We start from the raw sequence: 130,926 nt of genomic DNA on the forward strand, positions 1-130,926 counted from the left end.
TTGTTCGGTCATCCTTTACAATTCTCGGTGAATGCTTTTCTGAAATTATTACTGTGTTGACCTTTTTCTTGAAATGCTCGGTTTATGAAGGCAAACCTTACATGCATTTATCAGAGCCGGATGTTTTATGTTTATCATAGCTAAAAAAAGAAAAATTCCTCGAACAGCAAAGCATGCAAAAACTACAGCTCCCCCTTGTGGAGAGTCATCCACCTGCTAAATATGACCTTAGACATCAAATCAGGGTCATTTGAGTTCTGCATATATTAAGATTCCTGGTTCAATAAGCTCCATTTTGATACAAAGTTTTTTACTGTATGGTGTGAAGTTGCTAAGATATGTCCAGTGCAAGTTTTATTAAGAGTGTGTGCTTAAAAAACTCAGTTAAAATCCTATTTTTATAATATGTAAATGAGGATTCTGTGGCATGTAAAGAAGAGCGAATGCTTAGCCTCATTTTGCTTCACCTTATAAATAACTTTGACCAGCAGTGCTGTTTTGTAGCAAGAAAATGCATATTTTTCTATCACAACTGGAGTACAGCTAGTAACAGCTTGTATAGTGTTCATTAAAGTGCTTTAAAACAAACAATGTTTAAGATGAAATCTTTGTCAATTCTGTTGAAGGTATTTATCAACCAATTGGGGCAAAATTGAAAATCTGATGCATTTCACCTATTTGCCAAAATCTAACCCCATTATACGACTTATTCTGTACAGGGTCATGGGAGGCATGAAGCTCCACCCACAGGACTCAGTGCATGAGGCGATACCCTGGTAGGTGTCAATGCATCACACTGCACACATTACAGGCTTTTTGTCTGCATGCACACTGACCTGAAGCAGGACTCAAACCTCCACCTCTAGACGAGGCCACAGTATTAACCACTATGCAACCATATGCTGATCAAGCAAGAAACGGATGGGTTGACTCTTTTGCCCCCAAAAACGAGGATAGGTCACATGACAGCACCAATTTTCAGATGAAATGAAACGTGAAAGAAGAACTCCTTCTTGTGGCTCATTAACTTTTCCAAATTTCACATCTATGAATTGTACAAATGCTAGAGTATTTATTATTATTATTATTATTATTATTATTATTATTATTATTATTAAATAGGAATTTGCTCAGTTCCTTTACCTCAGATACATTCTTCAAGTTATATATCATAGTGTCATTTATCTAATCTAAAGAGAGATGCATTGCAGTTGTTTTTTATTTGCTTGTTCGCACATATCTGTGATATTTCCTAACAAACTTAGGCTACGACCGAGCAGTTATTAAGGATACTGTAAATGCATGCTCCAGTGCTCTTTGTTTGCCCTGTGAGCTTCCTGTTTGACTCCTCGCTCACACCTGCACAAAAGTAAATTCCCCTGCTCATGCAAATTTTTTGTTGTGTCTCATGGGGCCATGGGATCTCAGTCCCCAAGCATACCTCTAGCCTCAACCAGATGCCCAGTGACTGCTTGTATTCTTGAAATCTTGTATTTGTTTAAACAAAACTATTTGTTCTTTTCAAATAATGTATTCGTATTTGATCATTAATGACCCAAACTCATCTTGTGTCCATCCTCGTGCCTATATTCCTTTCCCTTAAGGAAACATGGATTTCTTCACTGGTTCAGATATGTCATCACTTCCACACCTGAATTGTCCCTTTTCATCTCCAGGACTCTTAAATACCCAAGTGCAATACATCCATAAATAAACATATTGTAGGCGCCAGAGGAAAAGCTCACACACAAGGGGGGAAATCTTATTAACAGATGGTGCTTTTTTGTGACAGCAGTCTTTGGAACTTGCTGTGAACACAGTTGTTCGAGATGTGTATTGGGCAATCTTTTAAGAAATGCCTCGCTTTGTCATTCATCATCTGAGACTGGAACATTGTCTCGCAGTCTAATCCCCAACGTTAACCAAAGTTTCTTCAACATGGAATGCCACACTCCTGAATACCTTACCTGGTGGGATTATCATTTCAGCTCATTTCATTTCAGCACCAACACTCTTCAAGCATAAACAAACATTTGTTACCGAGAATATTTTCAGCTGCATTGCAGAAAAAGATTCATCTGTAAGTGTTTTATATCAGATTAAAAAAAAAAACAATATGATGGAGGTCAGTCACATGGTTTCTGTCTTAATTTTCTGATTGCATCAAAATCTAGGAATGTCCTCTTTATCAAGGTTAAGATAGTTTTGGTAATGCATCCTGCCAAACCCAAATTGCAATCAACGGAATTTACAGAATTTCACCAAAATAGCAGATCCATTTGTTTATCGGTCGGTCTGTCTATTCGTCTATCTATCATCCCTTTTGGAGAGTCTTTGAGCACAATAAAATCCAGACTTTTTATTTGTCTTTCTTTGATTTTTCTGCCTAATTTCACCATTCACATTCCTAATTTTCAGCAATCCATACCATGAGCTATTTTTTTTACACACTAAATTCATACCACACTACTTTATCCATATACAGTAGGAACCTTTGAAGTCCAACTAGGGACTGTGGAGGCCAATGGTGACCATTGTGTTTATTCCCATTTTTATGATTGTGGTAGGACCTCCGGTTTACATTAACACGTGCATTCAAACACACCGGGCAAATTTGGGAACACGAATGAATAAAATCTTTTTGACTGTGGGAGGAAACCGGAATACCCGGAGGAAACCCACCAAGCACAAGGAGAACATGCAAACTCCATGCACACAGACTGAGATGGGAATCGAACCCGGACCATAACCACTAAACCCCCGTGCTGCCACTACACTACTACTACATTTTAATAACATTAATTTAGACCGAATCATCATTTCTAATTAAATTTGCACTGACATCAGATGAGTGCAAGTTGCTAAATGATAAACAGATGTTTTGAGTCATATTTCATTAAATACACTAATGTAAAATTCACAAAAGGTTTAACATTTAAAATATTAACTCTAATTAACGTAGTAACCTGATGAACCATGTAATTTTTCCACAAAATTTTTTTGCCAAACAAAAATGGTAATGGGTTTTGATTGTTGTTAGCTGATTGTTATTCTAAAATAGAAAAAAGGAAACATTTCCTTTTAGTAAGGAAACATTAAAAAGGAACATTTTTAATTTAGTAAGCTTTACTGGCATGAACAAATTATGGGATTGCAAAAACATCGAAAAGAGTAAAAGTGTTTGTAAGATTCAATTAATTAAATTTTACTTGTATAGACATTTTAACAACAGTCGCTGCAAAGCAGCTTAACAGGAACAGAATTCTTAGAATAGAATATAAAGAAGAAACCTTGAAAATAATCAGACTCAAAAGTCTGATTATTATAGGCATAAATATATCCCTTCTATCACTGTGTTCTGCGGTTGAATGTGCAATTGTTAAACAGGAAAGGTGTTCTACTTGATATAAAGTCCAGTAAGATTACCAACTATTCAGTGATGGAGACTTTGATCAAAACTCACTTTCTCACTTTCCCACCAGTGCAGGGTCGAATCCATGAATGCAGGAGCATATCCCAGGGGACTCTAGGCAGGGTGCACCATGGATGGGGTGCCAATCTATCACTGGCCGCAGGCACACACACACACACACACACACACACACACAAACATGCAACCTCATGTATACAGACTCGAACCCTCGACCCTGAAGGTGCAAGGCCACAGTGCTAACCAGTACTAATAGAATGGCGCCTTGCCAGTTTAGATGCGTAATTTTATAATTAAACATTTTGACCTCTTTTTCAATCATATATTTTTATAATATGCCTAAATTAAGTAAGTTGATTTAGTGTCTAGAGTTATTAGTGCTGTAACAATGGACAAGTGGAACATCTATTCATTTATTCATTCATTATCTATACCGCTTTATTCTATATCCAGGGTAGCGGGGGCTTAGAGGGCCTATCCCAGGAGACTGGACGGGGTGCCAATACATCACAGGGCCCACACACACTCACACGCTCATTCACACACTACAAGCAGTTTGGGAATGCCAATTAGCCTCATCTGTCTTTGGACTGTGGGAGGAAACCAGAGCACCTGGAGGAAACCCACAAAACCTGGAGAAAACAGGCAAACTTCACGCACACAAACCAGAGGTGGGAATTGAACACAGTGTTAACCACTAAGCCACCGTGCCACCTACGAATGATATTTAGCTTCAGCATAATTACAATACTAACTCAATGTTTACTTTTAATATTTACTTAATAAATAATAGAACGGCACATTGTGTTTGTGTTAATGCAATTATAAGTAGTATAGCCTATTAAAAGGTTTTTTTAACCAGATATGTTGTAAAAAAATAAAATAATAAACTTAGAATGGCTAACTCTTAATAAATATAAAACATGTCTTTTAAATGGAATAGTTCAAACGGATTGAAAGCAGTGTCTCACTTAGAATGCAGACTCTCTCTCTCTCTCTCTCTCTCTCTCTCTCTCTCTCTCACTGTCTCACTGTGTTTTTTCATGCATATTTTCTTACATATCAGGCCTCTGGCTCCAGAGAACGCTGAGAGGATGCAACAGAAATAATGCAAATTGATTCTCTCTGAAGTCAGATAAAATTAGATTAGTCAGATTAGTCAGATAACCATAGCAACTTATTCCTTTAAACGATATTTACTGCATTGCTTTTTCTGTAAAAGTTGTGTTTGTTCCACTGTTTTGCTTAGGATTACACATCAAAAGCACATGGGAATTTATGAATTCATTAAAAAGATTCTTCAAACCAGTACCATATTTTGTTTTAAAAAAAAACAATTTTTTTATTTATCTATGCATTAATTTATTTCAGATAAAAGTGCAAGCCATGCACTTACTTTTACGCACTGCAACACCAACAACAAAAACAAGATAGTAGGACAGAATAAAGGTATTGTATAAATGTACAGTATAATGTATTTTTCCACAATATTCCACACATTGCACACTCATTGCAGACTTTGGGACATATACAGTACTGTATCTGTATCTGGTTTTGTACTGTATTCTGCATACATATGTACAGTCTATTATGCTGCTTTTAAAACTGTTTTTATTGTACCATCTATATACATATATACAACCTACCGTTCAAAAGTTTGTGGTCACTTTCTAACTCCATGATGGTTCCTGATTTTTTATTTCTTTCTAAATTGTAAAGGAATGCTAAAGACGTCCAGAAAAATCTATTATTCTTCTTTGAACAGTTAATGATGAAATGTGTCTACTACTTCTGCTCTGTAAAGACTTCATAACGCCTCTAATCTGAGGTGTTGTTAATTGGTCATTTTTCAGGCTGATATCTCTAAATGAACCTCTTGTCTGCAGCAGTGGTAGGTTTTGGTCTCGCCCTCCTGGGATGGCCTTCATGAGAGCCAGTTTCATTATGGTGCTTGACGGATTTTGCAAATGCACTTGACAATACTGTTCTTGCAAGAACTATTACAGAAAGGCTGACCTCTGTGTCTTAAAATAACAACTAACTGTTGTTTTTCTTGTTGTTACGTAATTACCTAATCCCATATGTGTTATTTTATAGTTTTAAAATCCCCAGTATTGTTGTAGAATGTAGAAAATAAATCACTAAACAAAAACAAAGAAATTTGCAAGTGACCCCAAACTTTTGAACAGTATATATATACACGTTTTTTCTCTCTCTTGTGCTGCGGAATTGTGGCTAATCGTCTCCCCTGCTGGGTCTTAGTGCGCGTCTCTCACTGATATAATCAACATTCGTGCATGCGTATACTGTTTACTATAACACTGTGACCATGTGTGTGTGTGTGTGTGTGTGTAAAACACATTTTATTTTGTGTCTGTATGCGTGTGTGTACAGCGCGCGTGTAAAGCAAAAGCAAGTCTCATTAGAGAGGTTAAAAATTAGAAATCAATTTTCTGTTCCTGCTCAAGGCTTAGCCTACTCTTTGCTTGCTGTGTGTGTCTGTGTGCGCGCGCATCATTGGACCCCCCCCCCCCCACACACACACACACACACAGACACACAGACCCCTCCTACTTTCACCTTTACAGGCACACACAGACACACACACACTCTTTCTTTTTGCTCTACACAGAAACACTGCTCTGTCGCAATTCTTTTTAACGGTAAAGTGCAGGTTAATTTGTTTTATTTTTACTTTACAGCAGTGATTCCGTTAGTGTGTCGCTCAATCGGGTGTCATTAGAGAGATTTCTTGGTTATTTTTCCGATAAACCAGTCTTTCCGTTGTGTGCGCGCGTCTGTGTGAAAAAGAGTGGTGGAAGGGTAATTGCGTAAGATAAGAAGGGGGAGAGGGGGAGCTTACTTTAGATTCACTCTCACACACACACACACAGCGCCTGCACTCACAAAAGGAAACACTTATCTGTCGGGATACCTTTTTTTTTTAAGGTAAAGTGCAGGTTAGTTTGTTTTTTTTTTACTTAATATTTTGCGTTAATTATTTTTATGTATTTATTTTTTGGGGCTGTGGAACAAATAATTTGAGTTTCCATTATTTCCTATAGAAAAATAAAATTTGGCTTACAAGTGTTTTGGAATACAAGCCCACTTCCGGAGCCAATTATGCTCGTAATCCCAGGTTTTAATATATATATATATATATATATATATATATATATATATATATATATATATATATGTGATCTTGGGTTATTTTGATGTGTTGTGGTTGCCATTTCCCTTAAATATACTTTTTTAGAACCAATAGTTACATTTTGAATTTAGGAGAAATATCGTCAGCAGTTTACAAAAAAATGTGTTTTTTTTCATAGAGAGCTATATATATATATATATATATATATATATATATATATATATATATACAGCAAATGTATAGTGCGTATGACAATAAACTTGAATTTGAACTAAAGAATGATGGATAATTAATGTATAATTAATGTATAATTAATGTATAGTTTGCAAAGAAAAGGTAGGAAATTTCAATAGTCATTAAACAAACTTGGCCATTTTTTTGTTTGGTTTTTAAAGGAACCTTTCAGGCTTTTAGGTAAAAAGTGCTGGCAATGGCATAACCTGAAATCCGAGACCTAAAGCAGGAAGAACTTTAATCTGAAAGTGTTTCAGCTGTAACTCAAAAAGGAGTTGCTCGTGAAAGAGGATACCGCTCCCCAAAAGACCTGATCCATGCATAAAGGTTTTCTCCTTCATTCTCCTTCTCAAGGTTGGAAGATGGACAAGTAACTCTCATCATCCACATGATCACTTTACTTTACTAGCATAATTACTTACTGATTGGATCACTTGACTACTTGCTTACTTACTTATCTTGTTAATAGCTGATTGAGATTGACCAGTTATTGTTTTAACACATGTTTTCTTCAGGCTTTCAGTTGATGTTTCAGTCACAGGAATTATTTTAATTTATTCATCCAAACATGCCAAGTTTCCCTTGCCAGTGTGCTTTATGCAGAGTCATGCTGAGTCAGAGAGGTTAATTGAGCTGTGCTGATGTTTGGTGGGAGGAGGTGAAGCAGACGCAAAGCTGTTTACAGAAATAAGCACAGATACCCAGTTTGTGTTGAACAGTCAGACAGGGCAAATTGTTCAATCATTCTACAGGGTGTCTCAGAAGTAACTGTGTGGTTAGCGTGGTATGTTCTCTCTAGGAGGAAGTGTGGGAGTGCAAATTGCCTTTCAGAAGAGTTATTTCTAAATACAGGTTAGGACATAGAATATTAGTAGTGTGTCTAATGATTACTGCTTGTAGATTGTTGCTTTGGACTTCTGGGTAAGCCAAATATTCCATGAGTTTTGTGGGGAGGCTTGATACAAGGTGGCATCAAAAGGTTTAAAGATGTCCTCCCTCAAACACCTTAGAACCCAGGGAAGAATTCTCGATGCACAATGCCACTAATGTTGAAAAAGACGATGAGCATGCACTTGGTCGATCTGCAGACCTGCCTTACCCTTTACGCACTCTTCCACTGTGAAGACTGTTGCTTCAGCTCAGGGTCATACCCATACGCTGGAGTTTGATCACCAGTAATGATCCTCGACCTGAATGTCCGGTCGTCCCCGGCACACTGATGGAGTTCTTGTCCTCAATGTTCTTTCTGCTTCTGGGTCAGCAGCCTTGGAACAAACTTGGCCGCAACACAATGCATGTTCAAATTATACGTTAAGATTGCATGGATTGTTTCGTATGACACATGGACAACGGCAGCAATGTTGTGAATTGTTCTTCGATGATTATCATGCACAAGTTATTGAATGGTTTTGATATTTTTGGGGGTTTAGCTTGTTTAAGGTCTTCCAGATTTCTCGTCGTTTTCAAGTGATGTTCTTTTGTCTTTGAAGCGTGCGTGCCACTCTAAATACTCAAACAACTCATCGCAGCATCGCCGTAAACTTATTGAATCATGTCAGACGTCGCTGTGGGAGATTTGCCTAGTTCCAAGCAGAATTTCACATTCACTTTTTGTTTTAACTTGCTGTTCATGATAAAATAGCAGATGTGGTAATGCACGTCGTCAGATCAGCTCTCGATGTACACAGGACGATGTCTTTTGGCACACTGACTTATGAAGGTCGGTGCCCCCTGTGACTGTGTGTGCAGCCGTGTGCTGCCATCTGTTGGCGTGTTACATACAAAACTAGTCTCAAAAATCTTTGATACCGCCTTTCAAACACGGAGCTGCCAATTCTGCTCTGACAGTTAAACTTTGCCAGTCAAATGGCCAAGATATCCACCACCTTGTGGCATCACCAAGCCGGGCATTAGTGCTTATAAATGTGACTGTTTCTGGCCACCTACTTCCTGTTCATTTCAATCAACACAGTTTGCTCAAATAACACTTGGCGGACACCGTGCCAGGCTTCTTGTGGAAATTGACACTGGAGCACCATTGGACAGGAGGAAATACAGTATGATATAAATGCATGGGTCCATGTCAACCACTATGCCATTGTTGATGCTATTGAAAAGGGGATAGAGATTATAAAGAAAATAATGATGTATAAACCTGTTCACATTTGAAATTTGAGCATTTTTTGTGTAATTGTTGTGGAGTAACAACTTGCATGTCTCCTTTAGACTTAACAACAAGGAATAATATGGCTAAGTATTTGGACCAACACAATACAAATATTTTAACCATCAAATAATCACAACCACAGCTGATGGGTTGAAACAAGACTAGCAAAGTATACATCAACCGAAATAAGAAGTGACGGAAATGAAAAACATCATTGTACAGGAAGTATATTATAACTAACCCAAATTTGAGGGAAGTGTTATAAGGCCCAGTGTAAGTGTTTTTTCACTATTTTAGAAATCTAAGCCTGATCACCATTTGTGGGCTACTGTATTAAACCAAGGGAGTTCTTAAATTAGGATGCTGCTGTTAAAACATTTTTCACACATTCTGCAAGTGGAATCTAATTATATCAAACTTGTAACTTGTTAGCTTTTAACCTCTTGCTCTATGAAAAAAAAACAGGAGAATAAACTGATGGTGCACAGGGTGTTGGGCTTCCCTGCATTCCGTCTGCTCTGGGAATATTCATGCACCACTGATTGCTTGCCGTGATGCAGCTGTATCCTCCTGGAGCCAGGATGGTGAGAGTATTGATGAGTGCATCTCTCTCAGTGGAAAGGGAAACAAGAAGAAATGCTTATTGTGTGTTTTTAGGATTGTTATGGTCTAAGATCTTTAAACAGCTTGGAGAAAAACCTAGGGGTATGATTATCTTGTGCCCTGTGACATATAGTGTATATTAAGATTGAATTATTTATCCCATATACCTTATAGTACAGTGAAATCATTTTTTGCATATCCCAGTTAGGAAGCTGGGGTCAGCCAGGATACAGCACCCCTGGAGCAGATAGGGTTAAAAGCCTGGTTCAAGGGCTCAACAGTTGAAGCCTGGTGGTGCCAGGGCTTGAACCCACAACCTTCCAACCAGTAACCCAGTATCCACAGCCTTTGAGCCACCACTGCCCTAAATATATGAATACAAATGGCAATTTTTAAATGATGAATTTATTTATTAAGGAAAAAAGCTGTCTAAACCTACCTGGCTCTATGTGAAAAAGTAATTGCTCCCCTAATTAAATCATAAATGAATATTAATTAGCTACATTTTTTTAAAGATTTTTTTTCTGGTTCTGACCACTGCTTGTGACTTGTGGATATTTATATTGATCACACTTTCACACATGTTTAGGCCTGGTTATTATTGTACCACACCCCACCCAGCACCAATATCCTGAATCACAGCCTCATCATTGGAGGAACTGATCTAGGATGGTTGGGCAACTGTCCTGGTCCAATGTTCCAGGAAAAGTATATAGTTGTCAGGATCGCTGCCTGAGTTGCATGCCCATTGGACCTTTTGGCCTTTTTAGGACATTTAATGTTTTGCGTTTTTTTTATGTTGCCAGTGTTTCTTACTGGTTCCTGTTTCAAAATTTCTGTTGTGCAGGTATTCTTAACTTTGGCGTTACTCTCATGCAGTCACATGTGTTATGAGTTCCATTATTTAAGCTTCTAGATCTTACAGTTTCTTTGGCTCTGTTGCATCTGGTTGTTCCTCTGATGGATTACCAGGTGTTTTCCAGGTTTTTGTTGTGGTTTAATAGCATATAATGTATGTCTGGGCTTACACCATGCTTCATCTCTTGTCCTGATAAGATCACTAAGCCTCCAGCATCTTAGCAGCCATTAACAGAACCCCTGACATGCTACCAGAGGCTTTGTCTTGCACTTCCGTCAGATCGCTCTCTTTCTCTCTCTCTCTCTCACTCTTTCTCTCCAGAAGAGCTTTTCATTATATCTGTGACACATTAAAGTGCATGCCTAACAGCAGCTGGTGATTTCTAAGCTTTGCAGAATTCATACAGTGTGGAGCAAGTAGTAAACAATTTATATGAGTCCCCAAATGAATATGAGTCCCCAAATCCATCCAATGTACCCAATATGGACAAAAATTATTTGTGGACTTTTGAACAAACCACAGTATGCTTGTTGAACATCCCATTCTAGATCTAGTCTCCTTCGCTGTTATAATAACATTGTAGGGCTTTTCAGTAAATTTCGAACCATGGTTCTGGGCACTTTCCAATTCAGCCACAAGAGCATTAGTGAGGTCAGGCACTGCTGTTGGTCGAGAAGGCCTGGGGTGCAGTCTGTGTGTTCAGTAGGGTGTTCAGTGCAGTTTAGGTCAACAAACGTTTGGCCGAATGATGATGACAATTAAACTACAATTAAATTGCAGTATTAAAAAAAACAACACAATTTACCAGACGAGTCTACAAATAATTTTAAGCTGCAATTTAAGTAATTTTAAAGAATGTTTAAATCGAAAGATGTTCTATTTTAATGTCAAATATCCCATTATTAATCTACCCTTTTTTTTTTTTGCAACAAAAAAGTAATTTAATCTCAGTGCATTGTAAGGCATGAAACATAATTGCACATTTTTATAGCCGGATCATGAGATTCAGAGTACGATAATAAAAATTAATAAAATAATAAATTGAACATTAAAAAACACATTTGTGCTAGCAATAAATGTCAAGATAGACTGTCCATAGAGACAATATGTGAGGGGGTCAAAACTTTAGATCAATGGTTACAATAAATCCTTTGTTCTCTCTCTCTCTCTCTCTCTCTCTCTCTCTTTCTCTCCCTCTCTCTCTCCAGAAAGCCAAATCTAAATATATAAACGTACATCCTTTTCTCATTTTTTGCACCAAACCACTGCCATTATGACTGTCATAGCAAAAGTTATGGACTCATAAGAATGCTTTTTTTATCTGAAAATGCCTGGATATAATTTATATGCAAATGGGCTCCTTGAAGTAGTTTATTTGTCAGCAAATTATTGGTCGGATTGAGAAGGAAGGAAGGGGGGTGAGAGACTTATTGCTGCAGCATGAGTCAAGGAAAAAAGAACCCAAAAAACAGAAAAGTCAACATAAACGCCTGAGCCGGGAGCCTTGAGGAAAGGATCATAGCTTTGAAGTATAAAACTAATGTTTCAGCTCCAAATTAGACAACCAAATTACTTTAGCTTTGCAAAGGGAAGAGGAAAAAGCAAGTGATTTGAAAAACAGAGACAATGGTCCTGTTATTGTGAGAAATGTGTTTGATTTTGTGGTTGGATAATGCAGAGGTAAATGAATACATTAAAGGATAAAGATAATAATTAGACTTTTAGCTAAAAGCTTTATAACCTTGAGGTTCCCTTTTTAAAATACATAGCATTCATAACACATATTAAAAGTGCACAAGTCTACCAATTATCTATAAAAGACCTAATATACACCTAATTTATTTTTTTATAACAGTCATTTCATGTTATCAGCAGAGGTGGGCAAAGTATGTAAATCCTGTACTTGAGTAAAAGTAGACAAAAAATATAAGTAAAAGTAGAAGTCCTCCATTTACAGTTCTACTTGGGCCAAAGTACAAAAGTACTTACCTTCAAATTTACTTACGTAACAAAAGTACCAATCTTGTAGTATCTCAAAGTAACCTAAAAATCATAGTAAAATGTGATAGTAAAGTCATAGTAAAATGAAATAAAAACATCCCTAATAATGTGTAAAAAAAAAAAAAAAAAAAAAAAGGATCATTAAATGTATAGATTAAGTCATAATAAATTTTTTTGCATTCTTTCTGCGGTCTAATTCCACCATCACAGGAAGGCAATTATTATACCTGAGTGGACGTGTTGTATATTAAGACATAAAATGAACGATCCAAGATATTTCTAAAATATTTTTAAACACCTGCTACATGTTTAGGGAAGGCAAATCATGCAATGATGCATAAGAGACAGCAGGTGGCATATTATCACTTCAAATATTAGGCACCACTCTGGTTCTGTAATGTAACACCATGCAGAAATGTAGTGATGTAGAAAGTACAGTACAAATACTTTAGGATATAGGGGAGTAAAAGTAACAAGTATCCACTAAAACATTTACTACATTAAAAGTAAACATTAAAAGTACACATATCTGAAATATGTATTTAAGGGCAGAGGTGTCTTAAACGGTTAAGGTTGTATGTTACTGGGTTGTGGATCAGAAGGTTTTGGGTTCAAACCCCAGCACTGCCAAGTTGCCACTGTTGAAACCTCGAGCGAGACAAATGAATAAATAAACAAATAAAAATGCAAAGCAAACTATTGTATGATATGTCTTTGTGTGCTGTAATGCTTTAAAGGAGCCCCAATCTGTTCCAGATCCTGCTTACAAAAAGAACTCCATGAAAGTACGGTGTGTATCGGCTGGAGAGGAAGAACACCGACCGCACTCTATACTTCCTCACCAAACCGTGCCTGACCTCATTAATGTAACTGTAGCTGAATGGTCACAGCTACCCTCCCAAATCTAATTCAGTACTATGTTCAACATGCACCAAGTTTTGTCCATGTAGTTTAATTAACGAACCATATTGCAGGCCACTCATTAATTCTGATCTCACTAATATTATTTACATTCACCTCAACCGGCAGCTTGGGGATCAACAAAGTGCAATGGGGTTTGGATTTTTAATCCGGTTAGCTAAATGAACAGGTTCAGATTAATTGATGTTAGTTTAAATGTCAGGGACAGGAAAAGTCTTCAAATGTCAATGCACTGCGGTAAAGTTCAGACACGGATGAAATTTCATGGGCCAGTGATAATATTTCAGATTTAATTAAGGATCGTATGTGTATATAATCTTTTATTTGTCACCCTGTTTTTGATATCTTTTTTTTTGTGAGTGTGTGCCCATATATTTCCCTTACTCTTCTCTATTGTAATGAATTAAATTTATGGTTAATTATAATGTACAATCATCAAGTTGTTCATATAGTTTTACTATTGGTATTAAGATGCACATAGACTTTAGATCTGTTTGTTTCTGAAAGGTGTTTCAAGGTGTTCGATACTAAATGCTGCTGTACAGTAGTTCAAATTTAAATAAAAATTTTATTTGTCACATACAGTCATACACAGTACGATATGCAGTGAAATGCTAAGACAACTGCACGTGACCTAAAAATAGAAGACTATAAATAGTAATAGGAAATAAATATGAAAATTAAAAAAGTAAATACAACTAGAAAAGAATAAAATAAAATATAAAAATTAAAGTTAAAAATAAATAAATAGGAAAAAATAAAATTAAATATAAAAATTAAAATTAAAAATAAATAAGTAGGAAAAAATAAAATTAAATATAAAAATTTAAGTTAAAAATAAATAAATAGGAAAAAATAAAATAAAATATAAAAATGAAAGTTAAAAATAAATAAATAGTTGCCATTGAATTACTTAAAATAGTTGGAGATTAAGGATTAGTTTAAGATTTGTGGAGGCTTTGTGGAAAAAAATCTTAAATTGCATTGAACTTTCAAAAAATTAAATAAAAATTAAATTTAAGGATTGAAATTTTCTTTTAGGTTTTATGAGACATTTTAAAACAAAAGAAAGCAATAGTACACTGTCTATGAGCTCATGGAGCAAAGCTTTTTCTGTAAATTATATAATTAAATAAATAAATAAATAAATAAACAAAGAAATAAATAAACAAATAAGAGGGACTGTAATGCTACTTTTGCTTGATTTTGTTTGTAACGCAGCTCTGAAACGCATGTCTCGCTTACAGACCCCCTTTCAGACAACGCCGAGGCCCCCCTTGAGCACTGGCTCAGGTGAAACAGCTGCGTCTTTCCTTGTCACATTACTTTCCCAGGCTGGTGGCACAAATCTTGTTTGACTTTGGCTGTTTGGCCCTATATTCCTCCAGGGTCCTTATTAAAAAGCCACTGTGCCTGCTGCTGACCGAAATGCGTTTATCGGGAATCAGTCCGCGTTTCAAGTGACAGCTGGGGACCTGCGACTCTTCTCAGTGCCGGCATTAAATTGCTCAGCCTCCCGTAGACCCTACTGCACTGTGCCGGTGGTCTGGAGATGCATTAGATGAATTACAGGGTGCTGGCAAACTAGAGCCATGCACTGCTGTTTTTGTTTGTGCCAATATGTTTTGTACCTTTGTTCTCGCAAATTGATTTAACACTTTGTCGTTTTTTGTTAACGGTAACGCTCTTTCTTTCAGTCCCTAACATGCAAGATCTGTCAGAAGCATGCATGAGATACACATAAGTAAAAGCATAGATAGATCTTCTGATTCTCATTGTAAACAAATTTCCTACAGTTACACCATAGAATTCTCTTTTATTGACTTTCCTTGGCCGTAGCATCATAAATGACCTTTAATTACAAAGGTCAAATATTGATTATTGCACTGCGGTTATTACATACTTGCATCACTTTCGTTAATATTAACAATTAATGGAGAGTTAAAAAAAAAAAAAAGAAAAAATGACAGCATCACAGAGTACAGCCCCATCCACATCCTGCTGAAGTAATCAATATTACAACCTCGTTACTGTGATTAATTTTCATCTTCAGCCTGCTATCATTTCGCCGGCCTCAGCTGTGAGTTTGGTATCAGAGTGCACAGATTATTCTAAGTCCTTTTATGAGGTTGGCATTTTGACAGATATTAATTGCATCTTCAAACATTTTCTCTTTCTGTTCCTTTGCTTATTAATTCTACCCTCTTCACGCCGGCTCCTCGGTGACCAGCACACTCCTTTTAAATACTGGATGTGGTAAAGGCTATTTAAAAAAATATGTTTCTTATCTCTCAGATCAGATTCATTCCCATAGGATTGTAAAAATCTGTTGTGTGTGTGTGTGTGTGTGTGTGTGTGTGTGTGTTCTTTTCTTCACCTGAATGGTTACAAGATCTGACAGTAGAGCTTCCCAGAAGTCCCCGGTGCCAAACTCCCGAGGTTGGAGGTTTGGGTTGCTACGTGAACCGCATGGAATGCTGCACAATGCAAACGACTATTACGAATTATACTTTAATTTTATCATTATTAGTTTTTTTAAATGATGCATGGGATATATTGTAGGCCCTAGGCATGAAGCGCATAACCAATGTACTGCAATAAGCCTGTCAGCCATTAAATGTGAGAGACAGAGAGAGAGAGAGAGAGAGAGAGAGATGTTTTAGATATATTTTGGATCATTAATTTTATGGCTTAATATACAAACCGTCCACTGGGTATAATAATTGCTATCTGAATGTGTCTGTGATGGTAGAATTAGAAAGAAGAAAGAGGGGGAAAAATGCCTAACATGCCTTTCTCTATCCAGTTATTGATACAATATTTGATTTTACACTTTATCAGGTTTCCTAATGCAGGACAGTCAACAGGCTTTAACCTTTATGGTAAAAACAGTTCAATTCCTTAGCAAATTGTAAATCCTTCAGTAAACTTAAATAATAAAAATAAGAACATAATTTTTGACAAGCCTCTGTCCATGCACTGCAATTACTGACCTGATTATTATTATTATTATTATTATTATTATTATTATTGTTAATAATAATAATAATAATAATAATAATAATAATAATTTTTACATTTAATTAACATTTAAGTCATAATTCTTTTGTTACTTTCTGCCAAAGTCAAAATACCTTTTTATTATTATTATTATTATTATTATTATTATTATTATTTGTTTTTTTGCCAGAAGACGCCAACCAGAATTGTTTTTTTTTATGAGAATATATTCTATATATTTTTATATAAAGGAGGAGTTTAAAATAGCTTTTTCCATACATAATGGCATTTAATAACATACACCGCCAAGGCAAAGCAAAAAAAAATGTTTAAAGTGTCAGATTATTAAGACTTTGTAAGAGAATTGCTTTTCGCCTTCTGTGCTTCATCATGTAATGCAATATTCTCTGGGACAACTGTTTCCAGATCATTGTCTGTATGTCAAAGAAGATTTTTCAGCATTATGCAGCATATTATATATATATAAAAAAACACCCTGAAAAGGCAATAGAAAAAAACATTGAGAGGAACCAGACTCAACGGGAATCTCATCCTCTTTTGGGTGATAACGGATTGCAGGAATTTTATGCCAACATACTGTGTGTTTGGCAGCTGGAAGTTAAATATAACAGAAGATGTGCAAGTTAACATGGAGTCCAGTTCAGTTCGGCCCCAGGATATGAGTCAGACAGGTGCAGAAGGTGTCTGGATGTTTAGCTTTAAACCATTATGAAGCAGAATCCAGCTGTAGGTGGTCCTTCTCTGGGTTCCTCAGAATCCTCGCAGGGTTGGCCTCTGTCTACTGGAGCACGCTCAATCTTCAGATGACTCGGGTTGGGTAGGAAAAGAATTAGTAGCTACCGTTCATGATATTAGCATCACTAGATGAAAGTGTGCATGTAAATGTACTGGAGTATGAGGTTATGGGATGAGTTATGTGTATGCCAGAATAAAGAGACGTGTCTTTTGTAGATTTTGATAATCTTGGCATGACCAGAAGTCCGGAGTTTTGTGATCTTAAGGAGCAGGGTGGATTGTAACGTGTCAGAAGACTGGTTAGATGTGTGGGAGGTAAACCATTTGGAGCTTTGTAGAGCTAGTTTGTAATCTATTCTGAACTGAACCGGCAGCCAACGCAGCGATGATAGTATTGGGGTTATATGATCATATTTTCTATCTGGTGAGAACTCAGGCAGCTGCATTTTGGACTAACTGTAGCTTGTTTATTGAGGATGCAGGACAACCACCTAGTAATGCATTACAATAGTCCAGTCTGGAGGTCATAAATGCATGAACTAGCTTTTCTGGATCAGATATACTGTAGATAAAATGTTCCTAATCCTGGCGATATATCTACGATAGAAAAGGGCTGTCTTTGTATTATTGGAAATATGATTTTCAAGGGACAAGTTGCTGTCTAATATTACGCCCAGGTCTTTCACTGTCGAGACGGTAGTAATAGTACATCCCTTAAATACATCCTAATACACAGGGCAAAGTGTCACTTTCTACTCTACATCCTCCCATAATGATTGATTGCTCACATCTCAGGCGAATATGATTTCTTTGATCTCATTGCAGTCTTGCTGGAAAAAAAAGAGAAGATAAAGAAGACACATTAGCAACCATCATAGGATTTAAATTTAAACGTTTCACTAACTTATTTACATTTTGCAACAAAAAAAAAAGTTTGTGTGTCACATGGATTGACAAAAAAAAAAAAAGTACAACCCCAAATCAGAAAAAGTTGGGACAGGATGGAAAACGCAAATTTAAAAAAGAAAGTAGTGATTTTTTAAATTTATCTTGACTTGTATTTTATTGCAGACAATATGAACACAAAATATTTCATGTTTTGTCTGGTCAACTTCAATTAATTTGTAAATATACATCCTTTCCTGTCATTCAGACCTGCAACACATTCCGAAAAAGTTTTTGGGGACAGGAGCACTTTAGGGCTAGTAATTAGGTAAATTGGTTAAATAATAATGATTTGATGTCAAACAGGTGATTGTAATTATGATTTGGTAGATCCAAGAAAGGTCTAGTCCTTTAAAAACAAAGATGGGCTGAGGATTGCCAGTTTCCCAACAAATACGTGACAAAATTATTGAAATGTTTAAAAACAATATTCCTTAAAGAAAGATAGGAAGACATTTGGATATTGAACCTTTAACAGTGCATAATATAATTAAAAGATTTAAGGAATCTGGCGGAATTTCAGTGCGTAAAGGACAAGAGCGCAAGCCTAAGCTGAACAACCGTGATCTCCTTTCCCTCACTGCATGAAGAATCGTCCTTCATCTATAAGCGATATCACCACATGGGCTCAGGACTACTTTGGCACACCTTTGTCAAGTAGCACAATATGTAGTTACATCCACTAATGCCAGTTAAAACTGTACTGTGCCAAAAGGAAGCCCTATGTTCACAGTGTCCAGAAGCGCTGTCGACGTCTCTGGGCTCGGAGGCATCGGGGATGGAAGCTCTCCGAGTGGAAACGTGTACTGTGGTCTAATGAATCAATATTTCAGTTATTTTTTGGGAGACATGGACGCTGTGTACTCCGGACCAAAGAATCATCCAGACTGTTACCAAAGTCCAAAAGCCAGGGTCTGTCATGGTGTGGGGTTGTGTCAGTGCCCTTGGCAAAGATAACTTGCACTTCTTTGATGGCACCATTAATGCTGAAAAGTACATAGAGGTTTTGGAGCACAATATGCTGCCTTCAAGAAGACTTCTTTTCCAGGGACGCCCATGCATATTTCAACAAGACAATGCAAAACCACATTCTGCACACATTAAAGTCCCGGCTGCAGAGGAAGAGGATAGAGTTACTTGAGTGGCCTGCCTGCTATCCCGACCTGTCTCCAATAGAGAATGTGTGGCACATCTTGAAGCACAAAATGCGACAACGAAGACCCCCATACTGTTGCCCACTTTAAGACTTGTTTGGAGGAAAAATGGGACAAAATTACATCTGAAACACTTCAACACTTGGTGTCCTCAGTCCCTAAACGTCTTTTAAGTGTTGTGAAAAGGAATGGCAACATTACAAAGTGGTAAATGCTATCCATTCCAAAATGTTGCATACATGTTTGAAGTTTAAAATAGAAGAACAGGACTAATAGAGTGACTCTAACTCAAAAAGTGTGGTTAAACTGCAACTGGTGCTTTTCTGACCATGTGCATTACCATGTCCTTTTATCATTTCAGCAAGTTAAAAACAATAATACTGAGTAATACCGGGCAAATCTGCCACAAAGGCGTTTGACATAATTCAACATGACATGACAAGTCATATAGTACTTTTCCCCCTCTACTTTTCCTCTTCCTTTCAATTTCCTTTAAGCCTGGACCGGCACAGCATCCAGGGGTTTGGGCATTGGGTGTGAACCCAGGCCTTCCGCATGGCTGGTGACAAAACTACCACTGATCCACCAATGCTGTATTTATGAAGCATTTATAATACTGGAAAATGTTTGTCTTTATGCTTTGTGCACTGGTGCCAGTCATGTTGGAACTGGTGTGGGGTTGTTTTTCAGGAGGTGCACTCAGCCCCTTACTTTCAGTGAAAGGAACTCTTAATGCTTCAGCATACCAAGACATTTTGGACAATTTCATGCTCCCAACTTTATGGGAACAGTTTGGGGACGGCGACTTCCTGTTCCAACATGACTGAGCACCAGTGCACAAAGCAAGATCCATAAAGTCATGGATGGGCAAGTTTGGTGTAGAAGAACTTGACTAGCCTGCTAAAGAAGTTCTGACCTCAACCCGATAGAACACCTTTGGGATAAATTAGAGCGGAGACTGAGACCTTCTCGACCAACATCAGTGTCTGGTCTCACAAATGTGGTTCTGGAAGAACGGTCAAAAAATTCCCATAAAATATGCCTGGAAATGAAACAGGAAGTCAGAAAGGTGTTTTGGTCACATGAGACTAAAACCTTATGGACAACTTTTTGACATGCAACCTGTCAGGATGCTCAGCCCTTATCATATGGATGTTACTCAAGTTCGTATGCATGTACTGTAAAGGCAGGCAAGCAAATACCATATATACCGTACAGTATATATATATATATATCATATTTATCTTCACTTTGCTCTCTTGTTCCCTCCTGTTTCCACTCAGTGAATCACAGAGATGAATGTAATGAGACAGGCACAGGCAGAGAGGCAGGATAGAAAGAACGTACTGGGGATGGAGAGAAAACTCAGAGGAATGCACATAGGGGAAAAACATAATCAGCCTGACTGAGACTGGGACTTTCAGTTCAGCTCAGCGTAATGATAAACATGATAAATAAGCAAGCAGAAGATAATTATCTCTAATCTTGAGCTGTGATATTTGTTATGATTACATATTAGCTAAACATTATGAATGTTAGCTGCACCAGCGTGAGGATAATGCGGAAAAAGTAATTTGACAACAATTATGATATGTGTTAGAGTTAAGAATAAAAGTTAACATAATGATTAAAGCTATTACAGAAAGACAATAACTATTTTAATGTTGAAAAGTGGTCAAATCAAATAAAAAGTATAGGGATTGTATTCAGAATTTTTTTTTCTTTAGTATAAAACAAATATGTTAGTCTTTCACAGTGGCTTATTAATAGTTCTCATTAATAATAGTTAAGATTAGAATAACATTTTGTATACACACAGATCAGTCATAACATTAATAACACAAAACATGAATCCCATATTGTATAGGTTCCCTTGAGCTACCAAAACAGCTTTGACCCCTGAGTGTGTGAAGGTGTGTGGCACCAGGACATTAGCAGCTCAGTACTGTACTACACACTATAAGCAATTTGGGAACGCCAATTAACCTTATCTGCATGTCTTTGGATTGTAGGAGGAACACGGAGTAGCCGGAGGAAATCCGCCAAGTACGGAGCGAACATGCAAACTCCATGCACGCAGATCCGAGGTGGGAATCCCATCAGGACCCAGGAGTTGGAAGGTGACAGTGCTAACCACTACCCAACCGTGCCACCTTGGACATTTTGGAATATGGAGTCCAGATCAACAACCTTGAATTTTTTGCCTGCTATGCAGCAGGCTGTGAGGCATTAAGTGTCCTGATACATTTCTATCGTGGCCAGCATAAAGTTTTTCATCAATTTATGCTATATTAGCTTTTCTGTGGGATCAGACCAGACTGCCTAGCCATTGCTCCCCATAGACAGACCTTGATCCTTTTTTTTTAAATGTAAAGCTGTACAAATAGAAAAATCACCCCAAGTTTAAACAACTGAACAAACAGTGCAGATCACACCAGAAAAAAAAAAAAAAATATATATATATATATATATATATATATATATATATATATATATATATATATATAAGGTCTGAGCATCCTGACAGGTTGCATGTCAAAAAAGTTGTCATGAGGTTTTAGTCTCATTTGACCAAAACACCTTTCTGACTTCCTGTTTCATTTCCAGGCATATACATAAGCTTTGCTGTAGCACAGTTGTCTAGTATTCCTACTGCACAGTTGAACTGCTTGTAACCCTTGATAAATGATAAATGATCCAAGCTTTTTGTTCTTCAGAATAGATTTAAATTGCCTTCTTGCTTCTTCTAAGCTTAGAAGAAAAAAAAAACCCTGTCCAGATCATGGTTAGAGATCACACTGATTGAGAATTCACAATGGAAATGTTTTGAATATTCCTGAATATGTTCTGCCCTCATTTTAGTGAATATTTCGTTCTGGTTTGCAGGTCACGTTGAAAAACTGCCTGACTACACACAGCAGACAGCTTTAATTAATCTCTCAGAAAAACACACGAGAGTTGTACGTACAGAAGCATTTCCTTGTGTATATGTATATATGTAGAAATGTATGGATGTATTTTGCATATCCATGATGCAAATCTCTTGTTCCAGCACTTCCCAAGGGGGTTCTATTGGATTGAGGATCTGGTGACTGTGGAGACAATTTGAGTACAGTCGACTGATTGTCATGTTAACTTATTGTCATGTTGTCATAAAGGGATAAACATGGTCAGCAACAAATACACAGGTAGGCTTTGGCAATTAAAACGATACTTGATTGGTACTAAGGGGCCCAAAGTGTGCCAAGAAACTCCCCCCCACACCCCATTCTGACCCTACCATCCAAATGTTGCAGAAGTGTCTATCTAGTTTACATAGTTACCCTTATCCAGAGCAACTTACATTTTTATCTCATTACACATCTGAGCAGTTGTGGGTTAAGGGCCTTGCTCAAGGGCCCAACAGGGACAACCTGGTGGTCGTGGGATTTGAACCTGAGACCTTCCGAACTGCAATCTAATGCCTTAACCACTGAGCTACCACTGACCTTTTGGAGTCAAAATCAAGTTATAGTTATTATAAAGCCAAATATATATTGGTGACATCATAATTTAAGCTCCCTTTCTTACTCATTATTTATACCGCTTTAGGGTCATGGGGGGCTGGAGACTACAGTATACTCAGAGACAGTGCATGTGGTAGAGACAATCCATCACGACACACATATACATACACTCACACGCTCATTCACACACTGTGGGCAATTTGTAAACACCAATTTACCTAATCTGGATGTTTTAGGATTGTGGGAGGAATCTGAGTACCCGTGCAAACTGCATGCACACAGACCCTGAGGAGGGAATCGAACTTGGAGAGTGATGGTGCAAGGCTACAGTGCTAACCACTAAGTCACCGTGCCACCTATTCTAAGCTTCAATCTTAAATTAAATTGAATATAGTAATTATGCAATGCGTTATATCAAATAGATAAATCCAGAATATTTTCTTTGACAGTTCTTTAAGGTATCTGTTCTTAAAAGGCCTCTTCTTATACTGTATATATTCCATGCTTTTGGTTGCAGATATGAATTACAATTAAATATATTTCAATTTATTTCCATTTGCAATGTCAAAAACCATTTATAATCACATCTCCCTTATTCCTTTCCCTTAGTTTCAATTGCGTCCTTTGTTTTTCGGAGGTATTTAATATATATCAAACACTCATTCCCACTAAAACTAACACATTGCACATATTTATCTTGAACTATATGCACGTTAATCAAGGACTTGTTGTGCACTTGAGTCGTGCTTAATCTTCTTAATCTGTATGAGAATCAATTCCAATTCCATGTTATTTATTTTCATTATACTGTAGCTGCAGCGAAATGGTGTGTGTTTAATTATGAATCGGAAGTGCGATATTTCTCCTAATAGTGACCTGGAAAAGAAAAAGAAAATGCTGTAAAATAATTAAATGGTAAATGAATTTTTAGAAGGATAGGTGTTAGTGATGACAGAGAAGAGAGCAAAATTAAGACGTGAGATACAGACCCGCATTCGGACGTCTGTATAATTAAATCCAGTTGTTGTGCTTTTCATTAGTGCCGAGGCAATCTCGCATCTAGGTGATTTAGGCAGCCAGCATTCAATTCTAATACGCCTTTCTTTTCAATTACAAAGGTTGTGCTGCAGCAAGTAAGCAATTATTCAGCAAATGAAAGTAGAAAGTGGGTAAATCCTGTTATGTTCTGATGTATTATGCCGGTGCATAATTTGTGCGGTAATTAAAGATGGGAGGATCTTGTCATGGCTGTAGGCATAAATCCCCTTTGTCTTGGTATGTTTGATGTGTTCGGCTTTCATGCCTAGTTCTGCATACGATATGATACAGTATGTGCTGCTCCAATTAAGGGTAAATAATACAACATGACAATTCTGGACAATTCTATTTCATTTCAATTAGCAGACCTTTACACATTGCAAGTTTTTCTATATTTTTCATATTTGTACAGCCATTATTGTCTATATTTTGTACAGCTAATATTTTTTATCTTATATTTTGTTCTTCTATATTATCTTCTATTTTGTTCTATATTATATTCTATTCCATAATTGATTTCTTATTTATAATCTTGTAAGCAAACTCATATAAGCATTTCCTTGCATATCGTACTGTGTATGACTGTGCATGTAACAAATAAAATTTGATTTATTCATTTTTTCCTGGTACAAGCATCATGTACAGTATATAGGCATAAATGTAAATATACTGTATATATTGCATGTTTATTCAAATGTTGCATTATTTCCATTCAGTTTTTTTTTTCATTACAAGATCCCGAACAGTTATTACTGTGTAAATATGATATTTACATTCATTCACTCATCTTCGATACTGTTTATCCTGTATACAGGGTCGCCAGGAGACTTTGGGTACTAACCAGAGTACACATTAAACAAGGTTCCAATCCATCACAGGGCACACACACACACACACACGCACACACACACTGCAGGCAGTTTGTGGATACCAAATATACTAATCTCCATGTCTTTTGACTGTGGGAGAAAAGCTATAAAACTATTTGGTTAGGTCAGATACACCAAACGGTTCTAAGGACCACACAAAAACAGTTGGCTAGATCAAGAATCCTTCATGAGTCAAAGTCAACAATCTGGAGGAGAAAGACTTTACCGCAGATGGTTTACCATAAGGTATAAGCTGTGGGTAAGCCTCAAACTCAACAACAGGACAAACTGGCTAGAGTTCACCAATAATAACTAACACAAAAACTTAGTAGGAATCCTATTGACAGATAAATGAAAAACGAACCTGTACTTTTATTAGGTCACTAAAGAGAAGAACGCATGGAACTGCTCATGAGTACCAACATACCAACCATTTAGACTCATGGCATGGACATACTGTATATGACTGCCAGTGGAACTGATTTTTTTTAAATATTTTGAACAAGGACAAAAGCAGAAGGATGAATTTGGAAGTGTATAGAGTGATATTATCTGCTTGGATTTACTTAAATGCTTTAAAACTCATTGTGTAATAGTGCAGCTGGACAATGACCCAAAGACTTTTTGAAGATGAAAATAACTTCCAGCTGAGCAGCATTTCACTTGCTGAAGGCAAAATGCCCCAGGAACCGAAAGAGATGAAACTTACTTTAACTGATACTTCTTCCATGAATGTTAAATAAGACTTCTTTAAAAAAAAAAAAAAAAAAAATGAATTGATTTTTAACAATTATATGATTTTATTCATTATATACCAACATGTTTTTATTCTATTTATTATTTGATTGTGTGGCACCTTTTATGCAGGTCCCTGTGAATAAGCTGTTAAGGAACAATATCCTGTTAGAAATCATATTAATCATATTAATATAAACCTTTTGTATCATTACTGTTACTGCTTAATATAATAGGTTTAGATCTGTGCTCCTATAGAAAACGAATCACCGCCCACTGATACGAGAATTGACCCATGTTTTGGTATAATTATTGTAATCAACACACATTCTTTCCGTAAATACAAATGATTAGCCTGCCATTCGGTTATGATGTCATAGCTCACACCTCATTCATGCCCAGAATTTCAGCAATGTGAAATGCCATCTCGCTGAACAAAAGTAGTCCTTCCTGATGAAATGTCACAAAAACGTACCTCTTGATGTTAGAAGCGAATCATTCAAACTGCATTTGGCATGGAGTGTTGGACTGTAATAAAACATTCCATGCATGTATTGTGGAATAAACGATGTAATAGGAAAATCAATGATGTTGTTGGGGAATTAAGTAATTAATACTTAATGGCCATCATATGAGGATTATACAATCATATGGACTGTATAAGTGCATGCTTAGGGTCCGTGTGCATGGAGTTTGTACTGTATACCTTATATGAGTGCATTCAGGTCTCAAGAGGCTACAGAACAAAACCAAGCAGTTTAAATGCAATGTTTTGAGAAATAAATATTTAAGTAAATGTTTTATGGGTTTTTTTTGTGTCTAATATCCGGCTGCCATATGGTCACAATATCACACTTGGCATGTGTTATTGTTTGTAATGATGTGGCATGCAAACGTTTGGCTAAAATCCTGGTTTCTGTTCATCTTTTTTTATGTTGAAAAGGTTTATCTTTAAGTTTGTGCTTTGGAGATCCAGGAGCATTTATCTACAGCAGGTCAAATTTCAAGCATTTCTACGATGGGTGCCAATAATTCCAATATTTCTGGTAAGAATGACGTAATTCTCCATACAGTAGGACTCCTCACCATATGTGGAATCACTTTAGGGTGTTATATCTGCATTTTCAAATCCAAGAATGACTGAATAAACAAACAAAGGTTGTCTGCAGACTTTGCAATAGGACATTATTTGCTCACTTAATACCAGACACAGTTCTTGGCGGATCTTTACAGGTGAACACACTCTCCCCCACATAGGGGGTGTAAGATCGGGGCAATGGGACGGGTATGAGAAGGAATTATTCTGACACCTATTTAAAACTTGATCCTCATTCACAACCACTTCTGTATGAACGGAAATTATACTCAGTATGAATACTTTTTCCTTCCTCAGGGGACTCATTTCCAACAACAACTGCACAACACACGTCCTTTGATTTTGATTGATCAACTTCCTTTTTACTACTGGGAACACTCCCGTCTGCATACAGTATGTCTGGCATCTACATAAATAAAAGAAAGGTTTTGTCTGTAGATTGGACAGAACACACTCTTTCAATGAAAAACATATTTGCGTTTTAGTATTGGAAACCCCAAAATCAGTTTCAGAACATGTTCTTTATGTTCGTCTGTTGATCTGTATGTCTGTCCAGCCAACTTTGTCACAACACTGCACAAAACTGGCTGAACAGAATTTAATTCAACTTTGCCAGTCCTTCTGTATTTACCTGAATTTAAATCTGCACCATAAATGAAATGAAAACGTTGTTTAGAACGGACATTATGAGCAGTTTTGTGCCAGATCACCTTACAGCACTTTTACAACAAAGTATAGCACTTTTCCCTCGAGGTGGGTGTGGCTATACACATCACTTAACCGATCCAGTCAATGAAATATTTTACCGTATAAATTTACTATTCTTAAGTGTGAACCTCAATGCCCCAACAGAGCACCCAAACCCTCACCAAACGGAATCGAGCTTGCATCACAGCATGGCTCCAAAAAAGGTATGAACCTTTAAAAACTAAAACTTTAAACATGAATGAACAGGTCAATGTATGTTTCTTCTCCCTGCAGGAAGTTTAAAACCAGTTTGTCTTATATGTTCAGAAACCGTGATGCTAATTAATGCAGTAATGTGAGACAGCACTACGAGATAAAACAAGTAAACATATCCGCAGCAGTCCGAGGTGGGGGCGTGTAAAATATCGGAACTGACAGTGTTGTGCAGTGTTATAAACAGTCATGTGCCAGATGTAGTTAACTGTATTTCTTAAGATAGGCAGATGTACATAGGCTTCAACATTCTGTACAGGGGTTATTAATATCACCAATTACATTAAAGCTGATCAGCCTAATTTTAGCTGTAACCTTTTAACTATTTCTAAATACTCTCCACGACTGATGTTAATCACAATGTAATATAAATGCATGATTTTATAAAATAAAAAGAAAATTACAAGTTTTTTTAGTAAGCACAGAATTTGTGTAGAAATTTGTTTAGACGTATTTTCCAAAATATAAAAGTTTCACTTGTTATAGATAGTTAACTACGTCAGACAGGGTTTAGGAATTATCAAAGATAACCTAAAAAACATACTGAGTTTTACCTTTTTTTTTTTTTAAATGTTTTTTTTTCTAATTTTATATTTAACTTTTACTCATCAACTGTTTATAAGCATTTACAATTTTTTTTTTTTTTTTCCTTTTTAACTTAAATTGTCTGATGTCTAAATTTGGAATTTTTAAAAATAAATATTACTTATATTAAAGTATGTGAATAGTCAACAACAACAACAACAACAACAATCATAATAATAATAATAATAATAATAAAATATAAATATATATATATATTTTTTGTCTTGTCATTGTTTTTTTAACTTTTCATTTTTACTTTCTTTTATCTTATGTTGAGAGTGTAGTCTAGAGAGCTACAAAAGTAAATTACAGAAGTTAATTTACAGGAATACTCTTAAGTGATTTGAAGGTGGTTAATATTTAATGTTTTACATAAAACTTTAATAAAGAGCCTTACATTTACTATTCATAAGTGTGAACCTTGTATACCCAGTGTATGAAAGGGTTAAAGAAGTGAATGACTCCTTACATATTTCATAGGTTATTCTAATCTTTTACATTGCAATGCAACTTGTGTAACATCATCCAGAAAGTCTACAATCTAAAAAGCCAATTATAAAAAAAAAGAAGAATTCCTGGATGTGATTTTGAAATGTAACCAGGACATGAATTTATAATTTAAGAGGTCCCTCAGCACTGATAGCTAAATGATATCAGTAAGAGTACCCCAACATCCCCCCGCCCCCCCCCCAACACTCCCAAAACTCTTAGCTCCATGGTTGGGTTCAAATGTCACTTCCGGTTTGTGTCTGTGAAGTTTGCATGTTTTCCCCCCCATGCTCATCATAACGCTATACTGTAAGTGCATGTCAAGTTTTTAATGACCTTTTTCAAACTTTAAAATAATAAGAGTAATTTTTATACTTATTTATATTATTACGTATATGTTTATATTACATATTTCTATGTAATTCAATTTAATATTTAGCATGACGTAATTTATTCTTTAAAACCTATTGGATCCGGGGGGTAATAAATTATCAAAAACAAAAAACAAACATCTGCAGTACTCCGGTGTGGCTCACACAATCTATGCCAGCTTGATTGCTTCCTCAAGATGTACAGAAGAGAGTTTCTTGACCGTTACTGCTATGTAGACCGCTACTGCTTTTTCAGATAATTAGCACATCTCTTTAGCCAGATCGACCAGAACTAATTAGCTACACAAATAAAAAAACATTTTAAATTGAATATGTGAAATCACCTGTTTTTGTGCACAGGGAGAACTGCAACACATGGCATATGGCGTCTTAATACTTTTGGCCACCACTGTAATGGATTAACTGAGGAGAAGGCTGGGAGGACGTTATAATAACTGCACTTTCATCTGAATTCTGGGATGAATGTTGACATTTAATTACAAACAGTTGATATCCAAATAGATGCAAACAACATCAATAAGATTTGATAAAACTAAAGTTTTTTCCTTTGTTTCTTTTACCCCAAAACTGTAACATTTGCAAATATACTAATTAATTAATTTATTTATTTATTTATTTATTTATACATTTATTATCCGCATAGAAATGCTGATCTCTATTGCCTGATCATTGTCAACACGTGAGTGTGTATTTTCATGGAGCATTTTATCAACCCATGTGGGATGGTCATATCCTGGATAGCTTTGACTCTTCACACCTTCTCCATGGCACACAATGCTTTGCACAACTGCTGAAGTTGAGTTAAATTTAACGGTGATCGTTTGTGGACTTCAGTCTTTAAGTCATTCCGTGGATTTTCAGTGGGATCTGATGAGCTCAGATTGACCCTGTTTTAAAGCAATGGGAGTGTCAGGGTAAGATGGGAAGTGCATAAGGCACGGGTCATGATCTAGGTTTGCTTCAGACTGGTTCTGGGAGCATGATCATCTGAATGAATCATTTTCAGACATCAAATGGGTAAAAACCTCATAACCGTAACCTCATTGCATGTCTCTGGGATGTGCATGGAGCAGGCTTTATGGAGCAAAATTTCGGCCAAATCTTAAGTTGGGTATAGCGTGTTACTGTGTAACGCATTACTGTATTCTAATTACTTTTGATGATAACGTAGTAATGTGACACATTACATTTTAAATGTATATAATTTGATTTCAGTTACCAATGTCAAATAAAAAAATGAATGAAAATGCATTTAAAAATCACATTTTGCATGGCAGCATCAGTTAACGAGTATGCGCTTCAATCAGTCGTCGGAAACCTTTGTATTTTTTTTACGTTTGATGTTTTCAAAGTTACTTGAAAGTAAAGTAATTAGTAATCTTTTTACCCAATCAGTAATCTAATCAAATTACAATTTGAAGTAGTAATTAGTCATCTGTAGTAGATAACTTTTTTTGAGTAACTTATCCAATACAACCCTGAACAGAAATAAATGTGGCATGGCATAAGGCTGCGTAAACAATGTCACAGCAAAGGGTCATTATATAATCAAAGCCAAAGGTGATTCAAGGAAATATTAGTATGTGTGTAATAGCAGCAGCAGCAGGACAAGTACATTCACTGCCCCCCTTACAAATAATAGTGTAAAAGAGCAAAACAAAAACATGATTACTGTACATGTTCAAACCTACTAAAGGTGCTTCAAGCCAAAACCTTAACAACCCCCATGCTTTAACTTGCCCCGCTTGGATTCTTTTGTTGATTGGAACCATCTAGACCTATTGAAGAGTCCCTCTGTGTCTGATTAGCAATCTCAGTGAACACACAAGAGACATCCAGAGAGACTTTTAATAGCCAGGGCGACATGAAAACACGTTAAATTTACAAACACACCACACCAGTGAGGTGTGAATCTCTCCAGTTGTGGGATCACACTCTGTGTATTTATATACAGTCTGTGAGGGCAGGAAGGCATCGGTGGAGTGTTTAAGATCCGGAGAAAGTGTGTGTTGAAAGATTCAAAGACAACTTTCAAATCATAGTTTTCTATGTTGTGTTTATTATGATGGTGTTAATAGTGCCTGCAAAATATTTTGCAATGAGCCATGGTTCATTTAGATTCCAGCTTCTAGTTTACATAGTGCCTCTGGATATTTGTACAGTATAAGTGCGAAAGTGAACACACGATCTGTTTATGGTCAGTCAGTTTGTTTTATTTTTTTTATTTCTGATCACATTTAATATTTAATAATGAAATAAACCATTGATATTAATTACAGTATGTTATTTTGTACTGTATGAGGGGTGTTCAAGTCAAACCGGGACTCGTATTGAAATTTCCTCTGAATGAAGGCATGAAGTGAAACGACTCATCCGTTAAAAAAATTGTCGCCAAGTTGGGGAAAAGATGAATCTATTTATGGAAACCTTACACACAATCGTTCACTAACACCACTAGCACGTTACAGTATAACCACTGGGCCGAAAGTTAACGCCATATCACCCGTACAATACAGTCCTGACCCCACTCATGTTTAGACTATTAAAGAAGTTCCTGGGAGGCCAGGGTTGCAGGCATGAAATAGGCAGTAGGTATCCAAGCACTAATAAAACACTGGGATAAGTGCATTAGTGTACTGTAGCAGGGGATTATATAGAGTTTGAACCTGGGATCTTCCGAACCGTAGTCCAATGCCTTAACCACTGAGCTACTCCTGCCCCAATATAGAGGGGAAAAAAGGGAGTTTTTACTCTCATAACTGTGATCAGTTACTCCGCAAAATCAAAAGTCCCAGTTTGACTTGAACACTCCTCGGACGTCTGTTATAACACACACAAATATGCTTTATTATAGAGTCATTTTGTTCCCGTCATACAGTACACTACTTTGTACTAAGTTACAAAATCAAAAATCTAATTGCAGCTTTAACTACCTTTTACTTTTACAAAAGAAGAATTGAACCAATAAAGTTGAACACTATAATATATACAGTATAAGAAAGGATTAAACAACAAACTGTGTGGAGGTACGGGGAAGTTTACTAATCATGCAGAAATAATCAGAACAGAAGTCTGTGCTCTTTATTATAAAGAGTTCTTGAACACTAGAGTTAGACCTACATGTTATATAACATAAATCAGTATCTACAAAGTGTTACAGGGGGGCGCTTTCCACACATTGGACCTAAATAAGGTTCCACGGTGACCCCAACCCCTTTAAATGTTTCAAAAAGTTTCTTATTTGGCTTCATCCTTGACTTTATTTCATGACGTCCTAAATGAACGTCCTGGTGCAGTCATGTGACGATCTGAAAAAATAGTCGAGAATGGCAGGGTGTCCGCGTATGACAAAACTAGATCATTATTAAAAAATCTTAAGTAAGTTTCATCTTATTAAACAGTTCTAATGATTTAATATATTTAACCTGTTCTGACTGCATTTCTTAAACAAACTGATTAAAAAAAACACACACACATCGCTGTGGCATATACAGTATCACACAGGGCTTTAAACATGGAAATTGTCAGAGTAAAATGTCATGTGATGTCCCTTTAAAGGAGAAACTGTTCTGGACACTCTTGGGTTAAGCGCTGCACTATTTGTGCCACAGATTGCTATGAATTTCAAAATATTTAGTTAAATCACTGTTAGTCGTATCACGCAGGGAAGTTCATGGATTGTGTCAGGGTGACTCGGACTGACTCATAGCTTTGCAGCACAGGAGCTGGAGGTACAACTATGATTCATAGATCTATTGTAGGTTATTATTCCTTAATCAATCGTCAGCAGTAGTAGATACAAAAACCCACAGAGAGCAGGACGGCAAACAGGAAGGAAAAAGAAAATTAAAGCAACATCAAAGTAAAAAAAAATCCCTCGTACCATCAAAGTCCAAAAGGGGGGCAACATTACAGCAGCGACAGCGGTGTGCTAAAAACGGCATCATGTCAAGGCGTTAAGCCATAAACCCCACGCACGATTGTAACAAAAAAGGTCTTTTTTTTTTCGATTATTATATTCATGGCCGTACTATATCCGTAGTACCACAGTATTTTCCATTAGCTCTACCCTATTACCTTGTAGCTATGCAGATGGTATCAGAGCATGTCAGAGCCACAGGACGCCATAATATAAAAATAAGTGCTGTCAATTGATTTCAATTCCTTAATCTAGTTAATCCCAGTCATAGTCTGTGATTAATGATGATTGATTTTGGAATAAAGAAATGCATGACACACACGTTAAAGGAAACCGATTATGCAGTTTAATAATATCTTAAGCAATTCAACAAATGTTTAAAAGAATAAACAAATGTTAAATTAAAATCTCTTGAATGGGACTGACACTGCATGCAGTGGCTGAGTAGTACAGTATGTGATGTGGCAACGTACCAACTGCGGGGCTCAAACCCGGATCCAGAAATCAATGACCTAGAGCCTTAACCACCTGAGCCACCACTCCCACATCTTACTGTACATTTAATGTATTCTTATTAAAAAAAAAAAAAAGTTCCCCTTGGAGGCAGCTCAAGCACATAAATACTATCCAAACTTCTGTCTATAAGCTTTTTATAATAAAACTTGCAGTTTACATAGCACACCTGATGATATTTCGTTAGTCATCTTATTATCTGCTTTAACAAGCCATTGTCACAAACACATCCATTGGGAAGCCATTAGGGTCAAACGCGGTCATGTGATTAATTTGCGTTGAAAAATAATAATGATTAAAATTTCGTTAATGTGTTAATATTGACAGCCCTAAATGAAATCATATCGATTCATAGCAAAATTCCTGACCGTAGGAGCCGTGCATTATTACTGTATCCGACTTTTTTGGCTGTAAATGTTTTCCTGCGCCACACCACTTTTATTCCTGTTAATAAAATTCTCATACTCATGCCTGTATGTACAGTCGATAAACGGCAGTCACCCAGAAAAAAAAGTGCAAAACTCTGGATTGCCGCAGCCGGCATGAATCTAGTGACACCAACAAACAGGAGAAAAGGAGAGAGGAAAGAAACAGCAAGTAGGTGTTGATTTATGTCTAAGACATTTTAAAAAATATTTTGGAGCATAACAGTCTGTGAAAAGGTCAAAATCTGGAGAGAAATTAAAGGAGGGAAAAAAAGAGTAGATAAGGTGTGAATTTAATGAGGGGGAAAGAAAAATGGTTTGATATAAAAAAAAGAAGGAAAAGTAAAAATCTACAGTATAAACAGGTGATCATGGTGAAGAAGTACAACATAGAGGCGATAAAAGAACTGTTTGTTAGGAGTGTCTTAGCAACTGTTAAAAAGCTTCTGACGCATTGACGCAGAACAGGATTCATCTGGAAGATTATACCAAATCAGCCTCTCTAAACATTTCTGTTCTTTCTTAAATGAAGAGTGTGTGAGGTCTTTCAGTGGCTGAGCCATATACAGTACAGGACATCGCCTTCATTTTTACTTTATGCACATACTATAGTACATGTATAAAAGTATAAAGTGCTGTTTTTTTTTGTCTGCATCCAATTACTTGTTGATATTTATCCTAATGTATAGATTTGTACATACTGTACATTTGCAGTAACACACACCAGGCGCATGATTTGAAGCTTATCGATCAAGTTTTACATTCATATGTAAATGTACAGAAACTCAGGAGCTCTTGTAGGATATGAATGTTTTTCCATACTAACAAGATTTTCATGAATGCCAGATTCTTTATGTTAATGCACTTATGAATGATTAACGAATATATTTGTTTGCCTTGATAAATGAGGCTCATGGTCACGTTGTTTGTCAGGACTGAGAAGGGAAAATATGTTATATAGTCTTACAGTACCGTATGCACACGTTCCCATGCACATTTTTATGGGAATAGGTACATAATGGGGCTCAAACCGTTAAGGCTGTAGGTTACTGGACCAGTGTTTAGAAGGTCGGGGGTTCGAGCCCCAGCTCTGCCAAGTTGCCACTGTTGAGCCCTTGAGCAAGGCTCTTAACTCCATCTGCTACAGAGACACTGTATTCTGGCTGACCTCGGCTTTCTAACTGGGATATGCGAAAATGTCATTTCACTGTGCTGTAATCCTAATGATGTATCCATAATATGAACTATAATACAAAAGGTGTTCGAGTCAAACCAGGACTTGGGGACCAGGGATTGAAACCGATTGACATTTACAGAAGACTTCAAGCATAGGACTGTGATGAGACTCTTAGGCGCTGTAAAACGAAGGCTATACTTTCATGAATGTCGATCCTGGCCAAGGTGGTTCTAACTTGTTTACCAACACCACTGGCACATTACAAGGACTTATTGCCACATGCTCCATACAGTCCTGACCTTGCTCCAAGTCTTTTCCACATATGTCCCATTAAAGGAATTCCTGGGAGGCCAGCGTTTCAGACGTGACTCAGGCAGTCCAATCATTGCCCTGGCGTACTGAGAAAACTTTCTCCGTTGGTGGTATCCAAGCACTAGTGAAACTTTGGGATAAGTGTATTAGTTATTCAGCACAATCAAAAGTCCTGGTTTGACTTGAATGCCTCTCATATAATACCACGTACTGATGATTAAAAGTGGATGTAAACTGTATGTTTATCCAAGCCATTTCAAATGTGCTTCATCCCACACCACACATACAACATGCAAGTGTGTAACCAAAATATATATAGAAATAAAAAAAAAAAGGTAAATGTGGAATAACACAAAAGGCAAGAAAATGCTTACTGATGATCTCCGAAAGCTGCTTACATAAACATGGTCCTAACCCTGTTAAAGCCAAAGCCAATCAGAAAATTTGCATGTGTGCAGCAGCATGGCACCTGCACAGTGCACAGCCTACACGGGAGCCTCAGAGTATCAGAGCCAGCTACATTTACATCTATTCATGTAGCAGACACTTTTATCCAAAGTGAGAAGGGATATAATCCAAAGCGACTGAGTGCTAAGTGCCTTGTTCAAGAGCCCAACAGGTTCTCAACCCCCAGTTCTGGGATTTAAACTCCCTCCCGTTCATAATTACTTACCACTGTGCCACCAGTGCTCGTGACGACCGAGTGCAGCACCACATTGAACATACAGTAGGGTATCACACTTCTATCAGTGCTCAGGGCAGCCATATGTCAATAAAGTGCTGAGATCAGAGAGGGGGTTTATCCAGCCTTAGCCTCTAAAGTCTCTCTGCTTGTCTGACATTATGCTCTGCACCGCCACCGCAGCAGCATTTATTTACCCAGTTCCAGTGGCTGGCTGGTGAACCAGCAGGCTATTGTTAGATAACTAGCTAGACGACACATAAATAGTATTTCTGGCGGGTACTTCTTGCGCAAGAAAAGGGGGAAAATAAGCGCAGTTACATGAACAACTATAATCCTTACTGTACAGTATCTTCATGGATAATCAGAAGTAATTATACAGAACAGAAATGTGTCTCTAAAACATTTATTTTTTAGTAGTTAGCCATAAAAACTGACTGTTACAGACACAATCAGGCCTTTAAGTGCTTTTAAAGCAACAGTCATGCTGTTGATTGAGTGTTCTTTTTACTCCACTACAAGGGGCGTTCAAGTCAAACCGGGACTTGGGATGAACTTTATCGTGAAGGAATACAAAAATATTTTTAAAACGTTTTAAAGACGCCGGACAAGGTGGCTTAAAGTCCACTGCAGTCGTTCCCATGAACATTCAGCAATATCCATCTGATGGATAACCGATGGGAAAAGCATCTGTCTGTGAGAACTGTACACCTTGATGGTGTCCAAGCACTAGTGATCCGCTGGGATCAGTGCATTAGTGTAGCAGGGGATTATAGAGAGAAATAAAGGGAGTTCTTACTCTGTTTTTCTGTGCAATCAAAAGTCCTGGTTTCACTTGAACGACCCTCATATTGCATTTCTCTGTTATAATAGACACAAATGGTTTAAAGACAAATATGGTTTATTATAGAGTAATTTGGTTATTGACATACAGTACATATAAGGAAGCCTTTGCAACTATACATATACAGTATATGTAAAAAAAAAATTACCTCTATAGCTTTCTTATTCTTTATACATTAATGCAATACATTTTTTAAGATTATTGCATTAATGTCTAAAGATTAATGCAATAATAGTGCCTTAATTAACACAGGTATACATAAACATTCATAGTGGAACTTTGAGGCTCTCTGATCTACACGAACAAAGTTTACAAACATTGTTATCATACACATCATAGTGCCTCTACAATGCCGAATTTTTATATTCTTTATTTTATTTGCGTTTGGAAGCTAAAATAAATAAAAGTATCTTGAGGCAAAATTGTTGTCCCGCTTGGATTCATGTCGAATCATATAAAGGAAAGTCTGTAAGTCCAAAAACAGCAAGCAATATGTAACTACAGAAATCCACAACAAGCTTTAGAAAGCCATGGTACAGAACAGCATCCAGATGTGCTCACGACACGGATATCCTGGAAAATCTTTGTTCTGTATGCATTACCAAACAGTCTTTACACAGATCAGATCCACAGCCCAAGATGAGGAGCCACAGGCCAAGATCTCCAGCTCAGTCAACCTGAAATAAAACAGTTCCTTATTTAAAATACGGGGAAAACAAATCATCATCTTTATAATGTAGATAACAGAAAATAGATTTTAATAGTTGTAACACATGCACAAGACAAAGACTCTGTCTGGTTTAGACACTGCTTAATTTGTAAATCAGAATGTCCCAAAGGTTTGAGAGGTTGCTGCTCCGGCAGGTTTTGGGAAAGCACAAAAACATCAGTGCTTTTTACAATGCTAAAATGTAGTAGCATTCGCGTGTCAAAAAAGAAATGTAATGAATAGATAAGCGGCTTTCACTTTCCACTTTTTTCTCCCACCTTTTTTTTTTTTTTTTTTTACTAGCCGCGAGTAGGATAACCTATGAAGTCTAAAGAGCATGTCAATTTTAGTGCCATCTAAAAAAGAATGTAACACATGTAACCTGATAGGATAGGGTTTATCAGCCCCCGGCGGCTTTTAGGGGCGGAGCTTTTACACAGCTTTAACAGTTCTACAAAAACATAACATCTAAACGTTCTACATAAGGATAATTTAAAATCAGTAAGTAAAAAAAAAACCACAAATTTCACTTTTCCTGTGATTTATAAAGGAAATTTTTTTATATAAAATAATCCTAAAAGTGATTAAGTTTATAGTAATGCTTTACGATATTAAGCCAATTAAAACATTTTTAGAACATTATTATTATTATTATTATTATTATTATTATTACTAAAATGACACTTTAAATGCATGATTGATGATCAACCCCACTGCTTCACATTATTTTACTATATTTTAATCCTAAAGTATTATTAATAATTATTATTTTAATAAATCATCACCAAAATGAGCAGTTTTGGCTTTAATCAACATGACACTTTTTGCACACAAACACTTTAAAATACTGTAGGTCAGGCCTGTCATTTTATATATATATATATATATATATATATATATATATATATATATATATATGTAAATTGTTACTTTAAAAATGATCCTGTATACTCATATACAGTATATATATATATATATATATATGCGAATTGTTACCTGCTTATTTATTTAAAATGACTGTTTTGTAGATACTGATATTACTACAGTCATGTTCAAAAGTTAGCCTCCCCTCTTTAAATTGTTCATGTATTCACCGTGCCGTTCTTTTTTTAACAAAAATGAAAACCAAACAGAAAAAATCATGCAGGCGATAATAAGCACCCCTTATTGCTTCCACAGGATTTAAAACCTTTAAAACCCAAGCGGCACAGTGACGTGCCGGCAACTCAGCACAGGTCAATGACGATTGAATAAATACATGTGTGTTTATATACAGTAGAAGCCTTTCTGGAGCGTGTTAAAGTGGAGGCTTCAGACTTCAAACTGGGAATTTGGGTTTTGTGATATGTCGGGTAGAACAAAAGTTATCATTACTTTTATAAAGGGTAAATTTTACCACCACTGGAATATGGGAATGAAGGTGAGAAAAGTAGAACTCACAAAATGAGCATATTATTATAATTTTTTTAGTTATAGAAATACATGGAACTACACGATCATGTGTATTTGTATTGTGCAGTTCATTATATTGCCTATTTTGGGGTGGGATGGGGATTGGTCACAGAACATCCGTGCTTTATACAGTAATTAGGAACAGGTTCAACTGAAACTGGCTTATGTGGGATTTTGTTTGTTTGTTTGTTTGTTTGTTTGTTTGTTTAGCTTTTGATCAATGAGGCTTGAGCACTGCATGATATCAGTTATTTCATATGCATCTCTACCACAACTTTCGTCTGAAAGATATCTACCCTGAATTGGTATCATCTTCAGATGATTTTTTTTTTCTTCGAATAATTAATTAATTTCCTCTGGAAATCAAGTGATATGTCATAAGTCTACGTCTTCTGGTATCTTCTGCTCACTAACAGTCAGCTTGCTTGATGTTTTATATCTATAGCAGAAGCAGAAGGCATACACACTCATACTGATTGTTTCACAGTAACATTTCCACACTCGATCCTGAAACCTCTCAACCTTATTTCCTCCGCAGATTCAACAGACACTGTTGGGAAAAATCCACCTCATTAAGTTGATGCAGATGACAGTTATGGTGTAACTGGCCAAACACCATTAACGGCTGTTAAATCTTTTATGTTATTATCAAAATGCCAAAGTAGCATAGCAATATAAACAAAACTAATAAACAGAATATATACAGAATATATAATGTTTATAAAATATTATAATATTATTGTACTGTAGGTATTGCGCTAGTCCACTTCCTATGAAATATCCAATATATTTAATATAAATACAGTAGCAGATTAATATGTAGGTTAAGCTTCACCTCTTTACATAATTAAGGGTAGAAAAATTGTGCATATTGTAATATATTCTGCCCCCTATGTGAAGTAGAGTAACATTCTCCACTGTCACCAAGATTAATGAGTCACTAATTTAAGAATTATGAGCTTTTCTTTCCTCCAATTTTTTCCCCCTCCACAGCATGTCCAACTTTTCTGTAGGACATCTGTATAACGTTTATCCTACTGACTAAAACATACAGTACTGTATGTTCGTATGTGCTACAAGGACAGTTAGACTATATAATATGTTACTGGAGTTATGGGAAATAAATACTTTGAATAAAAACAATACGCTTAATCAGGGCTTGGAGATAAAATAAAAAATACCAACTGCTTCGTTCCGAGCAGAAAGGAAAGGAAATTTGTTTTTGTGTTCCAATCCTAGCATATTGTTAAAAGAAAAATGAGGAGGGAATTAATCATTTAATTCCTTTTATGCATAACTAATATAATCAAGTAGTACGTTCGGAAAGCTATTAAACTCAGCAGCTGGGTGTGTGTTGATAAGGACATGCTTTCTGGTTATGTGCCAATTTCTATAAAAAAATGTATAGTGTAAAAATTAAATAAAGGTTGGAAAGACTAAAATAAATTTGAATAAAGGGCTACAAGATAACGGAGCCCCTCAGGGGCATGAAAGAAAAAAATGACAAGTAAAAAAAAAAAAAAAAAGAACGTATTTTATGAAAGTCCCACCTTCACCCGTCAGATGAAATTCGTTTGACCAATCAGACCAAATTTTTTAAGAACAAAAACTTTAAAAGAAAAACAGTTTTGCAGTTATTGTTGTTTATTTTTTATAAACATCATCATCACTAATCATGCATAAGTGTAACTTGGACTGACACTGAGATTTAATAATGAACAATTATTATGCTAAACTGTCAGATTTCTCATCAATAATAGACAAAACTGAACGCTTCCAGCTGATCGTAATGTACAAATGGGATTTTTAAACTTCAAACAAGCTTGCTAGCAGTTTTTTTTATTTATTTACTTTACAAAGAAATAAACATAAACAAAGAGCACATGTAAATTGTGCTCTTTGTTTATGTTTAACTCCTACACGGCTTAAGCGGCTCAGTTCAAGGTTGTCAATAGTTTTATCAATATCCCTCTTTTTTTAATGGACAGAATTGTTAGCTAGATAAATAAATGTGGATCCCTGGTCTGAGTTTGCTAATAATGTTTTTTTGTTTTTTTCTCGTTTTTATGAGCGCAGCACAAAAAGAATCAGGTTTGATGATCTTTCTAATGCATACTTTAACTTAATAAAGGTGAGAAAATTAAAAAGAAAAAAAAAAGTTTTCAATTTACATTGTCTCTAAATGAACAAAAACTGTGCCAGGGTGTGTGTGTGTGTGTGTGTGTGTGTGTGTGTGTGTGTGTGTGTGTGTGTAAGAATGATATCATCGATCCTAAATTAGTTGCCAGTTGAAAGGTAAGGTATAAACAACGCCTTTGTGAGCTACAAGGGATAAAAGAATGATGTTATTAATCATGGAAAGATTTCAAAATTACAGTTTGTGTGTTAGAATAATTAATGATGATTACTGTTGTGTTTTTGCTTCTAACTAAATCCTATTTTTTCAGTTTGAAATAGCTTCCGGTCCTGTGTTTAATAGATTAATTTTTACACGCAGTAATGATATATTAGAGGACTTCACACCTGCATGCAAGGGGCAACCAGGAGGATAAACATTAATGACTGTCCAGAAGATTATATAATAATAGTAATAATAATAATAATAATATTTATTATTATTATTATTGTTATTATTATTATTATTATTATTATTACATGCTTACGTTAATTTACCTAAAATAATATAATTAGTCTTCTCTACCATGTTACATAGACACATTTACTTATTTATTCTTTTTTTTTTGTTTGTTTGATTGTTTGTTCATTCATTCATTCATTCATTCGACACTTCTTTTCAACTTCCCACAAAGTCAAAGTAAAGACCCGTGTGCAGGGATCTTTTTAAACAGTCAGGGTCAATACGGAAGCAAAAACACAATCGCGTGCAAAACTAAATCCGCAAAAACGTGCTCACGAAATATCAGCAATCGTATCAAGACACAAGTGCAAAGACAAGCGGTCAAAAACTTGGCAAGACAAACAAGGTCATAATCAAAAGACCTATCCAGAAACTGTAGACTCATCACTGCAAGGTTTTGCATTTTTCCTAAACTAAATGTGGTTTATCGCACATGTGAAGTGTGGAAGGAAACGATGAAGTGTTCAGTGCTTCTTACGTTGTCTTATAGTGTAATATACTTAAAGGCTTGCCTGTTTGTATGCTGATCTCAAAATTATGAATGAACCTGGACACATTTCCAGAAATGTTTCATGCACTGTTAAACATTATTATAATTCGATGTTAAAAAAAAAAAAAGACTTTAAGAGCCATATCATCTTCGTGAAGCTTGTCTAAAGGAAATAGAAGTGTAGATGGCGAAGCTTTTATGTGACACGGTTCATCGGGACATCTTACAAAACTGTGAGATATGAGACGCATATCGACAAACATTTGCTGCAAAATGAGAAGAAAAGATTTGAAGATGACGTGCATTGAAAATTCATCTCTCATGTTTTTTTGCAGACATGCAGTCAGGTACTGAAATCCACACAGGTACGGAAGGGGGAAAAAAAAACCTGTATCTAATGGGGAGGAAACACCAATCCAATATGAAGCATTGTTGACCATCTCTTAATGTATTGTGAAGTGCAGTCTGACCTGTATCTAGTTTCCATCCGCTACCAAAGCTGATCTCGGTCAGGAGAGATCTGTCCCAAAGGTTACATGGGGAATGAAAGGAGAAAACAGTATTAGTTTAATATTTCATAGAGAATGAAAGAAATGCCGTCTTTTGAGGTTTATGTGTTTTACCACCGGATCAATATAAAACCAACCGCAAACAACAGCTGAGATGAGGAGATGCGCTGGGTTTTAGGCTGTTTAAGACGCCTCGGATCAATAATTAGGCTCCAGACAGGTTTGGTGTGGCAGCTTAAATAATTGATATAATGTGGACAGGGACGAGGAGAAGTCAAGCCATACAGTCATCATAACCAGGACAAGGGCATCGGCATCGGCTTACTATTAAAAGGTTCTAATTAAAGCTGGTGTGTTGGTTTAATGGTCTGGTGAAGGTGTAAGATTGTTGTGGTGACATGATGGATGCCATTAAGACGACTAAAAGCTTCACACTGTCACTAAGGTCACGACAGATGAAGGAAGTGTTGGCAGCAGATACGCCTTTAAGCTGCTCTGTTTAAAGGAGAGGTGATAATAAAATCCTTATATACGCTCCCGGAGCAATCGAGCATAAACTAGTAGGATAGTTTAGGTACTGTAAATCCTAAACCGCCTGAACAGGAAAGAAATTTACTAATGATTCTATTTTTTTTTTCTTTATTAATAAATGCACTTTTTAATTGAATATAGTAGCGTTTGATTCATCAAGGAACGTTCCCGAGTTGTGACAGAAGGGTTTTGCTTTCTGGTTTTTCTGTAGCATGACAGAAAGAAACATATTAAAAATAACTCACTAACTACAAGAAAAAGAAAAGAAATAAATTTGTAATGGTATGACAGTTTTCTTATTCTTATTTATTTATTTATTTATTTATTTATTTATTATCCATGGGTACTATTTTCATAAAGTATAAGAAGAAGCATTTTAATATAAACCTGTTTACAGTCAAAAAATCTTTCAATCTTTGCTCTTATAGAATATTAATAATTAAAAAAAAATATTTAAAGTATGAACACCGAGTTCTTTACTTTTTTTTTGGAATTATTATTTTTTTTTTTTTGTAATACAGACTAGCTGTGCCTGTGACTTTGCTCGCGTGGAATTCAACTGCACACATCCTAATCCTAAGCATGTTTTTTTAAATGACAGCGCCATTTGTTGAATTTTGGAATGAACTACAATTTTTACTTGTTACTGTGAAGTAAGGATCAAGGATCAAGTAGGATCAAGGTGTAAGATCACATTTATTACGCATACTTCACGGTAACAAGTAAAAATTGTTGTTTTTTATTCCAAAATTGAACTACAATTTAAAAAAATGTACAGTGCCATTTTTTTAATTTTAAGATAAAGTAATGATTTTTTCAAGGTCAATTTTTTTATGATATAAGAGCGTTTTCCATTGAAATTCCTTTCAATTTTTTCCCGTGGCCCGATTGCGATGAAACAAACAGTATGTGTTACCTCAAGCTTGGCCAAATCTACCTGTGAAAACCCCATTAAAATTCGTTCGGTAGTTTTTACGTGATGCGTGCACAAACAAACAGACAAAAAGACAAACCAAAATTCCAAAAACCATCTTGGTGTGTTCTATTACCCATCTTCACCCCCATCCTCCCCCCAATAATTTTGTACAGATAAGCCAACTTCACAGTTATATTACATGTATAGATGATGGTGGTGGCGGTTACTATCAGCTTAGTATCATGGTTCAGATGTTTTACTTGGGATAAATTAACTAGTCATTTGAAACAAGGGTTTCTAAAAAACATTAACAAATCAAATTTTATAAAACCTGGAAGTGAGATTTATATGGAACATAATTTCCAAAACACATCGGAATGTGTGGATTGTAAAAAATAATAATGGACGAAATAAAGGAATATGTTGGTCTACAGTAACTTTGCCTTTTAGTTCTTAATTATTGACCAGGGGAGGCTCCTAGAAAGTACTTTAACTGTGAGTATAAAACGAAAAGAAAAAAAAGAAAAAGTGCCATAAAGTTATTTAAAAATAAATAAATAAGTTGCCCATAAAGTCATAAAATTCCTGCAAAATAAAGTGAAAGCATTGATGATTAATGAAAATACATTAAATCTAGTGTGACATACCTGTACTGTTACTGTAAGATGAAAACAAAGCCAATATAAGATCATTAACCAATTCGTTTCTAGACACATTTTACACAACATATTAGTGATACACTGAAAACATAACAAGATTGTCTTAAAATAGGCCTAATAATATATTTATAATAATTGGTTCTGTGATTTTTTGACTAAATTCAATATATTTACACTAAGTAAGATTTTTTGCACTGATTTTTTTTCACTTTTTGCACTGTAGAGAACACCATAAATAAAAACATCATTTCTTAACAAATTCCATAAATTGCATAAATACTGTACTGTACATACTAATTACCTTTGTATTTTTAATTTTATTTAAATTATGTTACAAAAGCATGTGCAAACATTTCAACAAAATTCTGTCCACCTAATAAGTTAATTAAATAAAAGGGTTTATTTTAACTGTTTATTTTCTTTGTTAATTAATTAATTAATTTAAATCTTTTATTACAGTATGTGGAATATCAACAGTAGCTTAAAAGTTCCTGTGAGTTATAATATACACATTATAGCACATGCTTTGTAATATAAACCTGTGATTATCCTTGAAGGCAGAATTAAAGTGAGATCTGCTGCCATGGAAAATTGCGGTATGAAATAAACTACTGGCAAATGACTTATCATGAAGTGTAGATCTTTAGTGAAACCTGACTGTAGGCATGAAGATTCTGTGTCCGCACACACCTTTGTGGTCTTGATCTTGTTCCCTGTGGCGCAGCTCCAGCCTTTCAGATCAGGCAGTACTTTACACTCCTCTCCATCCAGGCACGGGTGCATCTGACACCACCACTTCTGCTCCACTATGGAGGCTGTAGGAGGATAAATGTACTCCTTCAGTATGAGATTATTGTGGGAGAACAGTAATATTTTGAGCCGAGTATTCCTCTGGACACTATAGGGGTGACATCATTTTCATACATTATTATTATTATTGTTTTTTTTATAGCTACTTAGAGCCCAGAACACTTAATGACATGATTTATTTTAATTGAGACAGTATTGGGTTTCCAGCTTTCAGTAATTCACATTAGAGAAATGTAAGCCCTTCCAATTAGACCAATGTCTTGCATAGATGGGAGTAAAAGGTGCAATATCTAAATATGTAGTGGAGATAATGAAAAGGTTAAGCGCTGATCGTTTTGTCAAGATTTCCTGCAGTGAGCACATTAGCTCTATGCTTTAATTTGCAGGGAATGTCAAACACAAAATGTCATTGAATAGGTCAGACAGCACTGAGGGGCCCATCTGGGTGTTCACTAGTAGCTTTATTCTCTGACTTCCTCGATTTTATTACATCTCAACCATAGTAGGGAACAAGGAGTCATCTGTAAAACCGCCTTGGTTACAAGAACAGTTACACAGATTTGTTCTCTCATTTTAAAGAGCGATCAAAGCTTTAATCATAAGATACACACAGTATATACAGTACGTATACTTGCCTGGCCAAAAAAAAAGTCACACACTCATATATTTAATTTGACCAGCTTTTAAAATGAAAACAACTCTTCTTTTACAATCTTACAAAAAAAAAAACACTTTTTTATTTTTTATTTGGGCACCCAATACATTTTTCCATTGTTTTAATTTTTACACACAGATTTAACCACCAGACCTTGTGAGCGTGCTGGAGAAGGCTTCACGCAGCGGTCAGACACGACCATCATCAACACAAGATCATGGAGAAAAATGAAAGCAGCAACATTGCATAAACTTATCAAAATGCTACCGGTCTAACAAAATATTAGATTATGTATATAATATACACACGTTATGTGGTGCGGGTTAAAAAGCCTCACCACGAGATGTAATAATATTAATAAAAGCCCTTACGCAGGGAACCACATGAAGGGTCACCCTTTCTCTTGGCTTGCTGCTCGCTGTGGCCCTGATACCTTTACTAGTGCTACCTAATGATTGCACGAAGGGTGCAGGTATCAGCACCCTTAAATAGACACGCCACCAGGTGCCTATAGCTGATTGCCCCTGCAGCAGTGTCTATGTGACTAGATGACCGCACCTCTGCCTGTTTAGAACTTCGCGGGGTAGCAGCCTGCGGATCTGGCCGCTTTAAACAGTGCAGAGTATTTTCATGCGGTTCTGCCCATCGTGAGACCCACTTTGTTACAAAATATAGACTCACAGTAGTTTCTAAATGGAAACTTGGCATACGAATGCCCTCCCTTATGAATTTAATTCACTCACTCACTCTCACTCATCTTCTATACCACTTTATCCTGTATTCAGGGTCGCAGGGACCTGGAGCCTATCCCAGGAGACTTAGGGCACGAAGCGGGGTCCACCCTGGACAGGGTGCCAATCTATCGCAGGGCACACATACACACACACTCACACACTCATTCACACACTACGGGCTTTTTGGGAATGTCAATTAGCCTAACCTGCATATCTTTGGACTGTGGGAGGAAACCGGAGAACCCGGAGGAAACCCACCAAGCACGGGGAGAACATGCAAACTCCAAGCGCACAGACGAGGGAATCGAGCCTGGCCGGGAATTAAACCCCGACCTTGGAGATGCAAGGCGACAGTGCGAACCACTACACCACCGTTATGAATTTAACTTGAATTTTTTTTTTATTTCATCGGCTTACAAAGCATTTTCAGCATACAAACAAACAAACCAACTCAAACTCTTTTGTAATTTGCACATTTGCATTATTTTTTATGGAAAATTTTTATATATACATATTTATTATATACAGTATGGACTCTACTAGACCAGTAGCAGAACCTTTAGATCATTTACATATGTTGTAAGATGGGGTCTCCATGGATCGTGCTTGTTTTTCCAGCACATCAGACAGATGCTCAATTGTATTGAGATCTTGAGAATTTGGAGACCGAGTCAACACCTCAAATTCATTGAAGAAGATGTTGCAGGGTGCATTATCCTAGTGAAAGAAGGCATTTGGTGTACTTGGTCAGCAACAATGTTTAGGTCGATGGCCTGTGTCAAACTAACATACACATGAAGGGCAGGACATTCCATTGTAGGCACATTAGGCACTGAACATGGGTCAGTGTGGGCATCCTGACCAGTCTACAGCTTCACAGCTCCATATAAAACAAACTGCAAAGCACTGTGTGTGTACTGTATGTACAGTAGATCGCAATCCAATTCAGCACCCATGGGATGTGCCATATAAGCAAGTAGGATTCACCCTACATCTCAAAGGATTCTTTGCCAACTTTCTGGTGCCAGACACCGCAGCACACCCCAGAGTTCTTATGGATTTATGCCCTGAAGGGACAGAGCAGCCCAGGCATCACAAGGTGAACTTACACAATATTGAGTGTTTCCCACTGCAGAATGCTGCCACTACCATGGATCCTAGTAATAAGGTCATGCTCAGTTCCTGGTTGCCTCCACACATGTTGTTAGTTTAAGTTTGATTCATCAGACCAAATAATTTTTCTTCTCATAGTCTGAAGTCACTCGGGTATATTTTTAGCAAGCTCCCAGTGGGCTGTCGTGTCTCTTTAAGTGAGTAATGGTTTCCATTTGGCCACTCTTCCATGAACGCCTGATTGATGGAGTGCTGCACTGATGGTTGTCCTTCTATAGGGTCTTCTCATCTCCACAAAAATATCTAAGAAGAGAGTTGGATGTTCTAATTCTTTTCCAATTGAGAATAATGAAGGTCATCGTGCTGTTGGGAATTTCTTATAACCCCCCCACCCCAAACCCCCCCTGCCCCCCTCAACCCTCCCACCCAGACTTGGGCCTTGACACACTCCTGACTTTGGGTTTTACAGATCATTCTGTCAACTGCATGGCTTTATACACCTTATATAGAGAGAGGTGTGTGCCTTTCCTAATTATGTCCAGTGAATTCAATTAGGCACTCTAATCATGCAGAAGTATCTTAAGGAACATTGATAGAATTGGATGCACCAGAGCTCATAACGCAGGATCTGAATATTTATGTAAATGACAAGGCAAAATCCATAGGGTATTGTTTGTAGATTGATAAGGGAAAAAATATTGAATCAATTTTAGGATGATTCTGAAAAAGGAGATGTATGCCCTGTATTCTACATACCTTCTTCAATGCATAACTTGTTATACAAAGAAAAGGAGTGGCTTTTTTAGCACAGAATGTGTCATACATTCCAGTTGGACCGGCGTAACAAACTCAAGTTTCTATTAATAATCTGAAGGAAAACAAGCAGGAGGAAAGCACTAAGACAGGAAACTTTCACACATCTGAACACATTTTTAGCATCCAGCCTCCAGCATCTAGCAAATGTGTACAACATTTTTACTGCTTTTGTGGTAATAAAATTAACTCCATGGCCACTTCTAGTTGCTATGATCAGTAATAAGTTTATGGATAAATCCAGAAAAGTGATATTTAGAATTGCAGAATCTGAATTCAATTATTTGTTCACTCTTAGCAATGCTCTATGCCTTTATGTGTGGACCGGGAGCCTGTTCTGGGAATCGGCATATGAACTGATTATAAAATTTCAGTATTAAACATCATCAGATTGAATTTCATTTTATTTATGTAATTTTTGTGTGCAATACAATAAACTTTTAATAGTTTAATCTCTTCCTTTGAATCAGTGATTAGATGACACTATGATGAATTTGATCTACAATGGATCCCTGGTCCTTACACAAGCTTGTGATGTCCAAGTCAGCCATTAAAACAAAATTGCATATACCTGTACTAAAGTTTAAGTACTTTGTAATCACTTTGTAAAATATTATTTGCATATTAAATGATGTACATACCATCCACACAGGAAGGTGCTGCTCGTGTGGTTCCAGCCACTTGTCCAGGAAAACAGGAGCATTTGACAGTCTGTGAACGTTCCTCTATCTTGTTCTTATTACAGCATCGATGTAATGCTACAACTTCACACGTTCCTGTCCTGACATGATGAACTGTTGAATAAGAGGACAAGTCACACACATAAACTCATACTGTAGTTGATACCGTTTCTTCGGCTCTAAAGTAAGGAAATAGCAATATATGAATAGTGTACAATGTGTACAGTAAAACATATGACACAATTTCAGTCTTTCTTTTAACTAATAAAGCTCTTCAACCAGGATAAACAACATTTTTTATTGATTGGATTTAAGGTTCAAATAGGGGCAGTCTGATTGATAAAATGGTACATAAACTTTTTGTGGTTTTACTTGTTTCCTGGAGAAACATTCATTTAATGACTAATGATATTGTATATATTTTATAGATAGAGATTTTAAATTTCAAATTTTACTTTGTTTCTTTGTGACCAAATCCTTCACATACTGTATACCATATGGTCTTGTGCCATAGTACCTGCAGTACGTCGATTAAAAGGTGCAAGGTTATTTTTTGGTACCCTATATAATGAAGACTGCAGCAGGGGCCAGATATTTGTCTTACAAAGCCGTTTAATATAACAACAGTTATGAAATAACCTTCCAATTAGTGTTGGGACTCAAACACAGTATTTAAGTCCAGGCTAATATCTGGATAAAGGCTAATATATATCATTAAGATATCATGATATCTTAAATTAATTTCTTGTTTAACAACTGAACATTTGACCTTCATTACAGAATGGGTTAATTTATAGTCACGCTATCCCATTTCACCCAAATAAGGACGGGTTCCCTTTTTCGTCTGGTTCCTCTCAAGGTTTTCTCCTTATGTCCTTTAAGGTTCAGTTTTTTCCTTGATACTATTACCCCTGACTTTTTTATTAAGGACACATTAACTAAGCTATAAATGTAGAAATTTTTACAATTCTCAAATACAATTAAACCTTGGATTGCGAGCATAATTTGTTCATTTATCAAGTTAAAATGTATTTAAACATTCTGCCTATTTTGCAAAACACTCACAGACAAATTTACTCTCGATCCAAGGTTTTACTGTACTTAAATTCAGATTCAGAATTTCTATTTCGGTAAACCTACTTTGTGACAATGTCTGTTGCTAAAAGCACTATATAAATAAAATGTAATTACACTGGTGTGTCCTGTTTTGCTGGGAAATACTGTATGGTCGTTTACACATGTTTTGTCAAATAATTGTAAAAGTTAAATAGTTTAAGTATCTAAAAGAAGCATTTAGTCTTTTTCAAAATAGAAATTTGGTCACAAACAACCCCGGTGCCTGATGGAACAGTGAAAGGTCAGTTGAATGCCTAAAAATGCAGTTCGGTTTTTGCAGTCAAACCGTTAATTAGGACATCATATACCAGACTAAACAAGGTAAACAGGTGTGGCATGAGTAAATAACCAAAGACTATTCTGACTATCCCGACGTCCTGTGATACAGTATGTTCTGTAGCAGTACCTGTCTTACACAAAATACAAGTACAGTATAAAGGAAGTTAAAGGAGTGCTTAGAGTTTTAAGTGCAGTGTTCTGTATTTTAATAAATTTCTCTATTTTTATACTAAGTGTCTCCTCCCTTGGTGTTGCCTGAATTATTTAAAGGCAGTGCATGTCTGTGCAATTTTAATTGTGTGTGACATTTCCAGGAGGTTCCCTCCTCCTGTGGATGCATGTTAGTTTCCACCAAATGTGGTAAACAACTAATTAGTGTTTGGATATCTGCCCTCACACTGTTCTATTGCAGTGCAGACAAGCTTATCTAATTACCATGCGTTTTCTTGACAAAAAACGTGGAATATGGGGTTGGATTCGGTGGTTTATGATAAATGGCTCTGTGTTGGGTAGAGGGTGATTGCATATATAAGTACTACTTTCCATAATTATTCTAATCACTTCTAAACATTTTCTGTAAAATTTCTCCGACAGTCCTCATCATACTTTAATATGAAATAGTCTGAAGATTCTATCAGTGAATGTTTTATATATACTGTATATGATCATGGGTCTTATTATATAATGATATCCTTCTCATCATAATATATAGTTAATGTGTTAATGGAGAAACACTCCTCGTGAAGCATGAACTGGTCACTCCAACCATGTTCTCCCTGCACATTTGAAATATGAGTCTGAACCGAGACACTGAAGTTTTCGCCAGCCGTTATTTGCTTTCTGAGCTTTCTGAACTCTATTAATGCAAACATGCACGAGGAGGAAGAGAAGTAACACTGAGCGATGTGTGTTTCAGGTACTGTATCCTTCACTGTAAAGATAAGGTCACCATCTCCTCCAGAGGCCCGAAGTGTTCATTCACAGGTACGGCCGAACAAACTGATAAGTTCAGCGGCTCTGCACGTCTAATCTAACTGTGATGCATTGGAGCATTTGGAGGTGGAGATGGAGGGCACATTTGAAGGATGAACATTGCAATGTATTTTTGGTAATTTGACAGCCAAAATCACCCCCACATTCCCTAGCACATTTTATACATGTGCTGAAAGGAACCATGAGACGCAGATTTAAACCAAAGCAAAAAGCAGCTAAAATACTGAATGCTGTTTATGTTTGTGTATAATCATACAATAAATCTAAAGGATGTAATCACGTCGATTGGATATTTTACATTGTGTTCTAAAATTTGACCTAGTATGTAATTATAATAATAATATTTATTATTATTATTATTATTATTATTATTATTATTGTTGTTGTTAATTGATATACCAATTATTCATATTATTGTTTATAATAATAATTAATTAATTATTTATTATTAGTTTATTATCAATGTATTCAATAAATTATTATTACTTATATATTTTTAATTAGTAGTAGTAATATTTTAAATGCACATTCCACATTCACTTGAAACATGGTGTACAGTCTACTGTATATGAGTGAATTAAGTTACGTTAAGCCTTTATTTGTTACATATACATTACAGCACAGTGAAATTCCTTCTTCGCATATCCCAGCGTAACTGGGGTCAGAGCGCAGGGTCAGCCATGATACAGCGCCCCTGGAGCAGATAGGGTTAAGGGCCTTGCTCAAGGGCCCAACAGTGGCAACCTGGTGGAGCTGGGGATCGAACCGCCTTCTTCCGGTCGGTAACTCGGTGCCTTAGCCCTCTGAGTCACCACTGCCCATTAGTCTAAGTAAAGTATGCCAAAAGTATATGGACACCTTACTTTCACACCCATATGTATGAAGATGGGTGTAAAAGGTCTCTACCACAAGCTGTTGCCACAAGGTTTGTCGAACAGAATTGTATAAAATGTCTATGCATCCTGTACAACTTTCCTTCACTAAGTAAGAGGCGCCAACCTGTTCCAGCACGACAGTGGCCCTGAGCACGAAGCAAGCTCCTTGCAGATATTTTAACGACAAAGCTAGACTAAATCTAGCCTTAAAATATACAGTAGTGTGTGATGGCTGGGTGTCCACAAACCTTTGGCCATATAGTATAGGCATTAGGCAGTCATCAAGAAGAAGGATGGGCAGAAGGTCAGGAGAACTGGCTGAGGATGATAGGAGTTTGCAGTGGGTGCAAAAATTACATGAATTTGTCCTCATATTTAATGATCATTATAATGACACCTATAAATCCATTCTCTAGGATTATTAAAATCATGGTTATAGTTATTAATTTTAAATTGAGATTGGCTCTGGATGAGAAGATTATTTTGAAGAATAACTTAGCTAGCAAGCTACAAATCCCAAGAGCCACCTGAACGATTTTGCACTTGCATTAAAGGTCCCATATTTACCTATTTCTTTAACAAGTTAGTATTCAGTAGTTCTTAGATGTCCAGCAGAGATACCCCTTGTCCATCTGTTGAACTCCTCCTCCAAATACACCATTTCAGTCTCTGTGTAAATGAACTACTACAGAGCTGGGCAACAGGCCTGAGGAGAGTTACCTTCTCTTATGGAGACACAACAGGGGAAAATCCAATTGGTGTGTTTAAACCCCGGGCAATACAAAAACATTCGAATTTGAACATTTAAACACGATGATTATTATAGTAACTATTTCCTTTTATTGCCTACATTGTAGAACTAAATATGAAGAACTAGAGAGTGTGTTCAGCATGGAAAAGAGCATCTACTCATATAGTATGTGACGCTTTCCAATTAGTATGTGCAATCCTTACAAGGACATGATATACTCCTGTAGGGGATTAATTCAGTGTTAAAGAAAGGATTTAACAAAGAAAGAAAAGTGCAAATTGTAAGCACGTTCAACCTTCAGCAGCTCAATAGTTACTGGTTGAATTGCGCATATATTCTCCAGATCTTCGCTCCAAACATTAAGTGCTCTCCGGAAGCTGTACCTGACTTGAATGATAATAGATTTACAATTCCAAGAAAAAAAACACAACCCTGGGGAAATTACAGTGTAGCAAAATTATCAGATGGAAATTGAACCCTTGCAAGCTAATTCGATTCCAGTCCCTGCTAAGATGATGAGCATCTTGAGGACGAGCAAGCCAAGGCCGTTGCCAGTTTCCTGAATGTGTGCATGCCTAATTGGGCCAAAAGCTGCCTGCCGGCTTTACATGGCCAGGGCCACTGAACTATCCGTCACGGTAACCTGCTTTCATATCGCCACAGTGTTTGGGGGGGGGCACAATGGGGTACTTTCGGACTGTTCGGGGTCCTCAAAAGACAGGTTTTTTTTTTTTTTGTAAAATGCTGTAATCTGTTTTTCCAATCTTATTTTATGGTTTGCATTCATGTACCTTATCCTTTTATTTGTAGATGCAAAGGGTATTATTTTATAGTGTGTCCTCGGGAACAATAAAGCATGCATTAATTAATTAATTAATCAATTAACACTTAAGCACATAATAAATTAATTATAAGGGATCTTATATAATAATAATAATAATAATAATAATGAAAGGGTATGCAACTACAACCCTCATCTTCATAGATAATCAGAAGTAATTATACAGTACAGCAACAAATTATTTTTTTTAAACAATAATTTATTTCTAGCCATAAAAGCTGAGTATTTAAGAGATTCAGGCTTTTAAGTGCTTTTAAAGCAAGGACCATGCTGTTTGGTTTAGCTTCTATTTTTTTCTTCAGTACTACAACGGGCGTTCAACTTAAACCAGGACTTGTAATGAAATTTCTCTTGAAGAAAATGTTCTTTTGAATTTTCTTTTTTTGTGTGTATTTATAAAAGACTTCAAGCGCAGTTCAGTGATTAGACTCTTAATCACAGTTATACATTTGATTGGTCCATAAGGTTTTTAAAAAAGGCTGCATGTGCATGAATGACGATCCTGGCCCAGGTGTCTAAGAGCCCACTGCACTCGTTCCCGTGAACATTTAATGCATGGAACGCCTGATCCTTGAAAATCGTCAGATAACTTGTCACCACAATGGGGAACATCACTTGCATAATAAGGATAAACACTTCAAGCCATGTCGGTACTGTATGTTAGATCCTGGGAGGCCAGCAGTTCAGATGTGAAGTAGGCAGTCCAATCATAGCTCTGGCATACTGAGAAAACGTTCTACCTTGATGGTATCCAATCACTAGAGAAACACTGGGATAAGTGCATTAGTGTAGCAGGGGATTATATAGAAACTGTTAAAAAGTCCTGGTTTGACTTGAAGACCCCTTGTAACAATAATAACAATAATAATAATAATCTGCACCATCATCATCATCATCATCATCATCATCATCTCTGTCTAGACAATGAAGGCAGCAAACACTGTGATCCATTTTCTAATGAAGAAATAATTACTTCGAGCCATTTCAAATTGCTTCAGGGATGATGTATGAACATTAGAATGCTATTCTGGGACGAGAAAGTCCACAGTAGTAATTAAAATGCATATACTGATTTAGTTGGCATATTATCACAACTTTGTTAGGTACGCTACTGGTTGGAATATGACTGTAAGCTATTTGCTGCTATCAAGATTTGCCATTTCATATCATGTTAATATTCATGACTAACCATTTCTCAGGCACATTCAATACTTAATGCATTTTATGGTTGTTGGAAAATGGACAGGAAAAATCCAATAGACCCTAATAAAGAAGCATTCTGGCATGTGATTAGTGTTTAATATGTTATAATTTACTGATGTGGTGCTTTTACCGTAATCACACTGGTCGTGAAAAAAATGAGATAATTAATAATAATCAATAGTTCATTTGAGTATTCTTGAACTACAAAGTAGAAAACTAAATGAGGATGGGTAATTATGTTTTTATTATTTTACTGTTCATTAAAAACAAGCTAGATTAAAAATTTAAAAACAACTGGACGTTATTCAATTTAGTAAATCTTGTTTAATGGACTTCAAACACATCTTTTTTTTTTCTTCTGCTCGGTTAAGATTATCGTGAAAGTTTTTAAAACTAAATGTACTTTACACTTACCTTTATGTCCTGCAATGTGGATTGGTAACAGCAAGAGTGTAAGCATGCAAATGAGCAGCAGAACTTGTGTAAAGGTCTTCTGTTTTTGTTTCTTAATCATCCTAGAGACAAAGAATGAGAGAAACAGTGAGTGAAAAAGAGACAGACAGGTCAAACCTTAAAGAATTATTTAGTTTGTTTCTATATATATATTACATATAAATTTTTATAATCTAGCAGTCAATTTAAAATGCGCCCACTGTTTGACGCATGTGCAGTACGCTGTCAAAACTTTTTATACGGTTTATAACCTGCACAAAACTGCTCTCGACTAACGTTCTACTCAAAAAGCTCGTTTGTTTCAGTAATGCAACTTAAAAGGTGGAACTTATATAGTGGAACCTTGGATTACGAGCATAATTTGCTCCGGAACCAGGCTCTTATTCCAAAACACTCATAAACCAAATCGTATTTTCCCATAAGGAGTAATGGAAACTAAAATTATTCGTTTACAGCCCAAAAAAATAAATACATAATATACAAAATATTAAGTAAAAAAAAAAATTTAACCTGCACTTTACCTTTAAAAAAAGTAAAAATAAGTTAAGTATAAAATAAGTTTTTCCTTTTATGCATGCAGGCGCTGTGTTTGTGTATGTGTGTGTGTGTGTGTGATTCTAAAGGAAGCTCCCCTCTCCTCCTTCTCGTCTTACACAGTTACCCTTCCTCCACTCTTTTCACACACGCACGCGCACACAATGGAAACACTGTTTTATCAGGAAAAATAACCAAGAAATCTCTCTAATGACACTCGATTGAGCAACACACTAACAAAATGACAGCTGTAAAGTAAAAATAAAGCAAATTAACCTGCACTTTATGTTTGAAAAGAATCGCGACAGAGCAGTGTTTCTGTGTAGAGCAGAGTGAAAGAGTGTGTGTGTCTGTGAAGGTGAAATTAGGAGTGATCTGTGTGTGTGTGTGTGTGTGTGTGCGCGCACACAGACACAAAGAGCAGGCTGATACAAAGAGAGAAAATGGATCTTTAACCTCTCTAATAAGACTTGCTTTTGCTTTACATGCACGCTGTACATACACGCATACAGACACAAAATAAGATATGTTTAACACACAAGTGGTCACAGTGTTATAGTAAACAGTACACGTGTGCACAGATGTTGATTATACTGTACCAGTAAGAGACGCGCACTAAGACCGAGCAGGGGTCAAAACAAGAAGCGCATGCGTGATACCTGATACTCGGTACTCGTAAACCAAGACTTGTTTGTTTTCCAAGTCAAAATTTATTAAAAATCTTTGCGTCTTGAGGAACACTCACAAACCGCGTTACTCGCAATCCGAGATTTTATTATATATATATGAAATATATTTTTCCTTGCCACTGTATATCCTATTTATACTGTATATGTTTTTCCATCAGTGAATCCTTGGATAGTCTCTACACTATCAAGGCCTTAATTAGGAAGTAGAAAATATACTGTATATAGAAAAGAATGAATTACACAAGCTTCAAAATGTTCATCTAAAAAAATCTTTCAACTTAATAAAACTCCTATTATTCATTTGCATATTTGTTTTTAGAGCTGCACATCACTGCAATCTAAATTTTAGAGCACCGTCTTCTCGTGTCTCCGCCAACCCAAATATGTAATACCTTCTAATTCCGTCTCTTTTTTTTATTCCATTAGGGAAAACAAATTATTCATCTCAAAATAGCTCTAACCCCATCCGTTCCCGAGAGAATCTTGTTTCATGGTAACGTCTAGCCTTCTCAAATATGTTGAATTTCAGCCTTTAGTCTGACAAGAGTCTTATATATTTTGCACCTCATGCAAGTGAAAGGTTTTGTCCCTGTCTCACTGGAGAAAATGAAGTCGTCCTTTAGATTCCCTAGGACGTGTCTCGATTACATATTCCATTACACAGGTGCCAATGAGTTTTACACACACACACACACACACACACACACACACACCCTGTTTTAGGAAGTGGCTATAATTATTATTATTGACTGAATAAGAAATGACTTTCTGACGAAATATCATGAGACGTTTTCACTTTGATGTAATCAGAATATCGGGGAAAACAAATTCAAATTTGAAAGAAAAAAAAAACACGCTGAGTGTAGAATTCTTTACTACATTTTGATTGATCATTCAAGACATTTGGAGGTCCGTTATTTAGGAGTAATTTCACGCGTACCAAAAATGTTAGAGGAAACGAAGGCGAGACTTGAGAAGCCAGTTATTACACTGGAACAAAAAGGAAAAGGTTTAGATTATAAGATTGTGAAGCTCTAAATGAGGCTTATTATGTGGTCGAAGTGTAACATCTGTGGATCTGGGACTACAGACGCTAACAAGGTTTCGAGCAACCGTGAGTCGGTGGCAGGTCAAATTGATATTGCAAAAAACAAGAATGTAACAGTGGCAAAGTCTGTGAAGGTGTTAAAAATCCTGGAAGTGCCGGAACTAAAGGTATGTAGACAGATAATCTGTTTTACTTTCTAAAGCTGACAATTCATTTGCAGGTCATGTTAAGTATTGTGCTCGCTACAAGAAAACCCGACGGCATGTCAAGAAACGAACAATTTCCTGGTGCAAACATTAAATCAGATCTGTGTATGTACAGTACAGTATAGATGAACAACAAGGTGGAAAACGCATCTTTACATCCTAATGAGACTAGCGGCAAACTCCGATCACTGTACCACCGAGAGCATGCTGACAAACTGCATCTCCGTGTGCTCCAGCAGCTGCTCAGTCTCCAGCCAGAAGGCCCTCCAGAGGGTGGTGAAAACTGCCCGACACATCACCGCTGCCCAGCCACCTTCCATCAAGGACATTCGAGAGTCATAATCAAGGACTGATGATGGACTCTTCACTCCTCCCCCCATCCGGCTTCTTCCCCTCAGCTGTTAATCTCTCTCCACAATGCCACTCATCCCTCAACCTCGTCAAGTTGGGCACCTTTTTCTATTTGCACCTTATCTTCAGCTATCAATGGTGCCATTCCTTCATGCCATTGAATGCATGGCCACTCATCTTCTGTTCTACCACAGGTGTTCAAGTCAAACCAGGACTTTTGATTGTGAGGAACAATTTCTTTATATAATACACTAATGCACTTATCCCAGTGTTTCACTAGTGCAAGCTTTCTCAGTACGCCAAAGCCATGATGGGACTGCCTGCTTCACGTCTGAAACGGTGGAACATGTTTAATCGGCCGAACATGTGAAAATGAAATTTGAGCGAGATCAGGACTGTTACGGCGGAGGCGGCAATAACTCCCAGCCGAGTTCCTGTAATGTGCAGGTGGAGTTGGTGAATGATTGTGTGTACAGTTCCCACAGACGGATGTGTCTCTTCTGTAAGCTGGTAACAAGTTTAAATTCATTAATTTTTAAGGATCAGGCGTTCCACTCGCTGAATGATCGCGGAAACGACTGCAGTGGGATCCAGGCCACCTTTAGAACGTTTGCACCATACAGATGTTTTACAAAGAATAAAAGTCTCCGGTAAATATCAATCAGTTTTACGTCTTCGGGCAGGATAAAGTCCCGGTTTGACTTGAACGCCCCTTGTATTTGCACCATCTTACACATGTGCCCTTCATTTCGCTGTACTGTATTGTCTTGGATACTGTCCTGGATGTGTGCTGCATCATCACAAATATCCTACTTCATTTTCTTTCTTCACTTGCACTTGCTTTATATGACTCTACACTATGATTTAATTTGCACTTCTGATTAGATGTTAACCGCATTTCATCAGCTTTGTACTTCTGTACTTCGCAATGACAATAAGGGTGAATCTAATCTTATCTAATCTAATGCAATCTAAACTAATCTAATTTATCTTCTTCCCCTCTCCATGGGGTTTCCTCTGGGTTCTTTGGTTTCTGCCCACCTTGTTAAAAAAAAAATCTTGGCCCGTGCAGGGAAGCTACAGATCACCGTGAGTCACCCCGTAGTGTACTGTAGCAGGGGATTATATAGAGAAATAACTATGTTTTGTTATTCTGTACAATCAAAAGTCTCGGTTTGACTTGAACACCCTGCGATAGAGAAGTACAGTATAGCAAAATAAATAAATAAATAAATTCTTGCAATAAATCATAAAAAAAGTTTCAAAGTCTAAGAAAAGACTTCCTGTTACCAAAAATGTCTTCTAATGTCTTCTCAGTGTTTGTGCTGAATAATCTCATTCATCTTCATTTATGCATCTCCTGTGAGAAAAAGGAAATCAGACTTCTTCTGTTTTTTTCCTTACAAACCTTTTCGCAGGCATTTTATATTTCGTTCATGTATTCGCCTTTATCCACACCGTATTCACTTTGCTCTTTAATCCAAGAACGATTGCTACGGTCGCAAACTGAGCGAAACCGAACACCTTCTCTGCAGAATGGAGTTTGTTACGCCGTGAGCCATTTCCTTTTCATCAGCTCCTTCTCCCCACAACAAATTGAATAGCCACAGGCCAATGAGCACAGTTCACAACAAAGCTTTGACCTTGACAAACTACGAACGTCAGCTGCCACAGTGCAGAGGCTTAGGAATGAAAAGTCCTCGGCGGACATATCAAAAGTTACCTAAAAGAAAATCTAAGAAGTTTATAAAAGATTACTGCGGTGGTTATCTTCGTATACATTAATCATGAGCAAGTCAGGATCACCAGCTGAACTGTCTCAAGGGAAAAAGCAGCAGAGACATTCAATTCCATTACAATTGTGTTAAAGTCGTCATGTGATCAGCAGCATGTCAGCAATGCTAATGAAGAAAAAATTAACACAAGGAATGCACAGTAAGGTTTACTCACTCACTCATCATCTATACCGCTTTATCCTGTATTCAGGGTCGCAGGGGCCTGGAGCCTATCCCAGGAGGCTTAGGGTACAAGTACACTCTGGATAGGGGGCCAATCCATCGCAGAGCCTAACCTGCATGTCTTTGGACTGTTGGAGGAAACCGGAGTACCCGGAGGAAACCCACCAAGCACGGGGAGAACATGCAAACTCCATGCACACTGAGACGGGAATTGAACCCGGACCCTGGAGGTGCAAGGTGACAGTGCTAACCACTACACCAGTAAGGTTTAATTGAAGAATAATACAGATTACACAAGAATTGACTAAGCAATCTGATTGGACAAAACACACATTTGATATTGGGATGTCACCTTAATCAACACTTGTCTCTGAATTGACTGTTTTCTTCATGGCTAACACAAGGCTGAATCCCTCTCTAAGCCCTGACCAAAGGAAACTACAGTACTTGGGGCGTGAAACAGGAGATTGTACACCTTACATAACGCGTTAGCTTTCCATTGAACAGGAAACAAACAGCTGTGGTCATATAATTACAGTCTCATCTATTATGTGAGAGGGTATCAAAAAGTTTCAAGACAAAAAGTTGGCTCTGTTTAGAAGTAAGTACTTTATTCGTATTGTTCATCCTCTCTCAGACGCCTTGCAGGAGAATTCGCTATTGACCGTCTGGCTCCTGGGGACAAATTGATCAACAATGAATCGATGGACAATGCTGCGGATATCGGAAAAAGACGATGAGCATGCATTTGGTCGAGGATGCACTTGGTCGAGCTGCAGACATGCCTTGTCTTTATCGGTCGTGGAGATGATGGGGTCTTCCACTGTGAAGACCCTTGCTTTGTCTTAGGCTTTATCCTTAACATAAAGGACGGGTCATCCACGGCATGCTGACAGAGTTTTTGGCGATGTTCCATATTGCACACGGACAATTGCAGCATTTTTGTGGCTTGTTCCCCGATCACCATCGTTGCTGATTGGTTTCCGCGTTTACGGGGTTTGCGCCTGTTGAATGTCTTCCTGATCCCTCGTCGTCTTTCCAGCGATTCTCTCCCACTCTTGAAACGTGCATGCCACTCAAAACACTTTAAACAATCCATTGCAGCATTGCCGCAAACTTGCGGAAACCCGTCGAACATCTTTGTGGCAGATTTGCCCGGTTTTCATGCAGAATTTCACGTTCCATCTTTCTGTCCTGATGCAATTGCAGACACGATATCGCACATGGTCAGAAAAGCACCAGTTGCACACCTCCCGATGTACTCTAGACAGGATGATGTCTTTTGGCACACTGACTGATGAAGGTTGATGCCCCCTGTGACTGTGCGTGCAGCCTTGTGCTGCCATCTGCTGGCACGTTACCAAACTAGTCTCAAAACTTTTTGATACCACCTCAATGTTTTACTCTTTTATTTTCCCTTCACATTATATTATACAGAGATTTTTTTTGGTCAATGTACTATAATCATATTCAATTATTTAATTAATTAATAATAATTTGTGAGATTGTATTAGATGCTGCTATGCACGTGTATGCACCTTGTTGATCCATCTATTAATTTCTACTGATTAAATTCCTTTGTGATTCTGTTTTAAAAGTCAACAGCCTCGGCTCTCTTGCTGCTCAGAAAAGAACAAAAGTTACCTGCTGTAGCCTGACCTCGAATCCATGGTGCACTTTGCACTTCTTTTGCAAAGTTTTTTTTTTCTGGCACCTATTTCTTCATATAGCAGATTTTTGCTTTCTTACGCACTAGAGGCTGGTAATGGCATTCCGATATGTTACCTAATGCGTATCTTCACTCTGAAACATTTCAGAACTGAAAAACACAAAGTAGCAGTCATGTAAAGCTGAATAGACAGGTGTCACTGCGCTTAACGTGAAGCTGCGCATAGCAGAAGCCGCAGGTGAACTGATGCCTTTTCTGTGTTAACTCGCTGCAACTGCGAATAAAAAAGAAAGCTGATGAGTCAAAAAAATAATAATTTAAGAGAGAAAGACAAGGTTCTTCGGTTGAACACTGTAATTCAGCCAAAGTGACGTAACAGACCTTAAAGATTTTCTCATAAATTGGATTTCTTCTGTGTTTGCGCAGCATGGTACGATAAACTCTAACCCAATGAAACGAGTCTCATACGCATGAAGAAAAGAAAAATGTCACTTTATTCAAATTGCACAAACTGACACCATGCACTGACGCAGAAGTCAAACGTGTAACTCAAAAATGAAGCAAACGTCTTGAAGAAAGAAAGATTTAGCAGGATGATGGTATCAAAGTTAGTCTCCTAACTATCAGAATAAACCTGATTTTTTTATTATTATTATTATTGTTGTTGTTGTTGTTATTATTATTATTATTATTATTATTATCTGTTTTTTTATGTTTTCCTGGCTGGCTGGCTTTTTTTGCAAAGTGCTATACAGTACCAAAGTTTAGTTTTTGGAAAATTTACTAAAAGGATGAAGTATGGCAGGAAAATGTAAACAAAGAACACGGATGACCGCAGCCTTAATAAGAGTTTTTGCAAAGCCAATTAACGAGCCTCACAAAGAGCGGAGAGAGGCTGGAGTCTGTACATCAAGAGCCACCATGCACAGGTATCTTTAAGAGATACATTCCCAGTATCAAGCCACTCCTGAACCGGAGACAATATCCAAAGAAGCTTACCTGGGCTGAGGAGAAAAAGAACTGGACCGTTGATCAGTGCTGCAAAATCCTCTTTTCGCACTTAAGGATTTACATTTTGTATTTCATTTGGAAATCAAAGTGAAAGAGTCTGGAGGAAGAGTGGAGAGGAACAGAATCCAAATTGCCTAAAGTTTCCACTGTCAGTGATGTTTTTGGGCTGCACAGTGTCTTAGTGGGTTAGCACCATCATCTCGCACCACCAGGGTCTGGGGTCGATTCCCAGCCAGATTAGATTCCCACTTCTGTGTGCGTGGAGTTTGCATGTTCTCCCCATGTTTGTTGGGTTTCCAACAATAAAGATGGGCTGAAGGTTGCTATCAAAGCAACCTGGTCTTCAATAATACCTCGGCAGTGCCACATGCAACACCACATTAATGCAGAAAGTAATGCTAAAGGATCCCAGACCAAGTATTAAGCAGATAAATGAACATAATTTCCAGAAGTTGGCCTTCCTTACGAAATAATTGATTATGTTTTCCACAACTTTAGTTTAGTCAACTATCCTCAAATCCAACAAAAGAAGCCTAACTGTAACTCAAATTCCAATTATGAAATTTAAAAAATCATATACGGTATGTAAGTTAAAACAAGGCACACCACAAAACAGGAAATATAAATAGCAAGTCCCTTAATCACTAGGGCCATGGAGATAAATACTGGTATGATAGCCATTTTTCTTCATTCATTTATTTACTGGCAGTGAGTGGAGGCAGGCTGGTGGATGGAGTCACCTTGACTGCACAGTTCGGCTCTATGAATGTGGCAGGAGGGAACTTGGCAAGTGCTATGGCGGAGTACAGGTGATGACATCCTGTAACATGTGCCTGCTGTCTCAAAAGCTCTGCTACTGTTAGCAATTGAAAAAAAAAGAAAAAGAAACGTAAAGGCTCAGTGCTTGAGCATCATAAAATGCGATATAATGTGCATCATAAATTTATGTAGAAGGCAGTTTGGCAGCTATATGAGGCAAGGAGTGTTACAGAAAATAATGCTTCATTTGCTTTTTATTGTGCAACACTCTTTCCATTAAATAGCTTAAAGTTTTGGGGAGCTATTTTTTTACGAGGGAAAGGGGAGATAATACCTATGAGGGTATTCAAGTCAAACCGAGACTTTTTATTGTGCAGAATAACAGGAAAATAATGCAGAGTACTCTCATACGCTCCAGTTATGAGAGTAAAAACTCCCTTTATTTCTCTATATAATCCCCTGCTACACTAATGCACTTATCCCAGTGTTGCACTAGTGCTTGAATAGCATCAAGGTAGAAAGGTTTCTCAGTACGCCAGAGCCAGATCGAACTGCATGCTTTACATCTGAAACACTGGCCTCCCAGGAACTCCTTTAACGGCCCTTTTTTCTAATGGAGTAAAACAGCCTTGTTTGACACCAAAGGTATTCTGGAACGACATCATACTACTGTACACATGGCACCACTTGCACTTTCAGGTGTTATTACATACAGTCCTGACCTCGCTCCAAGCCCTTTCCACATGTTTTTGCCATTAATGGAGTTCCTGGGAGGCCAGCGTTTCAGACGTGAAGTTTGCAGTTCATGGCTCCACCATACTGAGTAAGGCCAACCCAAACCAACCAAAGCTACTTGCTTATCATGATAATGGTTTTTTAACTGCAATTGAGTTGTTCAATTTACAACTCTTACATTACATTCTTTACATTCTTTTTCATTTCACAAACTATGCTAAAAAAAGTCACGGTAAACTACTGGCAGTGTAAGTTTCTAATTAAATGATTATTCCAGGGTAAATTACAAAAACAGTTTATTACTGTAGAAAATATTACAGCACTTTATTGTATAAAATCAGCTTTAAGGTATAATATTGTCAGCTGTTGGGTAGAAATGGTACTGCCTTTTTTTATTTTTCTACTGTACTCTCAATGAACAGTTTATTACTATAAAATGTACAAAAATATTGTATACTATAATATGATTGTATATTCCTGAAGGTATAATTCCAATAATAAAATTAATAATCATCATCATCATCATCATCATCATCATCATCATCTTAATCAGTTTCATGTTTTAACACAAAACAAACAAATGTAAAAAAAAGTTCAAGGTGTTAAATACTTCCACAAGTTACTGTAAATTGTGCATCTGTAAAACTTTTTTACCCTTCATCACCATCCTCCTCACCGTGTCCTCATGGTTCCAATCCTTTGCAACTGTTTGTGCTTCACTACATTTGTAATTTCTTATAATTGTTTCATAAATCATGTGATTTATTTATGCATTGAAATTTTTTTTATTTTTATTTTTTTTGGTATAATGTAATAAAGACTGTTTTAACGTTTGCGCAACCATGTGTTTAAATGTAATACATTTATTTCACTTAGATCAAAAATGATCTGAGCCCCCGAGTGTGGTCTATGCAAAAACAAAATAATAATAATAATAATAATAATAATAAATAAACTTATTTTAGCTCATAAGGCCTTGTTCCATTTTTTGATATTAAAAGGTACGAATGTACTACCAGGTCAGTGCAACCCAACGGGAACATAAGGGTCAATACGTAGGAGGCTTATCCATATCATAGCACATTCTTCTATGTCACATTACAGCCATAATCGCACTCAGTAATGATGATGATCTGTCATTTATTTCCTGAGCCACTGCAACTTGGCAGCCTTCAAGTCTTCCGTAACTGACTTTTGATTAAAGCTTTCATTTTTCCTTTCTCTTTTTCATGCCCTCCTGATCCTGTTGCACCTAATGCCAGTGTGAGGTTTCAATCAATGTCCCTAAAAATTCCACCCGGCACCCATTAGCTGTTCAAATCATTCATACCAATCAATCCTGAACCCCTCTCTTTCTTCTCGCTTTTAAGCTCCGGCCCTCCCCTGTAATGGTTCATAATACACGCAGACTATTTTTGACCCAGCTTTAATTGCTCTAGGTTTTTTCTTTTTTACAACATTAATTATGGATACAGTCATCGTGTGTCTTAGCGTGACTACCTTTAGGCCCTGTGACCGAACTCAACCAGTCTGCGCTATATATTTAGGCACGGATTACGATTTAAAGGCAGCATATACACATTTTAATTTGCCAAGGATGCTTCTATTTCTTCTTCTTCTTCAGCACCTTTGAATTTGATCTCACTCTTTATTTATCCCATCTGCTTTTCTAACAATTTTCATATATTATTTAAATAATATTATTTCTATCAAAATAGAAGTTTGCATCCCCAAAGTAATACGCTTAAGGTACTGTAATTTGCCCCATCATGGTTTGTAATGACTTACACCTTTCCTTACCTATAAAGGGATGTTCGAGTCAAACCAAGACTTTTGATTGTACAGAATACGAGAACACAACCGAGAGAATTTAAAAAACAACTTTTATTATCTGCTACACTAATACACTTATCCTACTGTATCCTACCATCAATGTTTTCTCAGTCATGATCTGACTGCCTGCATTACATCTGAAACACTGGCCTCCCAGGAACACCTTTAATGAACAAAACAAGTTGAAATGTCTTGGAGTGAGGTCATCATCGGGTGTGCTTCGGATATTATCAATTGATTTTTTTTTTTCCTTCATTCTTCTGCTCATGAGATGACCAGTCCTGGTTTGACTTGAACGCACCTTTGTGCATACTATCACTTAACACCATCTTCATTATTAACCTTACATCTTTTTCATCTTTTTAATATTCAGTGTTATTTTTCTCTATTCTTTCAGCTATTTTCCAGAAAGATTTCGATAAATTATTTAGAGCTGAGCTACATTAAAAATGTTCTATGAGAAGGCTGGATGTTATTAGACAGGAGGCTCACAATTAATATGTAAAAGTCTTTGACTAAATGTTTTTTTTTTCCCTACATAAAAGGAAAGCTAGACAAATATATTCTGGTGCGATTTTATTTCTTCTTCCTCCATTTTTCTTTGTTTGTATGTTAGTTCCACTGTAGCATATTTACTAAGCTGAGAAAAAAAGGCCAGAAATGTAATCAGCAGTGGCAGCTTTTTCCTTTGTTCTCATCCATCAACCTGTTCAAGGCCACTGCTCATCCCTCTGGAAAACAGCACAATGCAGTCTCTGCCAACACATCGCAAACACTCTTCTGTTATGAACAATGACTTGACTGCAAACTGGAGAAAAAGAAATAATAAAAATACAGCCAAGTACTCTGGGATAGCGAATGGCACACCATGCCAGCATGTTCAGTGTTACAACCGATTGCTTGTCTGTGCTCTTCTTTCTACAGTACATGTGTGTTCGAATTTCTCAACGATGTCAAATAAATACAGTACATCTGGTTAGAACACAGAAATAATGCTGAAAATTAGCAAGGGGCTTAATGAATAATTAATGATATTCACATCACTCTATATATTACAGCATAACCCGTACATCCCCCCCCCCCCCCCCCCGCCAAAAAAAAATAAATAAATTCTATACTTTCTTTCTTGTATACTTTTTTTTCATGTAGTCTTGAGGTCTTCTTCTCCACACTTCCTAAAGGACATTTTTTTGCCTCTTATTTTTGTGCATGTTTTGTCTCATTTCCAGCCCAGTTCCTGTACCTGGGCAGTTTCAAAGGATATTTTTGTTTGCTAAGCCGCACAGTGAGCTGTGAATCATCCGAGCATTAAAATAAAATAAAGATTAAATCTAACTTAAGGCATGAACCAGTAAGAAACGGGTTCAGATAATGGGAGATAATCAGGTATACTGGTGATGCTGAACACTGGAGGGTTGGAACAGACGAGAGGGGAAATGAGGCTGCTGCTGAGGTTGTTACATAAACAAGCAATTAAAAAAAAAAAAACCTTTAGACACTTTGCAGCCTGACAGTAAAACATTTGTTCCCATTTTTTTTCTTTAATCTACATAATTAAATTTAATATGAAGAAATGGGGATGACTCAAGGCATTCGCTGTATATAATTATTTAAAAAATTAGGTGATTTCACAATACAATTTTTATCTTAGCTGTAACAGCTCAGATACTTATCTGAAAGTATTTATTTAAAGGGATGCTATTATGGATCATTCACATTTCAGTCATTTTTGGACATTAAGATGGGTCTCCAGTCTGGCTAAACCAATTAGATTTGACATGATATTTTGGAAAAGGCTTGTTCTCTGGAAGGGTGTGGAAACGGCGGGTTTGTACAGTGGGAGAGGTGAAACAGAGCGGGTTTGAGGGATAATGAAATGCATTACCTGAGAAGTATTTTACCTAGAGCAATAATAAATACACTTTGGATCAGTTCTGAGACCCATATCAACTCAGTAATTAGTAAAATGCCGGACCTTTAAACAACTACTTCACTAAGCTTTAAAATCCCTTACTAAAAGCATGATGTACATGCCTACCGTGACTATGAAAAAGATAAACTAGATACAATTCCTGAAGAAATTGTGAAGTGGGGGCGCAGTGGCACACAGATTTTCCTGAGCAAAAAGCTGAAAATGGCTCATTTTTACTTCATGGGGTTACAAAGATATGAATCTGTATGCTGCCTGTTATATCAGGAAGTGTGTGTGTGTGTGTGTGTGTGTGTGTGTGAATTGAGGGGGCATGGCTTGGGACACTCACTGCAGCTTCCTTCTCCTGTACACGGAACTCACAGGCACAGAGAATGTATCCAGCAGAAACTTCAAAGCCAACTGCACTCTTGTGATTCTTGTACTTATATCAGAGAAAGCGGAGGTGGTCTAGAGTTTATTCTTAGTTTCTTTGAGAGAGGAGGCTTTCAAGTTGTGGGATTTCAAGCTTCATGTGTATATTTGAAAGTTTGAGGGCAGGATGGGAGATTTTCCAAAGTAGAACATGCGTTCATTCCTATGACACAATCTGTTATTTTAATAAAACAATGATTGATTCAATCTTCTCCGTGTTTTGAAGATCCAACCCCTTATTTTTCTACACAATATTTGCGGAGTTTTATGTGAAAATGAGCCCGCATCAGCAAGAGAGAGACGACAGCAGTTTTGTGGGCAATCAGTCTGTGTCCTCTCCAACCTCTCATAGACTAGAATGGAGAATTTTTCGGACCACTTCTGCAGGGGTTAATTTCTTTTTTGATCGACGTGGTGTTTTTCCAGTAGAGATTTTTAAGCCCTTACATGTAACATAATAGGTTTTTCTGATTGGGTGCAAAATAAGTGCGATACTGTACGACTGCATCACAAACAAATGTTTATTACTAGAAAACAGGGCATAAGGTCTAGGGACTCATTGTGGTCTCATTGTGGATAACTCATTGTAAAATTTGACAAAGCATCTCGATCCTTCAATCTGTATGACCCACATTTCCTTTGGCAAAGAAAAGTAAGATATTATAATAATCATAATAATAATAATCATAATAATAATATAAAGGGGAAGAAGAAAGAAGAGAAAAAACTATTACAATAATACTAATGAAGAAAAAATAAAATAATTTATTAAAAAAAAAAAAAACAGGTCTCGGTATGCTTAACCTAGAAAAAAAAGAGGTTCCCTAATTATGCTCAATTTGTTACAGGATTGGATTAAGTTTTGTTTTTTTCTTTAATATTAACTTGTGTCTTTTCAATTAATGACTCCTTCACAAAATTTACAAAATATGACCGATCTAAAGTAATGGTTTTTAAATCACAGTCTAAAGTGCAAAAAAAAAAAAAAAAAAAAAAAACGATCAGGATAGGAGAATCACAGAAGATGAATAAATAAACGTCCTGCGTGGTGAAGAACAGATCACTGTAGTGTACGTCTTCAGCTCCTACTGGATTGTGCACTGTAGGTGTGTATTATAATGGGTTTAAAGGTGTATTGTATTAGCAGTAATACAGTGTCAGATTTCCTATTAATCCGATACTGCATGTTGATGCTGGCATTCCATCACACATCCACAGTACATGAAACTCTGGTAATTAAAACATGGCTGGTTTTCAAAAATCCTGAACATCCACCCCGTGTTAATAATACGTACCTCCATAGTCCACAGACCAGTGCACTACATTTCACTTTCCCCAACTAGAAAGTCAGGAATAAAGTGTGTTCCGAACACTACGGCAGACACTTTTTCTCTGACAGGAAGGAAGGAAGTAGGTGCAATGTGAAGTGTCAGAACACATTTCTATTTTTAATATCAGTGCTGGAGCTCTCTCGCTCGCTGGCATGGCCAACCCCAGATATGGCAGTTGACTGAGCAGTGTTTTTAATTAACGCTTCTGACTGATATACCTATTGGGCAATTATCTCCGCAACGCTCAACACCCATAAATTCAAACAACTCTCCGGGTTATGCGTTAAGTTAAACTAGTTGTTCGGCTTCTAATTAATACTGACATTTTCTAAAGCGTATTGTGATTAAATTCATTTTCAGCACGGATGGCTAGTTGTTTTTGTTTTAATTAAGACCCTACATCAACAAATGCCTGCTTTTTTTTACTTGAACATTAACAAGAATAACTTAATGTATAATATAATGGGTTTAAAGAATATGACTCATGACTCATATATATATATATATATATATATATATATATATATAGTTTTTTTCATGACCATAAAATTATATAACGTAAATATATATATATATATATATATATATATATATATATATATATATATATATATATATGGTCACGTGGTAACATATATATATATAAATATATAATTATATGGTCATGAAAACAATATATAACTTTTCACTGTAAATTTTTATTTTTTTTTATAAAAATGTGATATAAGTGGTATAGATAATAAAGAAAAAAGATTTAGTGATCAAAAAATTTTTTACATAAGAATACATAACATAACCTTCATTATTACCTTCATAGTTATATGCCTATGTTACTATTAAGTAGTATAAGTCCTTTCTTTCTGTTTGTTTGAAAAAAAAAATAAAAAAATTTCAATTTGTCTTCAGACTTGATTACATTATTTTCATTTTTCTTCAAAATTTAATCCACTATTTTGTTCTGGGATTGGCCCAGTATAGATCCTTGTTATCACACTGGTGCCTTTTCAATTAGTAATTCATTTAGAACTACAAAATATAAACAATCTAAACAAAGGGTTTCTAAAGAAGTACAAAAAAAACTGTAATTGTGAATTGTGCAGTAAGTGTATTAGCAGTAATGCAGAGTCAGATTTCCTATTATTTGGCAAAATACGACCTCAGACGAACATACTGTACAACTTTTGTTGTACAACTTTTTTTTTTTTTACTATGCCATTATTTATTTCACAAGCATGGAAATTAATGGTGTAGATAATGGATGGATGTTGAGGTAAGATTTTCTAATTTAAAAAAAAAAAAAAAGGAATTAAAGTTATTTTTATAAGAATAAATGACGTTACCTTCATTATGGAAGGTAAGACTACAGGTAGGTCTAGTGAGGTGAGTTTGTCTATAAAATGTCAGACAGGAGGCATATCCAAAGATTACAACAGATTATCTTAAAGACTTAATAAACTTTTGTCAAAGACACAAACTAGTCCGTAGTTTTTAAGCATGTTTAAGTACCTTCCAGGTCATTTGTTCCCAAGGTGCATCCATTATGGCACCCTTAAACACGTGGGGACACTTGGATATGTCCATCTTTAACTGAATACGATTTTGACACATTATCAAAAACTTATCATTTTAATATATCATTTTATAGTCAAAACTCCCTTATGTGCTTAAAAAAAAAAAAAAAAAAAAGTATTATTATTATTAGAATACCCTCCACTCTTCTGGGAAGGCTTTCCCCTAGATTTTGGAGTGTGGTTATAGGGATTTGTGGTTATTCAGCCGTGTGCACTGAGGTTACAGAGGAGGTCTGGGGTGTACTCTGTGCTTCCAGTTCATCACAAAGGTGTTTAATGGGCTCGAGGTCTGGCCTTTAAGCAGGACCTCTCCAATAAAGTCTTCCACTCCAAACTTCTCAAAGCGTGTCTTTGTGCGCTGAGGTAGAACTGGATGAGGTTTGGAGCATTAGTTCCAGTGAAGGGGAATTGTAAAGCTACGGTACAGCATACAGAGATATCCTAGCAACAGTTTGGGGAAGGAGTCATAGTCAGGGCTTCTCAAATTCTTTGCTGTAAAATGTAAGCAACGTATTTTTTTTTTTTTAAAAACAACATGCCCCGTCATTGCCGCATTCGATCCTTTAACATCATTCATGATCTACTGAAAAATGAATATTAATGTTTTACATTGTACATGATTTGAACTGTCTATATCATTCTGTGTATAATAAACAGTTATGCCTGACAGCAGGGTTTTTTTTGGTGCAGGCACATTTAGATCCACACAGACCTTTGTGTGCGTTGCTTGCCACTTTACAAAACGCTTATGAAAGCATTTGTCTAAGCCTGCTCATCTTCCCCTGTGAAGAAAAAGCATTATGTTGTGCGAGAACAGGCAGGCAGATCAAGGAGAGAGTCAAGGTGAAAGACTCATCTGTTAATAGTTTGTGTGAATGCTAATGTATTTAAATGCACTTCACATCCTTTCGGATCCTAAGGGCCTTGAGTTTGACTTTTTTATTTTATTTATTTTTTTGCCCATGCAGAATGCTAGACTGAGACGTGGCAATAAACTAAACATAAACCCCCGGTATGAGCTGTTCCTGATGAGGTCAGTCATGAGCGTGGGAAGAGCAAATTTATTTCGATCTACCATATGCTTTTTAGGCATGTTATTTTAATAAGAAGAAAGGCGTGAGACACTTAAAAAGATGATCTAATTACATCTGCTTTACTGGTGCGAGGTGTGATCACACAAGCGTTAAATAAACAAGCACCTGTGTGTGTGTGTGTGTGTGTGTGTGTGTGTTTTTTCCTTCTTTTTAAGGGTAAGTACAGAAAGGCAATAGCAAAGGTTTTCCATTCTCAATCTCCACTGGGGGTTTTAATCCCTATTAACTGACAGGCTAATTTGTGAGATTGGATTACACTAGAGGCTCGTTTATGGCACCTTTGGACACACGGGTCACGTGATGCTGCTTCATTCAGCCCCGGCAGAAAGATACGCTTTCCCCTGAGTAGTACAGTGTGCATTTTTGTGTGTTAGTAGAATGTGAAGTCGCCTTAGCTCCAACGTTTCGTTATACATTCAAATATTATAGAAATATTGTACAAGGGGTGTTCAAGTCAAACCAGGACTTTTGATTGTGCAGAATAACAAGATATAACAAGAGCTTTATTATTTTTTTGTTATTATATAATAATAACAGTTATGGGAGTAAAAACTAGTTTTATTTCTTTATAAAATCCCCTCCTTCTTAAAAAACCTCTTAATAATAGCCCGACTATAAGAGGATTTCATCAAAGCAGCCCAATCTTTCAGTCTGTACGACCCTCGTTTTTTCGCAAAAAAGTGGAATATAATAATAATAATAACAATAACAATTACAATTACAATAACAACAACAATAATAATAATAATAATAATAATAATAATAATAATGATGATGATGTAAAAAGTATAATGTACATAAAAAAATATCAATTTATGCAAAGGATGGCCTTCATTATTTATAAACCAGTTCCACAAAAAAGGGAGGGCGGGGTTTTTTTTATTCTTTCTTAATATGTTTCAGGACTGAATTAAATTCTTTTTCTTCTTTATTCAATCCAAAATTCCCTCCTCCCAGCGTTTCACCAGCGCTTGGAAAAAGTTTTTTCAGTACACTGGAGCCATGATTGGACTAACGGATTTGTATTTTAAAACGCTGGCCTCCCTAGAACATCTTTAATGACCCATACATGTGAAAATGGCTTGGAGCGAGGTCAGGACTGTACGGGGGATGTGCCAAGACCTTGCAACCCAGTTCTTGTAAAGTGCAAGTGGTGTTGGTGAATGATTGTGTGTACAGTTCCCACAGACAGATGCGTCTCGTCTGCAAGCCGTCAAAAAGTTACCCATCAATTTTTAAGGTTAAGGCGTCTTCACTTGCTGAATGTTTACAGGAATGAGAATACTTAAACGGGACCGTCATTCATGAACGCACTGCCTTCTTTAAAACGTTTTGCACCATTTGAATTTTTTACGGCGGCTAAGAGTCTCGTCACTGTACTGTACTGCGCTTGAACTCTACTGTAAATGTCGACCGTTTTTTATGTCTTTATTCCAGGTAAAATTTCATCACAAGTCCCAGTTTGACTTGAACACCCCCTGTGTATTAAACAAATCAAGAAAATAATTGTACAGCATTTATACTATACCCTATACTATATTTTAGGGCTCTATATACTCCAGTGGCCACTTTAATAGGAACTCTTTGTTTTTTATCCTATTACCCAGTGATGTGATAGCGGACTCACCAAATCTTACCAACAGGGTATGATTGATCAAAAAACAGATTTTTTATTTTTTTTTAATCTTTAGTTGTTTATTTCCATTTGGGATGTTGGATATCAACACGTATTACATAGGGTCACAATACTGCCCTGTATTTGCACGAATGAGCAGGTGTACAGGTGTTCCTTATAAAGTGGACATTAAGGATTTTTTCAATGTAAAAAGTGTTTTGGCAAGACTGAAAATATTAGTTATTACAGGCATCCAATCAAAGCAGCTCCTCTCCTTCCGGTTAGGAAGCGAATGGGCACCACAGGGCAAAGTTAAACATTTGATGTACAATTACTGAGCGTTTCATATCCATTATTAGTCATAGAAACACCTACCTGATTTCTGTTTCCTCAGTCACTATCTTTTGTGTTAATATTTTAGTGTTAAAGCCTCCAAGACTTGCATGCATTTTTTATTTGAAATAGTCTTCTACTACTACTATCATTTATAAAAAAAAATAAATAAATAAATACCTTTAAAAAAAGCACTATAACCCCCAGACATCATAGCCATTCAGAGATGGAAATGCTGGAAAAGCGAAAACATAAAGAAAGTAAATGTTGAATATAAAAAAGGTTCATTTTCTGCAAACTGCAATCATGTGCACAGAGCGTTTTTCCCCCATCGGCATGGTTTCCCACTATAAAGGAGGTAAAGTACTACAGTACATCCCTGCTCGGTCGGCTTAGACTTCGAACAGTTTATGAGCTATATTTAATAGTTTGTGATACAATGCCAAATTCTCAGTTTGTGTTTTTATTGCACTGAATGCTGATGAGTCAGTGTATACTAATGATGTCTGATTGCACTGCGAGCAAACACACATTGATGAAAAAAAAAACAAAAATTGGAAGGAGAGTTCCTATAAATGCGATCACTGCCACATATCGCTTCATATCCTGGGAGAATTAAAGTTTATTTGGCTCAATTCACAGCGGCTCTATTAGCCCAAAACAATTTCATGTTTTTAATGGTTCATATATTTAGGCTCATGCAGCATTGATGGATTTTTTTTATACCATTTTATTAGAGTGGGCCTAAGCATAAGTCTGGTGAAAGTTTCGTATTTACATTGATGGGGGGGGGGCGGGAGAAGCGTACTGACCTTAATGGGGCATGCAAGGCTCTTCATCCGAGGTCAGAAAAACACTATATTAAAGACTGACGAAATCTTTGGACCAGAACAGGTTTTATCTACAAAATATATTAAAATCCTGCTACTGCAGCATGTCGCAAGGATTAATGACACACGACAGAATTCACTCTCATCGTCTATACCACTTGATCCAGGGTCACGGAGGATCTGGAGCCTACAGTATCCCAGGAGACTTAGGGCACGAGGTGGGGTACACCCTGGACAGGTTGCCAATCCATTGTAAGACACACACACACACACACACACACACACACACACATGCTTATACTCTTATTACTCCTTAATTTACCAACCATTATTGATCCTTATCAAGTTTTTCTAAATAAACCTTTGAACCTGTTCATCTTTTGCCTTCCTCACTGCCATCTATTTCCAGATTCTTCTCAACTCTATTTATACAGTATGTGGATACTCACACATGCATGCATCCATGCACACACACCTCGAAAAAGCACAAGCTTCAACTTAGAAATGTGCTTTGAAATTGGACTTGACAAAAGAAAATTGTACAAAAGTGACTAAAAGAGGTAGAGCATAATGAAAATAAATAAATTAATATTAACAGTTCACCGAGTTGCCTTAACAGGAATCTAAGTGTCAAATAGCTGAGAAAACCAGTTTGGAAAAGTGGATGGTTTGGATGGGCTTTGTCAGGCATTTCAAAGATTTTCACCTTTTAAAGACTCCGTGTTAATTTCTTACCTATTGCACCTTCTGAAAAATCTGCCCTAAATTAGTTTAATTGGCCTGCACCTTTGACGGAAAATTGAAACGTGGCAAAACACGTGGGTGATGGTTTTCCCACTGAGATGCAAAGTGCCTTATTTCTCCACTAAGATGCAAAAAGCTTTGCTGTGATTTGTTTTCTTTTTTTTGTTGTTGTTGTTGTTTGAGTGTGTGTGATTAATATTCTTTCTGATCTCAAATCTGTCTACCCAGTCTGGAATATGAGGACGTAGAGAATATTTTTTCATATGCATGAAGCTTCCTCTTAAATGGGCGCGTAGTATTTGTAATAAAATGCAGCAAGAAATCGCACGTTATACACCAAACACAGCAGACCCCAGTTTTTATGGTGGTAAAAAAAAAAAATCAATGTTCCTGCCACCCCAGTTTTGAAGCCTGATACCTGATTAACCGAGCAGGTCTAAAGCAGGGCTAGACTCTGTGGTGTCTGTGGCACGTGTGAAGGCTCAGACAGGAGTTTGTGGATAATTGGCTGGGCTGCCCAGTGGAAGCAAGTCATGGCTGTCCAGTGTGACTCATTACGTTACCACTCACGGAGTGTGTCCAGCTTCTTTGTCATGAAGAGCACCGTTCAGTTCAGTATTCACAGGGAACGTGATCTGAAGTGGGAACGACTAAAGAACGTTCACGTGGCGCACTTTTAACAAGCGATTACCACTCTTTGTCTGAAAGGCTGAGGCTCACATTGTAAGCAACGTAGAAGAACAGACGATGTACTGATGCTGTCTTTTACTTTTCTCACAGTGAGTGGAGCACAGCTAGAAACCAGCATCCTTTTGTCTTCCACACTCCTAACAATGTTAAAATTCAAAACTGAATGCGGAATGAATTCCAAAATGGAATAGCACCATGGGGCACGGAATTAATGATGGTGGTGGTGATAATGATGATGATGATGATGAGATATTTTTTTTTTTAAAAGATAATCCGTGGTTCCTTAAACATTTAATAAATAGCTTGATTGTATAACCACAAACAAAATCTAGAGATTAATCAAAATTTTTAAGCCGTTCATCTTCAGTGACCCCTTTCTCCTGGACAAATCAGTCGTGACAAATCAGAATTCAAAACCACATGTGCTTTTAAGACCTCTGATTCCAGATTTAGTCACTTTTTGTTGTTATAATAACCTCTACCATTCCGGCAAGGCTTCCCACTACATTTTGGGAACTTGTGTACTCAAGTTCTCCTGCTCACTTTGTATAAATTGGTATTATCATGCTGGAACAAGGCTGGGCCTCTTAGTTCCACTCACTCGCTCATCATCTGTACCGCTTTATCCTGTATTCAGGGTTGTGGAGGGCCTGGAGCCTATCCCAGGAGGCTTAGGGCATGAGGCGGGGTACACCCTGGACAGGGTGCCAATCCATCGCAGGAAACACACATACTGTACTGTACACACTCATTCATAAACTACGAGCAATTTAGGAAACAGCTAATTAGCTTAATCTGCATGTCTTTGGACTCTGTAAGGAAACCGAAGTACCCGGGGGAAACCCACCAAGCACAGGGAGAACATGCAAACTCCATGCACACAGAGGTGGGAATCGAACCCAGACCCTGGAGGTGCAAGGTGACAGTGCTAACCACTATGGCACACCATCATGCCCCCTCTTCTTAATTTCAGTAAAGGGATATGATATTCAAGGATATTCTAGAGTATTGTGTGGTTCCAACTTTGTCGCAACAGTCTGTCGCACAGGGCTCAGCAGACAAACAGCTCATCTCAACCCCATTGAGCGTCCATGAAAAACGCAAACAAGTCCGATCTGTGGAGGAACCACACCACAACCCACAGCACCCAAAATATCTGCTGCCAAAGTCCTGGTGCCAGACACCACAGCACACCCTGCGATGCCATCCCCTAGGGGGTGAAACCTACATGGAGTTTTTTTTCTGCTGTTATGTGGTTACTGAACACGAGAGCCTCTCTCTGAGGCTCTGAACATACAGTAGGGCAAAAACTTATTTAGTCAGCCACCAATTGTGCAAGTTCTCCCACTTAAAAAGAGGAGAGAGGCCTGTAATTTTCATCATAGGTATACCTCAACTGTGAGAGACAAAATAAGGAGAAAAAAATTCAGAAAATCATATTGTAGGATTTTTTAAGAATTTATTTGCAAATTATGGTGGAAAATAAGTATTTGGTCACCTACAAACAAGCAAGATTTTAGCTCTCACAGATCTGTAACTTCTTCTTAAAGAGGCTCCTCTGTCCTCCACTCGTTACCTGTATTAATGGCATCTGTTATCAGTATAAAAGACACTCCACAACCTCAAACACTCACACTCCAAACTCCACTCTGGCCAAGACCAAAGAGCCGTCAAAGGACACCAGAAACAAAATTGTAGACCTGCACCAGGCTGGGAAGACCGAATCTGCAATAGGTTAGCAGCTTGGTGTGAAGAAATCAACTGTGGGAGCAATTTGTAGAAAATGAAAGACATACAAGAACACTGATAATCTCCCTCGATATGGGACTCCACGCAAGATCTCACCCATGAGGTTAAAATGATCACTAGAACTGTGAGCAAAAATCCCAGAACCACACGGGGGGACCTAGTGAATGACCTGCAGAGAGCTGGGACCAAAGTAACAAAGGCTACCATCAGTAACACACTGCGCCGCCAGGGACTCAAATCCTGCAGTGCCGGACGTGTCCCCCTGCTTAAGTCAGTACATGTTTGCTAGAGAGCATTTGGATGATCCAGAAGAGGATTGGGAGAATGTCATATGGTCAGATGAAACCAAAATAGAACTTCATGTTTGGAGGAGAAAAAATGCTGAGTTGCATCCAAAGAACAGCATACGTACTGTGAAGCATGGGGGTGGAAACATCATGCTTTGGGGCTGTTTTTCTGCAAAGGGATCAGAACGACTGATCCGTGTGAAGAAAAGAATAAATGGGGCCATGCGTCTTGAGATTTTGAGTGAAAACCTCCTTCCATCAGCAAGGGCATTGAAGATAAACCGTGGCTTTCAGCATGACCGTGATCCCAAACACACTACCCGGGCAATGAAGGAGTGACTTCGTAAGAAGCATTTCAAGGTCCTGGAGTCTCCAGATCTCAACCCCATAGAAAATCTCTGGAGGGAGTTGAAAGTCCGTGTTGCCCAGCGACAGCCCCAAAACATCACTGCTCTAGAGGAGATCTGCATGGAGGAATGGGCCAAAATACCAGCAACAGTGTGTGAAAACCTTGTGAAGACTTACAGAAAACGTTTGACCTCTATGAAGGTAAAACAGTAGCAAAACCCGAGAGCTTGCAAATTCGAATGTGAGAACTTGTAAAATGAATATTTGTATTTGTAAGTTGAAATTTGTACTCACAGCTCTGATGTGAAAAGCTGCATCTATCGATTTGCACACCTGTGTTTTGAATTCGAAGTTGCAGATTAACAGGCACAATTGTGTACTACACATTTATCTTTGCGCTTTACTTCAGTTTCGCTGTACAACCACAAGTCGGCGCTCACAACCTCTCAGATCTGGCAGTACAACCTCAAATCCCGGCGCTCTGACTTTTGCTACTCATTTTGCGATATTCCTGTAGCAAAACTGACTTGTGCACTTGTAAACGCGGGGGCGGGGCTGGGGTGGAAATGAAGTCATTTTATTGGTCAATGCCTCACTAATGAACAACGCCAGCCACAATGCAAACATTTGTATGCATATGTATCAGCTATTTTGTTTTTAAACGCTTGGAATTTTTTTTAAATTAACTATCATTAGTTTTACTGGATTTTATATACCAGTAAAAGCGCAGCAATGTCGTTTAATTGGTTGGCATAGACGACCACCACCACCGAAACGGCGCGAGCTGCTCTGTGTAGTCTATGACGTCATCGCGCACAAAACGTCCCACTTCATTGGCTGGCTCCAACCAATTAAATGTTCATTCAAAAGTTCTCACATTCGAATTTGCAAGCTCTCGGGTTTTGCTACTGTTTTACATTCATAGACCTCTGTCATTGCCAACAAAGTGTATATAACAAAGTATTGAGATGAAATTTTGTTATTGACCAAATACTTATTTTCCACCATAATTTGCAAAAAAAAATCTTTAAAAATCCTACACTGTGATTTTTTTTCTAATTTTGTCTCAAAATATTGTAATATTTAGGTATACCTATGATGAAATTTACAGGCCTCTCTATTTTTTTTTTTAAGTGGGAGAACTTTGATGGCTGACTAAATACTTTAACAAGCTAAAGATTATTGACTTAGATATACAATTATAGCAATATATTATACAAGGTACAATATGTAAAAATTTAATAATGGGCAGAAATTCTATACTCAAAGTACAATAACAGTTCACTTTGCTTGTTTTAACTTTGCATGGAGGAAGCTCACTGTTTTGGAGCCCAGGTCTGAAAGATGTGGTTAAGTACTGATTCTTACCTTTGATTCCAGTCAAATGTTGTTGAAAAAAAGTGCATAAACTGGTACAAGTACTAATACTGTTACTATTAGTTTTATAGAACAGCCGACTCGTTTCAGTAGTCTCGGCTTAAATGATCATTTATTAACATGAATCAGGACAACTGTGAATACTTTTACATAAATCCTGCAATGTTTCATCTCACACCAGTTTTACGTGCTTACTGTATAGAGTACCACCTCCTAGCATGAGGCAAGAAATTCCAGCGGCGCTCAAACATCCTCACAATTATCACAGCCTCTGTAATCCTCACTCTTTGACAGCCGAGGAAACACTGACGAGCTGTAATTAGAGTCTCCTGCCCTCACCAAACGTGGTGGGTTTCAGACCCAGAGGTGTCTAGTAACATGCTGCAGTTCCTGGAGAAACTTTTCAAATGGTCACATAAAGGGAATCCCAGAACAGTGTCTGGATACATTATGACCTTGGCCAGGAAAAAAAAAAAAAAACCTTACTGAACATGAAGGAACGCAGGCCTTTTCATAAATTCCACCTTTTATAACATTTAGATTCATTTACTAGATTACATTCGTGTTATTTCTTGTTGAATTTGTTTATTTATTTCCTAAAAAAATCTTTTTGATTTTGCACTTAATTAAGTTTTACTCTGTCACTAAACTGTTTAAAAATCAATGCTTTGCTTATTCTGTGTCCTGAATTAAAAAAAAAAAAATTATTAATTAAAAACATTCTTAATAGTCATGAAAAATAGAAATTTAGGCACAACTTTTAATTTTTATTTCTTTCTACACTGTAAAACAATGCTGAAGGCATCCAAAAGATCCAATAATTTTTTTTGAACAGTTGATATTGAGATGTAAAGTATCTGCTGTTAATATCATGACTGTTAACTCTACTTAATTACCTGATTCCTTATATAGGAAAAAAAATCCAGTATTGTTCTACTTGTGACTGTTACTGTAAATTGGTATTAAGCCTACAATATCATTAATGCATTCTGTATGTTAGCACAGGAAATAACTAGTGTCACTGTTCACTAGCATCGAGTAATATGGACCTCATGACTTTCACCAGCTGCATGGTCCTAATTGTAGCCTAAATCTCATGATGCGTCAATAATAAAGGATTCCAGTGTACTGTATGTTCATTATAGTACTCCTGTAGAAAGGGAATTAATGAGATTATTATAATTCTATTTTTAAGATAACAGCACTTTTATTTGATTAAGTATTTTCTAAGAAAACAGCACTTACACTAGAGCAATTATGTAATTATTTTACTTGAGTAATAATAATATTTCACAAAAAATAATTGTTTTTGAAAATGTTTCTTTTCTTAACTAATTAGGTGCCAATATTTTTACTTGACTAATGTTTTATTTCTTTTTACCAAAAGTACCTTTGCTTGAGTAATTATTAAGGTGCCAATAGTTTTGCTTAGATAATTATTTGTAAAATGAAAATATTTTTACCTGAATAATTATATAATTAAGGTGCCAATACTTTTACCTGAATGATTATTTGTATAGTGACATCTTTCCTTGAGTAATTAGTTTAAACTGACAGTACCTTTACTTGAGTAATTACTATTAAGGCGCTGATATTTTCACTTAGTCATTGTTTTAAAAAAAAAAAGAAATCACTATATTTACTGAACTAATTATAATTAAAGGGCTAATACTTTTACTTAAGTAATTTTTAAACTATAGTATCTTTCCTTGAACAATAATAATTAGGGCCAATACTTTTACCCAAGTAACTATTTGTACAGTGACAGTGTCTTTAGCATGGTAATTATTTATTATTATTCAGCACCATAACAAAATCCTTACTTTACTAATTATTATTGAGGTGGTAATACGTTTACCTGAGTCACTGTTTTTTAAATTAACTGTCTCTTTATTTGAGTAATTATCATTAATTGGCCAATAATGTGCTTAACCTGAGGAACTAATTGTTTAATGGCTGTATTATTATTTGTGTAATAAATTTTTAAACCAACAACAGCATTACTTAAACAATTATTATTGAGGTGCCAATACTTTTACCTGAGTAATTATTTGTAAACTGACAATATCTATACTTGAGTAATTATTGAAAAGGTGCCAATATTTTAACCTGAGTAATGTTTTTTTAACTAACAATTGCTTTTCTTAAAAATGTATTATTAAGATGTAAAACATTTACCCGAGTCATTGTTCAATTGATAAATAACTTTATTATTATTATTATTATTATTATTATTATTACTGAGGTGCCAATACTGTTACCTGACTTAATATTGGTACACTGAGAGTATCTTTAGTTGAGTAATTATATTTAAGGTAGCAATCCTGATCCTCTCTATTGATACTTTTATTCATGCGTGGTTTTGGCTTGTTCTATATACTCTCTGCATGTGTCCTATAACCACCTACAGCTGGGTTTTATAATCCTAATGCATTAGTCTTTTTTTTTTTTTAAGGTAAAGCATGAAGTAAGATGGATAAATTTTTATATTTAAAAAAAATTGTTTACTTTAACTCATACTATCTGCTATTTATTAGTAGATTGATTCCCACTTACATACAGTCTTCAGTATAGATTTTATGGCATGGTCTGCAGTGAGTTTTCAAATAAAGAGATGTGTATTTAAAATATGCTGTCATTATATCAAATGAAATGAAGCACGCACATGAGACTGCCGCTTCCTTGTGCGTGCCTTTGCCGTCCTGTGTAGAGTACACACAATGACTTCCACACAAATGATTATATTCTAGCTGCCAAAAGTTAGAGCTGTATTCAAATATCTTTGCTTTTAAATGTTTATTAACCTATTTTACAATCGAAGCTCTGTTGCTTTACAGAATGAATGGCTTCCTTAGAATGATTTAATACGGCTCTTTAGAAATGTGTGTGAACTCCCAAGGTTAACCTAAAGGAGTCGAGTCAACTCACACTCTTATTGTATTTCTATAAAATTGATATTGTGTCTATTGAAGCAAGGACAGTTAACAGAGGCATGTGTTAAATCAGAAATGTGCTCTGCATGTTAAATGGCCAGAGTTTGAAGCTTGGATAATGTCACGTTCATCTTACAGATTATAAAGCATTGCAAATTGTGGCAGGAATTCTTCAGTATAGCACCTTTATATTAAACCTGACTGCTGAACTGTAAAGCTATAAAACATGGGTTGCATATATTATGAGTCAAGGAACATTATTTAAGAATTTAGAAAACTTGCATGGTCTTCAGAATACCCAATGTTACACTTTGAAAGCTGTGTCTACTTGTCAAAGTTTTTTTATGCTTAGCTACAAACTCGAATACACTGGACACTACCTTGAAAAAATTAACTAATAAAATAAAAAGAAGAAGCAGGTTGCTATGATAATGTGAATCAGCAAATTTGAGCATAATGCAAATTACTGTATGTACAACTCAGTGTTTAATTAAATAATTAGCTCAATTAAATATAGGTGCATTTTATGACACATTTAAACTTGAGGAATCATTGCAACACGGTAATGGTGCAAAAAGGTCTACAAATCCATAGTGACCCAAGTATCGCGCTCCGTGGGCATCTTTTCCTTATTTAAAGTTTAACATCTTCCTTTCATTCCATGCTCAAGTTTGCTCCAAAGCTAACAATAGAAGATATACTGTAGAACTAGACCTAACACCAGGCGACCACTTCCCTTGGGGTCAGTACTTGTCAGTAGTCTATCAGATTCGGTCCAGAACAGTCTGTGCACTGAAGGAGGAAATCCTCTGTACATGTAACAACATCAGAGACAGAGGGTGTGTATAAGCGTTAAGCTTTTTCTATAATTTATGCTTTTAAATAGACTTTTGGGCCACACTGTAGACGGAAGCTGTGATATAATCTGCAACTCTGAAGAGTTTACACGACAATGCTTTCGAATTTGTTGCTCAAAAAAGCCCTGTTGTGAAGTGCAGCCTTGAGTTCAAACCTAGAGCAATTAGCACATACTGAGGGTTGAATCAACACCTTTACCAAGTGCTGGCCACCGCCTGTGCATGGGAGCGTACGGGAGTTGAGCACTGTATGTGTGAAGACCGTGATAAAGTGGATAAAGAAGGTGGATGAAAGAATGAATAAATAAATGAAGGAATGGTTAAGTCATCTGTCTGAGAATAACTAAGAGTTCATTTAACACTCTAGAAGTTATTAAACAATATAAGGACTTACAAGTCAATATTATTATAACTTCTGCATTCACTATTGAAATACATAATACAGTATGTGCTCTGTTTTCCCATTTAGTCAGCATTATTCATTTTTTTAATCCTCCAGATGACTGGACCTTGGTAGAGATAATGGTATCCCAAAGTGGCCAAGTGGGGAAAAGTCTCCACGAGTCCATGCAAACCTACTGCTTTAATGCACTCTGGTGTTTGGTGTAGTGTGTGTGTTAAGGATGAGTTTGTACCTGTTCCGTGTGCGCTCTCTTTCTCTCTCTCTCTCTCTCTCTCTCCTCAGCTCTTGTATTTGTTTAATCCATCAGCTCGAGCAAAGCCTGACCAGGAATCCGCCGTGCCATCAGCATCGCCCGGTTCGGCCGGGATCACGCTGCCCTGTTGGGATTTCGGATTCTCTCCGGCTCAACATCTGCTTTGATCCAGTTGTTGCTCGCGCGCGCCGCGGATGCGCCGAATGGATGCGCGTAATGTTCCCGCTCCGTGCGCGCGCGCGCTACAGACGCACAGCTCGCGCTTCAGAGTGACGCTTCAGAACCCGAGACACTCCGTCCAGGCTGGAGGAACGTCTGAAACACGCAGATAGAGCATATACAGTAATGTGTGTGTGTGTGTGTGTGAGTGAGTGAGTGAGTGAGTGCGTGCGGCGTTCCAACACACACACACACACACACACACACACACTGCCATCACTCGGAAGAAAAGCGCTCAGTGTTTGGTGCGAGTGAGTTAACACCCAGCCTGCTACACGAAATACTGCAGGATAACCTTATACTTACAACAACAACAACAATAACAATAACAACAACCAGAAGAACTATAGCAAAAAAAATAACAACATTAATTATAAAAATAAGATGAAAAATAACAATAACAAAGAAAACAAGATTAATAATAACAATGATGAAAATAATAATAATAATAATAATAATAATAAAAAAAGAAGAAGCACTCACTCATTGTCTGTACCACTTTATTCTGTATACAGAGTCACAGGGGCCAGTTAGACTAATCTGTATATCTTTGGAATCTGGGAGGAAACAGGAGTACCCCAATAAGCCACCATGCTGTCATAAAAAGAACAACAAGAAAGAAAGAAGAAAAAAGAAAATAATAATAAGTAAAAACAAAAGAGACTCCACACACTATGACGACATAGGGCTGATGTCATAGTGCTTGGGCCCTAAAAATAATAACAAGAACTGCAACCATGACAACATAACAATAATATTTAAAACAATATTAATATAAACAACAACAAAACAAGAACAAACCAGAAGAAGAAGGAAGAGGGGAAAAAACAGCAAAAACAAGAACTGCAACAAAGAAGAACAACATTAATTTAAACAAACAGATAAAAAACAACAATAAAAAAAATAAGATTAATAATAACAATGAGAAGAATTATTATAGCATAAAAAAGAACGAGGAAAAAAATAACAATAAAAACTACTAAAAAATATGAAGAACAATAACAAGAATACAACATTAATAACATGGAATAAAATAATAATAAAAAGATATTATAAATCATATTTATTATTATGACTTATAAAGTAATAATTATAGTATGTACATGGGAAGAAAAAGTTCTTTCATTAAACAAACTCTTAAAAGCTGTTTAATTAGCAGAATTATCATTATATTTGGTTATTCTTTTATCATTCTTTAAAACTTAAATGAATAAATATGTCACAAGCTTACTCTTGTCTTGTTTTAAAGTGTAATTAGAGACTGGATTTAATCTTGCCTTGTCCCTGCCAAATCTGAACCAAGTGCGCCATCGTGTGGACATTCAGTGAATCTTTATCCATAAATATACGAGGGACGTTTAAGTCAAAGTCGGACTTTTGACTGTGCAGAATAATAGTTCTGAGAGTAAAAACTCTATTTATTTCTCTCTATAATCTCCTGCAACACTAATGCACTTATTCCAGTGTTTCACTGGTGCTTGGACACCATCAAGGTGAAAAGTTTCCTCAGTTCACTGGAGCCATGATCAGACTGCCTGCTTCATGTCTAAAATGCTGGCCTCCCAGGAACTCCTTTTATGCACCAAACATGTGGAAATGGCTTGGAGTGAGATCAGGGGATGTGGCAATAACTCCCGGCCGAGTTCTTGTAATATGCAAGAGGTTTTTGTTGTTATTCATCAGTTTTTACGAATCAGGTGTTCTGCTTAATGAATTTTTCACGGGAATGACTGCAGTGGACCCTAAGATACTTCGGATGGAAGCGCCATTCATGAATGTCCAGGGTCCCATTAAGGAAATACACATAATGGGACATCATGATATCATATGGCACACTGCCCAAGAGCATGATTGAACTGCCATCACAAAAGCAGCAAGAGGTGATGCTGCCTGCTGGCCTACAATCTCTTCAACTTATAAAAATATATTTGAATAATTTTTGCTTTCATAATAAAGCATGACAGTCATAGATACTTTTATGAAATTCTTCTATGCTAACCAATTCTATTCTGAATTCACTATTCATACTAATAACTTAAAAGAGAATTTGTTACATTACATGACCAAAACAAACTCATGCAACTCCACTGTTAATGTGTCTTTCAGTAAACAAGCAGTAAAGTGTGCACTTTGTCCCTGCTTTTTTTGCCCCTTACAAGTTATCTGTGCTGGTCTTTATGAAGTCTGATGGCATTCAAATCACACTGTGTACACTCCTGCCCTTATACAAAAGCACACAAAAGGTCATGAAATCCTATATATTGATCAAACCTGCATGCTCCTGTTACTGTAAATCTGTTTTCCTTAAAAAGGAAATGGAAACTGTCTCCAATACCTATAATGTTCTCTTTCTTTAATCTGTTGGCATAGGAACAGAATGCATATACTCATAATGATGATCTTTAGGGTCTCCAGCACTACTGCACTGTCTGTTCCATCCATATTTATTCTGGATACACCATCATTCAGAACTCATATATGTACCTACTGTATATATACAGATCATGTTACTTGAGCATGTTATCTTCTTCACATGTCTAGCCACTGCAAAATGTTTGCCCAGTTATACTGTGTGTGTGTGTGTGTGTACACACATATATACAGGGGTTGGACAATGAAACTAAAATGTCCGGTTTGCCAATACAGCATCAATTCGTCTTGGGAATGATGTATAACAAGTCCTGCACAGTGGCCAGAGGGATTTTGAGCCATTCTTCTTGCAGAATAGTGGTCAGGTGACTACGTGATGCTGGTGGACAAAAATGTTTCCTGACTCGCTCCTCCAAAACACCCCAAAGTGGCTCTATAATATTTAGATCTGGTGACTGTGCAGTCCATGGGAGATGTTCAACTTCACTTTCATGTTCATCAAACCACTCTGTCATTAGTCTTGCTGTGTGTATTGGTGCATGGTCCTCCAGAATGGTTTGGTAGTCCTTGGCAGTGACGCGACCATCAAGCACAAGTATTGGGCCTAGGGAATGCCATGATATTGCAGCCCAAACCATCACTGCTCCACGCCCATGCTCTGCTCTGGGCATGCATGGGTACGCTTCTTTTGGGCTTCTTTGGGCTTTTCATCATTTGAATTTCATGCAGTTAAGGTAACCTCTCCAATTAACCTCCACATCTTGGTTATTTACCGTCCTCCTGGCTCTCTAGGAAACTTTCTAGATGAAATGGACATACTTCTTAGTCTTTTTCCTTCTGCTAACACTCCTCTCACTGTTCTAGGAGATTTTAACCTTCCATCTGATAAACTCCAATCCTCTTTCCTTCTCCCTCTCCTTAACTCCTTCTCTTTAACTCTAAACAGCTGCCCTCCTACACACAAGGCAGGAAATTCTCTCGACCTTGTTTTCTGCCGTCCTTCCCCAGTCACAAATATCACTACTATTCCTCTTTATAAATCTGATCATACCCTGGTATCCTTCACCATAACCCTTCCCATTCTATGTAAACCTAACCACCAAAATGTCTCTTTTACCCGCAAAAACCTTCACTTTGTATCCCTGACGATTTTGCCACATTCTACGATGGGAAAATTGCAGCAATCCGCCAGTCCTTCGCTCTCAACCAAGCTCCTACGGCAGAACCTCAGGACCTTTCCTTCCCTCCTTTAGCAGAATTTTTCAACCTGTCATCTGATGAGATTCAACAGATCATCTCGTCATCTAACCCCACCACCTGTTCATTAGACCCAATCCCTTCCACAATGCTCCAGGCCATCTCACAGGACCTCCTTCCCTTCACCACAGCCATTATCAACCAATCCATATCATCTGGTCATGTTCCTGCCGCTTTTAAGAAGGCGAGGGTTATTCCCATCCTCAAGAAACCCTGCCTGGACCCATCAGAAGTTAACAACTATCGCCCGGTATCACTGCTCTCTTTTATTTCCAAAATTCTTGAAAGAACGGTTTATAATCAAATGTCTCTTTATCTCTCGCAGAACAACCTTAATGACCCAAACCAATCTGGATTCAAAGTGGCACATTCCACAGAGACTGCCCTTCTGTCAGTCACTGAGAAGCTCCATGCTGCTAGATCTGCTAAACTGTCATCTGTCCTCATCCTCCTGGACCTGTCAGCTGCATTTGACACGGTGAACCACAAGATTCTATTATCTATTCTTACAAGCCTTGGAATTTGTGGAACAGCGTGGCAATGGTTTGCTTCTTACCTAAAAGATAGGTCATATGAGGTAACATGGAGGGGATCTACATCTGCCCCATGTAGACTCTCTACTGGTGTCCCACAGGGCTCAGTACTTGGTCCTCTTCTGTTCTCCCTCTATACCCGGTCTCTTGGTAAGGTCATATCATCGCATGGATTCTTATACCACTGTTATGCAGACGACACCCAACTTGTTCTCTCCTTTCCTCCCTCTGACACTCAGGTTTCCACCCGGATCTCAGCATGTCTGGCAGACATCTCATTTTGGATGGCTGCTCATCAGCTGAAGCTCAATCTCAGTAAAACCGAACTGTTGTTTATCCCTTGTGACTCATCTCCAGGTCAAGACCTTGTGATATCCATGGACAACAACCAAATCACTCCTTCAGCCACCGCCCGCAATCTTGGGGTAACCGTGGACAATCATTTGTCATTTTCCCCACACATCGCTAACCTTACTCGCTCTTGTCGATTTCTTCTTTACAATATCAGAAGAATTCGCCCATTTCTTTCTTCATAGGCTACTCAGGTGCTTGTTCAGTCCCTTGTTATTTCAAGACTGGACTACTGCAACTCACTCCTGGCAGGCCTGCCTCTGTCCACAATTCGTCCTCTGCAACTGATCCGGAATGCAGCAGCACGTCTCGTTTTTAACCTCCCCAAGTTCTCCCACACCACCCCACTCCTCCGCTCCCTGCACTGGCTTCCTGTAGCTGCCCGCATCAAATTCAAAACACTGATGCTTGCCTACAAAGCTAAAAATGGCCCAGCACCCACTTACCTCTCTGCGCTAATTACACCACGCACTGCACCACATTCCCTCCGATCCTCCAGCACTGCTCGCCTCATCCCACCATCTCTCAGGGATCGAGGGCGGCATTCATCCAGGCTCTTTTCTGTTCTGGCACCTAGGTGATAGAATGAACTTCCTCTAGATGTCCGTACATCAGAGACTTTGACTATCTTTAAACGACGACTCAAGACGCATCTGTTTCTCCAGTACTTGGACTAACAACCCCCCCCCCACCCCAAAAAAAAAAAAAAAACTCTTCTTAGTTGTGTTGGACTAATGGCACTTAGTTATTAACCTAGTTAACCCAGTGTAAGTATGTATCCAATTATGTAAACATTAAAGCACTTTTTGTAAGTCGCTCTGGATAAGAGCATCTGCCAAATGCCTAAATGTAAATGTAAATGCTTCTCCACACTGTAACTGTCCCAGTGAGGGAAAGACTGTGAAGGTGGACTTATCTGAGAACAATACATGTTTCACACATTGCCTACAGCCCAAGATTTTCGCTGCTGGCACCATAGAAAAGGACGTTAAAAGTGACCAAAGTTTGGCTAAAGCAGCCTGGCCATGTACATTGACCCTGTGGGGCTCCCGATGTACAGTTTTGGTGGAAACAGAAGAGTTGAGGTACACATTTACAGTAATTGCTCAGCAAGTTGGGCATCTGTGGTTTTATGGGTTTTTTTTTGGAAGTTGGATTTGGATTGTTCTTCTAGGTGGTATGCTGACATTACTCTGGATATTGTGGCTCCTGCTACAATCACAAAGACTTGCTGGCTTGGTCACAGATGCGCCAGCGAGAAGTGCACCAACAATTTGTCCTTTTTTAAACTCTGATATGTCACCCATAATGTTGTGTGGGTTGTAATTTTTAAAGCAAAACTGTGTAATTACTTTGATAATTAAACCTTCACACTCTGCTCTTCCTGGTGGAATGTGCAATCAATGAAGATTGGCCACCAAGCTGATCAAATTTAGCCATGAAACATTAAACACTAAAATGGCCAATGTTTTAGTTTCATTGTCCAACCCCCCTATACACATATACACACACATACACATATATAAACACCAACTCTGCGTCAACCTGCTGACTGAATATAACCGTCATTATATTGCCTGAGTGTTCTGACTTCAAACCAGAGCCAAGAAGGTACTTCAGGTCCAGTTGCTTTCTAATGATCAATTTCCTGACATACCTGGACTTCTGAGAAGCCCTGAAGGACCTCCGATACAGCTTCACGTATCAGACCACATCTCCAACACGACACGGATCACACACATGGCAAGCTGATTTGCAAGCTTAATCATTCTCACCACACGCCAAGGCAACAGGAAAGCTACTGTAGCATCTCAGTCAAACTACCTACCCACCTGCTGATGAACTTTCTGACCTGATATTGTGGTAGGGAGTTCACTGTAAGTTCAAGTGCTGTGATATAAAAGAGAGAGGGGGTGGCTTCTTCCAGATGGCCTCCACCCTGGTAAGGCTGTTGTGGAAAAAAACTCAACAATATTCAAACAAGAAGGCTCAGTTAGCAGGGGGAGTATACCTTAAAAGATGAAGGAAAGGTTAAAAACCACAACATTGAATCAGAATCGGAGCAACTACATTCTGGTGTATGGGAACATGAAAACGAGTGTCACACAGGGTCCAAGGACATGAACTAGTGTTCAGAATGCATTATTTGAACTACAGGCTGGATGAAAAGTACTGTAACTAGGCATTAAAAATTAGTGATAAAGTCCATATTTCTAATACAAATCTATTAAAACAATTTGTAAATGTACTGCCTGCTTTATTACACAAGAACATAGAATAAAATCTTTAATTTTCAACTCAGGCACCAGTGGCGTCAACCAGTTTTCTCAAACGGCCAAGAAAAGGAACGTACATCTTCTGAAGGAAGAAGTTTGACAACCAACTGAATCCATGGATCCAAGTCCCCCAGTGTGTCCTACAGCATCTTCCAGGACGTTGGCTGGGACGACGAGGACCTCACGCATGGTCTCCAAGAAGTCCAGATCTCACTCCATGTGATTTTTTTGTTTGTTTTTTTCCTGTGGGGCTACGCAAAGGAGGTGTACAGGACAAAGCCTTACACACTGGAGGGCTTGAATGCATTTCACACACATGTACAATTTATTTAAATAAATTAGTATTACAAATATGGACTTTATTACCAAATTTTAATGCCTAGTTACTTTTCACCCACCCTGTAGATCAGTTACCCAACCATATAAAAAAGAAAGGACATGTGAATGAACTCCAGCCACATTATTAGTCCCAGCCTTTTTGTCAGAAGCCAATATATTCTGTGATTCCAGCCGCCATTCAGTACTGGATTTTCTTGGATTTGGTAACACCAATCAAGTTTTGGTTGATCAATCAATGTTGTCCATGTCTTCGTAAAACACACAACTTTTACTTATTGTAAAGGAAAATGTACAAGATGATATCAAGGCCTGCCAAAATTGTAAAATATTTTTTAAACATTTTTAAAATCCTGTAAACTTCAATATCTCCTTGCATCTCCAATTTATTAACAAAGGAATGTGTGCAGTTAAATTTATCCTGAAACAACCACTAGAGGGTCTCAGAGATTTAAACAAGAGGTTTAACAAGATTTAAACAGTTATTTGAAAAGCAACACATGGTCACATATTGCACTATATTTATTAGAATAAAGCAAGGGGTGAAAAGTCAAACCCCACTGCGGTCACAGGTATCACCGGGGGGTAACGCTACCTGGATCGCCATCCAAAGCCGCCGTGACGTGAATTTACAACTTGCCCAGTTAATGTGATGTTCATGCTTAATTACTGCATTTTTTTTCAAATAAATAAATAAAAATCAACAAACATGAAGCAAATGAGTCACTCGTTAAAATTTATTCTTGAATTAATCTCTTGTATAACTCATTTACACAAACTGCAGTTGGTGTTTGTATAACACACACTAAAAAAAAGTCCTCACTGAAAAGTATGAAATCATTCATTGTGCCAGGAATTTGAAAGAGGCGATTGGTAGAAGTACTTATCATTAATTTAAATGATTGTCATACTGAAGTTTACTCTTCTCAAGCAGAGACCAGAAAATTAAGGATATGATTATTAAGATTCAGCGTAGAAAACAGTGCAGAAAACGACATTGTCTTCATAAGTTGGCTCCCATTTTATTATAAGCAACGTCCAGGTCTGCTCGGGAAGGAGTAGGGAATAGGGAGGGAGGACGCTCGGGAGGGGGAGGGTTGGTGGATACTGAACACAGCAGAACATTGGCGAGGCATCTACGGCTTTAAAAAGTTCGTCTTGGTGTGCGGCAAGCGCTCAGCACTCCTCTTTAATGTAGATTTGATCATCTGTATCCGACTCGAGATGTTCCAGGCGCTCCGTCTGTCCACTCATGATCTCATCTGGGGTTTTCATGAACCTGTGGTGAACATAAACACAAATACACAGAAAAGAAAGTAAGATTCAAGTGACTTAAGTGATATTGTGATCACATCCACTAATGTGAGGAGCAACTCATGCATAAAATCGTGCAGATGCAGATCGAGAGCTTCCTATGAAACATACGAATGGGGGAAAATGTGATCTCAGTGGAAACTGTTCGTCTCATGGTCGGCCCTTTCGGTTCGGTGCGTTCAGAGTTTCTTTTCTGTTCACCAGAATTGTAAAAAGTGGTTATCTGAGTTACTACAACCTTCCTGTCATCTTAAACCAGTCTGATGCTTTTCCCCAGTGATCTCTTTCACCAACAATAATCAATTGTCTTGTAAATTATGGATAGTAAAAAATGGTCAAAATGGTTGCTTTTCATGAAATTAACCGAGTGCCTGAAAATGAGAAACAATAAAATACACTCAGGTTGACGCAGAATTCAGCTGTTGCTTCTGTCAGCAAGATGACGATCATTATACCACGCGCATGTACTATTTACTATAACACTGTGACCATGTGTGTGCACGTGAAACATATTTTAGGGTGTGTCTGTATGCGTGAGTGTACAGACACACCCTAAAATATGTTTCACGTGCACACACATTGTGTAAAGCAATTGCAAGTCTCACACACACACTCTTTCTCCCTGCTCTACACAGAAAAACTCCTGTGTCGCGATTCTTTTCAAAGGTAAAGTGCAGGTTAATGCAGTGATTCCGTTAGTGTGTCACTCAATCGAGTGTCATTGGAGAGATTTCTTGTTTATTGTTTCGATAAAACAGTGTTTCTGAGAGAAGGGGCTCCTTACTTTAGCTTCTCACACATACAAACTGGAACACTTTTTTTAAGGGTAAAGTGCAGGTTAATTTGTTTTATTTTTACTTTAGATTTTGTGTTTATTATTTAAAAAAAATAATAATTCCATTATTTATTATTGGAAAACTTTATTTTTAGTTTACAAGTGTCTTGAAATATGAGCCCGCTTCCGGAGTGAATTATGCTCATAATCCAAGGTTCTAGTGTACAGATACACACACAGACACAATGCTTTTAAGTATTTTTCATTAAAGGTTCATCCAAGATCACTTAGAACACCGACAATACCAAATATGACTGATTCACACTCCGTACCTGAACAGCAGCCTCTGGCCTGGCTCTTTCCTGATGATGTTCAGTTTGTAATAGTGTCTTAGTGCTCTTGACATTTTCTCATATGTCATGTTGGTCCTGTTCTGTAAAGCACAGCACAAAAGACAGGTTTCAAAACACACTCTTGCAAATCCTGAAAACAGACTGTGTATAATGGGTGGTCAACATGGCCAGTGTACTTTAATTCATAGCTAGGTCTTTAAAAAAAAAAAGAATAATAATTGTTATGGACACTACTAAAATTAGGGAGAAAATCGGGAAAAATTTTACATAAAAATTTAACAGAAAACAAAAATCTTTATTATACAGTGGGGAAAAAAAGTATTTAGTCAGCCACCAATTGTGCCAGTTTTCCCCACTTAAAAAAATTTGAAAGGCCAGTAATTTTCATCATAGGTATACCTCAACTATGAAAGACTAAATAAGGGGGATAAAAAAATCCAGAAAATCACATTGTAGGATTTTTAAAGAATTTATTGGGGAATTATGGTGGAAAATAAGTAATAAGTATTAAGTAATAAATATTTTGGCCCATTCCTCCATGCAGATCTCCTCTAGAGCAGTGATGTTTTGGGGCTGTCGCTGGGCAACACGGACTTTCAACTCCCTCCAGAGATTTTCTATGGGGTTGAGATCTGGAGACTCCAGGACCTTGAAATGCTTCTTACGAAGTCACTCCTTAGTTGCCCGAGCGGTGTGTTTGGGATCACTGTCATGCTGAAAGACCCAGCCATGTTTCATCTTCAATGCCGTTGCAGATAGAAAAAGGTTTTCACTCAAAATCTCAAGATACATGGCCCCATTCATTCTTTCCTTTAAACGGATCAGTCATCCTGGTCCTTTTGCAGAAAAACAGCCCCAAAGCATGATGTTTCCACCCCCATGCTTCACAGTAGGTATGGTGTTCTTTGGAAGCAACTCAGCATTCTTTTTTCTCCAAACACAAAGTTCTATTTTGGTTTGGTTGTATCTGACCATGTGACATTCTACCAATCTTCTGGTGTCCTTTGACGGCTCTTTGGTCTTGGCCAGAGTGGAGTTGGGAGTGTGACTGTTTGAGGTTGTGGACAGGTGTCTTTTATACTGATAACAGATGCTATTAATACAGGTAACGAGTGGAGGACAGAGGAGCCTCTTAAAGAAGAAGTTACAGGTCTGTGAGAGCCAGAAATCTTGCTTGTTTGTAGGTGACCAAATACTTATTTTACTGAGGAATTTACCAATTGATTTATTAAAAATCCTATCAAGTGATTTTCTGGATTTTTTGTCTCTCATAGTTGAGGTATACCTATGACGAAAATTACAGGCCTCTCTTATCTTTTTAAGTGAAAGAACTTGCACAATTGGTGGCTGACTAAATAATTTTTTTTTTTTAGACAAAATCCAAAATCCATGTGCATGAAAACACCTTATGGTTTCCCCACAGTCTAGCCAGGCCATTGGGGTCGATGATCCGGAACACTTTGGTGTCGCGGTCCTCCCAGCGGATGTAGTTCTCGTAGCGGCTGTCTGAAAGGAGCTGATATACATAGTCCCAGAGCAGTCTGCAATCTGTACAGGAACAAAAAAAAGAAAAGAAAAAGGTGGACTAAATGAGTCAGTGATGGGAATGGGACAATATGCTTTTGTCTGGATATGACAACTGTATAAAGTTCAAAGACAACAATCTATAATTGCAGAATACTTGCACCTTATCCCCATTTTTTTCTTTTCTTGCAGTGGTAGGTGTAAATCATATCTATATATATAAAACAGAAAAAAATGGTTTGTTTGGGCGTTGGGCGGAGTTCGCGATTATCAGCTTTGACGTCATACAGCTTCTAATGTCACACTGTAGCTGGCTCACAGGTGATCATCAGCATTTTGTCATATTGTCAGGAAGATGAAAAAGAAAAAAAAAAAAGAGAAAAAAAAACCCACTATTCTGAGTGTAACGTTAGGCAGCATCATCATCATCAGAATTTGTGTCAAATAATATTTGCCCTGCCAGGCTCAGGACGTGATGAGGGGGAGTGCAAATAATCCTCCTTAAACCATGATAATATATATAAAATATGGGTAAATATGAGTAAATTAAATTCTTAAATTACAGAAATTTGTATATGTAACTGAAAAACAGGTGTATACACCAGGAGACTGCGCCCTCTGCTGACAAAGTATGGAGTATGCGAGGAAAACCACCATCTATTCACTTCTGTTCTTTTATTATGGTGGCAAAAATAAAAAATAACTGATGACATAATGAGAACATAAACTATATATTTGGTGTTATTTTTGTATCACGATAAAACGCATTTTGCTGCATTTTTCAATCTCAAGTCAATAACGATACATTCCCTAAAGAGCTTATTCTTTATAAAAGTATAGTAGCAGAAAACAGGACATCGCAACTCGTATTGTTTCTCATTACAAAAAAAAGCTTGTGTGATCATGATTTTTTTTTAAGTAATGGTCAAAGCTGATTAATTTTAAAAAAAGCCTTCACTAGATGAGTTTCATGTAATAAACATTAGTTAGGCAACTGTTTTACACATTAACGACAGGGGCTTCTTTTGTAAATGGAATTTCCATTTTTTTCCCATTAATGTTGAATTCTAGCTCAATCCACAACCTCCTCAACAGACTGGTTGTTTGTCATTTTCCTCCCAAAGCTATCAGTAACTTCTGATTAACCAGAAGCTCTTAGCAATAAAGTAGAATTAGGATTCTCTTACCAGCAATGCGTCCTATAGGCACACCCTGCTCCTCAGGAGGCGAGACGGGCATGAGGATCTGGTTCCTATAACGAATTTCTTCCTGCTGGTGTGACTGCTGCTGCCCTGCCAGGCTCAGAACATGATGAGAAGGATGGTGATGATTATGGTGGTGGTGATTATGATGATGAAGGCTCTTGCCATCGCGCCCGTTCTCTTGGGTCGACGCCCGGCCCTGTCTGAACTCGCCAGCAACCCCTCGTCCGGGACTGAGCATCAGCGGGTGCATGATGGCGCTGGGCATCAGCTGGATGACCCGTGGAGGCACCACCTCCTCCTGGCACGGGCTGGCTGGACGTTGGACGTGGTGGCCGTTTGCGGCGGCGGGCGATACGGACAGCGGGTACAGGTCCTCGGGGAGGTGGTTGTTGCTGTCGGGCAACTGCGAGGGCACTGGTTGGATGTCCTCTGCAGAGGCGAGGTGGACGTGTGCGGCGTTGGCGGGCGAACGCCGAGGAGAGCGCGAGCGATGACGGAGCTCGATGGTGGGAGGTTGGAGCGGGTGGGTGTCTGTGCTTCGTGGGGTTCTTAGTACCGTTTCTGATGCAAGAAATAAAAAAATAAAAAATCATGACAAAAATGAGACGGAGGACATGTAGAGAATCATCATCATTATCATCATCACTGCATATTCTAGCTGTCCTTGTTCACACAGAAGCAAGGACACATGCAACATTTTCTCCACTAGAAGGCCCCCATTGCATGCAGGGAAAGCCTTTTTTGATTAAACAAAAATAATGGATTTAAAATTTCCTCTTAACCCTCATCCTGAAAATGAGGCTACCATAAAAAAAAAAAGGCACGCGAGCAACGATCCCGCGTACACAAACTACACCTTGGAAAATTTACATGAGGGTATTTGTGTTTGTAACACTGAATGAGCATGAGAGTTCAGTGCAGCTGGATGAATAGAGCGCAACGTTCTCGATCTCAAGGACATATTCATTACATTTGAACACCTGTGAAACGTTCAGTTTAATCTTCGACTCGGAGCTAACAATACGTCGCGGCTTTTCATCTGCCTTTTGAATAAAAACATTTCGGCCTTGCAACCTCGTGACATAAAGAATGCTATTTAAACAGAGGCGTATTTCCTTGTACAACAGGTTTTTCTGTCAACATTCCCAACCGCCACTTCCTCCCCGTCCACCTGTTGATTCAAGGTACAGCCTTGTTTTATAACCATTGTCTCCGGAGGTCTCGGCCACAGTGCTTCTGAGTCAATCAGTGAACGAGGACATGAGCGTATTACTCAGTGATGAATTAGGCTTTGTTTCCTTGAAAACATGCTCACCGCTTTGACATTTATTTTCTCGAGTTTTGTATGATTTACAGACTGTGGACACTTACAGTAATTAGCATTACACACTCCATGTGGATGAGTACTAACGCGCTACTGATTTAAACACAACATTTATGTATAAATTCTTACATTCGCTTGAACAATAACACCTTTATATGCTACAGTTTCCATAGCAACAGCAAATTACCACAACCTTTATGGTGGACTATATGCATAATCTTAGTCTTAAAAGAAAAAAAAGAAGAAAAAAAGGGAAAAAAAAAAAAAAAAAAAATCAGGTGCGATGTCTCTTAACAAAGGAAAACATGTAATCTTTAGTATCAGGAAGTTTTCTGATTTAAAGATAATGTATTGCACGAGACTTTATGACCTTCCCGAAATGCTTCCAGTCAAAAAACTCAGATCCTGCATTCCGCCCCCCCTTTTTTTTTTTTTTTTTTAATCACTCTTTTTCCAAACCCGCTGTTTCAGTGTCTGTACCTTTAAATGAACTGCCACCGGATATACCCCTTTGTGGAAGTGCATTGTCCTAGCCGATCACAACGCAGGGACCGGAAACGTCCATGTTCGGACCTTATCTAACTTTCCCTATCTATTCTCAGGGTTTTCACACCCACATATCTGAAGAACAATATAAGCATGAACTCATCTACCAGATTGTTCATTCACGATCACAGGCAACGGAGCTCAGTGTTTCAGTTACAACACAACCAAAAGGTCAGTAAGGCAAGGTTAGCCATTAGTGGTTAACCACTAACCTAGCCCTTTTAAGAGCTAAAAAGACATATAGGCTAGGTCAAGTAGCTGCTATCCCAAGCACAGCCTTATGTAGTGCATCTTTCAAATATGCCAACCAGAGATCCATAGAACTGGGCAGATCTGAGCATTGATATGGGAGGGTCACCTTAAAATATGAGGTCACAAAAGGGGGACAATCTGAGGTGCTTGTTTACGCCCTGGACAATCCAAAAAAATGAAAATAGGACAAACAGCAAGGATTGTTTTTTTCGTGATATACGTTTTATGTGTTCACACATACTGGAGACCCATCTGAATGATTCAAATGACAAAAAAAAAAAGTATTTAGAATTATAGGTCCCCCCTTTTTTTCTTTACTTTATATCATCTTTATTCCGTGCTCTCACATGGACAAAGTATCCTCTAATGAACTGGTTCTTCTACTCTAACTACAGATTTGGACATTTGGTTTCACACTTGTCTTACTGTCTCAGGATCGTAATGCTGTCCCTGATCCCTCTTTCGCAACACGATAGTGACTTGTGTGTGTGTGTATATAGATTAAAGCCATACAGATGACACTTACCCTCAAGTTTGTGGTGTTGCAGGGCTGCGTCAGGCAGAGAATGAAAGGAGTTCCCAGGGTAGTAAGTGTTGGGGAAGGATGAGTGGGGCTTCCTCTGCTTCAGGATATGCTGCAAGAGCTCGTAAAGAACATCTCCTGTAACATAAAAAAAATAAAAGTAATGATTAATCTCTCAAGGCTTTTGGTGCCATAAATACTACCTAACTGTCTAGTCACAGGTGTAATAAACAATATACTTCTGGAATAATGGCACACCGCCACTTTATGCGACATCAAAATGGAGATCGCAGAATTATTTTAACTATGCGTGTCCATGTTTGCATAGAATACAAGAGAGTATGCCTGACTCACTCGATTCCAGGAAAAAAAAAAAAAAATTATACATTGTTTTGGTTATCTACTGAAGGAGTATTTAAGAATGCATGAAATGGAGAAAAACATGTTGCGCATTAATACAAAGGGTGTTCGAGTCAAACCGGGACTTTTGGAAATGAGTAAATCCGAAGAAGACTTTTAAAAGAAGAATTTACAGAAGACTTAAAGGACAGTACAGTGACGAGATCGTTAACTGCAGAAAAAAAATATTAAATTGTGCAAACAGACATCCTTGACAAGTTGGCTCGAAGCTCACTGCAGTTGTTCATTGTGAAGGAAAAAAATTGGCAGAAAAGCGAAAGAGATGCATCTGTCTGTGCCACATCCACTGTAACGTCTTGACCTCGCTCCAAGACATTTCAACATGTTTGGGCCATTAAAGGAGTTCCTGGGAGGCCAGTTTTTCAGATCTTCAAAGCGGACAGTCCAATCTAAGAAAACTCTCTACCTCGATGGTTTCCAAGCGCTAGTGAAACCCTGGGATAAGTGCATTAGTCTAGCAGGGGATTGTGTAGCGAAACAAAGGGAGTTTCTACTCTCAGAATTGTGTTCCGTTATTCCGTACAAAAGTTTGACTTGAAAGTCCCTCGAAGATCATCTTTAAAACGGATGAAGGAAATAGTACTGGATCACAAGTTTTTATCCATTGCTTAGGGAAGAATTCTTGCACTATAAATGTGCTAGTGCTTAGTCACTACAAGTCATGTGGAACGTCATTTGAGAAGCAACCATTTCTTGAGTCAGGGCTCAAATACACCGGTTTTGTAAGCAGGATGTGCATGTCTGGGCCTTGATATGTCGAGCAGAATGCTGAGATTTACAGTAAAACTTGATTCCTATACAGCACGCTTGTTGTTAGGGTTTACAACCGGGAAACATAGCTTGTTGGTTAAGACTTGTGATCGTAGTCTATACTGCTTTGCTATAATGCATGAGAAATTATCAACATTTTGTCCAAGGTTTCAGATCTTTGAGGATTTGTGCTTCTTTTTCTGTTAAATGATCGTGCTAACCATTAACAGTGTGACGGTTTTAAGAGAAGTGAGAAAAGAAAGTGTCGGTGGCTTACAGACTGAGCAAACCCAAACTCACCCACACCAATCGTGCTAGAGTGTTTTTTTTTGTAAGTATATAAATAGAAAAATAGATGGCTTGTTTTGGGGGGGAATAATAATAATAATAATAATAATAATAATAATTGCACTTGGACCACAGATTATATACAATATACAAGATCCTAGCTTGGTCATGACGTGCAAATAACGTAGTAGGGTATACTTAGGCCAGTTGATTAATAGACAATTCATGGGCCACAGTTGATTGTTTGAGGGGGGGGGGGGGTGCTTTGTGAACATGGGTGAGAATGGGGGAGTGGACCCTAGCAGTAATAATTTTTATTTATTTATTTTACATGGACTGTTGTTTTTTTTACCTTTGAAATAAAATAGCCAATAGGTATGTCCTGAATAAATATATATATATATATATATATATATATATATATATATATATATATTTTTTTTATTTTTTTTTATTTTTTTTTTTAAATGCATGGTATACAAAAGTATCTAAAAGCAGAGCGTCCTCTCACACGGTGTCTCTCAATCGCAGTCCTGTAGTCTTACCAATTTGGTATTTTCCCCTGTATTAGGCCTGCTAATTATCTAATGAGTTAAAAGTGATGAGAAAGGAGGCAGGGCAGAGGAGGTCCAGGAACAGGACTTAGAATCACTTCAACTCAAATTTAATTAAAAAATACTTCGACTCCTTTTTAAAAAAAATTATTTTAATAATGATTGTCTCCATGACCACTGTTTATCGTTTTATAAATTGACGGAAAGAGGAAAAAAAAATTTATACGCAATAAACAGTTTCATTTGTGGAACTTCCTCCTTCATGGCGACTTATGAAAAACTCGTATGTTGAGCCGCTTCCAGCAACTTCAAGGAAATGCTTCTTATAAAGGAAGTCGGCGCATGCAACATGCACACAAACAACACTACATACCTTTCGGTTCTCTGTTTCTGGTCAGCGTGTTGCTGGAAGGGAAATTCCTAGTTCTACCAGGTGACAGTTGTGGCTAGATTAACACTTCCTTATCAAACGTTTACCAAGTTCTTAACTTCCTCTCACACACTACAAAAGACATAAAACTCAGGCTTCAACCACTAATGCTTTCTATTGGCTCTTTAAAACAGCAATAAGCTAATAAACCTTTGTTCTGCATATAGTAGTAGTGTAACAGTTCAGAAATGGAAACTTGTCACACCAGATCGCTGAGATCAGTAAAATTAAATCCCATATGGGAGGGTGGGTCACCTGAGTGGGGCGAACGGTAGCGGAAGTCCTCCTTGGTGAGCAGCAGGAGGGCTTTGCCGTTCATCTGAAAACTTCCGCTGGAGATGGGTCGGAGCGCGAACTCGCGCTCGGCCCAGCGCAGCCACTGAACTACATCCTCTCTGCTCCAGAACACAGGCTGCAGACCTGGACATGGCAACACAGCACGACAGAGAGAGAGAGAGAGAGACAAACTTTAAACAACCTGCTACAAGCACACAAAAGAAAACAGCCTTGATTAATGCGTGTGGATTGAAAAACAGATAGACAGGGACTTGCCACAAAGACAGACAGGAAACCAGAGAGACTGAGACAAACAGGAGAAACTATACAGTGCATAAAACAGTAGGTGATGGAAATAAAGAAAATAATGCATTTTTGATTCGATGTCTTAAAACAGCCGGGCTATCGAAACGTGACCCTTGATCAGAAATCAACTGCTTAAAAAAATTGACTCCAATTTGCACTGATCTAAATAAAATAAAATTAAAATCAATTATATAAGAATTTAAACCTTTTAATGGCATGGTAATTTTTTATTCTATAGTGTCCCAAAACTCTCCTCTTATATACCGGAGGAAAATTTACAGCTTTTTATTAACAGTTTTCATACTAAAATTCCCTTTTTTTCCCCCTTAATGTTGCCTTTAAGCAGAACATCATATTGAAATCATTCTCATGGTTGGGTCATAAAGCCAAGCTTGCATGGATTTTACCAAGAAATATGGCAATCACACCATTATTAATTCATTAGCAATCATCATTTTTAAAAAAAAAGTCTAAAAAGAATTAGTGTTTTTAACAAATTAATTTTCCCTTCATGGAAGAGGATTACAGCTGCCGTTAAAACTTTTTTCTGTCTAAAATTCAGACATTTTACCTAGAATTCAGACCTTCTTGTCCTGACTTGAAATTAAGGCTTATTTTCCTGTCTGAATTCTGACTTAAAACTCAAAAAAGGCAAAACTATTATTATTATAATCATTTTATTATTATACGTTTTTTAATGGTGGCCCTATTCTGTATACATATGCAAGACGACTCATAATATTGGTACGCGTCTATTATTTACTTTATTTTGTTATTTTCTACTATTTTCTTATATTTTCTGTTCTTTATTGCACTATTATTAGCATCTCGTTTTTGACCAGTGTTTATTTCTTTATCAGGTTACTTGAAACCTATACAAATGGAGCTCAAATTACTTTACCAAAAAAAAAAAAAAAAGTTAATTATATTATTATTATTATTATCAAAATATAATAATAATAATAATAATAATAATAATAATAATAAATGAATAAGGATGGGTAGCTGGCTTAAAAAAAGAAAAGAATAAAACAACAACAACAACAAAATAATCAACTACATGCCTTGTTACACACAAAATTGTTTCCAACAGCTTTAACCTGACAGATAAGGGAAGTGGATATTCAAATGGTTACTGAAAGGTCCCGTAAATCATGCGGCAGTTTCCAGACAATAAGGTTTACCACGTTTATAACACTTTTATATCAACCGAGTTCCTTTTTTTTTTTTTTTTTTTTGGCTCTTTCCTTTGCCGATACACTCTGGAAATGATGTGTTTGATAACGGGGAGGAAAAACATTCAAGGGTAAAGCCTGTATGTTTTCATATTTGGTTTGGTATTAACAGCAGGCAAACAAACAACTCGCAGCTAATAATAGTTACAATTTAATTTGCAAGTCACAACACAGAACACACCTTTTTCTGCCATTACATTCCAACAAAACAGGCACCTGAAACAACCTCAGCAGTAAATCTATATATATCTATAACACCATGCACAATTACTTTAATACCATGCATCATAAAACTACTCTTACAGTATAAATGCTTATTTGGCAACAGATGACCAAACTACAGTACAACCTTAATAGTAACCCTATATCTTTAGTATGCATGACCTGTTATGCAAAATTCATTTTTCTGTCAATATTAAATACTTAGTCTTTTTTCCACTTATTTTTGGCCCAGACGAGCCAGTCAGATTTGTCCTCTAATGTGACCTCATTAAATGAGGCCATGTGTTAACTTGTTAAAGAAATAGTAATATATGGGAGCTTTAAGCTGTTTGTTTAATCCCATAAGCAAAATCGATGCAAACGAGTTCATTTCTAAAATCTTGCAATGTTTGGTCTAATACGTTTGTGAAGTTTCCTGCTTTTAACACACACTGGCAAAATTGGTAAAAAGTCTGTGTGGGATGACGTTTTTGGAAGGTCGTTAACTTGCTGCGCATTTGTGCCCAAGAATACAAAAAAAAAAACTGGTTGTTTTTATGAAGAGCCTCAACAGCAACCTCATTTCCCCCCTCGCCATTTCCATCCACTCAGCGTTACCAACAGTATACTGTACGAATCACCGGCCTGATCATCTGCACCAGTTTCTCACTGGTTCATGCCTTAAGTTAGATAGTTGAATGGTTGCCTGTACACCTGCTCAAACAAAAATGCTCCAAGCAGCCAATAATGCAGCCGCAGGACACGTAAAATACACAAAATTATGCAAAATAGGGCTCTTGAGTCAATACTTCGGAATCTTGGAGACTTTGACCATTAGTGCTTGATTGATCATCTGGGATTTTCACACACATGGAAGTCAAGTTTACTTTTTTTTTTAAAAACAATAGCAGACTGGCTCGAGCCAACTGCGAGACTATATTTACAGAATTAACTACTATCACATTCCTTTACAACGGTGCTGAGAAGAGAAGCATTTTAAGTGGGATGGACAGAAATCTGAGCATATCACGGACATGGATGTAACAAATATGTATATTCATATCTATAATATATAGTGAATACAGACATTAAAGATTGTAAAAAAGACCAAGTGATCATATTTGGGGGTTTAATGTGCTGCTGCTTTTCTGCTCACTGTAGTTGTACAGAGTGGTGAACAGATATTTCATAGTGAAGTATCCTATGAGCTAGTGTAGGTCAATGCTACACCTTGGCTGTGTTTATGGAAACAACAATAACAATAATTTTAAAAAGTTTCACAAAAGCAATTCACCTGCACTAATGCATCACTCGATATTCTCAAGACATTCGTCCATTAACAGTGTGCACTTGCAAACTAGAAATTCTGCTCCATACCTCAAGGACCTTGGATTATTTTTGGTCAAACATATGCAAATACTGTACATAGAGTCTATTGAAGCATTAACTGCCGCACCTCTTCCCATTATAATCCACACATCCTGTGACACTCTCAATCAGTGACTACATAATATTTACCTGATCTAATTACGGCTTCTGCAGCTGCTGTCTAAGACTCTGCTAGAGCGAGTGTAGCGTGGTTAACTCGACCTGTCCTTTTAAGGAAGGTTTTAACCACAAATGGAATTTTAGGACTTTGGTTTTTCCGCTTACTTTTTCTGGATTGCACAAAACATTTTTTTAATTCTTGGCTCAGATGAGAAGGAATTTATTTTTATTAGGTTAGCTATTATAAAATAATCTGTTATGCATTTGCAATATACAGATTCGGATTGGTTTGCTTGCTGCAACCAGAGCCGAGACAGGATCATAGAATCACGTGTGTTAGAATTTCAAAGAGTCGACGTGAACCATATATACCAGGTTCTCATCCCCTCTCTTGACAATACAGCATGAGCCCCAGAGATGAAGGAGCATGATGTCGGAATGACCACGATGATATCTCAAGCTCATATCAAAAAAAAAAAAAAAAAATTAATTAAAAAAGAAAATTCACGTGTTTGTACGCGAGTCTAAAGACTCTGAGCGACGAAATCACGGGGTCATGTGAGGAGGTTAAATTCGTCAGTGCATCTGCACACAGCCTCGAGAGAGAGAGAGAGAGAGAGAGAGAGAGAGAGAGAGACAGTTAACCACAGGAGGAAGGAGAAGAAAACCCAATCTTAACTTCCCACAACACACTCTAACAGGAAGCCCTGCCTCCTCTTCCCCTGCCCCGAACAAACCCCCCCACTGTGCAGGCTCTGTTTCGGAACAGGAAGCTCCCCGCAGTAAGGCTGGGTGATGCAGACGGCGTTATCAACGCTCGGCAGCAATAAGGAGAAGATGTGAAAGGACAGGAATGAAGCCGGAAACAGCGCTTTACCCAGACGCTCCGGAATAGACAAAAAAAAAAAAAAAAAAGACAGTGTTAACAACTCTTTTTTTCTTTTGTCATTTCACTGTCACAAATGACACCAAAGCTCAAGCCCCAGATGTTTAACTCCCCATGGCAGCTACGTGGGTATCTAATCTGGTCTGATGGCATCGCTCATGCTGGGTGGAATCATGGGAGCTCCGGAAACAGCGCCTTCTTGACTTGTGTTGCCCGGGCAACCTGCAGGCACCAAGGATGAATGGAGGAGAAGGGAGGAGATGAGATCACCACTATCTAGTTTCACTGTTGCTCTCGCAACTCCCACTCATACCCAAGATCCGCACACCACGCTGTGCCACGCGCGTGTGCACACTTACCCTTGCGTGTTTTTTTTTTTGTTTGTTTTTTTGCATGTTGCGTTTTTTTCCCCCTCCTCCTCCTCCTCCTCCTCTCATGCTGAAGGGGCTGGATCGTCTTCAAACACAATCAACCAGCCATTATTGTTGATTGCAGTTGATTTTCCACACATCAAGAAATGACAAAAACCGAGATTGATCAGGACGTTCGCTGGAATAAGGGTTTTTTTGGGGGGGGTATACGTGTGACGTATAGAAAGCAATTAATAATGGCAACGTGCCTGCTTTAAGTGTGCCAGCTCTTGACATTCCTGATAAATGCATGACTGCGAGCTTGACAGGACATGTTGATGCTAGATTCAGTGGCAAAAAGGTTCAGAAGGTATGCTTACGACTTGATTTATGAATGAATTTCTTTTAACAAATCGTTAAAAAAAAAAGTACTCCACAAGTTACACATGCAGCTTGAGAAGTGTAAGAAATGATCGAGCCGTGTGCCGAGTGACCGCTCTGCATGGAGATCTTTTTTCTCCCCCGTCCCCTATATTGTGTAAGGACTGGGTGCTGGAAGTCGATGTTGAAGGGGTTAATGCTGATGAATCATGATCGCTCCTCTTCTGGTAAATCCGTCCTCTTCGGAAAACATGCAAGCATCACGTAGTTTATGGATCTGGGTTTGATTTTTTTTTTTTTCCTTTTTTTTTTTTAATACACAAGGCAGCCATGGAGATGGGTTGCTGATTTGAAATGATGCACATGTAAACAAATGACTTTTTAGACAGACCATTGCACCCATTCAGTGATGATATGAATACGAATTCTCCAGAGACATTAATAATAAAAGGAATAATAATAAGCATCTACATTGCCGTAAATGCAGCGTGTATTACAAAACCCGGTTGTGTTGCAGCTTGCGAACAGTAAAGGTCTTGTCTCACCATCAACCTCAATGACGTTACGAAAAAAAAGTCAGGCCTTGTTTAGCTTGTTTATCGTGAACGTCCGCTGTTTGACGACCTAGCACTTTTTCCTGTTGTGCATGGATCCTTCACAGCATGCACGAGAATAATTACGATATTCGAGGATGGTAAATAAAAATATTATGTGGGCCAGGCATTCTTAAAGATAACAACGGGAAAAAGAAATTAAACAAAACTATCTGAAGCCGAATTTTTTGATTTTTAAATATTTCAGTTACATACACTTTTATTTCAATTATTGCTTCTATTTTTTTTTTATTATTATTATTGATTTGATTATTGATCAGTGTTGAAGTCCTGTCAGTCACATTATGTTGTATAGTATCTGTTCTGGAAGTGCAGGAAGTACGATGAATTCACCTTTAAACTACACTTGTTAAACTCGCACTTACACCCACTTTCACACCACCTCGGTCAAGGGTAACAACCTGTACACTGTATATATTTTAATAACAATAAAAGTTTTGGCTGCTCTTAAGCTTAAAGTCATAAAATAATCACTTTTTTTTATATTTCCTTCAGGTTAAACTGAAAGCACCAGATAAACCCTTAATAAAAGGTTCTTATGTTCATACCGCACAAAATATCTTTACATTTTTAAGCATATTCCCATCCATTCTTTTTTTTTTTCTTTAAAGGAAATTATCTCTCTCTATCCGTCTGTCTCTGTTTCTTCCTCTCCGACATGTGGAGTCGGTTTTGAGCAGGAAGAGGCTGCGTTCGTTTTCTGGCCGTTGGCATGTGAGAACAGTTTCCCTTTCAGAGTGAGGGGGAGGAAGAAAAAGAAAAAATAATACAGCCACCGCTTGGTCAGGAAGCACAGTCTGCCCACTCAGGAAATTCCTGAGGATGAGAGCAGCTTCCAGGCACAGGAAATTTCCCCTTTCAAAAGAGTGTGTTCATATAAACAGAGAGAGAGTCAGAGAGTGTGTGTGTAAGAGAGAGAGAGAGAGAGAGAAGGTCAGAGACATGTATACGCAGGATTCAGAGACAACCCGGAGTCTGTGAAGCATAACCAGTGGGTCTGTGTGGAAATTAACACACACATTTCCCAAATGTTTCTATAGATATTAGTCTGCTTGATCGGTCTCATGCCATTAGACAGAGGTTTAATCCAAACCATAAAAACAAAAAAAACAAAAAAAAAAAAGTAAGCCTAGAGAATCAACCTGGACCTAATGGCTTGTTTCGGTGGAAAATTCAGAAATTAAAAAAAAAAAAAAAAAAAAAAAAAAGGGAGCTTCGAATAAGGATCCAGAAGAATAGTGCATCGATTTAAAGATTGTCCTGAGGAGATCCTTAATTTTAAAAGTTTTATCTAAAGTCCAAGTAAAAATAAATACTTGAATCCTGTGTAATTTAACTTTCTGTACCTTTTCCCTTTAGTCCAGCTGAGCATCCTTCATTCCAGTTAAAACACAAGAGGCGTTCAAGACCAAGAAGGACTTCTGATTGTGCAGAATAAATAACACAACACAGTAATGACCTTAAAACCTTTCTTCCCCCCCTATATAATCCCCTGCTACACTCATGCACTTACATCAGTGTTTCACTAGTGCTTGGACACCAACAAGATAAAAAGTTCATAGAACACCTGAGCCTACCTGATCTGACTACCTGCTTTATGTCTGAAACACTGGCCTCCCAGGAACTCCGTTAATGGCAAAAACATGGGGAAAATCAGGATTGTACTGAGGATGTGGCACCACCTTTAATAGCCCAATCCGTTAGCTTAAAAAAAAAAATGACCTGGATTGATCACTGCACAAACAACCTCATACTGCCCACTGCACCACTTGCACATTACCGGATCTCGGCTGGGAGTTACTGCCACATCCCTGTACGGTCTTGACCTCATTCCAAGCCGGCAAGACGTGCAAGCAGGCAGTCTAATCCTGGCTCTGATGTACTGAGAAAATTTTCTCCCTTTATGGTATCCAAGCACTAGTGCAGCGCTAGCATTAGCGTTGCGGTGTTACTGAATACAAAACTGTATTCTGTTATTTTGCACAATCCAAAGTCTCACTTTGACTTGAGCACCCATTGGCTTTTCATGCTTTCTGCAACAACTGGATGGTTGATCTTTAAAACACAGCATCCCTTAACTATATGATTCAGCAGCACCTCCAAACACACATTATCGCGTCTGTACTGCTTGTCGAGCGGCATGCAGTCGGTTCTGATTCTCGGCCACCTTCATCCCTGAGGTTGTGCAACATCATTTACAAGCAATTAAAACTCATTCGGTCAACAGCCAACTCGGATTAGGTATTATTGTTCTTGTTTAATCTCTGTACCTAATATAAGTAATAGTCGTGAGTCAGACTTTCCTCGTGCTCTTACCCACTTGTAATAATCATTCTCACAACGCTCGAATGCATTATTAATCGGTCGCTTCCTAGCAAGAGAGCCGAGCGGCCCGTAAACGGCATTGTACCTGGAAACCGGATCTCCTCGTTCACCTAATGTGTGACTCACGCGGTTTAAGACGAGGCAAACAAACACCACTTGAGTTGCACAAAGAAGTGTTTGAGCCTTTTGATGTGCTGCCATTTGCAACAGAGGAAGTGAGTTTTCAGTAACACTGCAAAAGGAATAGACAACATGAAATGGTCACGATTAAAAAAGACTTGATACTAAAACTCCAGATCTAAACCGATTCAGCGTGAAGCTAGTGTGTACTGGAAGTGCAGGAGGGGTTAAGTGTGAGTGGCATTCTTGTCGAATGAAGAACACTCTGCTCCTCTCCTCTCCTCTAATCCACTTCCTCTCCAGGAAGCCAAGAAGGCCAACTTCTGCCCACTCTGCAATTTCCTTTTTCTTTCTATCTTCCCCCCCTCACCCTTCCTTCCTCTCCTTCCTGCCTAGCGCATTCCTCATGACTCCTGGATTAATGAGAGTTCACTACACACACACACACACATACTTACTCAATTTACTTTCAAACCATGGCAGACAATGTTGTTCGCCCTAACAGTTTATTCAAATCTAGACCTCACAAACACACGCGCACACAGACAAAAACATGCATTAATCCTCAAAGTGCATGACATGGCTTCGCTTGAAGCTTGTAGAGAAGCCTTGCCGAGAAAGAAGAAAAAGGAAAAAAAAAAAGACCATTCCATCAGTGTCAGGAAGACAGAGATGGCCTAGAGCCAGCAGAGCTTCTCCACAGTTTGTCTCACCACCACTCCGCCCCCCTCCTTCTCGTCCTCTTCCTCCCCCACTTCCTTCCCCACCACCCTCTGGGTTTTTTTTTTTCCCCTCTCTCTCTCCTCTTACCACCTCTTACTCTCCAGGTAAAGTCTGGAAACAGCATGCATGGAAGCAGAGACACTCCTCATGAATGTCAAATAGTATTAACAATAATATTTAATATTATGGAGGCATTAATCAACACACATACATATATATGATATACGCATGTTTGTATGCATGCATGTATGTATATACGCACACACATGTATATAGTATGCATGTATGTATGTGTATATACTGTAGGTGTGTGTGTATACACACAGATGTTTAAATACGCGCGTGTGCGGGTGTGTGTATATATACATAGGTATGCGCACACAGATACACACGTTAATGTACGTATATATTAATATACTTTCATACACTATATTTTCATGATTATAACCTTGGATTTTGCTCATGAGAAAGATTTCTGCACTTACAATGTGTGTGTAAACTAAAAAATAATAAAAAAGTTTCTTCTAGGGACAAACCAGCACAAACAAATTGAATGGTTTCTGCAGAAGAGCAAAATTATGAATCTTTATACAGCAGATACGCACCATACTGCTGACTATACGCTAAATTCAATTCAATTGTATTTGTATAGCGCTTTTAACAACGGCCATTGTCGCAGAGAGAGCTTTGCAGAATTAAATATACAAACAAGTTTGAGAAAATGTGTATAATTTCGCGACGATGGCGAGGAGAAACTCCCCGAGATGGCCATAGGAAGGAACCTTGAGAGGAACCGGACTCGACAGGGAACCCATCCAGACTTAGGATACCATTTAGGGATTGATCTGCACTCATACTGAGGCTGGTGGTTCAATATACTCTAACAGGAGAGGTGTTTAAGTTAATAGGAGAGTCCACTTTCATTAAATGACCAAAAGTATAATATGTGGAAGCCTGAACTCAAACCATAAGTGTTCCTTCCGACCAGGTTTGAGGAACACAATTGTACAGGATGTCTTAGGATGTTGTGCACTTCAGTGGCACTAGGGCTACGTTCACGTCGCTCGATTTAGATTTTTGTGGCCAGATCTGATTAGCAGATCGTAACGGTTCATGTTCATAATTACAAGTGTCTGACTTTAGCGCACGCCGTCTGGGGTTATACGCGTCATATTTGTGCGATTTTAGCAAAAAACATGCTTGTGTTGTTTCTCTGTCGAGGTCCAGGAGAAGCGAGCATCTAACGCATGCGCAGAGGTGAAAAAAAACTCACCAGGATTCCGTTCTCAAGTCACATGACCGTGTATCGGTCTAAGAGAGCATGCGAAAGTGACACAGATCTGATCTGAAAAACGTCAGATTTAAATCACAAAAAAATGAATCATTTCAGGCTGGTAATGTGAAAGTAGCCTGAGGGGCACGACAATGCCCCTGTGCACAAAGCAAGCTTGACCAAGACATGCTCCTTTAAGATTGGAGTGGATTCCTGACCTTACAACACCCTTATTGAAACGATTTATAGACACCCGAGCTTCTTTGTCATCCCAAAATTCCCGCGCAGCTGCGCTTCAAAATGTAATTGCTAATCAATAGCAGTTAGTACGACGTGCATTACTCCACCTACAACCAGCCTGGCAAGAATAACTAACGCTCTGAAAAAACCCCAGCGTGTGCAAATCTGTCCGGTTAGACGAGAGTGTTCCCAAAGAAAACAACACAAAAAAAAACAAAAAGCATGAGTGCAACATTGCCCGGAGCGTTTGTCAACACAGAAGACGTTATTTCAGAGAATTCCCTTCCTCGCCGTGCCATGCTGTGATGCAGTCGTGCTCTCCAGCCCTCACTATATTTAACACGCTTTATCCTGTACGCACGCACCGATTTCTCTACAGTGGCAAGAAACAAGACGACAACAAAAAAACGACCAGATACGTTTTGCAGATACTTTGTGTCGAACAAGCGGGTTAAATATTAATGAAGTTTAGCGCAACACACACTTCAGCACACTTTCACCACCGTTTCCTGGCTATCATCCAACTCCACCCTTTCTTTTATTGGTTAAGTCAAGGGCCGGTTCAGACCTGCAGCGAGCCAACGCTCTGCTTCCAATACACACACGCACAAACACCACACACACACACTTCCTCAATAGAGTTAACCTATGAACTAAGTGCTGGCACAATATGAGACAAAAAAAAAAACCCGTACACACACACACATCTAAATATACACACAGAAATTCTACCTAACGTATGCACTGATATGATGTAATACACACTTGAAACTCACACACACACACACCAGGACCAGAAGGACTGTCTTGAGGAGGTCTTTTTTTATTTTTTTTAATGACGTCAGGACCAAACTAGGGCCTATATCACCTAAAAATATCTAATCTGGAAGGGGTGACATTGATTTGGAGATGTGTGTGTGTGTGCATGCGTGTATGTGACTTTGTGTGTGCGAAAAGGTAAGCACTTGGGTGTGTCTATCGTGTCCGTTACGGTGCATAGATCAATTGGGGGAACTCTAAAGCAAGTCAACCGATAAAAAAAACAAAAAACAAAACAAAGACAAGCAAGACACAGTAAAATGTGCAAGTGTGTGTGTGTGTGTGTGTGTGCAGGACTCACGCAGGTGTCCAGGCAGTCGGGCCGGCTCTTCCTCCGTCTTGGCATTAGTCAGAGGCGGAGCGCCATGGCCTGGAGAGGAAGTGGAATTTGGCAGAGGACTGGCAGAGGGACTGAAAGCGCTCCTCTCCTGCTGAAACACACACACACGTCTTAAAAGTGGCACCGCATACACAAACAACCATTACACATGTCTGTTTTGATACTGCATCACAAAGGCAATGTGTCCTTTTCATCTGAAGCTAAACATATCACACACACCTTAGAAGTACTACCAAACTTGTTCGAGTCAAACCGGGACTTTTGATTGTGTATAATGACAGAACACAGTTAAGAGTAAAAACTGCCTTTCTTCCTTTATATAATCCCCTGCTACACTAATGCACTTATCACAGCGTTTCACTAGGACCAGTTTAGCCGGAACTATGAAACTCTAGCCAGGAACTCCTTTAATGGCCCAGACATATGGGAATGGTGTGGAGCGAGGTCAGGAACGTATGGGAGAGGAGGCAATAACTCCCAGGCCGACTTCCTGTAACGTGTAAGTGATGTTTGTGAATGACTGTAAGTACAGTTCGAGAGAATGATGCGTCTCTTTCGGAGGACGGCGACAGATTATGTCAATTGTGGATACAAAGGATGAGGCGTTCCAGTCACTGAATGTTTACAGGAATGATTGCAGTGAGCTCAGAGCCACCTGGGCCGGGATCATCGTTCACGGACGTATGGACTTCTTTAAAACGCTTGCCCCATTCAAACGTTTTACTGAGGCTGATTCTCATCACTGTATTGTGCTATAAGGCTTCTGTAAATGTCAATCAGGTTCATTCCTCCGTTCAAGTTTGACTTGAGCGCCCACTGTATTAACAGATGAACTGTGTCTTTAACAATCATTTGCCTAGAGTAGTGGTTCTTAAACCGGCGTCCTGTACGGTGTATTATTATAAAAAAAAAAACTTATTTAGGGGTCTAAGCAGTAAAATAATTAAATAAGGTGGGGAAGTTTCTTTCAGGTTGATGTTTTTGTTTTGTTATTTAAAATTTTTTTGGACAAAAATAACAAATGATTAAGTAACAAAATTATTGCGATGCTGAAAAATTGGCAAAGGGACAGCAAAAAAAAAAAAAAAAAGTGGGGATAAAAAAATAAAGTACAGACGGCTGCTGGGCGATGTTGCAGTGACATTCATGCTGGCGAGTTCTAGAGAGATGAGTCACTCCACCTTCTTCTGACCGACCACCTTTATAGTCTAACAAAACAGTAATGTCTGTCCTGATGGGGGTGCGATTGTGCTCATCTCCAGGGTAAGGAAATCCCCAAGATATAAATGAACAGATCTTAAATCAATTTAAAACCTATGGGAGAGCCATGCCTTCATCATCATCATCATAAGACCAGTTGAGAATATATCTTTTGAAAGAATAAGGTTTTTGAGACGAATATACTCGATGATGAGGCCTCCAAAGTTATTCTGGACTCAAATCAACACTTTTTAATGTATATATAATGTATAGGTATAAAATATAGTTAAGCACTAATTTTTTTTGTCTCAGTCTTGCTCATCTCCTGTAAACAGGCGAGGGTGTTGCACCGACACGCAGCTCTTTGCAAATGAACGCATGCAAAAATCAAAACCGATAAAACCACTTTTCTATGGAGGCAATTTGACTGTCACTTGATCTACAGCAAAAGCTGCGCTCTTCAGGGAAAGAGAACAAGGACACAGTGTTGGGAAACGTGAGAAATGTTTGTAGTATGTACTGGCAACACTCGTGTAAACTTCGTTAAGGCACTTTTTACCCCTATGGGTTTATGGTATGTTGTGTATTATTTGCAGGGAAGAAAACCAGACTGATATTAGAAAGAAAAGGAAAAAGTAACGACCATTAAATCTGACTTAATAAGTAAAAAAAAGTATTCCTAAGCAACTTGGACATATTTTTCGTGATGAAGACTTTTGTTTTGGGTCACATAAGTAATTGATATTTTTTTTAAAGATTTGTATTGGAAAATAGATCGTCACAGATCACACTTAAAGTGTCTAAACGCTTTTATTATTTTTTAACCAATGTCAAAGTCAACGCTCTGTATAGAGTATTAATTTTGACGAAAAAAGAAAATCCAATCATTTAAAAAAAAAAAAAAAAAAAAAAAAAGCAATGCCAGGATTAGACTGGTCTTAAGCAGTTCTTTCCATTTTACTGGTTTGATAAGATAATTATCGTCCCAGACGTTTAACAGTAAAATCACGGTTCGATTTGGCGGATGAGGAAATGGCTGGAGCATCAACAGAAGGTTGGCATCACTGCTGAGTTAGATATAGATTGTTCCATAGATCGCTACAGGATGCCAGCGGCTCCAGCCGGGTGCAGATCCCTATGCCTGTGAATGAAGTGTGCGGTCAACTCGCTACCACTCCTCATGCTGCTCCAACATTTCAGCAGATATATTATTACCTTGTAGTATGCTATTTCAACTTGGGCTTATTCTCTTTCTCCTGGTTGCCATGTTGGATCATCCGAATCGTTATTGGCACGGGTTTTACGTCGGATGACCTCCCTGCTGCAACCCACCCATTTCTCCTCTGGGGTTAAGACTGGCACTGAGGATGAACTGCATCTTCATTGGCATGAGGCCTTGCCCAATGAACCAACACAAGGCAACCCGGAAGGGAACAAGCTCAAAGCCCTGACCTTATGATCACCAACACAGAGCTTAAACTACCTAATCCACCTCCATAAATGCATAGATCGTACTTCAAATACATAAATGCTTTTGTTTCAGCCGTTTGTCATGAGCGTCACCAAATTATACAACTTAATAAGAATGAACACCCATCAATCTAAATTCAAAGCAATATCCATGAGGTGTTATGCTTTAGATCTTAATGCAAGTTCAGGCATTCTGGAACACGCGCCACAGTAGGTGCGTTAATATCATTAGTCGAATATTAGTGTCATGGTGAAGAACAACCCAAACAGGAATACAAACGCAAACCTCGATCGACCCAATCCGGGCCGGTTGGAACGAAATTTCAATCAGAATAAGAGGGGTGGTTTAAACTTTTAATAAATCGGTTCATTGGCCATGTGAACACTTGATCAGATCTCAATCTGATCCTTTCTGCGCATGTCTGCTCGATGTAGGGGTTACGTTAGGTGACGTGACAATTTTTCTTTCTTTTTTTTTTTTCCCCAGGAGGGAAATCAAGTTTAGCGTATGTGGTTAACTATAAAAGTTCTTCTCGAAATTCTGTTCCTGTTTAAAAAGCCTACGAGTAGTTATGTGCGCCTGAGATTGCTGGGTAATGAGGAAACACAAACACTGCTCGAGTGAATTGGATTTTTTTCAAGAGTTGCAAAAAAACAAAAACACAAACACCCCCACCCTTATCATAGTCATCTTTCTTGAGAGTATTCTGATTTTAGGATTTAGGCATGCAAACGCTTTTATCTCTAATCGGTGTGATTTCACTCTGACTGGAGGACCATCACACGTCTCAGTGAGACAACCCTACTTTATAGAGCTACAGACATTCAGCTCGGTTTCTACACTTTTCTTTCGTTACTACCGATGCTCCAGTGGGTCGTTAGCAGAATCGTGACATATTAGTCTGTTTTTTACGCCACACGCTCAGTTTATGATGTCAAAGTTTGAGGCAGTGCGAAATGAACGAAGTAAACAAAGACAATTCAGGGAAACAAAAACGCTGGAGTGTGTTTACTCGGGAAGATGTTTGGACAAGTGTGTGAATGAAGTAGGCCTGGAAATTCCGTTTTAATCCACTCGACAGTTGCTCAATAGTGATGGATGGACCTTGGTTTGATGTGTGTGTGTGTGTGTGTGTCGGGGGGGGGGGGGAAACGCGGCTCCGCTGGCGCAACGCAACGATGTTACAAAGCTTTTCTTCTTTTTAGCTACATTGTCGCAATGACCGCGCTCGAGCCCTTTTCTCTTTTGGTTTTAACGGATTCGCTCCAATCAAAGGGTGACCTGAAACATTTAAGAAACACTAGCTAGCGCGTGTCACCGCCAATAATCCTCTCAGCAACAGATGATACAACAACAACAACAAAAACAAGAAGAAGAAGAAGTGGTGTTTAGTCAACGATACACCCGGTTTTATTCTACTTGAAGAAATAAAAAAAAAGGTAAATACCTTAATGTTGAGTTGTAAAGGGGAGTCGGACATGTCTCGGTCGAATTCAGGAAGTTCTCCCGTTTCCACTTTTCCTTCCCCCTTGTTTTTCCGCGAAGTGAACCAAGCGGAAATGAGAGCATCCGACTTTGTTGTTTTGAACCGAAGAGCAGCCGACGCTCTACAAACCCATCTCTCTCTCCCTCTCTCTACAAGACTAACTTTATATTTATATTCACACTGGTTGTTGTTGTTATTATTTTCCCTCCGCAGGCACTACATGTTGGCTATGTGATGGTTAATACCTTCCTGGAAGAGTTGGCCGTCCAAGGCTCATTGATTTTGGTTCGTGTATGCGCGCGCGTGTGTGTGTGCGTGCGTTATAGTGGCGAAGTGACGTGAATTCCTGGCACTTCAAGCGCGGCCCCTTAAAGGGAAACCGAACCCTGGAACTGACCAATCGGCGTCGAGTTGGTGGGCGGGGCCACAATCCCTCATCCCCCTGTGAAAACAGGAACTGGGACCAGCCGGCTGTTTTATTCAGCGCTGTTCCTGAGGCCTAATAAAAGTCACGCACTGATCTCCAATCAGTTTGTTTTGTTTTACTTTAAAGAAGAATTCTGATCATTTTTGTGTGGAATTGCATCAAAGCGTACTTCACAAACCAAAATAAGTAGATTTATTTGTAATATTTCGACAAAGGAGATTGTTGTTGATGACCTTGAAAATAACATACAGTCACCAAATGTTATAATATTTGCTCAGCTTTTCCCCTCTCCAAATGAAGTTCCCAACAAGCATACATAATCTCACTCACTCGTCGTCTATACCGCTTTATCCTGTATACAGAGTCACAGGGGGCCTGGAGCCTTAGGGCACGAGATGGAGTACATACTGGATGGGTTACCCATCTATTACAGCGTACACACACTCATTCACACAGTAACGCCAGTTAGCCTAATCTGCACATCTTCATACTGTGGGGGTAAACCGGAGCACCCGGGGGAAACCCAGCGAGCGCGGGGAGAACAGTGGGAATTGATCCCTGCCCTGAAGGTGCAAGTGTCTACCACTACGCCATCGTGTCGCCCAACAACCATGTACTATATATTTGCATTATGTTCATCCTGCAAACTGATTTGCTTAGATTACAATTATTGACTCTTCAGGCCGTTTCCGTTCATTCGTCTTCAGGGTCACGGTATATCCGTATTTCATCTGAAAGGAAAGACCTCATCGACCACTGTTCATCTGGGAGCTCGAAATGGAGAGGAGTGAGCAGCTTTAAGTATCTAGGTGTCCACATCAGTGATGACCTCACTTGGACACTTAATACCACAAAGCTGGTTAAGAGGGCTCAGCAGTGGCTGTACTTTCTTAGAAGGCTGAGGAAGTTTGGTATGTCTCCTAAGGTCAGCTGCACGATCAAGAGCATCCTGACTAACTGCATCATCGTGTGGTACGGCAGTACTACTGTTGTAGTATATGGACCCCAAACGCCTGCAGAGAGTGGTGAAGACTGCTAAAAGATCACATGGACTTGGCTGCCATCGATGCAGCATTTAACATTGCAGAGTCCGCAGGAGAACTGCCTCCATCCTTAAGGACCCCACCCATCCCGAGCATGGACTGTTCTCACCTCTTCCCTCAGGCCAGAGATACAGAAGTGTGAGATGCAGGACTCCCAGGCTAAGGAACTCACTTTCATCAGACCGAATCACGAAAACTCATCTGCACAATCATTGGAACAATCATTTGCACAATTTACACAAACTGTTGCACCCTTGCACACACACTGCAGACTTTTTTCTCAAACATACCAGCACAGCACTGTGCTTTTTTAGGTTCATACACTTGCGTAATTTGCACACTATGTGAACTGTTTACAGTATATATTGATATATTGTATTTGATATTCTCATTTCATATTTTGCTTTAATTCTATCTTTGTTATATATACCTTTAAATAGTTATATGTTAATTAATTAAATACCCATATATTTTTATTTATTCTATTTTATGTTTATTTTTAGTAGTATTCATTAGGAGACAGCAAAGAAATCCCACCCACCTTGAATGAGATGGTAGCCCACCACACAGCACTGCTAAACTGCATTTGTGTGCATGTGCATTTACACAATCAAACTAAGAGGTCAAAGATCCACCTGCTGCATTGTTGTTAGAAAACAAAATCATTCAAAACTCCACTGACCCAAGCTCAGGATTGAACAGAGGACCATGAAGCCGTAAGAATTCCACTACAATGTGGAGTAGTTCCTGAAAGGATTCATGTAGGTTATGGCTTAAGTAATTCAAATAGATTTGTTTATCAAATATGAGCCTCATACAGTAAATTTCACTTTTTATATGGACATCTGACCAGTCTGACATTTCAGTCAAACACAACAGGACTGAGTTTCCCAAAAGCATTACAGGTTGTGTGATGTATCCTAAATGTATCCTATCATCATTATTATTATTTTTGTCTACAGCTTCAATCATTAGCAAAGATTATATTTCTAAAAAAGATTTTTATTATACCATGCATTGTGTATGTAATAGAAATATAATTACTCCTGACTAATTAAAACATAATGTATTTGGTATTTACTGAAATACATAGTTTTTACTCCAGGGATCCATTATTAATATATTTAGAATAAATATTATCTGTGCTATTTATACGACTCACTTTTAACATGCTGGTTAGAAAACAGGCTTAGCAATAGCTAATCATCATGCATGTCAGGTAGCTTCCATACACTGGACACCCTGATTACATGCCTAAGTCATGATTTTCAACAAATTTTCTTTTTCAGATTAGTTCTTGTCTCCTGCTCAGGAAATAGAAATTGCCTACCTCTAGGCTCTCTTCATGCATCGTCCTGTTCTTTTGGTCAGTATGATTTTTGAAATTGAAAGTCTAAAGGATAATAGTAGCTTTTGTCGTCTCCAGGCGGTGTGAGTTTGCATACGATTCCACAGTGTTGGTCAGGACTTGATTTGCATGTCATCATAAAAAATACACCTCATGCTCATCATAAAGAAAACATCTGTGATTTGCAGTTCAACAGTGTTGAACTGGTTTGCAGGTCCCAGACATGCTTCAACTATTTAAAAGAATCATATGCAATTATTATTGGACTGACGATCAGCCCCTGGTCTGAGCCCCCGTGCCGCCTGACTGATGCTTGAACAAGGTCCTTCACCCTCAACTGCTCAGATACAATCAGGCGTCGGGCTGGCAACACGATGCAATAGGAAACTGCTAAAGAAAATATCTCTTCAGAGGCCCAATGTGCCTAGTGGATGTGAATAATGAAATAAAATTGATAATATGAATCATTATGGAAAAACACCAAACAATGATTAACTCACCTGTATAGCACTGAGACCTGTATAGCGCTGTTTGTCCATAAAATGTCACTATTTTATATGTGTCAAATTATTGGGCTGCATCAAGCAACAGTCAAGAAAACAACCTAGGAGATTTGAAATTACTGGAACTGGGTTAAGAATTTTCAAAACCTGGAGGGATATTGCAGAACCGTCAATTTGTGGAAGAAATGTGGTCGGAAAAACATTGTAACTGGAGCTCACTTAAACTCATGGTAAAGCTGCATGGTGAAAAAACAAGAGTAAAAAACATACTAGAGCTATGTGTAATAGTGAAAGTAAGAGCATTTCCATACACATACAATGTGATGAGAACTCACAGGATTGGGCCTAACCAGCTGTTTGTCCATGAGAAAACCACTTGTTAGTGAGACTAATCAGAAATCAGTCTTGAATTTGCTAGGAAGCATAAAGATTGGAATTTGGTCATGTGGTCTGATGAGTTCAGATTGATCCTATTCCAGAGTGATGACCGTGTCAGGGTTAGAAGGGAAGCACATGAAGCGATGCACCCATCATGTATAGTGTCTACTGTACAAGTCTCTGGAGACAGTGTTATGATCTGGTGTTGCTTCAGTTGGTCAGATCTAGCCTCAGCGACGTTATGTGGCAATAAAATGACGTCAGCTGACGACCTGAACGACCAGGTTGTCACATCTATGAAGTTTTTGATGGCACAGATACTGTATATATTTCAGGACTCAAATTGTGAAAGAGTGGTTCTGGGAGCATGAGGAATCATTTTCACATGTGAAATGGACACCACATTTTGTGCTGGAATCCAAGCTAAAGGTCACTGAATAAAATCATACATTTTTGGCCGGGCAGTGTAGTAAAGCCTACAGTGTATATATATATATATATATATATATATATATATATAAGTTTATATAGCTTTCTTTTAAAAAGAAATCCTTTAAAAAGATTATTGGGTTTGTCTATTTGTGCAAACCTAAAAAAGGTCTAAGCAGATTAACAAACAAAGGTTCGAAAAGTCGAATCTTTAAATAAAGATAAAACTGTGAATCAGTACACAGTGTGTACTGTTTTTTTTTTGAGAAACACTTGCTTTTTTTCATCTTTATAATACATAACTTTATACTTTATAATACATTTTATTGCTTAAATAATTAGAAAACTTGTTGCAAACCTGTTGCAAGGCAAGAATTTTGTATGGACTTATTCATACTTCAAGTGAAGCTTGCTTGATGTTTTAATCGTTTACGCCATCTCCTGCTTATTTTTGGTAGTGCATGTGAAAACAGAGAAAGGGTCAACTACTGCTCTGTTACTGTATGTACTGTAGAGTATTATCTGTAATTATAGCTAGATAAATAAATGGAAATGCACCAATTACATTTACATTACTATTGTCTAATAGTAATATCAATAACAACAATAAAATTGTATCGTATGCACCAGAGGTCAGACATTCTTTTGGCGTCCCTGGAACAGACTGGGTAAAGGGCCTTGCTCAAGGGCCCAACCTAACTGAGCTGGGCTCAAACCACCAACCTTCCGATCAATACCACAAAGCTGTAACACACTAAGCCACCAATGCCCTTGAATACAGTATTATATCTATCTAATACATCATACTGTATACACAGATATTAAACCACTGACTGGTTGTGTAAATAATCTTGATTATCTCATTTAAATGGCACCTGTCAATGTGTGGGTTATGTGTTATGCAGCAAGTGCATGCAGCAGGTAAGTGACACATGTCAATTACATGCATAGGAGCCTATTCCAGGGCCCTCAGAGCATAAAGCAGGGTATGCCCTGGATGGGGTCCCAATCCATTGCAGGGCACACAATCACTCTCACACACTTGCTCACACACACTACGGGCAATTTAGAAATTTAGCCTATTAGCTAAATTATCCTGATCCATCGCAGGACACACAAGCACTCACACAATTTACCCTATTAGCTAAATTAGCCTAATCTGCATGTATTTGGACTGTGGGAGGAAATCCACCAAGCTGAGGGAGGACATGCAAACTCCACAGACACACACACACAGACCTGAGGCAGGGATCGAACCGTAGACCCATGAGGTGTAAGACCACTGTGCTGCCCAATAAGATTTATTATTGTAACTACAGTAAATAAGCACAAAATTTACAGTACATATTTCTCCTATTAAATGATAAAAAAAATAAACATGTATGGTATTTTGGGAAAGTATGGTTCATGAAAATTGGGGCTTAATTAAAATGAAATACATTAAATACTCACTCTCACTCATCTGCTATACCACATTATCCTGTATTATATATAGTATATAGTTGTGGGGACTTGGAGCCTATCCCAGGAGGTTTAGGGCATGAGGCAGGGTACACCCTGGACAGGGTGCCAATCCATCACAGGGCACACACATACGTACACACACTACAAGCAATTTGGGAACACCAATCAACATGTCTTTGGACTGTGGGAGGAAAATCACCAAGCACAGGAAGAACATGCAAACTCCATGCAAACTCCATGCACACAGAGACGGGAATCGAACCTGGCCGGGAATCGAACCCGAACCCTGGAGGTGCAAGGCTACAGCGCTAACCACTACACCACCGTGCCATACATTAAACAATTACATTACATTTAAATGATGCATGTTAGTTTTTTTGTGCATTTAATTTTTATGAAACATCCTATATAAAGGGATGTAGATAGATATATAGTCAATATATTAAGAATTTCAGAATTCAATGTCAGTCAATGCAATTTAATTACATGGACAAAAGACTATAATAAAGCAGTTTTATAGAAACCCAAGTATACAGTAGATATAGAGTTACACATTTAGGCAACGTTGTGCAGTAATGGTTAGCACTGTTGCTTTCCAACCCCAGGGTTCAATTCCAACTTTGGGTACGAGTGTGTAGAGTTTCCTCCCACAGTCCAAGGAAATGCAGAGTAGGCTAATTGATGTTTCTTAACCTCCTGTAGTGTGAGTGTGTGTGCTTGTGCACTGCGAAGGACTGGCACCTTGCCTTTACCCAGAGTCCCCTGGAAGTGAAAGTTAGACCTTTAACGAGCAAACCAGATGTGGCGATTGGGAGGGAAAGACTCCTTGAGAAAACATGAGGAATGAACATCAAACATATTGTGTCTTAGTGTGTTTATATATATATATATATATATATATATATATATATATATATGTGTCTGAATATTTTAGGTTGAGAGATTTTATCTTTAAGTTTAACAAGTTATATTATTCATTGAATATTAAGTAAGAGTTGAGTGTAAACCAAATGGGACCATCCACGTTACCTATACAGTCCTTTACATGAACATATGCACTATATGGTCAGTTGTACTGTACGTGGACACCTGACCAACACACCTCAAAATCAAGCAGCTGGATATCGCAACATTCCAAATCATGCTTATTAATATACAGTACATCCCCACTCACTTTCCATTTGCCTCTATAACTGCCTTTATGAATGCTTTCTACAATATTTTGAATTACAGTATGTCTTTGGAGATTTGTGGCCATTTAGGCAAAAAAACATTGGTGAGGTAAGTAAATGATATTAGACAAGAAGGCCTGGCTGGCAATTAACATTACGTTTGTCCCAAATGTGTTCAGTGAGGTTGTGGTCAGGGCTTTGTGCGGGGCGCTCAAGTTCTTCCACAATATTATGGTGTTCAATTTGTGCACAGCGAGTATTGTTGACTGTTGCCACAACGTTAAAAGCACACAAGTGTTTAAAATATCTTCATATGCTGTAGCATTAACACTGGGCCTAACCCTAAAAAACAGCCTTAGGCCATTATCACCTCTCTGACACTTTACTACGTGCATTCCAGTTGATAACATTCTCCTGGCATCTGCCAAAACCAGATTCACCAATCAGATGCCCAGATGGCAAAGGATGATTCATCATTTGATAAAACATGTTTCCACTCCTCCAGAGTCCAATGTGCTGTACACCACTCTAACTGATACCTGTGATCTTACACTTATGTTTGACTACTCAGCCATGCAAACCCATTTCATTGCGTTTTATTGAGTTCTTACTGTATAATGGTTTTGCGTACAGAAGCAGTTTGGAAGACTGTAGTGACTTAGACCACAAAAGAAACTTTTACATGCTACATGCTGATGCTCTAAATGCCCATATACTTTTGATTATGTAGTATATATAGTTTCATTCATCCTTACAGTAACCTCTCCACTGTAGTCCAACTAGGGACTGTAGAGCCCAATGATGACCATTATATTCATTCACATTTTTACAAGCTCCAGTCAACATTCACCCGTTCAATCATACACTATGGAATGCCAGTTAGCCAAATCTGCATGTCTTTGTACTGTATAAAGAAAATAGGAACCCACCAAGCATGGGGACAACAACCCAGACCCTGGAGGTGCGAGGTGACAGTGATACTCACTTGTACAGTGTACAGTACATAGTAATGGAGAAAATAATTCCTTAGACATATTTAGGGCCCAGGCACTATAACATCAACACTATGGCTTTAATAAGTGTTAATGCTCTAAAAGTGCTTATGTCATAGTCTGCAAAGGGCACTATTGTTGCTCTAAGGATTTTTTTTACCAACTATCCAAGGGAGGGGGGGGGGGGGGTGGACGGGGTGGGGGGGGGATTTCCCAGGCTCAAAAAGTCATGAAAATTAGCACACAGGTGGGAAACTGCCTCCATTAGGACGTCTGATCGGCCCTCATGAAATTTTGCTGCGTCGCTCATACACATATAAATGCGACGTCCCTCTTTAGATCTCATAGCGCTGAAAAAAAATTTCTGTTCATGTCATGAAAAGTCAGTTATTTTGGGTTGTTTGCAAAATGCACCCAATGGATTTTGATATACTTCTCCTAAGGAATTTATACGGTCACAACCAATATGATCTCACGACACTGGGATGCAAAACCCCTAAGGGATTTTGCATATCACAAACAGTTCATCTGTGGCAAGGCCTTAAACTTATGCTGAAAGGTGACTAATAACTTCCTGAGTGACATTATATTGAGTGAAATAACATGGAATGATATCATAGTGTGTGATGCTTTTCTCCAGCATCTTGGCGTAAAATTCCCCTTATTAAAAATAATCCTATTATTATGCATGCGCGGTCAAAGGTCAAGCCCTCATCAGAAGCAGAAAAAAAATCGGGTATATCATATTGTGGTATCATAGATAAATATATAGAATGGTAACAAAGTGACATTGATACACTAGTGTCATTTTATGTACTCCAAATACATTGGCAGGGGGTATGGTGGATCCTTTAACATAGCAATTTGCATAATAACATAATAAATCTTACTAAACTTGACGTTCACGGGCCCAGTTTATGAGGACCTTTTACCTTTGACTTTTGACGTCGGAGTACGATTTTGCTGCATAGCACATGCCTTTTAATCTTATGCCGAAAAAAGTGGTTAACAACTGCCTGAGTGACATCATATTGAATGACCTCATAATAATACTATGATGTCACATTAAGTGACATCATAGTATCATGCTTGTTTTTCCCAGCACCCAGTGCTTGCGACGACATAGGAGCTTGGACCCAATGTCTCTGTCGATCTCTCTATTGGACCTCGATCGGTCTCTGACAATCTTCAAACGATGACGAAACCTAAAAAAAAAAAAAAGTGTAAATAAATCAAATAAAATAAACAAACTGATGGTACTTAGTAACCCAGTGTAGGGATTTATCCAATGATGGAAGCTTTAAAGCACTTTTGTAAGTCACAGTTCTACAATCGTAAATTAGTATAAATGTAAAAATAAATTTAAATCATTGTTACTTTGCAACTCTATTTCATATCTATAGTCTGTTTTGTTTTTTTCCTTTGCTCCTACTGACCACCTTATATGTACGGTGTTTTTTTCCTCAACATGGCAACCCTGGCACTGTTAGCTTTCGTTTTCCAATCGTCAGGAGCGGTGATGTATCTGGAAGGCTAACCGACCCAGCCGAGTGAGACGCGCGTAGCGCTGCCGCTGCTCCCGACATGATGTCCGCGATGACTCCCGAGTCCTTAATGAAGCGGGTTTGCGCGAATAACGGCTCAATGCTCTACGATGACTTGGTGTCTGACTCCAGAGTCGGTTTATATGACAGTTTGTTTAACAGCTCCTTTATCGATGCAGTTCTGGAAGAGAACGAGTCCCTCGTCACGGTGCTGGTGAACGGACAGAAGACTATCGTGGCCAGAACCTCCGTGAAGCTGTGCAGGGCGAAGGGCTGTACCGGCTGCATGAACCTCCACCTCTGCAAGTTCTTCCTTTTCGGTGATTGTCAGTACGGAAGAGGAAGGTAAGCAGGGCTGATGAGTGTAAACACTGCCATGTCACATGAGAGCTCAAGGTTTCTGTGTTTATGAGATACAGGGGAGGAGATGGCTTAGAAAGTTTGGTTTTACCCTCATAATAATAATAATAACAATAATAATAATCATGCACTTCAAAAAGGTTGCATGATTTGATAAGAAAAAGAATAAAAGTGCAGTTATTGTGATTGCACTTTAAACTCCTTCCCTGATCTATCACTTTTTTTAAATGTGATCTACTAACTTCTGCAGTCCAACAGAGGCTTATGGCGATTAGGGCCCAAGCACTATAGGGTGCGCAGGACCTTCTTGTAAAAAATACCAAAAAAATTTTTTAGGCTTAAAAAGAAATTCTCAAAGACTCTTGAAAATTGGCAGACAGGTTGGAATCTGCTGCCATTAGGATGCCAGAAGGTCACGAGATTTTGCTCCATAGCTCATACACACTTGCGCATATGCACACAAAGCTCGGTAAACATTTAGAGCGGCCAAAGGAATTTAACATACTCCTCCTAGGGAATTTATACGATTGCCACCAAGCCGGGCCGATGTGATCTAAAGATATTGAGGATGCAAATTTGCGAAGGGATTTTTCATATCTCAAACGGTTCAGCCGTAATGGCGCCGTAAACTTACGCCAAAAATTAGTTAATAACTGGAATGCAGTGCCGGTCCCAAGCCCGGATAAAAATGGGAGGAAAGTTGCATCAGGAAAGGCATCCGGCGTAAAAACCTGTGCCAAGTTCTGTGCAGCTGAAAGACTAAAAACAATTAGCCTAACCTTCATGTCTTTGGGAGGAGACTGAGGAAAGCCACCAAGCAAGCTCCATGCACACATACTCACACGGGCAGAATCGAACTTGGACTAAGCCACCGTGCTGCCCATCAAATGCACCATTATATATTTAAACTAAATCTAAAGTGTTAGACTGTTTTTTATCCAACACCAAATAATTGGAAGAACAATCTCATAAAGATCTCATCACTTACTCGCTCATCATATACAATGCTTTATCCTGTGTACAGGGTCCCAGGAGACTTAGGAGACAAGGCAGGGATGCCAATCCATCGTAGGGCAGACACACATACGCACACACTCACTCACTCAAATTGGGAACACCAGTTAAACTAATCTGTGCATCTTTGGACTGTTGGAGGAAACCAGAGCACCCGGAGGAAACCCCATGCCAAAGGACATGCCAAAGGATATGTTTGGCAATGTTTATTTATCAACTTAAAATTATTAGGAAAAATAAATTATGGACAAACTCTCCATAAGCTTCTGACCTGTAATACAGTAAATTGCTGTTTTGTTTTACTTTGGAAATAATTATTGCATCGTATTTACTTTGGAAATACTTATTGCATCGTATTGCAGTTTTCAGTTTCCTCTTCCTCAAAGAGCTAAACGTCCTGTTTGTCCTGCTTCTAAGCAGTGCATACTGCACTAACAACTGAGCATGATGAACTTTATTTGGATTACACTAGTTCTCGGTACATGGGTAGACTGAGTCTTTTATAGGTGAGAAAGGACTACCATGTTTGGTGCCACTATTTTGGGTCGGTGGGGACTGTGTTGGATGTAGTTAAAGGGATAGTTCAAGGATTTTCAAGTCTTTCTTGAATCAATATTGGGAAGAAGTAACAAGTATTTTCCTGTAAATGAAAAGAATTTGGGCAGCATAGTGGCATAGTGGTTAGCCCTGTGGCCTCGCACCTCCAGGGTATGCGTCTCAGCTTAATTTTCATTGCACATAATAAGGGTTGTGGAGTTTGGCTTCAAAAACCTACATTGTACTAGCCTTCCGGGTGACTTTAAGTGATGGAAAATTTATAACGACCACGAGCTATTTGCATTGTTCTTGTATTCGCCTTAATTTAAGGCAGACTTGAAAATATCCCTTCAGTTTTCAAGTGCAGGCAGACTTCTGATCAAAAGGTCATGAGTTCAAATTTCAGTGCCGCCCCTGCTAAACAGGAAATTAGATAAATGTGAGTCAGTGCCATACAGTAGGTGTAAAGGGCTTTAGGCCAGGTGTGGTGGGAATTACCTGAATGCCTTTTGCCCTTGCGCATTTTATGGTTTCAACACATACATCAAGTGATAACATGACGCTTGATTGACATAAATGCGTTGAAAAGCATCTTGGTGCCATGTGTGTAATACACAACATGGCTAAAGGTATGTTGACATTTAAACTTACTGTATATGTGGCTTTCTGAAACTCCCTGTAGTTAAATCAGAGAAATACAGACAAGTATATCGGTAAAGAACAGCATATCAAGGCCCATGTGCACAAATCCAGCTCCATGTACGTGATGTACTACAGTACGGTTGGTGTGAAAGGTTGGTGTGTGTCTTGCCCAGAGCCCTAACCCTCACAACGCCATTGTGA

General features: G+C 37.9%; 3 protein-coding genes across 4 annotated transcripts in view; 1 reads left to right on the top strand and 2 right to left on the bottom strand.

Moving 5' to 3' along the window:
- Positions 1–36,616: 36,616 nt before the first annotated feature.
- Positions 36,617–85,848, bottom strand: LOC128534324 (chemokine-like protein TAFA-2). The gene is made up of 6 exons (XM_053508713.1): positions 85,518–85,848; positions 55,948–56,048; positions 49,437–49,589; positions 45,361–45,485; positions 42,526–42,575; positions 36,617–37,443 (listed from the first exon to the last, which is right to left on the bottom strand). The coding sequence occupies exons 2-5, from the start codon at positions 56,045–56,047 to the stop codon at positions 42,546–42,548; spliced, it is 408 nt and encodes a 135-aa protein (XP_053364688.1). The 5' UTR covers position 56,048; positions 85,518–85,848; the 3' UTR covers positions 36,617–37,443; positions 42,526–42,545.
- A 7,751-nt stretch (positions 85,849–93,599) lies between these two features.
- Positions 93,600–119,210, bottom strand: etv6 (ETS variant transcription factor 6). 2 transcript variants are annotated; one of them, XM_053508643.1, is made up of 8 exons: positions 118,834–119,210; positions 114,677–114,806; positions 103,394–103,558; positions 100,700–100,834; positions 98,034–98,612; positions 96,728–96,870; positions 95,302–95,402; positions 93,600–94,159 (listed from the first exon to the last, which is right to left on the bottom strand). In XM_053508643.1, exons 1-8 carry the CDS (start codon positions 118,864–118,866, stop codon positions 94,057–94,059), a joined length of 1,389 nt encoding a protein of 462 aa, XP_053364618.1. In that variant the 5' UTR covers positions 118,867–119,210; the 3' UTR covers positions 93,600–94,056. The 2 variants fall into 2 exon arrangements, with proteins under 2 accessions (XP_053364618.1, XP_053364619.1); XM_053508644.1 differs by having other exon boundaries at positions 114,677–114,803; positions 118,834–119,209.
- An 8,946-nt stretch (positions 119,211–128,156) lies between these two features.
- The window catches only part of si:ch73-252i11.1 (uncharacterized protein LOC553517 homolog), a 15,333-nt gene continuing 12,563 nt past the window's right edge, over positions 128,157–130,926 (top strand). The window contains exon 1 of the mRNA XM_053508758.1: positions 128,157–128,517. Coding sequence (XP_053364733.1) covers positions 128,213–128,517 — 305 coding nt within the window. The 5' untranslated portion in view covers positions 128,157–128,212. The remainder of the gene's footprint in view (positions 128,518–130,926) is intronic.

The sequence above is a fragment of the Clarias gariepinus genome, chromosome 12 (assembly GCF_024256425.1).
Source record: "Clarias gariepinus isolate MV-2021 ecotype Netherlands chromosome 12, CGAR_prim_01v2, whole genome shotgun sequence".
Taxonomy (NCBI): Eukaryota; Metazoa; Chordata; class Actinopteri; order Siluriformes; family Clariidae; genus Clarias; species Clarias gariepinus.

Bases quoted from the DNA above. Each gene is read 5' to 3' on its own strand.
- LOC128534324 (XM_053508713.1), bottom strand. From the start codon at position 56,047: ATGATTAAGAAACAAAAACAGAAGACCTTTACACAAGTTCTGCTGCTC. The intron at 45,486-49,436 runs GTATGTACATCA...ATCCTCCTACAG, and splicing joins AGCACCTTCCTGTGTGGATG to CCTCCATAGTGGAGCAGAAG. The intron at 42,576-45,360 runs GTGTGTGCGGAC...CCTTTGGGACAG, and splicing joins ACAAGATCAAGACCACAAAG to ATCTCTCCTGACCGAGATCA.
- etv6 (XM_053508643.1), bottom strand. From the start codon at position 118,866: ATGTCCGACTCCCCTTTACAACTCAACATTAAG. The intron at 98,613-100,699 runs GTAAGTGTCATC...TTCTTGCATCAG, and splicing joins GCAACACCACAAACTTGAGG to AAACGGTACTAAGAACCCCA. The intron at 96,871-98,033 runs GTAAGAGAATCC...GTTCCTGTACAG, and splicing joins GCCTATAGGACGCATTGCTG to ATTGCAGACTGCTCTGGGAC.